Source organism: Hyperolius riggenbachi, chromosome 4, assembly GCF_040937935.1.
Source record: "Hyperolius riggenbachi isolate aHypRig1 chromosome 4, aHypRig1.pri, whole genome shotgun sequence".
NCBI classification, from domain to species: Eukaryota; Metazoa; Chordata; class Amphibia; order Anura; family Hyperoliidae; genus Hyperolius; species Hyperolius riggenbachi.
Genome location: NC_090649.1, coordinates 148,607,150 through 148,751,328, shown reverse-complemented (window position 1 = coordinate 148,751,328; position 144,179 = coordinate 148,607,150). Strand labels below are relative to the sequence as shown.

At 43.2% G+C, this 144,179-nt stretch overlaps 1 protein-coding gene across 1 annotated transcript; it reads left to right on the top strand.

Moving 5' to 3' along the window:
* Positions 1-38,967: 38,967 nt before the first annotated feature.
* Positions 38,968-105,788, top strand: DIPK2A (divergent protein kinase domain 2A). The gene is made up of 3 exons (XM_068280764.1): positions 38,968-39,847; positions 95,438-95,741; positions 104,306-105,788. The coding sequence occupies exons 1-3, from the start codon at positions 39,194-39,196 to the stop codon at positions 104,635-104,637; spliced, it is 1,290 nt and encodes a 429-aa protein (XP_068136865.1). The 5' UTR covers positions 38,968-39,193; the 3' UTR covers positions 104,638-105,788.
* The last annotated feature ends 38,391 nt before the right edge of the window (positions 105,789-144,179 follow it).

The following is a 144,179-nucleotide window of genomic DNA, read 5'->3' as shown; positions in this document are numbered from 1 at the left end:
ATCCATACTCATCCTGCCATGACATGGGAGACCAGGGTTTGAATCCTGGCTAGTGTCAGTACCTATTCAGTAAACTACACAATAACTAATTCTGCTGTCTCATGCACTTATAATTATTTATTGATAGCCTTAGCTGCATCATGTTATGTCACATACATTTAAAACCAAACACGATTAAATACAACTACCTGGCCAGGAGTACTTGCTGTCACTATAAGGGACCTGATCTCGTATGTGCGGTGTGATCGCCCAGCCTCGGCCTATGCAAAAAACACCGCACCAATTTGGATCAATCGGTCCTCACCCACCACTGAAACACCTTACACACTGTGTGACATCTAACCAATCACTATTTTGTACTGCTCGGAATTTCACTCTTCAAATCAGTTCATTACAGGCCACTACTTTACTGGATGGTAAGATCAGCTGCTAGCATATATGGGCATATTCCAACCGAGGAAAGCACAGCCACTTGCTAAGCTGAGGTGTATTCCATTGCTTTACAGAATGTTCGATATGAACTTGCTACTTGCGCTTTTGACGGTGAGCTCCAGCTTAAGTAGCAAGTTCATATCGAACATTCTGTTGCTGAGCCTGCAGAACTTTTATGATGGCCAAGGGGGGATCAGCTGACCAGGCTGGTCAGCTGACCTCAGAGCTAGTAACCATTGGTTGATCACTTTAGGGTGGCGAAAGAGAGCACTGCTCTATATATGGTTACTGCTGGCCACTCACAAATTGTCTGCCGTTGCGATCACTACGTGGAAGCACTCAGACCTTAGTCAGATCCAACAGTGTGTTTGAACCAGGAGGACCTGGGAATTCACACTGAGCCAGATTACTTGTGTTATTATTCTGTTATACTTCAGACTAGTTCCAGGGTGTAGAGACCACGGACCTCACACCCAAGACTAGGGAACTTGTGTTATTATTCTGTTATACTTCAGACTAGTTCCAGGGTGTAGAGACCACGGACCTCACACCCAAGACTAGGGAACTTGTGTTATCACTCTGTTATACATCAGACTAGTTCCAGGGTGTAGAGACCACGGACCTCACACCCAAGACTAGGCATTGTTTGATATTTGTTATGACCTGTTGCTTTCCTGACTATCCCTCTGTTTTCTGATTCGGTACCACGCATATCTGATATCACGTTGCCAAACCCTGCCTCTCTTGGATACCGAATCAGCCTTCTGTCTTTATACTTTATCTGTCTGTGTGTTGCCGACCTGGCTTGCCCGACCTCGAGAGCTATCTCTCTCCACTTAAGAGATAGTCTCCAAGATCAGTCAGTGACATCCACCTTCAGGTGTCATTCACTCTTTGGTCCTTCCTACCTTCACAAACACTGGTCCACATGACAGCCCAGGGGCCCAATTCTGTTTGTTGCAGTTGGCATTCAGTTTAGAGGTGGTGGGGTGAGTTCCCTGGAGGTGAGAGGTCCAGGGCTTGCCCGCACTTCCCTCTAGGTGTCGCATGGTGGTTTGGGGGCCCCAGTGAGTGAGAGAGACCTGGGGCCCCTGGGCTGTCATGTGGACCAGTGTTTGTGATTTTAAATTTATTTTTTGCAGCTTCTAGGATGCGGTTGACAGGTGAGTGGTTAGGGAGGGGACCGTGTGGGAGATGTGCCTACACGGGGCGTCCCTGTAAACGACGCAATTCACGATTGCGTCCAACTGAAGCCTCCCACCTGAATGCTAATCTATGTAATTCCTTCCTACCTTCAGCCTGACTCCACCCCTTGGAGAGTATCAGGCTGCTGGAAGGTTTCTGTACTCTCCATAGCAGTGTCTTCTGTACTGCTTAAGGTCACCTGTTCTTCAGGTGGGTTGCTCAAAGTCATACTGTTACACCAAACACTCACCATATATATCTAGAGGTGTCCAGAGGTTAGCACTATATCTGTATTATTGGTGATTCTGCAGATCATCCATAATCAGGTATAGATCTGTATTCTTGGTGATACTGCAGATCACCAATAATCAGATTCTCTCTGCGTGCTGACACCGATCGTTACATTTCGCGATCGAATTTGCCGTGGCCGTGAAAATAGCGAAAACTAAAAGGCATAGGGCGGTGGAAAGAGGAGAAAGAGAGCTTTAAAATGATATGCATCTTTCCATAGTTACTGCACTGCTCAGAGTCCCTTTAACCATTTTACCATCCAGCCACCGCTGACAGGATGATGAGGGCTGGTTTATGTGCTGATGGGGCCCCTTTGACTCTGAATGGGGCCCCAAGCGACTGCTTTTGTTGCCTGGTCGGTAATCCGGCTCTGCCTAGAACAGCTTACTTACCTAAATGATTTTTCATTTGTGGTTTCCCATCCTGTAAATTTATGCTCTGGATATTTTATAGGCTTTTAAGGAAACATAATTAACATTAAGACAAGATAGTAGACTGTGTATAATCACCAATATTCTACTATCGGGTATAATAGAATTATGGTAAAATTACAGATATTCTAGTATCAGGATTACCTTGCACCCATTTAACTGAGTGTCCCTTTTAAATGTAGGGCTCTACAGTGTTGAAATTCCAGCCATATACTATGTGGGGGACAGTAAAAGTGCCAACCAATGGTACAATCTTCATTGTACAATCTTATCACTGCTGTGTAACTGAATGACTACCTAAGTATCCAGTTAAAGTTTACCCTTCTGCTGTATACATTTTGGTGGTGCAGTCAAGTTAAAATAAAACCTTAATAACATTTAAAATAAACTTAATGTGGGTTTTCAATACACATAAACTTTCACAGCTCCTGATCAAAAAACTGAACTTCATTTGCTTCTATGAGGAGATCTGAAAAGAGAGCAGAGCACAGTTATGTAGAAACTGCTGCAGGACAAAGCTGTTTGTACTCTTCACCTGTAGCAAATCAGGTTGATTTTGTGCAATGCATTCAATGCTTGTATTCTTGGTAAGCTGTAGAGTATTGAAGTGGAGCACACCTCGAATCTTCTTAGTAGCAATGTGCCTCGGTCGGTTTGGCAGAACACCAGATCTCAGTACGCTGAGATAAGTGAGACCAGCTCCATCAATGTATTATTAGCACAGATATGAGTTTCATATTGTTTCAAGTACAAGAAGAGTTAAAAAACTTCAGTTTTTATCTTGCAAAAGAGCTTCTTTGAGCTCTGCAATTTTATTTTATAAAGTTGTGGACTGCACTGTCTTTTGAAGCACTTATCTCATTTGTGTCTCACTGTTTTTTCTTTGTTTATGTTTTTTCTGCAGAGAAAAGTTCAAAGGGTCATAGCCTCTTCCTGGTGTGTGTGTGTGTGTGTGCGTAGTGTGTGTGTGTGTGTGTGTGTGTGTGTGTGTGTGTGTGTGTGTGTGTGTGTGTTTCTATCAAACTTCCACCTCTTTTCGGCCTTACACTTACCTCCCCATCTCCAATACCTAACACTAACCTCCCCATTTTCAATGCCTACGCTAGGCATCATAAGTATAATCATAAATCATAAGTATACATTTTATTTTTTGATGCAAAAAATTCCCCCACCACCCCCCAGTGTCAGTGACCAGCAGACATTTGAACAAAACTGTAAACCAGGCAAGTTCAATAACACATTCGCTGTCCTTCCTTCTTTTGTCCCTTTCCAATTCCCTCCTTCACTTTATTTACAGAAGACTCTGAAAAAAATCAGCAGAACCAGAAACAGACTGTCAAAGAGAATTTGCCACAGAAATAAAATATCCCAGGATTTTGTATCTATGCCTGCTGACTTGCTTGGTCTATGGATTGTAAGATATACTATCCTATCAATGGTCCATGTGGCTGCCCATGCTGGATATGGAAATACAGAGATATGATGCTGATATTCTGAAACCATGTACTGTCTGTAATGTGAACCAATGAATTACTCCCTTGCAGAAATGTAGGATAAATACTGCTGGCAGTGTCCCTCCTCTAAAGGAGAGAACTTATTTGATTTAAAAAGTTGACACCGCCATTTCATAATGGATGGATTACCATGTCAGAGTTATATTTTGGAAAGATTACCTGATTGATTTTTAAGCTTTCAAATGGAGGTGAAAAGTACAGGTGGGCTCTGAAGCACTCAAACCACCTGAGATCACCACCCACATGCTATACCCTAAGGCCTCATTCACATTAGGTGCACTGAGAAACATGTAAAAGCGCATGTTAAAAAATGCATGCGCTTGTGCACGCTTTAGTGTGTTGCTCTGCGCTTTTTTTAAGCCAGTTTTTCTTATTGTAGCAGTTGTCAATAAAGCTTTGTTTTCATATGTAAATGTATTTTTTTTTTCCAATTAGGGGTAAAACACGCATGCGCTTATACGCTCTTGTATGCGCTTCTATGTTCTAAAAAAACACACCCATTCACTTGCATTGATGTGTGCTTTACAGCTCAATGCACAGAAATGCATGCAACCCTACGTTTTTGTAACGCTGCTTAGCGCATAGATGTGAACCAGGCACATTTAATTACATGGGAAAATCGGTACCTTACAGAACACACCGGACAATGCACTGTGAAAAGCGCACAGAAATGTCCCTAGTGTGAATGATGCCTTAGGGAGTGGAAGCAGCGCAGGCAGCCCCCCAAATGTCTTCACCACAAGGGAGACCACCTTCTACTACTCACCAGAAATATAAAAACAACGAAGATTCGTTCTTAAAAGATTCATTTTTACGAACTACAGAAATAGTCTGGTGGTTGATGACTGTGTTTTAAGAACTCATTACAGTTTAGAATGAAATGATGGATTTATGACTGTAGTTTTAGCTTCACTAAAATTTCCATAGCAACCAATCATAAACCAAGTAGATTTAAACCTCCAGTTTGTTTTTAAAAAGAGGAGCTCCATTGCCAATATTTTTATAAAATGTTCCCTTGAAGTAAAAAAAAAAAAGCCATCAAAACTGAAAAAGACAGCTACAAAAAAAGCTAAAAAAAAAAGAGACATAAAAATAACATGTGCATTCAAAGCAGTTAATGGTAGTGTGGGCAAAAATGGGTTTGGCCACGGGTGGTTATTAGTTGTTGGGGATGGGGCGGCTTATTAGTTGCAGGTGGGGGGGGGGTGTTATTAGTTGCCCGGGGGGGGGGGGGGGGTATTAGTTACCTGAGGGGAGGTTATTAGTTGCCTGGGGGGAGGGTTATTACTTGCATGGGGGGGGGGGGTTCTATATGAGAGTAGGAAGAGGTCAGGTCATTGTGAAATACTGGCAAAAATTGTTGATATTTCACTATATCAGTCAGGTTGCAAAATATTGGTAAATTTACCAATATTCTAGTACTGCAATTAAATGCTCAATTATTTGGTTTTTTTGGTTTAATTAAATGCCATGCCTAAATTAGAATGTGGTGTTTTCAAATGCATGCTGTGCATTTGTAATTATTTAGGTACTACTGGTAAACTTCAAATATTTTTTGCTATAAACTGTGCATGGCTTTAAATTGTACAGAGTACTGATATGTGTATGGAAATGAATCATTTATAGCAAAATGACAGCTCTACTGGTAAACATACAGCGACTGTTCGGTAGTTAGAGTCTGAGTACAGCAGTGTGTCAGACCTGCTTTTCATCACTGCTTGTCTTACCATGGTAAGCTGACAAAAGCTTGGTAGGCAGCTGCACACACAGCAGTGTGGTCTAGGTCTTATTTTTAAATCTTCCGTTGCCACTATTGATCAGTACCTTCTTGTTACGCTACATATCGTTATGTTAAACCTCTCACTTGTGGCATACAGCAGTGTCTTGGCTTCTAGACAAATAAAACAGCTATGAAAAACCGTGTTTCCTTAGCAAAGTCACAGTAAACTTAAAGAAAATAAGAAACAATCAACTGAATTCACACAATGAAATGCCTAAATGGACTTAGAATTGAGTTTTAAAATAAGTTTTCATTTTTTCAACAATTTAGAAGAGTAAATGATTTTCTGCTGTCTTGAAAAATAAGTCAACAAGATACAGCTTGTCTGTACAAAGAAAAATTAGATATACAACTACTTACACTGGAAAAGCAAGAAAGTAGATCTTGAAGGAGTTTTTTGCAATTAAAGCTGGGCACATACAATTGTCAAATCTGTTTCACATTGAAAAATACAATTTCTTCAAAAACAAGCATTTTCACTCAGGGTGGCTGCTGTGATTGACCTCTTTCCAATGTATATGCAAGGACTGACTCACGGCCTCCTGGCTGCCCACTGGGCAGTGCTGATTACCTACGCAGGGCTTATTTATAAGCTGTGGGTGACAGTTCAGAGGTAAATAAATCTTTGATTGGCCACGCAAGATAAATGAGAGAAGCCAGGAAAGGCAATATTCATTTCAAGCCAACTGTATCAATTTAGGGTCGCATTGGACATGATTTGTTATTTATTTTGAAAGCACTCCTGAACTAATAAAAAAATGTAAGGTGGCCATACCTGGGGCTTCCTTTTTATTCCCATAAGCTCACTAGCCAAGACCGTAAAAACGGAGGGGCTACAGAGTTTATAGCGACATGGTAGAAGCCCCAGCTATGACCAGCTATGTTGTAGTCATCAGTTGAAGTACTCCTGGCTTGCAGCTTGGCTTCCTATTGGAGGAAGCTAACAGAGGCGGAGAGCGGTGGGGAAGCCTGTCATGGAGGCAGCGGTGAGGAGGAGGCTTACTGACAGCCTCACATAAGTAAAGCAGGCTAGCGACAAGCAGATTGTCGCTAGCCTGGTGATCTTTTAAGAGTGTACAGGGGGACTGGCAGCGGCGATACAATGACCCAGAGGCATGTCATTGTGCACACAACATGCCTCTGGGTCCTATTAGGATTACAATATGCCACCGCGGGTTTTCTTTAAAGGGAATCTGAAGTGAAAATAAACTTATTATTATGATATAATGAGTTGTATGTGTAGTACTGCTAAGAAATAAAACATTATTAGCAGAGACAGGGGTGCAGCTAAGGCTTATGTGGCCCCAAGTGGACTATAGTAAGTGGCCCTATCCGGCGAAAAATGGGTGTGGCTATCCCGCATAAGTGGGCGTGGCCATGACATGTAAGTGGAGCGGGAGGGCGGATTGGGGCGGGGCTGTTTGCGGGGAAAAATGGATGTGGGGGTGATTGAGGCGCGAGCAGCGCGCCGCGCCGCAAGATGGGCGTGGCCATGACATTGTATGGGAGGAGCTTAACCGTAGCACAGCAAATATAGCCATCTATGACCATTAAATAATAAATGCAGCAACAGTTACCCCAGACACCAGAAAATAAAAACGCAATTTGTGCAACATTTCAGCAGAAAACAAACGCAATTTGTGCAACATTTCAACAGAAAACAAACAGAATTTGGGCCACATTTCAGCAGAAATCAAACGCAATTTGGGCACATTTTCAGCAGAAATCAAACGCAATTTGGGCACATTTTCAGCAGAAATCAAACGCAATTTGAGTCACATTTCAGCAGAAATCAAACGCAATTTGGGCCACATTTCAGCAGAAATGGAACGCAATTTGTGCACATTTTCAGCAGAAATCAAACGCAATTTGGGCACATTTTCAGCAGAAATCAAACACAATTAGGGCACATTTTCAGCAGAAATCAAATGCAATTAGGGCACATTTTCAGCAGAAATCAAACACAATTAGGGCACATTTTCAGCAGAAATCAAATGCAATTAGGGCACATTTTCAGCAGAAATCAAACGCAATTAGGGCACATTTTCAGCAGAAATCAAACGCAATTAGGGCACATTTTCAGCAGAAATCAAACGCAATTAGGGCACATTTTCTGCAGAAATCAAATGCAATTAGGGCACATTTTCAGCAGAAATCAAACGCAATTAGGGCACAGTTCAGCAGAAATGAAATGCAATTAGGGCACAGTTCAGCAGAAATCAAACGCAATTAGGGCACATTTTCAGCAGAAATCAAACGCAATTTGGGCACATTTTCAGCAGAAATCAAGCGCAATTAGGGTACATTTTCAGCAGAAATCAAATGCAATTAGGGCACATTTTCAGCAGAAATCAAACACAATTAGGGCACGTTTTCAGCAGATATCAAACGCAATTAGGGCACATTTTCAGCAGATAAACGCAATTAGGGCACATTTTCAGCAGATAAACGCAATTAGGGCTGCAAAAAGAAAAGAATTTACTCACCTGGCACTGGCAGAAGTCTTCTCTCCCCGTCTCCTCTCCTGGCCGGCTCCTCAGGCGCGCAGTTCCCACGGAGCTTCCTCCCTCCTCCAATCTCCCGCGTTGATTGAATGCAGGGCTACGGGAAGATGGCCACCCGAAGCCCTGTACTGGAGACATAAATAGTCTTCCCGTAGCCCTGCTCTGCCAGCCCCGCGGGGCTGCGGGAAAACAGTGACGTCACGCCGACGTCACAGAGCCGCTGAGGCCCCTAAGACCTTGAGGCCCCAAGCGGCCGCATGGTCTGCTTGGTGCCTTGCGGCGCCCCTGAGCAGAGATAGGAGTTTCATATTGTTTCAAGTACAAGAAGAGTTAAGAAACCTCAGTTGTTATCTATGCAAAAGAGCTTCTTTGAGCTTCTTTGAGCTCTGCAATTTTATAAATTTGTGGACAGCACTGTCTTTTGAAGTACTTATCTCAACGGTGTCTCATTGTTTTTTCTTTGTTTATGGTTTTTCTGCAGAGAAAAGTTCAAAGGGTCAGTAGCCTGCTCTGTGAAATCATTTAAAATTCTGAGTGTATTGTGGAAACTGCAATTATTAGAGAATGATGCAATGTTATAAACAAAGCTATATACCTGAAAATAAAAATAGGACACTATTTTCTTTGCTACTAATGTTCTATTAATTATCCGCAATACACAACCAATTAATTATATCATACGTTTTTTTTCTCGCTTCAGTGTAACTTTAAGAGGACAAATTCATGTAGTGATCAGTAGGAGTACCGGAGCACAAGTGGTTAACATGGTTGCACACTATGCCACACACAAATTGGCAGTACTCATATGGATTATTGCACAATAAAAAGTGTGCTCTGAAAAATGTGGTGTGCTGACAAACTTTGTTTGTGGCACAGGGTCATATGAAGGCTGATTTTCTGTGGTGTAACTGGCCTTAAAGAGAGCCCGAGGTGGGCTAAAAAAAAAAGTAGGCTACCTGATCCGCAGGGCTGAGCGGATCAGGTAGCCGCAAAAAACGCCGCACCCAGCCACTCATGTGCCCCCAGCCACTCACTTTCACTTGCTTGACCCCTGGGTCACGACACTGCACTGAGAGACTGTGTTGTCTCTCATAGCGTGCAGGGGGAGCGGCAGAAGGCATGGCCAGGGGTGGAGAGCTGCCCAATGGCAGCTCAGGAAACCCTGTAGGAACGCCCCTGGCGGGCGTTTTAAACAGGGAATTCCTCTCCCCTCTGTTTACCTCCAAGTTAGCTTGTGGGGGGCAGAGAGCGGCGCTTGGGGGACACAGCCATGTCATTAGGCAGAGAACATGGCTCTGTGTCCCACCTGCCCCCCACAGATCCACCTCAGGTTCTCTTTAAAGGTAGTTTACAGATATGCTATGCAGGCAAGAAGCAGTGCTGCTCAGTACTTGGTCTACTGTGCTTCAATTGCAAAAAAAAAAAAAAAAGAAAGAAAAAACTGACACTGACAATTCCTGTAGACCGCAGTGTTTATGCAGGAATATATGTTTTTCCCTGCAACTACTTTCAATATTCCTGCTTATTCCCACCTGATAGTCTGTCAAATTTTCCCATGAGTATTGCTTCCTTTAGGTTCCAATGTTCCCAAATCTAATGCACAATATGTGGGGAGAATGTGAGGTTTATTCACCCAAATACAAGCATCAGCACTGCAGTGGAGAGACATGTAGAAAGCTGTGGGACTATTGACACCTGTCATGCACACACAGCAGTTGGGTGACACCCTGTATTATTGGGAGGTGGTCATACAGACAACGCAGCAGCTTTTCTAACTTACCTAATGTGGCAGGGCAGACTAATCTTGAAAATCAAAGTGATAAAGTTAAAGGAGAGACACTTTAGTTTTTGTTTAGTAAGCGTGCACAGTTGTAAGGCTTTTAACATTGAATACTGAAATTCTTACATCAAACCAGTGCTTATGCAAGATTTAGCATGGATTATTCCATGCTGAGCTGACAGCATGCCAAGAAGAATCTTCAGGCCTAAGGCATCACTTCTCACTCAGCTGTCCTATCTTATTATAAGAATATCTGATATGGTAAGTTTACCATATATTATTTGTATTCTGAAACTTGCTTCTCTAAAGGCACATGTGTGAAGAATCTGTGGGGACATTATATGTGCAGCACTGGGCCAAATACTATCTTGTTGATATGTTAAAGCGGACCACAAGTCAAAGTGCAAAGTCTTCATCTAAACCTTGTCACATTCAGAAAAGGAGTAAAATGAAATGGGGCTCTGGGCAAGATAGCAGTTTTTGCTGACCACTGATGATCACCTGGCTTTTTTTGCAAGATTTGGTGGGGGTTAGCGTCCACCAGGTCCCTAGCCCAGGGGTCCCCAAACTTTTTCGATCAAGGGCCGGGTCAACATACTTCAGACTGCTAGGTGGCCGGAACATACAACAAAAGAAGGTTGAAAAACGTTACATTGAATCTAGGTAATGATTCCACCAATCACGCCCCGGAAGAGAACTCCCAGCAGCAGCCATTCAGTCATGCGGCGGCAGAAGAACGTCTTTGTGCACCAGGCAGTGAAGCACACCGGGTGGCAACCTGCCGTCCAGTTGGACAGCAGTGTCACCTGATGCAGAATTGGTTCAACTGGCTCTGGGCACATTGCAAGAATGTTTTTTTTGTAACATTTACGTTTTTTATAAAAGTGTTTGTTGTATCATTAATTATTGGTTGTCATCCTAACGAGTTACAAATAAGACCATTGTGCTCATACTAACCCGCCCACTGGATGTTGCTCTCTCATGCGTCCTCCTGTTGTCCTTCCTGCCCTCTTTATTGACAGTACACAATGGCACTGCATGGCTATAGCCATGTAGTGTGGCAGATGGTACAATGTTTGTTTCCCGTAATGTCACCCTGTAATGTCATGACCATTAAAGGTGATATTAATAGTGAATGTGAGAGGCTTAAAGGACAACTTAAGTGAGAAGAATATGGAGGCTTCCATATTTATTTTCTTTTAAATTATACCGGTTCCTTGGCAGCCCTGCTGGTCTATTTGGCTGCAGTAGTGTATGAATCACACCAGAATCAAGCATGCAGCTAATCTTGTCAGATCTGACAAGATTGTCAGAAATACCGGATCTGCTGCATGCTTGTTCAGAGTTTATGGCTCAGGCCTCTTTCACAGTGCAACGTTAAAGTCGCACGTTAGAAAATGTTTCAACACAGAGTAACATGTTATACTGTGTAATACTAAGTCTGTGTGACATTCACAGTGTGCACGTTGCGTTTGTGTGTAACGTGTAGCGCTATTAGACAGTGCTGCATGCTGTGCATTATACACGTTATTAGCTGTGTTAGACTGTTTGTACATGCTCAGTAATTATTATTATTATTATTATTATTATTGATTTATAAAGCGCCAACATATTCCATGGCACTGTACAAAGTAAGAAACAAACATGGGGTACATAATACAGACCAGTGGCGTAGCTACAAACCTCTGGGCCCCGATGCGGAATCTGGATGTGGGCCCCCCCCCCCCGGCAACAACAGCCCCCCCCTCCCCCGACAACACCCGACGGATGCACACACATATCAAAATCCCTATAGCCAGCTATAGGTACCCCCAGTATAGGTAGTCAGGCATAGGTAAGCCAGTATAGTTGCCCCCGGTATAGGTGAGATAGGCAGGCGCCGCCGGTATAAGTTAGATAGATAGGTGCCCCCAGTACAGGTTAGCTAGGTGGGTGCCTCTAATATAGGTAGCCAGAATAGTTGCCCCCAGCGTAGGTTAGATAGGTAGGTGCCCCCAGTATAGGTTAGTTAGGTAGGTGCCTCCAATATAGGTAGCCAGTTTAGTTGCCACCTGTATAGGCTAGCTAGGTGCCCCCAATACAGGTTAGATAAGTAAGTGCCCCCAGTATAGGTTAGATAGGTAGGTGCCCCCAGTATAAATTAGATTAGGTCGGTGCCCCCTAGTATAGGTTAGATTAGGTAGCTGCCCCCCAGTATAGGTTAGATTAGGTAGCTGCCCCCCAGGATAGATTAGGTAGCTGCCCCCAGGATAGATTAGGTAGGTGCCCCCCAGTATAGGTTAGATGAGGTAGCTGCCCCCCAGGATAGATTAGGTAGCTTCCCCCCAGGATAGATTAGGTAGCTGCCCCCCAGGATAGATTAGGTAGCTGCCCCCCAGGATAGATTAGATAGCTGCCCCCCAGGATTAGGTTAGAATAGGTAGGTGCCCCCCAGGATAGATTAGGTAGCTGCCCCCCAGGATTAGGTTAGATTAGGTAGCTGCCCCCCAGGATAGATTAGGTAGCTGCCCCCCAGGATTAGGTTAGATTAGGTAGCTGCCCCCCAGGATAGATTAGGTAGCTGCCCCCCAGGATTAGGTTAGATTAGGTAGCTGCCCCCCAGGATAGATTAGGTAGCTGCCCCCAGGATAGATTAGGTAGGTGCCTCCCAGTATAGGTTAGATTAGGTAGCTGCCCCCCAGAATAGATTAGGTAGCTGCCCCCCAGGATAGATTAGGTAGGTGCCCCCCAGTATAGGTTAGATTAGGTAGCTGCCCCCCAGGATTAGGTTAGATTAGGTAGGTGCCCCCCAGGATAGATTAGGTAGCTGCCCCCAGGATAGATTAGGTAGGTGCCCCCCAGTATAGGTTAGATTAGGTAGCTGCCCCCCAGGATTAGGTTAGATTAGGTAGGTGCCCCCCAGGATAGATTAGGTAGCTGCCCCCAGGATAGATTAGGTAGGTGCCCCCCAGTATAGGTTAGATTAGGTAGCTGCCCCCCAGGATTAGGTTAGATTAGGTAGGTGCCCCCCAGGATAGATTAGGTAGCTGCCCCCAGGATAGATTAGGTAGCTGCCCCCCAGTATAGGTTAGATTAGGTAGGTGCCCCCCAGGATAGATTAGGTAGCTGCCCCCCAGGATAGATTAGGTAGCTGCCCGTCTCCATAATGGAGGGGGGGGGGCCGCAGCCGCGGGGAGGGCAGCCCGACCTCTCCCTCCCTTCCTCTCCCCGGGGCCCCCCCTCAGATGCAGAGTAAGCGGCTAACGGAAGCGCTATAGGCAGAACTCACCTCCGTCCCTGGTTCCAATCGCCGCTGATCTCCTCTCTGGCTGGCTCTGCATAGATGCTTACACACGCAGCTTCCTGTTTAGCCGGAAGCTGCGTGTGTAACAACATCTATGCAGAGCCAGCCAGAGAGGAGATCAGCGGCGAGTGAAACGCAGGGAGGTGAGTTCTGCCTATAGCGCTTCCGTTAGCCGCTTACTCTGCATCTGAGGGGGGGGCCCCGGGGAGAGGAAGGGAGGAAGAGGTCGGGCTGCCCTCCCCGCGGCTGCGGCTCCCTCCTACCAGCGCGAACGGGCGCATGGCCCTCCAAACGGAGATGGGCCCCCCGGGCCCCTCCCCCGCCTCCTCAGGAGCCGGGCCCGGTCGCCAAGGCGACCGCTGCGACCACGGGCCCTACGCCCTTGATACAGACAATGGTGTACAAGATACATAATTAGTGACAAAATACAAAAAATGATACAGCATACAAAATACAGAATTGGTAATGACAGTGATAAAGTAACATGTAATGACTTGGAAGCATACTTTTCATTGCCTGTATGCTCTACAGTATGCGACGATAACGGGGCATTAAGTTGCGTTGTGACTTTTTTGGGGCGTTGCATTTTAATTTGTGTTACGACCTTAACGTTGCATCAAAACGCAACGTCCTACTGTGAAAGAGGCCTAAAAGTATTAGTGGCAGAGGATCAGCAGGATAGCCAGGTAACTGGTATTGCTTTAAAAGGAAATATATAAAATAAATATGGCAGCCACCATAGCCCTCTTGCTACAGTTGTCCTTTAAGAAGTCCAGTGTTCAGACATAAACGCCCTTTCTCATCTCTCTCTTTACACACGCTGTCGCCTGACAGGGATTGTGCCTGATTTCTGTCAACATTGCTGAGCTAAGGCTGTCCAGACATGGAGTCAGCTGTATAGCTGATGACACATTCTGTTGTAATTTGGGGAGGTGGAGGGCTGTTGGAGCAGCGCAGACGCAACGTCACATGGCAGGGGGAGCGAGCGTGAGAACAAAGGTACTGCCCATTGCTCGGCCGAGTTGATCCACCTGGCGGATCGCTGGCGGGGCAGTGGTCAGGGGCTGTTGTACACATACCGGATTATTGGCTGAGGCAGTCATTATTGGATGCCTCAGCTGACTTGTGTACAAGGCTTTATTAACACACAGTTTTGATTTTCAGTATCTCTCTAATTCTGTTTACTGACACAAACCCATTTATTAGTAATGGTAAAGTAAGGCATTACCAATTTACCATCTGGAATAGATTTAAAGCGGAATGAAACCCAGCATTTCTTCTTTGCTCTAAAAGATTATTTACAGAAAATGATATACTACCACATTTTTTCTAGAACAGCATTCAACTAGTTAAACACAGCACTTACAAGCTCCCTGCAAGGAAAGCTGGTGGCATCGGAACTAGTGATTTTCTTGTGTTTAACATTATCTTGGGTTTACTTAATTGTATCAAGTGAGGAATGTAAACACTTCTCTGACTGTGCATACACTCTAGAACCTAGGTTCTCAACATGCGGTACGCGTACCCCAGGGGTACTTCTGATGGTTCCAGGGGGTACTCCTGCTTGATATACTTAACCAAGTATAACAAATTTAGAGTTTTAGAAAATGATAAATCCTACATAAACAACACCAAATTAGTATTTTAGCTAATTAAAAGCAACAGTAAATGCTTGGAAATTGTTTGGAACCAATTATTATGTACTACGCTTAAATATTTATTTGTCAAGGGGTACTTGTGATAAGGTTTACCATGCTAGGGGGTACTTGGCGAGTACAAGCTTTTAAAAGGGGTACATACCAATAAAATGTTGAGAAACACTGCTCTAGAACACAGAGAGGTACTCAGAAATCATTCCTGGTACATTACAATAGAAATACACCAGTTATGAATAAAATGCAATTTCAGCTCTCAGAGCAAAACAATTGTACTTTGGGAGCTTGTAATTTCTAAATGAATAATACTACTTATGCACAAAAGCAAATATGCTAACTGTATGTGATATAAAAAGTAGGAAAACATGTTTTTATTGAATATTTTGTCAGAGTTTTATACCGGTTTCAGAAAAAAGCAGCAAACCATTGGAAATTCAGTCTAGATGCTTAGCCAGCACCATTATAGAAATAAAAGAACATGGTTACAGGTCAGTAGTAAACCTATGAAGCAATAATCTCCACAGCCTTTCCCATTCCTCATAAAAATTCACTCTATGTCCAGTCCAGCAGTTGTTTCAGGGCCACATATGTTCACGGGCATAGATAAGAAATCGATCTTTCTCTCTTCTATTTCTTTTGTTGCAAAGTGTGTGTACAATAACAGGACTGTCAGGCTTCTTATACCTGCAGCTATTCAGAGTATTTGTAAAATGCAATAATCAATATGGCTCCCTCCATGTCGACAAAATGAAAATAAAGCCATGTTAAAGAGATGTTTCAGGCTAAGAAAAAAATGTGTGTTTTTTTACCTGAGAAAAAAAAAATGTACATACAAGCATTCATCTTCGGTAAGAATAGTCTCCTCCACCTACAGTTGTGTTCAAAATTATTCAACCCCCCTGAAATTGAGCGTTTTGGCCAGTTTGACATTGATTTTGATCATTTCAGTCATCTTGTTTACAACTAAATCAAAGAGGCACTTGTAAGTCAGACAAATATAACATAACATTTATAATGAAGTAACCACAAATGTCTTTTCTGTTCTCACATCATTATCAGTTTTATTCAACCCCCAAGTGACATTCATTCTTAGTACTTAGTACAACATCCTTTTCCAGTTATAACAGCTTTTAAACGTGAGGCATAGCTTGACACAAGTGTCTTGCAGCGATCTACAGGTATCTTAGCCCATTATTCATGGGCAAAAGCCTCCAGTTCAGTCAATTTCTTAGGCTTGTGTGCTGCAACTGCTTTCTTTAAGTCCCACCAGAGGTTCTCAATCGGATTTAAGTCTGGTGACTGCGATGGCCACGCCAAAATGTTCCAGCCTTTAATCTGCAACCATGCTCTAGTGGACTTGGAGGTATGCTTGGGATCATTGTCCTGTTGGAAGGTCCAACGTCTCCCAAGCCTCAGGTTTGTGACGGACTGCATCACATTTTCATCCAATATCTCCTGGTACTGAAGAGAATTCATGGTACCTTGCACACACTGAAGCTTCCCTGTACCCACAGAAGCAAAAAACAGCCCCAAAGCATGATTGACCCCCCCCCCCCCCCCGCCATGCTTCACAGTAGGCAAGGTGTTCTTTTCTTCATAGGCCTTGTTCTTCCTCCTCCAAGCATAGTGTTGATCCTTGGGCCCAAACAGTTCTAATTTCGTTTCATCAGTCTACAGAACACTACCACAAAAGTTTTGGGATAGTGTTCTGTGGACTGATGAAATAAAATTAGAACTGTTTGGGTTGAATAATTTTGAACACAACTGTAGTCACTGCAAAATATTGGCAAGCTGTGGGCCAGTACTATGTGGAAGAATGTGAATTTAAACACCAAGCCTAAGAGAACCAGTTATATATGCACTTATGGATAGATATTATTATCACTGTTGTGCTTCCACAAACTGGGCAGTTTCCCCAGGCTCCAAGCTTTTTAGGGGCCCAACAAGTCAGGGACTGTAAAGGTCACAAATTCATTGCCAGTACAATATGAAAACATAAATGGCTAAACATTGATTTTGCCCAGAGAACCTCCACCTTTACCTAACACCAACTCTGGTGTTAAAATTGCATGGGTTTAGTCACTAGAAAAGGTCATAAATTCCAAAATAATGGGGAGTCAGTGAAGTTGGTGTATTATCAAAGATGTATTTCCAAGCTGCCCTTGGATCTTTTTATAAGCAAACATTGTGGTTGTGTTTTCAAAGTTCTGCCGTTGTGAGTTGTTTCTTCTCTTTTTATGTGTGGAGTGGAAATGTCTAGGAGCAGCTGCAGTTCAAACATAACATGCTGGGCTAGAAAAGCTAAAAGCATGAGACTGAGCGTTAAAGCCAAGAGCATTGTTCTCCCTACTCACCCCGCCTGTCACATCACGTCACTCCCATGCAGCTCTGTAGGTCCTCCTCCCCCTGAAGTTTGCGAGGTGGCGACAGAGAGACGACAAGAGAGGAATCTAGAGCTTCCTGTGATGCCTGCATGAATTTTAATTTTTTTGATCTGGGTTGTTGAAGATTTATTGAGTCAGTGGAGAAGACCAAGGTTTGAAAGCGGTCCAGCTTAAGACCAGTGGTGGTTCAGCTGAGGGGGCGGTATCATTTAATGGTTGCTGTGACAGAACAGAGTGAACAGAGCAGAGATCACGCAGCTACAGGTCCAACCTAAAGGTGGCCACACACCATACAAAAAAATGATCAGATTTTATGGCAATTTGATAAAAATGATCCCCCAAAGAAATCGAAAGATTTTGTTTCATTCGACTGAAAAATCCGATCGGATTTCCTTTTTTTTGTTTTTTTTTTTAATCGATCCAGAATGCTGGAAATATTTCTTGAATTTTTCTAAAGCTTGTATGATCTGTGTTAGATTTTGTCATACTCACCGGCCTGGCTCCCTCCAGCGTCTTCGCGGGCGCATCCATAAACGCGCGCGCGCGGGCACGCTGGGATTTGTAGTCCCTGTAGACTGTCATGGCGCGCACGGCACTGTGCGCGTGCGCAGTGCGCGCGTTGGGTTGCGCGCATGCGCACGCGGCGCTGCGCGCACGCGCACTCCTCGCTGCGCGCTGCGCGCATGCGCGGGCGCTCATTTTGGCGCCCATTGCCCTATTTAAACAGGTCTGCCCATAACTCAGTGCTGTTTGTTCATACAGCGTGTGCCCAGTGAACCTGTTAATATATTGATTGTTTTCCCGGTATTGACCTCTGGCTTGTGACCTCGACTACTCCTGTCTGCTGCCCGTCTTGATCCCTGGCTTGTCTCTCCGCTATTGACCGTCTGCTGCCTGCCTCGACCTCCGGCCTGTCCCTGACCATTCTGATCTCCGCCTGCCCTGATCTTGGCTTGCCTTCGACTTCGAGTACACCTGTACCTTGGCTCTCCACACTGAGACGTCACCTGTTCTCCAACCCACTGTGGGATTATCCTGAGCGCAACCTGGTGGGCACTAGGCAGCGAAGTTCCACTTCCCCCTCCTGGGGTAGTGGTCCTGCTTCCCCCTCAAGGGGTCGTGGGTGAAGACCCGTGGTCACTTAGACTCTGCGCTTGGGTGGTCCGTATCATAGTGGGGCGGTCAACAGCCCTTTCCGCAACCCTAACAGTAACAAACAGCCAAGATGAACGACTCTGGAGAGCGATCACCGTTTGATGCCCTCTGTGATTTGGTACAACAACTGACTATGTCCGTGCAGCTAGTTCAAAGGGACTGCACTGAGATCCGTGGCCAGTTTGCCAATCTACAGAACCCTGCAGCTTCCGTCATCCCTGCTCCTGATCCGCCTCCTGCCGTTGCTCCTGTTCTACCACCTGCCAACCTTGAAGCAATAGCTCCCGAACCGAAGTTGCCACTACCAGAACGCTTCTCTGGGGATCCAAGCAAATTCAGACTGTTCAGGAGTGCCTGCCACCTGCACTTCTCCCTGTTACCCCGCACCTATGCCAGCGAGAGTGTCCGTGTTGGAGCTATCATCTCTCTGCTCCAGGGGGAACCACAGGCCTGGGCCCTTCGTCTGGTAGATCAAAGTGATGTCTGTTTGCAAGATTCCGCATCCTTCTTTGAAGCAATGGCAGAACTGTATGACGACCCTAGCAAAGGAGCCTCAGCAGATGCCGCCATACGGGCTCTTCGTCAGGGTCGCAGGACGGTGGAGGAGTATGTCCTGGAATTCCGTCGCTGGTCTGGCGACTTAGACTGGAACGAGTCAGTACTCAAGTCACAGTTCCGTCTGGGCCTTTCTGAGACTGTCAAAGATGAGCTTGCCCGGGTGGGGATCCCAGCCACTCTTAAGGATCTCATCCAGCTCGCTATCCAGATTGACCGACGCTTAAGAGAGAGACGTCAGGAAAGAGCTGGAATTTCTCGCAGTTCCTGGTTTCCTCCCGCTCCAGTGCTTCCTCCAGTTGCTCCTGCTGCCTCCAACTTCCCATCCATGGAGGAACCTGAGCCCATGCAGTTGGGCCTTGCCCGACCGTCCTTGTCTCCTGAGGAAAGACAACGTCGTCGAGCTGCCAACCTCTGTCTGTACTGTGGGGCCTCCGGACACTTTCGTCAGGATTGTCCAGTCCGCCCTCTAAGTAAGCCTGATTCCATCCACTCTTTGGAATTGCAAAGTCCCTTGGCTTCAGCTGCTCACATCCCTCTTTCTCTCCTTTTACAGGATCCCAGAGGAAAAACATTAATATTGGAGCCATCATCGACTCAGGGGCTTGTTCCTGCTTTCTGGACCTTCATCTGGCCCAACAACTCCAATTACCAATCCGCCAGAAGAATAAGCCTCTACTCATTCAACTTGCTGATGGGTCATCTATCCATTCCGGACCAGTCACACTAGAGACTTTTCCCCTGCTGGTCACCATCAAAAATGATCATCAAGAGTACCTCTGCTTTGACCTGATTCCCTCTCCTCTGTTTCCTGCCATCCTGGGAATGCCCTGGCTTAAGAGCCACAACCCTCTGATTAACTGGATCTCCGGGGAGGTCCTTTTCAACTCCCCCTACTGCTCTCGCTTTTGCTTTCCGAGTATAGGCCGCCTGCTTTGTACCAGCTCTAAAAAAGCCACTCTGGTTCCAGCCGTCTACCACGACTACCTAGACGTGTTTGATAAAAAAGGGGCTGATTCTTTACCGCCACACCGTATCTACGACTGCCCCATAAACTTACAGCCTGGAGCGGCCATTCCCTATGGCAGAATTTATCCTCTCTCTGAACCAGAGTCACTGATCCTTAAGGAATACATCGAGGAAAACCTCAAGAAGGGATTCATCAGACCCTCTTCTTCTCCGGCCGGTGCCGGAATCTTCTTCGTGGAGAAAAAAGACGGTTCCCTCAGGCCTTGCATAGACTATAGAGCACTTAATGTTATCACGACTAAGGACCGCTATCCGCTACCCTTGATGTCTGAATTGTTCCAAAGACTGCGGTCTGCGAAGGTCTTTACCAAGCTGGATTTGAGAGGAGCCTACAATCTGGTACGAATCCGGGAGGGTGATGAGTGGAAAACGGCCTTCAGATCCCGTTACGGCCACTTTGAGTACCTGGTCATGCCCTTCGGTCTCTGTAATGCCCCTGCAACCTTCCAACGTTTTATCAATGATGTGTTGAGAGACTTTATTGATGACTTCCTTGTTGTCTACTTAGATGATATTCTGATCTTCTCATCATCCTTGGAGGAACATCGGGTCCATGTCAAAAGGGTTCTTTCCCGGCTACGCACACATGAACTTTATGCCAAAGCAGAAAAGTGCGAGTTTGAACAGAATAACATTCAGTTCCTGGGCTTCCTAATCTCTGCTGAGGGAATAGAGATGGATCCTAACAAGGTATCCGCCATCTTGAACTGGCCGGAGCCTTCTGACCGTAAGGGGGTGCAACGGTTTATCGGGTTTGCCAACTTTTACAGAAGATTCATAAAGAACTTTTCTAAGATTGTTGCCCCCATCACGCGACTAACCAAGACTCACCTTCCGTTTAAATGGACACCTGAAGCTCAGTCTGCCTTCAAGGATCTAAAGACTCTGTTCACTTCTGCCCCGATTCTCCGACATGCTGATCCTTCTCAAGCCTTTGTGTTGGAGGTAGACGCTTCAGAAACTGCAGTCGGGGCCATCCTCTCACAACGGTTTGAACCCAAGGCCCTTCTTCATCCTACAGCTTTCTTTTCCCGGAAACTTAGTTCCTCTGAAAAGAATTACGATGTCGCAGATAGAGAACTTCTGGCCATTAAAGCAGCTCTTGAAGAATGGCGTTATCTGCTAGAGGGAGCAACACATCCCATCCTGATCTTCACTGACCACAAGAACCTGGAGTATTTGCGTTCTGCGAAGAGACTGAAGCCTCGTCAAGCCCGCTGGGCCTTATTCTTCTCCAGGTTCAACTTCCATCTGACCTTCCGTCCTGGATCCAAGAATTCCAAAGCCGATGCTCTCTCTCGTATGTTTAATGAAGGTTATGCCACCAATCCGACCTCTGACACCATTCTTTCTGCTAATCACTTTCTTCTTCTACAACCTGAATTGTTGGAGCAAATCAAACAAGTCATTGTTACATTACCTGCACAGGAAGTTCCTTCAAGTCTGGTCTGCAGTGATGGTCTGTTTCTTCATGGAGATAAGATTTTTATTCCTCCTGCTCTTCGTCAGGAAGTGCTTGCCAACTGTCATGACAACAAGTTGGCGGGACATTTTGGAATTACCCGAACTCGGAAACTCCTCCAGAGAAGTTTTTGGTGGCCAACTCTTCCTAAAGACTGTAAGCACTTTGTACTTTCGTGTGAAACCTGCGCAAGATCAAAGAGTTCCAGAACTAAGCCTTGGGGTCTTCTTAATCCTTTGTCCGTTCCTGAGCGACCTTGGGACAAAATAGCTATGGACTTTATAGTCGACTTACCACCTTCCCAAGGATTCACTGCCATTCTGGTGGTAGTCGACCGCTTTACCAAAATGGCTCACTTCATTCCTTTGAAGGGTGTCCCCTCTGCCGCTACAACCGCCCAGATGTTCCTAAAAGAAATCGTCCGTCTCCACGGCCTCCCTTCCGAGATTGTTTCCGACAGAGGCTCTCAGTTCACCTCCAGATTCTGGAAAGAACTCTGTAAACTCCTGAACATCAAGTCCTGCCTCTCGTCTGGGTACCACCCACAAAGCAAGGGCCAGACTGAGAGGACTAACCAGACGCTTGAACAATACCTGCGTTGCTTCTCTTCTGCCTCCCAAGATGACTGGTCCTCCCTACTCGCCACAGCTGAGTTTGCCTACAACAACTCTGTGCATGCCGCCACTAAAATGTCACCATTCTTTGCCAACTTTGCCTATCATCCTGTATACCTACCTGGAGTGGTGCCCGAGTCCTCAGTTCCTACCGTTCAAGATAGACTTAGATTATTAACTGAGAATTTCAAGAAACTACAGTCCATTCTGCTGGAATCCCAAGAAAAGTCTAAATGGTGGGCAGACATGAAACGGGGAGAGAGCCCTAGTCTAACTCCAGGTGACATGGTGTGGTTATCCACTAATAATCTACGCCTTTGTTGCCCCTCTAAGAAATTAGGACCCAAGTTTGTGGGTCCTTTTCCCATTGACAAGGTTATCAACCCCGTGGCATACAGGTTGAAACTTCCTAGTTCTATGAGTATACATCCAGTTTTCCATGTATCATGTTTAAAGAAGGTCATGCCTGATAAATTCAATCGCTCTGCTGTTCCTCCTCCTCCTGTGCTGCTTGATGGGCAAGAAGAGTATGAGGTAGAAAGGATTTTAGATTGCAGGAGAAGAGGTAGATCTTTTCAGTACCTGGTTAAGTGGAAAGGGTTTGGGGTTGAGGAAAATTCCTGGGAACCCGTGCAGAATTTACATGCGCCTAGGTTAATTAAGATTTTTCACTCCAAGTTTCCTGAGAAACCGGACCCTGGAAGCACCCGGAGGTTGCTCCTGGGGGGGGGGCAATGTCATACTCACCGGCCTGGCTCCCTCCAGCGTCTTCGCGGGCGCATCCATACACGCACGCGCGCGGGCACGCTGGGATTTGTAGTCCCTGTAGACTGTCATGGCGCGCACGGCGCTGTGCGCGTGCGCAGTGCGCGCGTTGGGTTGCGCGCATGCGCACGCGGCGCCGCGCGCACTCCTCGCTGCGCGCTGCGCGCATGCGCGGGCGCTCATTTTGGCGCCCATTGCCCTATTTAAACAGGTCTGCCCATAACTCAGTGCTGTTTGTTCATACAGCGTGTGCCCAGTGAACCTGTTATTATATTGATTGTTTTCCCAGTATTGACCTCTGGCTTGTGACCTCGACTACTCCTGTCTGCTGCCCGTCTTGATCCCTGGCTTGTCTCTCCGCTATTGACCGTCTGCTGCCTGCCTCGACCTCCGGCCTGTCCCTGACCATTCTGATCTCCGCCTGCCCTGATCTTGGCTTGCCTTCGACTTCGAGTACACCTGTACCTTGGCTCTCCACACTGAGACGTCACCTGTTCTCCAACCCACTGTGGGATTATCCTGAGCGCAACCTGGTGGGCACTAGGCAGCGAAGTTCCACTTCCCCCTCCTGGGGTAGTGGTCCTGCTTCCCCCTCAAGGGGTCGTGGGTGAAGACCCGTGGTCACTTAGACTCTGCGCTTGGGTGGTCCGTATCATAGTGGGGCGGTCAACAGCCCTTTCCGCAACCCTAACAGATTTTCAATTTATTAATACACACCCTAGCAATTTTCTTAGAGTTTCCAGCCTTGAAGCCCCCCATTGCCTTGGACTAGAGGGTCAACTTGCTTGAAAGAACTGCTCTTCCTACTCACCCTGTTTGCCATATTACGTCATTCCTACGCTGCTCTTTAGGCCCTCCAACCCCCTACATAGCAACAGAATGCAGATTAGTAATGCATCTGTACAGCTTTAGCCCTGCAATGCCATCCAAGGGATTGAGTCCTGATGCCTGCTGGTGGGCAACATGCCTCGTACATGTGCACAAGGCTTTACGGTGTGTACACACCTGCAATTTTGATTGGCAAACTTTGAATACTTTGAACAGATTGTGTGGGCAAGCTCTCTTACTACATGGGAGTGGTAAAATTGGCAAATCAAAATTGAATGTGTGTACGCACCTTTACAGTGTTAGGGCTTGATTCACTAACCGGCGTTAAGCCGGTTAGTGATCACTATCACTTAGTGGGCGCAAACCACGGCACTGAGTAGTTTGCGCCCACACATCACTCTCAGTCCCGCTCACTGCGAAGCGCAGCGCGGGTGCGCCTGTATTAGTGCGCTGTTCGACGATACCGTCGCACCTGCTGCCCCTTGAACATCGCACCCAGTGCAACGATAACGGCGCATTGGGTACCCCTGTGTTTTGGGGGCACCCGATTCGCCATTATCATTGCATCGGTTGCGACGTTTAAGGGGCAGCGGGTGCGACGTTATCGTCGCACAGTGCACTAATACTGGCGCACAGCAATGTGCGCGCACTGAGCAGGGCTGTGCGTGAAGTAGCTCTGCGTGGCCGTTAGTGCGCACAGAGCTACTTAAGGGGCACTAAAGGCTTTTCACAGCGGCACTAACAGTTAGCGCCATTTTGTGAATCAAGCCTTTAGTGTCCCTGGTCCATACCTGGGCTAGGACACTATCTGCATGTATTTGGACTGTTCTCACCGTGATTGCATGGGTTTCCTCCATGTACCACATTTTCTCACACATCCCAATCACATACAGATAGGTTATTTTGTTGCCCCTAAAAAATTTGTGACCATACCAGGAACATAAGACAATGACTGACTATGGAATTAGATTGTGAGCTCCTCTGAGGGACAAAGTGTACCTGAGGTGAATGGCTCAGGCCCCCTGCACACTGCAAATCCAATTTTGCGTTTCCGATTCCGATTTTCCCTGGATGCTATCAAAAGAAAAACACAGCATGCAGTATTGATTAAAAGTCGGAAATCGGAAATTGCATGTGAAAATCGATTAAAAATCGCAAATCGGAATCACATGTAGTGTGCAAGAGGCCTCAAAGGGTTTTTTACTTACCTGGGGCTTCCTTCAGCCCCCTGTAGTACATCTGCTTCCTCAAAGTTCTTCTGGTCCATTCCATTGTGTCTCTGACAGCCAAGTAAAGTTCACGACTTAGGTGAGTGACGGATTACTATGCATGTGCGGTCCAGGCCACTCGCACCACTCGATCTCACTCTTGGAGCCATTCTGCACATGCACAGTTCAATAAATCTGTAAGTGGAGCCATTCTGCACTTGCACAGAATGCTCCCAACAATAGAAGCGTGATTGTGCGGTGTGCGCTGTTGGGGTCGTGCATGCACAGTACCCAACAGAGAGGACTGGAAGAACATTGAGGGAGCAGACAGACTACAGGAGTCTGGAGGAAGCCCCACGCAAGTAAACATCCTTTAGATCCATTTGTCTCAGGTTTACTTTAATGATATGACTATATACATGTAACGATTGTGGAATTCTTCCCGTGGTCAGCGCACAGGATGCGGGCTTACACTGCGGAAATCCTCCACAAGCGTATAATCTGAGAGAACCCAGCAAAAGGTGCAACGCACCTGTAGAGGGGAATTCCTGCCAGCAGATGGAGCCGTGGAGAGCAGAGGAACAGATCCTCTGCCCCGCCACAGATGCCAGATAGGAAATGTACGAAGGAAAGCAATGCAGGGCAAGATAGTCCTTAAAGAGAGAGAGCACAGCGGCAGAGTGTATGCGTGTGCACCAATCCAGTCGCCAACCCGTGACGGTGAACACACAACAGCAGAACCAAAGTAGGAACGCAATCGCGAGAGAGGCGATTGCCAGAAGTGACACAAGACTAAGCAAGACAGAGCACGAGAGTAGCAAAGGCACAGCAAACAACAATGAGGAGATAAGGAAAATAACAAACGCTAGCTAAACGCGAACACCGCACTCATTCGCAACAGCGAACGCATTTACGGCACGGTCTCCGCATGAAAAGCGCAACAGAGACAAGCACGCCACCCTAACTAACCAACGCCATACAAACACGAAACAGAGAACGCGCATGCTTGCTTAACGGTTACCCCACCGAGCCTACAGCAAGCGTTCGTATCAGACAAGATGGAGAGAAGGAGCAGCCAGCAGCAACCGCAGCTCTGGCCTACACTCCCAGACAGAGTACCAAACGGAACCACCACTGATACCGTTAGCGCGAGTGCGATCCAGCCAGACAAACAAACAGAAACAGGAATAGGTCAGATAAGATCCACCGCTCTTCCGCCAGAGCGAGTGCGATCTAGGTTCAGGGACAGGACAGGAAAGATCCACTGCTCTTTCCGCCAGAGCGAGTGTGAACCAAGTACAGAAACAGGCTAGCAGGATCCACTGCTCTTTCCGCCAGAGCAAGTGTAATCCAAGTACAGAAACAAGCGATTCACCATCGCCAACCGCTGGCGACAGTGCAATCGCAAGGACAAACAGAAGACAGAACAGGCAATACAATTAATACAACCTGACTGTACTAGAGGGATGCCTAATGCAGTCCCCAGGAATACTCTAAGATAATCTTAAGCAAACAATAGCAAGGCTGACACTCCAGGAGTGTTTAACAGTAACAAACCATGATGACCAGCAAAGGATTGTGGGATCACATGGTATTTATGCTGCAAGCCTTCAAAGGAGGCGGCTAGGCAATTTGCATGACAAATGTATGCAAATTCCTCAGCAGCAGAGCAGGTCTGAAACTTGCAAAGTGAAGACAGGTCTCTCTCCCAGAGACCTGCAGCCCACAGACTTGAGGAATGGTCAAACAGCTGTCTGACTGTGCAGCCAGCTGAGCGGATCATTAAAATACACTATGTAAAAACGCTGCAAAGAAGTCAGCACTGTATAAATATACAATAATAATTATTTGTTTTGTAAACTAGGTTTCAGAGGAAAAACAGCACCACATTATTATTATCATGCATTTATAAAGCGTTGACATTTTCTATAGCACTGTACAGAGTGCATTGAATATTTTTATCATTAACTTCACCTCAGAGAAGCTCACAATCTAATAAGCACATAAATGAAAGATAACCGTACTAAAAGTAAAATTAGATAGTGGAAGAGAAATGTTTTGTGGCTGTTCTTCATCATGTGATCTATGCTCCCTTACTTCCATTTAAAGGTAATGCTACAGCATACAATGAAATCATCTGTCATCCTACAGTGCTGCCTAATATATTTGCTGCCTAATATACCGGTAATATATATACTGCATAGCACTATACAAAATAATAGGAGATGCAAATGGTAAACTTTCATATAAAATTAAGATTATGTTTTAACAGGAGGAAATATAGGATACAATAGCTAGGGAAGCCAGGTAAGTGGAAGATCGGAAGGCAAGTCTGAAGAAATTGGTTTTAAAAGCCTGTTTGAATGTGAAATGTAAGGTAGTAGAAAGGCCTTTGTGGCATAAAGGAAGGTGTTCCAGAGAATGGGAACAGCCCTAGAAAAGTATTTAGGGTTCTATAGAGGAAGAGGTTGCGAGCAAGAACGACATTAGTGGGCAATGAAAAAAAGTGGAGCGGACAGTTAGAAGTGAACATTTGTATGAGACTGGATACGTTCTGTTGGTTGGACTAGAATCATGAAGTCATTTAAAAAAAACTGTGAGGATTGCAATGGCCACACTGAGATACTTACCGGTGGTGGAAGCCTCTGGGTATTAAAAAAAGCTGCCCTCACCCTCATATGTCAGCCTGTTCCAGCACTATAACCCCCAAAGGCTGGCTTCCCTGCACATGTGTACGTACGGTCCTGTTCTAGCTCCTTTGCAAATAGCAGAGTCTGAACTGGGTCGACCTACAGTGCAGCTGGCTCACTTTTCTCAAAGTAGGCAGTACTTAGATTTGCAGGGAAAAGCAGCAGATTAGGAGTAGCGAGAAGAATGACCACAGCTAGCTGTAGGGCAATGCTGAAGTAGTTGAGGCAAGATATTTTGAGACCACTGTATGTAAATATTTGATTATATCTAGCTATAAGAAGAGGCATATTTCAGAGATCTTGAACACGTGGAAGTGGCAGGACTGTGGGATGTTCTATATGTGAGGAGTGTAGAGTTAGGTGAGACCAAGCAGCACGTTTTCGGGAGAAGCAAATGACTGACCCATAAATAGTTGGAGAGATCAGTGTCTAGATAGCAAAGTGAAGGAGGGAAACATTTTAATTTAGTCTTGTCAAGGTTGAGTTTCAGGTTCAGAAGATACCCATATTGAGATGATTGACTAGCAGTATGAATCTTTTCTTGAGATAGAAGGAAACAAGTTTGCACTAGACAGGTAAATGTGAGTGTCATCTGCATACAGATGGTATTGTAGGCCAGAAAAGGAAATTACTTTTCCAAGGAAGGAGGTGTAAAAAGGGAACATTACTGGTCCAAGGAATGAGCCTTGAGGAACTTGGATGGAAAAGAGAATAGGGTAGCAACAGTTACCATTGAAGGAGATATTGAGGGAGTGATTGGATAAATAAGAGAAGAACCAAGTGAGATCATTGTCAAAAATACAAAAAGAGTGGAATGGCAGTGGATAGAACATGGTCAGATGTGTAAAAAACAGATCGAAAAACTGCCATGTGATCACGGATTCCACCATAAACAGCCCCAAGAGGTCTACATACTACAGGTGTGGGGGTAATTACCTCCAACTGCTCCTGGGCACTGGAAGTGGAGATGAGCTCCTTGTCTTTGACATGAACAAGGGGTTTTGGAAAGAAGGACAGGCTTTATTTTCTCTCTCTTCCACAACCCCCATGTCATGGACCATAACGTCTGGTATAGCTCAGGGTGCAATGCCCCTCACAGAAACTGAATTCTGACTACACCAACATGCATGGGTGACAAGAAGTTGCTATGTCTTTTTTTAGACAGTAAATAGTATGTATATTTGTAAAAAATCCTAATACAGTAGTATTGCAGCTGTAAAGTGATCCCCAGCAAAGGCACTGAATTTTTGCCCAGGGATGCAAATTCACTGCTTTTGCTGAGGGTCTATGTACAGCTGCAATACTCATGGGTAAGGATACATTATGTTATTTAACTACATTTAAAAACATTTTTCCTATTATAACACATTATTTTTCTCAACAACTACAAGGTATTTCTGTATTTTTTTTCATACTTGTTTCCACTATTCTCCATAACTTAGTAAAATTGGTGAAGGTAGCATGTATGGAAGTTTTGCTATTACCCACGATGTTGGCACCATTTCATAGTTACATAGTTACATAGTTATTTTGGTTGAAAAAAAGACATACGTCCATCGAGTTCAACCAGTACAAAGTACAACTCCAGCCCGTCCCCCACATACCCCTGTTGATCCAGAGGAAGGCGAAAAAAAAACCACAAGGCATGGTCCAATTAGCCCCAAAAGGGAAAAATTCCTTCCCGACTGCAGATGGCAATCAGATTAAATCCCTGGATCAACATCATTAGGCATAACCTAGTAATTGTAGCCATGGATGTCTTTCAACGCAAGGAAAGCATCTAAGCCCCCTTTAAATGCAGGTATAGAGTTTGCCATAACGACTTCCTGTGGCAATGCATTCCACATCTTAATCACTCTTACTGTAAAGAACCCTTTCCTAAATAAATGGCTAAAACGTTTTTCCTCCATGCGCAGATCATGTCCTCTAGTCCTTTGAGAAGGCCTAGGGACAAAAAGCTCATCCGCCAAGCTATTATATTGCCCTCTGATGTATTTATACATGTTAATTAGATCTCCTCTAAGGCGTCTTTTCTCTAGACTAAATAAACTCAGTTTATCTAAACTTTCTTGGTAAGCGAGACCTTCCATCCCACGTATCAATTTTGTAGCTCGTCTCTGCACCTGCTCTAAAACTGCAATATCTTTTTTGTAATGTGGTGCCCAGAACTGAATTCCATATTCCAGATGTGGCCTTACTAGAGAGTTAAACAGGGGCAATATTATGCTAGCATCTCGAGTTTTTATTTCCCTTTTAATGCATCCCAAAATTTTGTTCGCTTTAGCTGCAGCGGCTTGGCATTGAGTACGATTATTTAACTTGTTGTCGATGAGTACTCCTAAGTCCTTCTCCAAGTTTGATGTCCCCAACTGTATCCCATTTATTTTGTATGGTGCTAGACCATTTCCTTCAATGCAATTTGCACACATACAGTATACAAAATTTGGTCTTAAATGGAACAGGATCAGCTGCGGTAAGCTTAATGCAGCTGTTCAGAGAGCTGTGTATTGTACATGGCGGACATGCATGCAAGCCGGCAATAAGCTACTTACAGATAGGCAACTAAAAGTTTTGATTTCACAGAGTGTCAGATGCTCTCATACACCAAAACAAGCAAGAGAAGCTGTGTTCATCCTATGGATGGCCCAGAACTTAAACCGGCAAGGAGGTGCTGTGTTCAATTTACATACAATCAACAAGTAACCCTCAGCACTCAAATACTCACATCAAGCAGGAACTCTAGTAATGATAAAAACATACATGAAATTTGCATTTAGCTGCAGTAATGGAGGATGTTCGCTTCCAAAACGGTTTACATGCAAAGGCATCTTGTACTAGACCCTTTCACCCCAATGAGGTGCCTCGATGTCAAAAGCCCTATTCTCGTACACCAGCCGGGTGCTTGTTAGTGCTCAATACCGGCGGTCGACAGGGTCCCACCCATAGAGTTACATCTGAGTCTGGCCGTGCTCAAACCAGACTTGTTGCAGTATCAAGCACTGACACGCATGGTGTTAAAACCAAAGCATTTTTGCACCCGAATGGTGCTTGTGGGTGGCAGATGAGACACTGAACTGCTTGACAAGTACGGAGTTCAACTGCCCGTCTGAAAGAGGCCTCACTTTCATCTCACTATCCATCTCTATGTAGTAAATTCATGCAATTGCTGCATGATTAAATAGAACCCGTTCTGGGTTAATCATGGAACCACTCCCTCCCTTGCACTTTCCTCCCAGCTGTCAAAGTTCACAGGAAAGTGCACTCTGCGACCGCCTAACGCAGGATGGAAGCCACAGAGTGACTTCCTACTTCCTCCAGGACGTGGTGTTGCGTCCTCTCGCTTATTGCGAGATTTGAATGGAACAAGCACTCCCGTGAGAGCCCGTTCACTGCAGAGGCGCATAGAGTACAGCCTGCCAGCTGCGATTGGAGCTGGCAGGTTGTTTTGGAGACAAAAAACAGTAATTTTCTTTTGTACAGTGCTGCAATCTAGCGCAGCGCTGTACAAGGGACAGCTCTGTCACTGAGCTGTCCCCAGGAAAGGCACACAAAGTGATCCCACTCATAGGCTGATGCCTATGAGAAGGATCACGCTGATTGGATCTCAGGGGGCGGGGGATAAAAATAATTAAAAAATAGCAGATTTTATTTTTAAAAAATGTAAATTAATAATAATAATAATGTGTGGGGACGGGGGGGTAAAAATAATAAAAAAAAAAAAATAGCAGATTTTATTTTAAAAAAAATCTAAATTATTAATAATAATAGTAATAATAATAAAAAACCAACAGCAGCAATCAGATGCCACCAACAGAAAGCTCTGTTGGTCACAAGAAAAGGGGGCAAGATTCATTTGTGTGCTCAGTTGTTTGGCTGTGCAGTACACTGTTAAAGCTGCATTGTGCTGAATTGTAAAAAAAAAAATGGCCTGGTCACTAGGGAGGTGTAAGCCTGTGGTCCTCAACTGGTTAACCCTCTTTGTTGTGTTCTTGCATTTAATGCTGTTATGTGATAAAATACAGTTCAGCAAGAAAACTAGAGTTAATTATTTCGGAGCTTGCTGGTAACTGTGGGCCAGATTTATCAAATTATTACTGACATTTTTTTTCTTCTTAAAGTTCTAACCAGCAGGAGGAACAGTTCTTCTTGATAATAAGAACATTCCTAAATTCTACTTAATAGCGTGTTTAGCATGGATTTCTAGAACTGCACTACAGTCAAGAAAAGTGCAAATCCATTCCTAAACTGTCGCAGATTAAAAAGTGCCTAATAGCAGTTCTACAGATAGTGCAGCAGTGCAGGCTTGGCATGATTTGTGAAGGGCTCCTCCCCCCTGCTGCCAGGTGTCCTGTGAAGCTGTTCTGTGCTTAACCCTTCCAGTGCTGGACATTAATGCAATTGGTTACCTCGGCAACAGCTATTTCCCTGACACACTGCACTGTCTTAGAAACACCTCCTAGTTTGCAAACGTTTTAGAAGGAAACTGCACTGTCTAGTTATTTCATGTCTGAGACAGTTCTGCACTGATTTCTAAAAATCTACCAATATTTTGTCTCAGACACTTGATAAATGTCCCCCTTTGTTAACACGTGACAAATAGGGCTTGATTGACAAAGCGGTGCTGTTAGCACGCCTGTGAAAACCCCCTTAGCACGCCTAAAAGAGCTTTTCGCACACTAATTTGCGCAGGGTGCTCCGTGCGAGGTGCCCATTAAAGCCTATGGGACTTAGCACGCGCATATGACTTTGCTTAGCGCGCGATCTGATTGAGAAAACCGGTGCTAACCTACTTTGCACCCTGGTTAGCACGCCTAAAGACTTTAGATGTGCTAAGTAGGTTAGCACCGCTTAGTGAATCAAGCCCATACAGTTCAAGAAGCCCATACAGTTCAAGAAGAAAAATCGGAAAATTGATACTTACCTTTCCGTAATTTTCCTTTCCTGGATCAAACGATGGCGGCATACACATGGGTATTGGCTCCGCCCCCGAACCCTGATAGGACAGGTCACCTATAAGATTTCCGCTCCGCCCCCCTCCAGCCATTCTGGTGAAAATCAGGCCTCGAATGGACAAGAGGGAGGGATTCGTATGCCACCATCGTTTGATCCAGGAAAGGAAAATTACGGAAAGGTAAGTATCAATTTTCCGATTTCCTGGACCAAACATGGCGGCATACACATGGGATATAACAAATCACGCTTGAGGGAGGGAACTGTTGCAAAAAGATTAACACTTTATTTATACAGACAAGACAGCTCTCCCAAAATCAACAGATGACAAGGAAGCAGGGTCAACATGGTAATGCCTCAAAAAAGTATTAACGGAAGACCACCCTGCAGCTCTACAAATAGACTCTACAGAGACTTTAGAGAAACAAGCCCAGGAAGCAGCCATGCCCCTGGTTGAATGTGCCTGGACTTCAGTAGGTACAGGTAATTTCTTAAGAATATAAGCCTTCTGAATGGTCTTTACCACCCATGAAGCAATAGTTCTTGAGGTTACTGGCATTCCCTTCCTAGGCCCCCTGAAGTTAATGAACAAATACTCTCAGGCTCTGAACAAAGCCGTAGCTTCCAGATACAGTTTTATTGACTGCCCTACGTCTAACGGATGATGAGTTTCTTCCGCCAACAGAGTAGGTAAAGAGAGTTCCTGATTTATGTGAAACGTTGAGGCTACCTTCGGAACAAACTGCAGCATTGGCCTAATAATGACCCTGTCTGGGAAAAATTCCAAGAGGTTGTCAGAACAGCCCAGAGCTTGGAGATCCGACACTCTTTTTCCCGAGGCCATTGCTGTTAGGAAGACTGTTCTCAGCGTTAGATCCTCTAATGACAAGGACTGCAGAGGAAAGAATGGAAGAGAGGACAAGACCTCCAGTACCAAGGACAGGTCCCACTTCGGAAAGAAGGGCTTCCGGGGAGGACGTATTTTAAGGATCGCCTGGATAAACTGCATCACTATAGGGTGAGTGGCCCATCGATGATCTGTCAATGCTGATAAGGCTGAAACCTGAACCTTTATGGCTGCCACACTAAGGCCTTTATCAACTCCCGTTTGTAAGAAGTCAAGGATATTCTGGACCTCCGGTTTCATGCTATTGAATCCTCTTTCCAACGAGTAATTCACAAATCTTCCCCATATCCGGTAGTATGTGGAATTCGTGGAAGGCTTTCTTGCCTTTAGAAGAGTCTCTATCACTTGTCTGGAACATCCGATGTCCTCATACCTCTTCCTTTCAACTTCCAGGCCGCTAAATTCAGTTCCTTGAGTCTCGGATGAAGGAGGTTCCCCTGGGACAGAAGATTGTGAATCATCGGCAATCTGATTGGTTCTTCCATACTTAGAAATGTTGCTAGGGCAAACCAAGGTCTCCGGGGCCAGAAGGGAAGTATTGTGATGATCATGCATGATTCTCTGCACAGTTTCTGAAGGAATCTCGCAATCAGAGGAATCGGAGGGAAAGCATATCCCAGATTGAAGTCCTACTTCTGGACCAGACAGTCCACTCCTGCCGACGAGGGGTAACGAAACCGAGAGAAAAACTTCTGAACCTTCTTGTTCCTCAGGGATACCCATAGGTCTACCTGTGGAAGACCCCACCTCTTGGTGATTTCCAAGAAGACCTCCTTGTCTAAGGACCACTCGTGGGGATCCACAAATTCCCTGCTCAGATGATCCTCCAAGGTATTCAGCTCCCCTGGTAAATAGGTTGCCGTTAGGTCTGCCAAGTTCTTCACTGCCCAGGCCATGAGATGTGCGGTTTCTTGAAGGAGAGACCTGCTCCGAGTCCCCCCTTGTCTTCTGATATAGGCCACTGCGGTCACATTGTCTATTCTCAGTAACACTGATTTCCCGTAGATCATGTGCTGAAGAGCCTTTAAAGCCATGAAGGCCGCTCTTAACTCCAGGAGATTGGAGGGTACACCTTCCTGTATCGTCCTCCACCTGTCTTGAACTTGCACATCCTTGCAATGGGCTCCCCATCCCCTGATACTGGCATCCGTCGTGATTACCATTGGGGGATCTGGCTGAATCTGCTGACAATTCCTCAAATTCTGCTCCCTGGTCCACCAGAGAAGAGAACTCTTCACATCCAGAGGGAGGTAGAACCTCTGACTCAGGCTCCTCCTGTTCCAGTGAAGAAGGAAAAAGAATTGGAACTTTCTAAGAAACCAGTGGGCCCACTTCACGATCGGTATTGCAGATGACAGAGAACCCAGCAGGCTTAGATAGTCCCTTGCTGACATACTTGCGACTCGCAGAGATCTCTGAACTCTCTTCTGTATCGCTTCTACCTTCTGATCTGGTAGGCAAATTTGGTTCTGTACTGTCCGAAACCTTGCCCCCAGAAATATTAAGTCCCGAGCCGGGGATAGCTGACTCTTGTCGAGGTTGACCAGCCAACCTAGCCGTTGCAGTAGACTGAGCAAGGTCTTCTGATGCTGCAGTAAGCCCTGGTAATCTTGATGGAGTAGCAGGATGTCGTCCAGGTAATGATAAATTCTCAAACCCTGAACTCTTAGATACGCCACCACCGGAAGCAGGATCTTGGTGAAGGTCCTTGGGGCTGTAGACAGGCCAAATGGTAGGCATCGGAATTGATAGCATCTTCCTTCTACTGCAAACCTGAGAAACTTCTGAAATTCGCTCTTGATGGGAATATGTAAGTAGGCGTCTGACAAATCCACCGTTGTCATCCAGTCGTCCACAGCTATCATGGAGGTTATTGACTGCAAGGATTCCATTTTGAAGTGCTTTATGCTTATGTGCTTGTTTAGAAACTTCAAGTCGAGGACCGGCCTCCATCCTCCTGAGGATTTTCTTACCAAGAATAGTGGTGAAAAGATTCCTACATGGCTTTCCTCGACTGGGATGGGAATGATCGCTTCTTGTCTGAGTAGCGTCTGCACAAAATCCCTTAGAGCTAGATACCTCTCTCTGTCTCGTGGGATCTTCGTGGGTGTGAACTTGAACCGTGGAGGTCTCCTCTTGAACCTCCAAGAATGTCCCACCTTCAGAGTGTTCACCACCCAGGGTTCTTTGATTATTCCCACTCAAGATTCCCAGTAACGGTGCAGTCTGGCCCCCACCTGGGAATCCTGAGTGGACGTCCCATCAAAAACGCTTTTGACTCTGTTGGGGATCGGACGAGGCCTTGTTCTTCCAACCCTTAGTAAAGGAGGCCTGGGTGCCCTTCCAATTCCTATTGAACTGTCGGCTCGGTCTGTACGATCTTGACTGCTGAAACCTGGTACTGGGGTTTCTTCTAGATGTCTGCTGCCTAAATGGTCTCTGCTTTCGATCCTGTGGGATCAGACCAGACTTTCCCCCAGTCACCTTCGAGATTGCATCATCCATCTGAGGGCCGAATAGATAAGCCCCATCGAAAGGAATCTTACACCAATTCGCCTTGGATGCCGGGTCGGCGGACCACGGTTTCAACCAGAGAGCCCTTCTGGCCGTGACGCTGTGTAGCATTGACCTGGCGGCTGATCTAATAACGTCAATTGCTGTCTCTCCCATAAAGTCCCCGGTTAGTTTTAGCTCTTCCAAAGCCTTTATGATCTCCTGTTTGTCTGCGCCCGAATTCAGGGCTGATTCCACATTTTCTACCCAGACATGAGTAGCCTTTGCCAAGGAAGTCAAGGCAACAGCCGGTTTGCATGCGGCTCCTGCCGCTAAAACGGCCTTCTTGACGTCCGTGTCAATCTTTCTATCGGAAGGTTCTTTAAAGGCTATCGCATTTTCCATGGGGAGCGTCACGTGTTTGGCCAGTCTGATAACTGAACCGTCCACGGCCGGTGCAGAATCTAGTAGCTTAGCATCCTCCTGCTTTAAAGGGTAAAGCTTTGAGAATCTGTTGTTAAGAGAGGACTTTTGTTCCACCTTACTCCATTCCTTCATGATCACCTCCTTAATGACCTTCATGAACGGGAACGCCTCTGGTTGCTGGTCGAGGTGGGGATTATTATTATTTATTGTATTTATAAAGCGCCAACATCTTACGCAGCGCTGCACAATAGATAAATGGGTTAACATACAGGTAGAACATACGGAAACTCACAACAAAACAAGATCATGCAAATGATTTGATAACAATACAGTATCATAGGTCAAAATAGAGACTGTTCGAGTCTACAAGAGGGGTGGTTGCGAGTAAGATTGCATAATCAAGCTGGATACGTTAGGGAGGAGGGCCCTGCCGGAGGCTTACAATCTAAAGGGTGGGGTGGAGACAATAGGTGCGTCTTTTGAGAGGGGGTCTAACAGAACATATTATGGTGCTGGTGTAGGGGGGTATGCGAGCGTGAAGAGGTGAGTCTTGAGAGCTTGTTTGAAGGAATTAAAGGTGGGGGCGAGTCTGACGGCTGGTGGGAGAGAGTTCCAGAGAGTAGGGGCGGGGATAGTATCTATCTGGTTCGTGAGCCGAACCCTCTTCCTCCTGCCAATCAATAGCTGACTTTATGGCTGATAAAAATGCTGGCACCAGCGCGAAACTGAAGCCTCCTTGTGGTGAATCCTCCTGAGGTAGGGGATCCTCTAATGACGCCTGAGGGACCACTGTCGTTGCTGGTTGCGGAGGCGCCATATTCTGGAAAATGTCTTTAACCTCTTGTTGAATAAAGGCCAGTACCTGCTGGTTATCAGTGTCCCTCTCTCTCCCAAGCTCCGCAAAACAGGCCTCACAGACCCGCCTATCTGGCATAGCTGGCTGAGAACAAGACCAACACTGATTCAGTATGGGCCTCTGAAATGGCTCAAGGGCATCAGACTGAGGAGAAATGTCCCAATCTCTACGAGACCTCTTAGGGGACCTATAATCATAACGTCCTCTGTCTCTATAAGAAGAATAACGATCCCTATCCGGAGATCGCCTCCTTCTAGTGTCTCTGGAACGCCTATCCCTTGATCTTGATCTGGAGCGGTAATCCCGCCTCCTTGAAGACTCCTTCTGATACCCCCTGCTTCTCCTGCTCCTACTTCGGGATCTGGATCTACGATCTCTAGAGGACTTCTTTCTCTTGGCCGACTTATTACGGGAATGATGGCTCCTGCTCTAGTCCCTTGACCTCGATCTGGTCCGCCGGTCCTTAGATGGGGAACGGTGACTCTTGGATACTGCCCGGCCACTTCCTTCTTCCCCCGGACTGCATGAATAATAAGACATATATATGCATGATTCAAATCCTTCCCCTCATGATCATAGTACAAAAGGGGGGAACTGCACTCTTTTATAATAAATTCCCATCAGGACCCTGTGCCAGGAATATTACTTATAATAACACCATGTGCCAGAACAGCAGACTACATTTAGTAGTCTGTACCTGTCAATGACCACCTTCTCCGCAGGCTGCACAGAATCCATATCTCTGTTTAAGAGAAGGAATCACCCATTACTACACATGTAACCTATAATATAGGCACTGAGCATAGAAGCACGATGTCTCTGTACCTTTATCCAGATGATCAAATGCTCTGCCGAATGATCCAGGCCACCACCGCCGGCAAAGGAACAGAAATCCGCATGAATGGCTCCAGGCACGAGTCCACGCAGCTTACACCAGCCAGGACGCCAGGAACAGCGCGCAGCCATCGCTCTGCGGCTTCCTGAACGCCAATATCCGGGAGCCCGACCAATCAGCGCTCGCCGGATGAAATCTCGCCTCTTGCGAGACTTGACATCACGACTGTGCGCACGGAGGGGTCTGGCGGCGCTATAGTAACGCAGGGCAAGCCGCACATCCAGCCCGACACGCTGGGGCACACACTAGAGGACGACGTTACACCCTGTTTAAGGGTACAGACGACCTCAAAAAGCGGGAGAGGCTGAACCCGCTTGGCACAGGCATAGGTAGGGAAATACCAGAACCTAAAAAAAAATTATGAAAGAGAAAAAAAAAAAACAAAAATAAATAAGAAAAAAAAAAAGGAAAAAACTGGAAACACACTATAGGCGAAGCTGTCCATTCGAGGACAGAAAAAAGAATGGCTGGAGGGGGGCGGAGCGGAAATCTTATAGGTGATCTGTCCTATCAGGGTTCGGGGGCGGAGCCAATACCCATGTGTATGCCGCCATGTTTGGTCCAGGAAATACTCTTTCAGAACTTACTTGTAACACTATATATATAGAGAGAGAGAGAGAGAGAGAGAAAGAGAAAGATAATCATTATATTGATAATCATTCAGATGCAATGTTAAACTATCTCATTATACACCGAAATCTGCTTCTTTTCACTGTCGACACAAGAAATAAACACGAAACAAAAACATATGCACGTATTCTACCTATTCGCAGAACTTTTCCCATCCCAAGATGGCGGCGGTAGGCCGTCGCGTCGCCTCCCACCATCCTCCGCCCAGCTCCTGCCATCACGTGACACAACAAGCCTCCCCCTCCTGTGTTCTCTGGCATGACCACGCCCCCTCCCCTCGGCTGTTGGCTCCGGACGTCTCGATCCTCCTCTGTCAGTAAGTTCGGAGCTGGCCGAGAGCGGGCACGGCGGAAACACGATTGCACGGCGGAGCGGGGGAGCCTCACTGGAACGCTCTAGCGGTGCCGGCCTCGGCTACGAGCTGGCCCCGCCGGCGGTGAGAGAGCGGCCGCCGCCGCTGAGGAGGAGGGGGAGAGAGCGGGAGGACCATCATGTGGCGCCTTGTTTCTCTCAAGTTCGGCCGCCTGTACCGCTACGTGAAGCTGCTGTTCGCCGCCAGCCTGCTGGTCGTCATGCTGATGAACACGCACTCGCTGCTCGCCTCCTTCCAGCGCAACGAGCTGACCGAGCGCCGCTTCCTCAGCCTCAATAAGTGCCCGGCGTGCTTCGGCAGCAGCTGGTGCCGCAAGTTCCTGAACGGCCAGCTGAGCTATGAGGGCTGGAGCCGCGTGCGCCTGCTGGACTTCTTCAACGTGAAGAACGTGCACTTCGCCCAGTACGGGGAGCCGCGGGAGGGCAGCCGGCGAGTGGTGCTCAAGCGCCTGGGCTCCAACCAAGAGCTGGCCGAGCTGGACCAGAAGATCTGCAAGAAAGCCACCGGGCGGCCCCGCTGCGACCTGCTCCAGGCCATGTACAAGACCGACTTCGCCCGCCTCAACGGCGACGTGCGGCTGCTCACCCCGGACGTGGTGGAGGGCTGGTCGGACCTGGTGCATTGCCCCTCTCAGCGGCTGCTGGACAGGCTGGTCCGCCGCTACGCCGAGACCAAGGACTCGGGCAGCTTTCTGCTGAAGAATCTGAAGGACACTGAGCGGATGCAGCTGCTGCTCACCCTGGCCTTCAACCCCGAGCCTCTGGTGCTGCAGGTGAGCCAGTGCCCCCCTCTACCACTCACCTGTGGCTTCTGCCCACCCCTGCCAGGGCACTGCAAGCTCCAGCGTTGCCTCATCAGCAGCTGGAGAGCAGCCACAGCTTCACTGCTGGAGACAACACTTCCCAGGAAGCAGGAGAACAATGGGCAGCAGAGTTGGCTCAATACAACTGCCTAGAGTTGTCTTGTGAAACCTGTAGCTGTCAAGTTTTATGAACCACAGATGCTAACATTTCCACCATCTGTTTGTTGTGCAGACAGTTGCAGAATGTAAAGCACACCTGAAGTGAGAAGGCTGACATATTTCCCTTTAAGCAATGCAGGTTACCTGGCTGCCCTGCTGATCATCTGCCTTTAGGTTATATACACTGAGCAAGCATGCAGATCAGGTGCTGTGACAGAACTCAGTCTATTTTGGCTGCATGCTTGTTTCAGGTGCGTTGTTCAGACACGATTGCAGCCAAATAGATTATCAGGGTTGCCAGGCACCTGGTATTGTTTAACAGGTAGTAAATATGGCAGCCACCGCATCGCTCTCACTTCAGGTTCTTATTTTTTATGGCCATTCTTAATGCCTGGTACTCGTCATGTAATTTCCCATTAGATTGATTGGTCAAATTAATAATTTCTGACAGGTCCAATCAGGTTTCCCATCTATTTTCTGATCAGTTTTGCACAAAATCGATCAGAAACTGATCAGCTCTTTTGGAAAGTATCTATTTGACCCGTTGATCTGACGTGAAATTGCATGGTGTGTACCAGGCAATAGGTGTTATTGCTTATAATGCTAGCAATTATTTAGGAGTAGAGTTCCACTCTTGTTGAAAGTTTTGCTTAGAAGTTAATTGGGTCCTCCACAAGTCTCTGTTTTGTTATTTAATTCCCAATTTGGTTTGCAGTTTATAATTGCTTATCTATGCAGCCTTGGCAGCGGGTGGTGTGCTGCTTGGAGTTCTGTTGACATGATGCTGTCCAGAATCTGTCCCTTGCTGCAGGACTAATTAGCAACACAAGTTTAGAGAGAATTTTTAATTTTCAAAACCTGGGCTAATTTGGTTAACGAAAGCAAATGTTGATATGCTTATCTGCTGGTTTCTGTTAGAACACCGTAGGACTATGCTTTATATTCACATAAAAACACAGTAATCACGTTATGTTTACCATTATCCCTGGGTTTTTTTTTATAGCAATATTGGACTTAACTTTTGATCACTAAAAAATTACTACTTCAGCTGTGGCATCAGTTTGAACTGATTAAACATTTTATGTCCTCATTTTTGGAAAGTTAATTGTACTGTATCTGGTTAGAGAAAACATCACGTATAACAATTTCTTCTTTATTATACTTTAATTTACAAAGCTGCAAACATATTACACAGGGTTGTTAAATGGCGACAATCACCAGTATACAGGAGGGGAATATCGCTCTTGCCCATCAAGTTTATAATCTAAAGTTACAAATTATTTATTTATTGTATTTATAAAGCGCCAACATATTACGCAGCGCTGGACAACAAATGTGTAAAGATGCCTTCAAATGTGAACTGGGGTGTTCATCAGTCATAATGGACACACAGATGTTTCGTAGCCTAAAATGGTGCACAAATTCTACTTTATCTGCTGGTTCTGTCCTATGGAGAGGGAAAGGGTAGGTGTCCTGCTAACACAGTGAGAATTAAACAGTTGTTGGACAATTATCTGTGTGTCACTGAAGAATATGTGCTGTTAATGAGAGGACACATACTTTATTTTTTGCTAAGAACACAATCATTTTTTTTAGGCAGTGAAAATCTGGCATGTGTATGTAGCTTGAAAACTTCTTAAGAGTATACTTCATTTCACATAGGAACAGTGCACACCAAAAAGCGCTAGCATAATCGCAAACATTCAGTGCTTTTTTTCTAAGCGATTCTAGGCATGCGCCTAGCGATTTTCTATTCATGCCTAGCGATTTTTGAGCGTTTTGGTGTAGCATTTTTGTTACAGTAGAGCTGTATCTGAACAGATTCTGTAACAAACGCTTGGAAAATCGCTCTGATCTTGCGCTTTGCAGAGCGATTTTCCACTTTCCTATACTTAAAATTGAGGCTGAATCGCTTCAGAAATCGGCAGAAATGCTGCAGGACCCGTGTTTGCGTTTGGGAGATAATCACATTGCTATGTTGGGATCTATCCCATTCAAATGCGTTAGCCAAACGCTTTTCAAAGCACTGGCGTTTTTAAAAGCGCTCAGAAGCGCTCTTGGTGTGCACCAGCCCTCAGTTGCAATCAGTTCATCTGATTATTATGCCATAGATATGCAATTTTTTTATATGGCAAGCATAAAGCCCATCAAGGTCAACTTGCAGCTTTTTATGTTTTGTACAATTATAAGGTCAGCGTCTAAATAAGGGATGCAAAGTTGTAGTCTCAAGACTTTCTAGCCTAGAACACAGGCTTCTCTATATGCACCAAATTTCTTTTACCTTTCAATATTCTTCCCTAAAGTCAGTGTTTGTTTGAATTGTTTTGTGTTCATTTCATACAGACTTGGCAATTGGAAGTGTCCTTTTCCTCTTTCTTGTTTGCTTGGGTTGTATATGCTCTTGCATGAAATCTTTTACAAAGGATTGATTCAAACATCTCTGCACTCTGGAGCTCTGTTTGCATGTTGTAACATTCTGTTATGAATGGTGGGTGTGTCCCATTCTCATTGTTTATAATGCTAAAACCTAGCATGCGTATGTGACCAATCCTTGTCCCTGAACATTAAACCTCTGCTTTGAAGTATAGAATCATTTTATTGGTTCTCAGGAATTTACACTTCTCTGAAGTGTCCTAAAAGCTGTACTGTGTTAGTGTAATATTATAATTTTTATTATGTACTCCTGTAGACAGCTGCCTTTTTGGTACGGTAGTTCTTTGTAGAGACCTGGTTTATAGTTGGTTTCATTACATATTCTTAAAATTTTCTTCAGTTTTTTACTTTGTATTGGAAGCTGTCAGGCTTGGTTGAGTCTGTTCCTTTGCTCTGCTGCTAACTAGACATGTGGTCTGTTTGCATTCAGTTATTTTAATGATTTAGCACTGCCACCTTGTTTGCTGGCAGGGAAGGAATAGTACATGCCTGTAAATTCTAGTGTCTGTGTGTAATTGTAAGCTTTTATAATGTAACTTCTACCCACTTCTTCTAAGTAGATCTCATGTGCATAGTATATGTATGTCCAGAGCATCTTAACAAATTTTGGTGTTCATCTTTTGGACCAGACCAAAAATTAAATACCGGTAGCTGATGTATGACCATATTGTCTGGCTTACCATGAAGACCAAGTAATATTGTGCCTTTATCAGTTTAGTGTTAAACTTTGGTTTTTTTTGTTTTGTTTTTCACCTTGTGAGCTGGTCTGGTCTTTCCTTTTTTAACATTTCTTTAAACTGTAATCTCAATACAGAAAAGGGGGTGATTTGTCTTTAAAGTATGTTACACTCCTCCATTGTTCCCGATGTTTGTTTTTGCATGTTTTCATGCAATTGAGAATGCTATATGCATTGTACAAATTTGTCGCTGCTGCTTAAATTGTATTTATGAATGATTTGTACTTTATCTAGCACAGGAACAGTTTTCATGGTAGTAGGAACTTGATCTGAAATGCTTGCAATCACTCTGAATGAACCAGCCTTGACTTGAAAGGAGTGCAGTAGATGGCAGTGCTGGGTCATTGTTTTATATATTAGCATAATGAAGAGTTTGGTAGTTATTTAATAATATACAATGGTGTCACAGTTGAAAAGTTAAGCATCTTGAATTGCTCTCTTTTAAAGAATTAAGAATCCATGTGATATAATTCTTACTTTTAAAACTGATTTGATGCTGTGAAAAAATTTGTTTCAGGTTTTTAAGCAGGATAAGAAACAGGCTTTTGATTAAACTGGCTAAAGGTGATTTTAAGTAATGGCAAACTGCATTGGAAAATTGTAGCAAATCTTAAATGACCAGTACCTCTTCCTCCAGTTTACTGTGCAAATATGACATGGGAAACAAGGCATTTCTTATGAAATGCAAATAGTGTAAGGATGATGACATGTAAACATACAAAGCAGTTGGTAAAATCAACACATACAAAGCTTTAGAGGGATTTGTAAGCTTAGGAAGGAATACATAGTCTGTGTGAATAGGCAGGTTGTTGATGTAGCCATAAATATTTCTGTCTATGTAGATGAGCTGTTTGCTGTTTTATCTGAATATTTGCAGTTCTGATAGCAATCCTGTATGTGCAGGAGACTTCTCTGTCCTTATGGACCAACTTGCTTTGATCTGATTGATTAGTTTCCTGGTCTGTCACAGTTTTATGACACCAGACTAGTGGAAGGTCTGCTGACTTTCTCATCCATTCTCCATAGTTAAAGGGCAACTGTAGTGAGGAGAATATGGAGGCTACCATATTTATTTCAGTTTAAACACCAGTTACTTGGCAGCCCTGCTGATCTCTTTTGGCTGTAGTAGTGTTTGAATAACAACAGAAACAAGCATGCAGCTAATCTTGCCAGCTCTGACAATGTCAAACACCTGGGGCCATATGCAATTCGCCTTTTCTCCTAGGACATCATTTTTAATCTTCAGTTTAAATTAATTATTTAGTACTTTGCAATGGAAAAAGTACCAAAAAGTTGCTGAAAAAGTACTGTCAAAATTATTTTCTTGCTGGTGGTGTAACGGAAAAATATCACCTAGGAGAAAACTCAGGTGAAAAATTGAATTGCATATGGGCCCTGATCTGCTGCATGCTTGTTCAGGGTCTATGGCTAAAAGTATTAGAGGCAGAGGATCAGCAGGACTGCCAGGCAACTGGTATCGCTTATAAGGAAATAAATATGGCAGCCTCCATATCCCACTCGCTTCAGTTGTCCTTTAAGCAGTCACAGTTGGCTGAGCTGAGTTACTTGGTTCACATGCTGGCTTGGTGTGATGGCTGTTGGATTTTTTTTTTTTTTTGTAGTGCGGCTAGGAGCCTTGCTATACAAGCCAACATTTAGTTTTACGTTCAGGCAGTTTTATTAAATGCCAACACATCTGTCTTTAAAGCTGCAAGAATTAATTTCCTATATTCCATAAAAAGTAATATGGAGCTTGGAGCTCATTCTATCTATATGGTTGCAAGAACTGGAAGAATAATGGGGCATTGTTCACTGTAATTGGTCAGGTTGAATCTATAACATATTCTGATTGTCTTTTGACAGCAGTTACATTTTCTTTGCATTTGCTTTTGTAAGCACAATGTATGCAATCTACTTTGTGGTTATTCAGTCTGTCTTGGCATATAGGGTTTAGTTTTGTCACCCAAAGCTATTTTGTTTGAGGATTTCTGGTTAATTTGTATGAATTATCACTGTAGAGAGGATGCATGGCTCTCTGCTATGAAACCGCTTCTTCTGCTTTATCATGGGTGCAGAGAGCTTTACCGTAAGATATCATAGTGGTCTGTTAAGTATTATCCAACATGGGGTGGAGGGGGTACTGAAGTTGCATTCTTGTTTGAGTTAGACTAATGCAATACAGACCATGTTTAGTATGTTCACTGGTAGTTTAAGCTGCAACAAGCTGAAGCCAGCTTGCAGTAACAGTCTGTATCAGGACTTATTACCCTATTGCACAGATTTTTTTTTAATATATGTATGTATGTATGTATGTGTGTGTATGCTGATCATTTTTATGTTGAAGCCAATCAGCTACACTATAGACATTAGGGCATTCCTGTTCACGATTGGAATCCAAGCCTATCACAAATTGTAATGAGGGGTGAAAACTTGGCAAATGTATGTAGCTTTACATTCTTAGTGTTGCAGAAGTCTCCTTTTGTAAATACAGTATGTATCTCATAAACCGACGGTGTCATCTTTAGAATTCAATACCCTTTTTTTTTTTTTTTTTTTTTTTTTTTTTTTTTTTTTTTTTTGCCAGTGTAAAACATAAACCATGCAGACCATTGTGTTCAAGGCTATTTTTTTTTTTTTTTACAAAATAGATCAGGTTAATGAGTTAATGCGTGTCTGCTTACCCATTTACTTAACCACCTAGATAGGTTTATAATTCCTTCAAGGGGCACTACAGCGAACAATTGTACAATTTTAAAATATGTACAAACATATACAAATAAGTACATTTTTTTTCCAGAGTAAAATGAGCCATAAATTACTTTTCTCCTATGTTGCTGTCACTTACAGTTGGTTGTAGAAATATGATAGAAGTGACAGGTTTTGGACTAGTCTATCTCTTTTTATAGGGGATTCTCAGGGATATATTTATTTTCAAAAGCACTTAGTGAATGGCAGTTGCTCTGTCCAACTGCCAAAAAACTGTGTAGGGAGCAGGGAGGCTGGCCAGCATCTTTGTATAAATCCTTTTTAGGTAATATCTTTATAAAGAATAAAAGCCTTGCTGAGAATCCCCTATGAAGAGATGGACTAGTCAAAAACCTGTTATGTCAGATTTCTACTGCCTACTGTAAGTGACAGCAACATAGGAGACAAGTAATTTATGGCTCATTTTACTCTGGAAAAAAACATACTATTTGTTTGCACATATTTAAAATTTTACAATTTTTCGCCGTAGTACCCCTTTCATTTGTTAAAATAGAATTAATTGCACTAAAATACATTATGTACGGTGCAGCAAGCAATTCACTGATTTCCACAAATTTCCTTACATAATGTACAGTAGAATCTCTGGTTATAGTAAACTAATATAGTTAACCTCTGGCTATAGTAAACTGTCTCCAGGTCCCGACCATGCACCTGTATACAATTTATGATGAATTCTGACATGGTAAACTACTTGACCAGGTCCCTTGGGGTTTACTATGAAGGGATTCTGCTGTACCTATGTTTCTATTTGTAAAGGTGGCTAGTTAATGTGCTGTCATGTGCACAATTGTTGTTGCCTGACTGGCTCAGGGCACAATCCTTCGGCGGATAGTTTGGCTTTGCTCTTATACCGGTGTTGTGCACAGGGCTGTGGAGTTGGAGTCGAGGAGTCGGAGGTTTCATAAACTGAGGAGTCAGAGTTGGAATTTGGAAGATTTTTGTACAGACTCCACAACCCTGGTTGTGCATTTGTTTCAGGGTTCATACATGCTGCACAACGGAGTTGCCTACAGAGGGAGGGGAACAATGTACTCCAGAATCACTGTCATTCCGAGTCTTTAAACGGGCTTGGGGGACAGCTGTACACATGCTCAATTCTTGATTGAGGCAGCCACAATCATCTGGCTTGGCCGAGTTTAGCATGTGTGTACTCGCTAGAGAGTGCTTGATGTGATGTTTAATTCAAGGGGCTTATAAAATCAGCATTTTGTAGTTAAGTTTTTTAAATTTTAAAGGATAATAAAAAAAAAATTTAAATGTTTGGTCCTTGTTCCTAACAAATTTTATTAACCTGTGCCATATTTTGTAAACTTGGAAAGTTATATTAATGCAAATCAGTAGTGGTTTGCAAGACAACAAACAGATGGCAGTGGTGTTATGTGAGGATAACATTATGGTATGGATCTTATGCTAACCATAGGATCTGTTCACGTGTCTGTTGCAATAGTGGAATACAAAATCCTGTCTGTTGCTTTATCAGACATGTCATAAATAGCATAGTACCTTTGACGTCCATTACGACACACAGGATCATACAGTACATTGGGTCTACTGTGACCATGTACCTTGAGAACCCAGAATAAGGTAAATCTAGCCTTAGGGCCTGTTCAGACTATGCGCGTTCCTAGCCGTTTTCAGGGAATGCGTACGGGTACCAAAAACGCATAGAAACGGCTCCTAATGCTTTTGAATGGGCTAGTTCACATGTATGCGTATGAGACGCATACGTTTCTCATCCGCATTGCTGCACGCAGTTCTGTGCGTCCACGCATAGAAACGGACGCAATGAAAGTCTATGGACGCGTATCAAAAACGCGTACTATTGCGTTTTTAGCGTCCTTTTCCCTCTGCGGTTCCCATAATTCTTTTTTTTCCCCTGGGTCACGTGTGTGTGCAAAACGCAATAGAATACGCATTAGAACGCAAGAAAAACGCATGCGTTTTTCTACTTGCGTTTCTTTGATTTTAAACGCATTCTTCATACGCAGATAGTCTGAACAGGCCCTTACTGTACAGCTCTGCCACCGTAGAGGCCTGTTTTCATTAATGATATAGCAAAAAATAGAGCCAAAGCCAATAATGCAAATACTTTGCAATGGACGAAGCAAAACTGCACAATATGGATAAGGAAAAACATCCATATAGCAAAAGCACAACGCAAATCCAAAGCAAAAGAGTTTATTAGGGACTTATTACTCAATTAAAACATGACACAGCAAGAACCAGGAACAGTACATGTAATAAATATTGTTCAACATATTTAATACCATATAACCACCAGGCCTATGGAGGAACATGTGCAGACCAACAATATAAGCATATGAGATCCATGCCAAGTACAAAACTGCAATATTAAATGTCCATAAAGTGCTGTGGTGTATATAGAGAAAGGTCTGCTTACCCCAGGCATCCAGAGGCTGTGAACACCTGACTGCCCAATGCCCACTGCTTCTCTCTGAGACACGGCTGGCATCAGGTGGCAAGGTGTTCTCAGCCTCTGGATCCCCGTTGTAAGAAGACATTTCTCTATGCCATTATGGCTTATGGACATTCAGGCCCATATGCAATTAACTTTTTCTCCTGAGTTTTCTCCTAAAGGTGGCCTTACACTTGTTAGATTAGCAGCAGATAGATCATCAGATAGATTTCTGATCTATCTGATGTGTTTAGGAACAGATTTTCAATAGATTTCAGTATGAAATCTATTAAATCGATCTGATGGCATTTTTTTGCCATCAGATTTCCATTAGGTCCAATGCAAAATAAGCAAGAACAGATCGACCTAGATTTTTCAGCATGTCAGATCGATTGAAATCTGCCGCAAATCGATCGGCCAGTCAATTTATTTGCAATCGATTTCGATTGATCGATCGGCCGCTAATCGGCTCAGTGTATGGGACCCTCAAGTGAGATTTTCACAACTTATCAATAAAGCTTAGCGATGACACAAATGTAAAAACTAGGTTAAGCAGGTATGTGTAGTATGCTCTCCTCATGTCGTCCTCCCCCCTCTTTTAATAGGCATTGAAGGCTTCTTCCGGGCCCGAGTGCTCAGTGGCAAGTGCGCAGGCGCTGCCTGGTGACACACAGGCGGGAATGCTTTGTGCATGTACACCATGTCAGAAGTTTGTAGTGTGCATGCGCAGGATATTCCCAGCTGCGGGATCGAGGACACACCGCCTGCGCACTTACCACTGACCACCCTGACCCGGAAGAAGCTTTGGAGGCCTATTAAAAAGTAACGAAGGGGGGCGGTGGGCATGAGGAGAGCATACTAAACATGCCTGCTCCCCCTATTTTTACATTTGTCAGTGCTAAGGTATCCTTTAATACATTTTAAAATGTAATACTTACGGTATGTCCTTGATTTGGAAAGGCAAGTTTGATTTACTGTATTATTGCTCTGGTGCATTAAAAACAGCACACAAGACCAAATTTGATTTTTAATTCAGATGTTGCTAAATAGTGTGGGTAAATGTATTGGAACCATGATTCTCTTGAAAGGTTGGTAATTGTTTCTACCTGTTAAAGCATGACAGTTAAAACTCATGAACTTTGCCCACTGATAATCTGTACATGATGATCTATGGCATTGTACTGTTTGAGCAGACTATTGATCTTGTTCCTGTGTTTTTCACTTGAGAGGGAATGGTTAATATCGTTACACTTGGCTGGATACATTTCCTTTCAGTAGCTAGTCAACTTTTGTTTTTATGACCTGCAAATCCAGGGTTTGTACTACATCCCCTATTTGCACAAGACTTCCTAAATAATTTTTTTGCTCAGTCAAGTTTGTGTTTGTAAGCCTCTGTCTACATTGGTGGTGAGACAGAGGTGGAGTGCTATATACACTTGCTGGTGGAGGGTGGTGTAGGTTTGTAGGCCACACTTCCTGGTTGGAGAGAGAGGGGTGATCTGTTAGCCACATTTACTTGGGGTTTTGATGGGTGGAGGTGGGATCATAAAGAGGAGACCTTTCTGGGTGGACACTGTGGCTTGTAGTCGCACTCCTTTCCTGTTCATGAGTGTGCGTGTCCTAGCTAATTGGACAGTGAGGGAGCCTTGTAGTCAGAGTGGCTGTGTAATTTTATAGATTTATGGAAAGGGTTATGCTTTTTGTAACTTCTTTCCATATATTTTTATTAATTTAGTATTTATATAGTGCTGACCTCTTCCTCAGCACTTGCTATTCTACAGAGTGGCTCTCAGCCTAATCCCTACCATAGTCCTATGTCCATTGTAGTTTAAAGTAAACCAGAGGCCTGCAAATGTAAAGATTTATTTACCTGGGGCTTTCTCCAACCCCATACGCATGGATGCGTCCCTCGAAGTCCTCCCACAGTCCTCTGTTTAGCGGCAATCATCCCTGGTAACTGGCTCAGTCGCGTCAGTCTGGGTCTACTGTGCATGCGCGGACCATCCTCGCATGCGCAGAAGATCGCGACTGAGCCTGTTACCGGGGATGATTGCGGACAAGTAGAGGACCGCGGGAGGATGAGGGCCGCGTCCATGCTTATGGGGTTGGAGGAAGCCCCCAGGTAAGTACAGAATCTTTGCATTTGCAGCTCTTTGGTACACTTTAAGGCTGATTTTGGGAGGAAGACAATTAACTTCAGTGAGGAAACCCATGCAGATAGTTTTCTTTGTCCACATTTAAACTAGGGACTTTGCATTGCGAGACAAAGAGTGCCTACTATGTCACCATGCTATCTTCTAGTTTGTCTTGAGAATTGGCAGCACAGTTATTTCATGGCAAGGAAATGAGCAGTGCTACTTAAAAACAGATAAGTGCCTACCTGCAAGAGAGTGCAAGCCCTACTTGTGGGGTAAAATACACACCTAGCATACACATGACCTGTCTACCACTGGAGGATGTTGGTTTCCTGTAACAGCTTGCATGCAACTTAAGTACTCGTCCCTCCCACTGCGGAGAAGTCATCCCCCCTATAGGAGGGGACCTAACACTAAATCCTAACCTATGCATATGCATAGCCTGGGTGCGCCACCAAGTAAAATTGAAAATTGTGCAAAAGGTGGATCAGCGCAACACCAGGCCGCCTCCGATTGGCCTCCAATCAGAATTTATTTTATTTTTTTTCCCCTTTCCCTCTCACTTATTTGCTTTCTAAGGGCCCTTTTCGACTGCCGCTTGCGCTTCTGCCCGCTATTGCACTGCGGTGTGTATGCACAAGCGGCATTTCCTACTAGTCCTGATTGCACCACTTACCTGTCGGTAACCGAGCGCAATTGTGGTGAGAATCAAACGAGCCGATGTTTGTGTGCAGGTAAAAAGCGACGCGCACTAGTGGCGAATACGCGCCGCAATTTACGTGTAAATCACGGTGCTCTAGCGATCCGCAAAACGGCTGCAATACACTTTTTTTTAAAGCGGAAAGTAGCCAGTGGAAAAGGATCCTAACTTTGTTTTTTAGATTTCATCTGAAGCAAAAATGTAATTGTGCTTTCTCAACACAGTGCTTTTTTTTTCCCTCAGTCACTGATAACTAGCGAGGATGATGCAAGCACAGACAGTATTTAAAACAAAGATAATGTGCTGTCTCCCAGGACCTGTATGTGCAGGGTTTTGTGATTGTATATTTGTATTGCATGAGCTTATGTCTATAGGCCTGGCATATAGACATAATATACATGCTATTAACATATATTGCTTTAGTGAAGGATGTATGGTCATTCTTGGTTATTGTTCAGTAGAGTGTTATATATTTCTTGATGACATATTTTTTTATGCTGTCTGTATACCCTGCACTAGCTTCTGCTGCTTGGCCTCATCAGTGGTTGAGAGCACACCATGGAAAAGCACTTGAACTTATGTAGTCAACCCTGATTATCTTGGTGTACTGTACTACAGGAAAGCTTAGTGGTTGTGGTTGTTCTATCACAGCATTTCTAAAAGGATTTTTTTTGCGCTGTTCAATAAACTACTTATTAAAGATGTTTATTTAAAGAGAACCTGAAGTTGGTTCTAAGAATCCTAATAAAACACAGAGGCTGGGTCTGCATATAATGTCCAGTCTCTGTTGCTATACAGTGTCTGCCCCCCCCTGCACTCTGCTGTACCCATAAATCAAACGCCGTGCTAGCGACATCGCTAGCCGGATGTTTACCTTTGGTTGTCAGTCTCGCTGCTCCCCCGCCTCCTCTGTCTCCGCTCCCTGCCTGCGACCCTTCCCTCCCCGCTGATTGGAGGGAAGGGACGCAGGCGGGAGCGGAGATATAGAGGAGGCGGGGGAGCGGTGAGACTGACACATCCAGAGTCAAACAGCCAGCTAGCGACACGCGGTGTTGCCAGCATGGCATTTGATTTATGGGGGGCAAGCAGAGCGCAGGTGGGGGCACTGTATAGCAACAGAGGCTGGGCATTATATGCAGACCCAGCCTCTGTGTGCTATTAGGATTCTTAAAACCAACCTCGGGTTCTCTTTAATAGAATGTATTTTTATAGTGGTGAATATATCCTGTCCATCTGTGTCAGTTCCTGTTTAGGAATCTCTACAGGAAACTCTGTTTAGATTGTTGTAAAAAATATACTGTATATGGGATAAAATTTGTTGTTGCATATCAAGGTTTCTGGATTTCTGCAATGTGCATAATTTGCCCGTGTTTATTGCCTTTAATTGCTAGCACTTGACAATCCTGCAGCATCAGGAAATGATTGATTCCGGTTTTATGGCTAATGTACAACTCTTTGACATCTGCTGTCTGAGATCTCCCCATTCTAAGAAGAGATTATCTTCCATATACTTGACAGACCGGAATAATTAAAGTATGGTGTCCTGCTTACAGTTTACCTCCTAACTTTGGAAATAAATTGTACTTCTGTCACATAATCTATAGTTTTATAGTTTAATTAGATCAGTTTCTTAAAACTGTCCTCAGGTTCCACTTTTTTTTTTTTTTCCCGTTTTTTTTGTGTGGCTAATCACGTAGATAAGGAAGCCTGAAATGAGTGAACCCACTGTCAACTTCCTTTTAAAGCGGACCTGAACTCAGAATTTCTTCTCTGCCTTAAAAGATACGCAACAGCATAATAATCTTTAAAGAAAAAACATTTTTTTGTTACAGCTGATAAAATTCCTACTAAAAAAAATCTGCAGGGTTTCTACTTCCTGCTTTCATGGAAGCAGACATATTGTTTAACATTCTGTGCTTTGTGGTAGTTGGCTAACAGGGGAGAGATCAAATTAAAACTTGTGATTAGTCACAGGTGAGTGAAATAGACAGGCTAAACTCTCTAAATACATAGTGTGCATTTCTGTGTTTTGCTTCTGTCCTGTTCCATGAGTCCAGGTTCACTTTAAGAATGTTACGTAGTGCTGGGTCTGTTATACTTTCTAAATTGCAGGCCCGGAATGAGGGCTTATTTCTACTCAACACCTATGATGCTGCCAAGTCGCAGTCGAAATCTCTTAGCTGTGCCATAGAGACTTGGGTGAGTGCTGCAGGAAACTGCGGCATACCATCCAGAATCACACCGCAGTGCAATTCAGATGGCAAGCCATAGAAATGATGGACAGCGTTTTCCCGCCCATCTCATCTGCGGGGAAACTCTGCAGATCCGTGCTGCATTTGGCTCTAGTGGAAAGGAGCCCCAAGTACTTGTACAACAGTCAAGCAAGTTACATTTTTAAAATGTGATTGAAAAATCCTTTTCACTTCAGGCATCTTTAAAGTGAAATTCCACTATTGCTGAGAATCATTAAATCGCAAAGTCTAGTGGAGTACTCTCAGTACAGTATTTCCTTTATTCTTTACAAAAGCACTCCCTGGAAAGGATCTGTACAAGGATGCCAGCCGGCCTCCCTCTCGCTTGCACACTAATTTGACTATTGCACTGAGCAACTGCTGTTCAATAAATACTTTTGAAAATAAAGAAAACGCTGAGAATCCCCACTGGCTTAATCCAAAACCGGTCAGATTTTCACTACCTGCTCTGAGTGACGGCTTCCTAGGGACAAAATAATTCATAGTGCATCGTGATCTGAGATAAATGTGCATTTTTTTGCCCTGGTTATCAGTCACTAAGTCTAGGAACTCTAAACTTATTAAAGTGTATACACATGAGGACCTTTCTTAGTAGATTAGATGGTCAATTATTTATAGAAAGTGAATTTAATGAGAATGAAAATGAAGCCCTGCCAATCACGTGGCCATGAAAAGCTGTCTGAAGATTAAACCGGACTTGAGACCTGTCCACACGCTCCATATGTTACCCTACAGGTGACCGTGACTAGATCTCCAGCAATATTGCAGGGCCGGGGTTGTGCAGGCGCAGAGTGACGTGTTCTGCTCCATGCAGGGGGGCTGAGTGGTGCGGAAGTTGTGTTGCACGGTGGGCAGGGTAAATAGGGAGAACAATGCTATTGCCCTTCGATAACCCGAAGTGGTTTGCCGGGGGCAGGACGACGACACTGCTGTAGACACGCTGGATTCTCTGGCAGCAATTGGCTGCCTCAGCCTAGTTTCATCTGTGTGTACAGGCCTTTAATTATGTGCACATTGAGGAGTGTGGGAGGGGGGGAAGGTGTAGCTGCTCCATAGTTTATACTTCATTGATCAGTACAAAGCTTTGCAGCTCTGGTGGGCAGGGATATTAGATCAGGAAGGGTGGTAAATGTTGTTTTTTTTTTTTTTTTTTTTTTTTTTTTTTTACCACATGTAAAATGTGCATGCTGAGTGTAATGGCCCGTACTCACGGGCTGCAGAAGTTGCCTGTCGCCAGCACACGTGAGCGTGTGGGCGACAGGCCGGCGACAGCTTCTCGCCAGGTCCCTCCGCGTACACACACGGAAGAGGGACCAGCGGCGAGACGGAAGCTGTCGCCGACGTTCCTCCTCCCCCCGCCGGAAGCTCCATATGATACAATGGAGGTTGCTGTCGCTAGTCCGCGTACTCACGCGGACTAGCGACAGTTGCGGGGGAGGTGCGGCGGCGACTGTCGCCATGCGATTGAAACTTTCAATCGCATGGCGACATGAGCGGCGGGCGACAGTTCGGGGTGCGCGCGCGTGCGGCGGCCCATACTCACGAGCGACCTGTCGCCGCAACACGCGCGCGCCGTGTGTTGAGGCGACAAGTCCCTCGTCAGTATGGGCCATAAGAATTGCTTACTGCAACAAGATGGCAACAACTTTTCCACTCAAACTATTGCCGAATGGAGGAGCAGGTGGAGCATCAAGACAATGGAAACATTTACAGTATTTGCAATATTAGATACTTCTAATGGAAGAAAAATATTAGTTATTCTAGGAGTAAGCTTTAAAAAACCAGACTTGCTTAAAAATGTAAATCTAAATAGACTTACCGGTAGGTGTATTTTTTTTTTTTCTTAATGTGGCAAAAGTTTTGCAGCAATTTGCTGTGCATTTGAGTTTATTTTAATATGTTGTTTTGCTGCCAAGTAGTTTGTGCTGGGGGGGGGGTGTGTGTTAACAAATTTAATCAAAACTGCAGCCTCCGGTCTTATTACTTGCTGTGAAAGGAGTGTACTCAATAAGCGGTTTAACAGATCAACTTTTTTGTGGTGGTTCAATACAGTTCTTTGTTTTGTAATTTAGAGTTCCTATGTGTATTTAGCAATTATAGATTGCTGCATGGTTTTTCGGTTTGTTACCTGCTACAGTTGCGTTAGGTCCCATTTTTATAAACTATCGTGTTTCTTAACTTTGGACTATATGGGCAGTTTTCAGGGCTGTGGAGTCTGTACAAAAATCCAGGGCTGTGGAGTCGTGGAGTCGGAGTCGTGGAGTCGGGCAATTTTGGGTGCCTGGAGTCGGGAAAAAATGCTCCGACTCCTAATGAATTTGTAACTGTAATTAAAATAGAAAATATGATAAAATGTTCTATTTCTCAGATAATAGTCATTAAAAATAATGTATATATACAGTAATAGCTGTGCTTAGTCCACAAAAATGAAATAAACCAATCAAAATTAGTTACTTGTGCTGCTTCAATAAAGCAGTCCCTGTATTTTTAAGGTCAGATATACATATCTGATTGTGACTGTATATATGATGTGTACACAGGAATCTCTTATATATACTAAATAACATCTATGCTGTAAGAATAAAGCCTGATGTGTAGCTGTGTCACTAATAGAGATAGTCAACGAGATGGAAATAATTCTGCATTGATGCGGATTTATGCAAATGTATGCACTCCCTTTGCTGATGAAATCAAATAATTTGATATGTTGTTAAAATTTGGTTTGGTGACTACAAATTAAAGGGTAACTGAGACGGATGAAAAGTAAAGTTTTATACATACCTGGGGCTTCTTTCAGCCCCCTTCAGGCTAATCAGTCCCTCACTGTCCTCCACCACCCGGATCTTCTGCTATGAGTCCTGGTAATTCAGCCAGTCAGCGCTGTCCGGCCGCATGCCGCTCCCACAGCCAGGAACATTCTGCACCTGCGCAATAGTGCTGCACAGGTGTAGTATGCTCCTGGCGGCGGAGTGTGTGCATGCGCACTACGCCTGACTGGCTCAAGTACCTGGACTTATAGCAGAAGATCCAGGTGGTGGAGGAGGACAACGAGGGACTGATTATTCTGAAGGCGGCTGGAGGAAGCCCCAGGTATGTATAAAACTTTAATTTCATCTGTCTCAGGTTTACTTTGTTACAGTAGTACTATACTCTACATATGCACTCCCCACAGAGCTGCAGGGAATCCACTGAGAATGCTGTGCACATTGAACACAGAGGTGTTGTCTGTTTACAATCTCCTCATTCCCCTGCAGAGTACCTGCACATCATTCTTACATGTACCCACACTTACATTGCCTAGGGCCTGATAAATGTTCTTTGTTCCGGTTTGTACCTTTTTACAAGTACTCTTACCAAGGACTAGTTTTAGTCTAAAGGGAATAAATATAGTAGTCTACATATCCTTCTCACTTCAGTTGTCTTGTAAAATTCCTAAGCGTTGGCATTTCATGTTACATACTTTTAATCAACAAAATTGTAATATGCAAATTAGAGGAGTCGGAGTCGTGGAGTCGGAGTCGGTGGAATCCTAAACTGAGGAGTCGGTGGATTTTTGGACCGACTCCACAGCCCTGCAAAAATCCTCCGACTCTTCAGGTTAGGATTCCACCGACTCTGAAGGTTAGGATTCCACCGACTCTGACTCCTTTAATTTGGATTTTACAATCTTGTTGATTGGAAGTACAGTGGAGGAAATGATTATTTGACCCCTCACTGATTTTGTAAGTTTGTCCAATGACAAAGAAATGAAGTCTCAGAACAGTATCATTTCAATGGTAGGTTTATTTTAACAGTGGCAGATAGCACATCAAAAGGAAAATTGAAAAAATAACCTTAAATAAAAGATAGCAACTGATTTGCATTTCATTGAGTGAAATAAGTTTTTGAACCCCTACCAACCATTGAGTTCTGGCTCCCACAGAGTGGTTAGACACTTCTACTCAATTAGTCACCCTCATTAAGGACACCTGTCTTAACTAGTCACCTGTATAAAAGACACCTGTCCACAGAATCAATCAATCAAGCAGACTCCAAACTCTCCAACATGGGAAAGACCAAAGAGCTGTCCAAGGATGTCCGAGACAAAATTGTAGACCTGCACAAGGCTGGAATGGGCTACAAAACCATTAGCAAGAAGCTGGGAGAGAAGGTGACAACTGTTGGTGCGATTGTTCGAAAATGGAAGGAGCACAAAATGACCATCAATCGACCTCGCTCTGGGGCTCCCCACAAGATCTCACCTCGTGGGGTGTCAATAGTTCTGAGAAAGGTGAAAAAGCATCCTAGAACTACACGGGAGGAGTTAGTGAATGACCTTAAATTAGCAGGGACCACAGTCACCAAGAAAACCATTGGAAACACATTACACCACAATGGATTAAAATCCTGCAGGGCTCGCAAGGTCCCCCTGCTCAAGAAGGCACATGTGCAGGCCCGTCTGAAGTTTGCCAATGAACACCTGAATGATTCTGTGAGTAACTGAGAGAAAGTGCTGTGGTCTGATGAGACCAAAATAGAGCTCTTTGGCATTAACTCAACTCGCTGTGTTTAGAGGAAGAAACATGCTGCCTATGACCCCCAAAACCCCGTCCCCACCGTCAATCATGGGGGTGGAAACATTTTGCTTTGGGGGTGTTTTTCTGCTAAGGGCACAGGACAACTTAATCGCATTAACGGGAAAATGGACGGAGCCATGTATCGTGAAATCCTGAACGACAACCTCCTTCCCTCTGCCAGGAAACTGAAAATGGGTCGTGGATGGGTGTTCCAGCACGACAATGACCCAAAACATACAGCAAAGGCAACAAAGGAGTGGCTCAAGAAGAAGCACATTAAGGTCATGGAGTGGCCTAGTCAGTCTCCGGACCTTAATCCAATAGAAAACCTATGGAGGGAGCTCAAGCTCAGTTGCACAGAGACAGCCTCAAAACATTAGGGATTTAGAGATGATCTACAAAGAGGAGTGGACCAACATTCCTCCTAAAATGCGTGCAAACTTGGTAATCAATTACAAGAAACGTTTGACCTCTGTGCTTGCAAACAAGTGGAGTCAGAGTCGTGGAGTCGGGCAATTTTGGGTGCCTGGAGTCGGGAAAAAATGCTCCGACTCCTGCTGAATTTGTGACTGTAATTAAAATAGAAAATATGATAAAATTTTCTATTTCTCAGATAATAGTCATTAAAAATGTGTATATATACAGTAATAGCTGTGCTTAGTCCACAAAAATGAAATAAACCTATCAAAATTAGTTACTTGTGCTGCTTCAATAAAGCAGTCCCTGTATTTTTAAGGTCAGATATACAGATCTGATTGTGACTGTATATATGATGTGTACACAGGAATCTCTTATATATACTAAATAACATCTATGCTGTAAGAATAAAGCCTGATGTGTAGCTGTGTCACTAATAGAGATGGTCAATGAGATGGAAATAATTCTGCATTGATGCTGATTTATGCAAATGTATGCACTGCCTTTGCTGATGAAATCAAATAATTTGATATGTTGTTAAAATTTGGTTTGGTGACTACAAATTAAAGGGTACCTGAGACGGATGAAAAGTAAAGTTTTATACATACCTGGGGCTTCCTCCAGCCCCCTTCAGGCTAATCGGTCCCTCGCTGTTCTCCACCACCCGGATCTTCTGCTATGAGTCCTGGTAATTCAGCCAGTCAGCGCTGTCCGGCCACATGCCGCTCCCACAGCCAGGAACATTCTGCACCTGCGCAATAGTGCTGCACAGGTGTAGTATGCTCCTGGCGGCGGAGTGTGTGCATGCGCACTACGCCCGACTGGCTCAAGTACCTGGACTCACAGCAGAAGATCCAGGTGGTGGAGGAGGACAACAAGGGACTGATTATCCTGAAGGCGGCTGGAGGAAGCCCCAGGTCTGTATAAAACTTTAATTTCATCTGTCTCAGGTTTACTTTGTTACACAGTAGCACTATACTCTACATATGCTCTCCCCACAAAGCTGCAGGGAATCCACTGAGAATGCTGTGCACATTGAACACAGGTGTTGTCTGTCACCCATAAACCTTGTTCAGATTGTACATGAAGTGTAATATAGGAAGAATCCCCTTATTCCCCTGCAGAGTACCTGCACATCATTCTTACATGTACCCACAGTTATATTGCCTAGGGCCTGATAGATGTTCTTTCTTCCGGTTTGTACCTTTTACAAGTACTCTTACCAAAGACTATTTATAGTCTAAAGGGAATAAATATAGGCCTCGATTCATAAAGCATTCCCGCATTTGGAAATGCTGAAAACGGCTCACTTTACCGACCACACAGCAAAATCTGTATTCATAAAGGCTTTTTCCGCATGAAAAGCCGACATTCGCGAGCAGAGTGATGAATCACCGACTTGCGCGGTGATTATCCTAGCAAAAGTAACAAGTAGTCAATTCATAAAGATTAGAGGTAGCGGTATGCGGACGGGTATTACCGCTACCTCTGATGTGGCGAGTGCCGTGCGGAATACAGTGCAGTGAATGGGACAGACCTCCCAAGCAGCTGCAGAGAGAACACCGCACGGAGGGACTCCGCCTGCTTCTCCTGTTTCCGCATGTCTCCCGACAGCCTTACGCCTGCCTACAGCGGAATATCTCCGCACGCCTGTCACAACTAGCAAAATTTTTATGAATTACCACCCTGAAGGCGGAAATACCGACAGCGGTGTTTCCCCGCTCGACGTTACCTTACCGACAGCACTTTTATGAATCGAGGCCAAAGTAGTCTACATATCCTTCTCACTTCACTTGTCTTGTAAAATTCCTAAGCGTTGGCAGTTAAGAGACAAATTTCATGTTACATACTTTTAATCAACAAAATTGTAATATGCAAGTTAGAGGAGTTGGAGTCGAGGAGTCTGAGTCGGTGGAATCCTAAACTGAGGAGTCAGAGTCGGTGGATTTTTGGACCGACTCCACAGCCCTGCTTGCAAACAAGGGTTTTTCCACTAAGTATTAAGTCTTTTATTGTTAAAGGGTTCAAAAACTTATTTCACTCAATGAAATGCAAATCAGTTGCTATCTTCTATTTAAGGTTATTTTTTCGATTTTCCTTTTGATGCGCTATCTGCCACTGTTAAAATAAACCTACCATTGAAATGAAACTGTTCTGAGACTTCATTTCTTTGTCATTGGACAAACTTACAAAATCAGTGAGGGGTCAAATAATTATTTCCTCCACTGTATGTAACATGAAATGCAACTGAAGTGCGAGGGATATGGAGGCTGCTATATTTATTCCCTTTTAAACAATACCAGTTACCTGGACATCCGGCGGATCTTCTGCATCTAATACTTTTAGTAATAGACTAAGGGCCTGTTCAGACTATGCGCGTTCCTGGACGTTTTCAGGGAACGTGTCTGGGTACCAAAAACGCATAGGAACGGCTCCTAATGCTTTTGAATGGGCTAGTTCACATTTATGCTTATGAGACGCATACGTTTCTCATCCGCATTGCTGCACGCAGTTCTGTGCGATACGCATAGAAACGGACGCAATGAAAGTCTATGGACGCGTATCAAAAATGCGTACTATTGCATTTTTAGCGTCCGTTTTCCTCTGCGGTTCCCATAATTTTTTTTTTTTCCCCTGGGTCACGTGTGTGTGCAAAACGCAATAGAATACGCATTAGAACGCAAGAAAAACGCATGCGTTTTCACCTTGCGTTTCTTTGATTTTAAACGCATTCTTCATACGCAGATAGTCTGAACAGGCCCTAAAACTAGTCCTTGGTAAGAGTACTTGTAGAAGGGTACAGACAGAAACAAAGCACATCTATCAGGCCCTATGCAATATAACTGTGGGTACATGTAAGAGTGATGTGCAGGTACTCTGCAGGGGAATGAGGGGATTCTTCCTCTATTACAGATTCTTCATGTACAATCTGAACAAGGTTTATGGGTGATAGACAACACCTCTGTGCTCAATGTGCAGCTCTGTGGGGAGTGCATATGTATAGTACTATTGTGTAACAAAGTAAACCTGAGGCAGATGAAATTAGTTTCATACATACCTGGGGCTTCCTCCAGCCCCCTTCAGGCTAATCAGTCCCTCGCTGTCCTCCTCCGCCACCTGGATCTTCTGCTATGGGTCCAGGTACTTGAACTAGTTGGGGCGTAATGCACATGCACACACTCCGCCGCCAGGAGTGTACTACACCTGCGCAGCACTTTTGCGTATGTGCAGAATGCTCCTGGCTGTGGGAGCGGCACGCAGCTGGACTGCGCTGACTGGCCGAAATTTTAATATACCAAATTTGATTTCATGAGCAAAGCGTGTGGATAAATTTGTATACATCAGCATCAGTGCAGAATTATTTCCATCTCTATTAGTGACACAGCTACACATCAGGCTTTATTCTTACAGCATAGATGTTTAGTATATTTGAGATTCCTGATTCCTGTGTACACATCATATATACAGTCACAATCAGATATGTATATCTGACTTTAAAAATACCGGGACTGCTTTATTGAAGCAGCACAAGTAACTTTTTGATTGTTTTATTTCATTTTTGTGGACTGAGCACAGCTATTACTGTATATATAAATTTATGACCCATTATCTGAGAAATAGAACATTTTATCATATTTTCTATTTTAATTACAGTTTAAATTCATTAGGAGTTTTGCATTTTATGCATTTTTTCCAGACTTCGACTCCAGGTACCCGAAAATTGCTCCGACTCCACAGCCCTGGCAGTTTTAATCACTTGACTCAAAAGACTAAAGGCCATACCCATAACTTTATTTTTCTGATGTTTACGAACACCGGCAATTTTTGAGCGAAAAGCAATAATTTCCGCATTCAGGCACACAATTACACAAATGTTTAGCGCCGTGCGGTAATAGACAGTCACTACTATCAATACTTCTATAATTTCACATCACACTGTAACCTAATTATTACACTAACCTGCCCCACCTACTTCTACACTATCCTACCCCTGCCTATGCCTAATGCTTAACCCCCCCCCCCTCTATTAGTGGTGAGGTGGGATTGGCCTACATAATATCTGAAGCCCATGTGCCCGATCACTCACCCTCGTCTCTGCTCTCTGTCACTATCAGTGCCATTAATCACCCCTGTTTCCACCTTATCTGTGTCGCTTCCAAGGTGACTCCTACATCTGGAGCCTAAATTGTCCATTGGGTGCTGCTATAGCCGCAACAAACATTGTAGGATATGACACACTCATTTTCAGCAGGTGCAAACATTTCCTGTTTCTATTTGCAATAGCGGTGTTAAATTCCAGTGTTAATTTTCTATTTTTTTTTTCTAGGTCTTTCCACAGTAATCTAGCAATGGTAGTTTCCTTTACTGTAATGTTTTCACCATAAACAGCTGTACACATTATGTGCTGTAAAATCTCTACTGAGAGCATTTCACTTGAGCTTTAAATAACTATAGCTGTCAAAGGTATTTTTCTTCTGACTTAAGTAAATTAAGAATCTGGTTCCCAAGTGGTGTTAAGTAAGAAATGCGTAAACTACTGTCTCTTAATCCTGAATGGAAGTGACTGGACATCTAGGCAACAGATTGTCTTAAAAATACAACCTGTAGTTTAAAGGGCAAGGAAGCTGCTATTGTGACTTTGCAATCTGCCAACTTGCTGCAGAATGGTGAAGTGCCTACTTAGCAGTGTAGTGAGCGACTTTAAAGAGGAACTTTAACATCAAAAAATCAATAGATTTCATAGTGGGAAGGTAACAAATAGATCAAGAATTGATTGATGGTCACTATGCAATTTGTTCATGTTTGTTCCACAATCAGCTTGCATGTAATCATCTTTACTACTTGGCAGACATTAAAAAACTAGAGCCCCAATTGCCATTATCCCTAACCACACCCCATAACTTTGCGATAGGCTTAACGTTTTTTTTTGTTTTTCCATAGATATATATATGCACAGAGGGAGATACTGGTTGCTTGGCAGTTGGAAACAGCAGTTATTTCCAACAGTGTAACGAGGTTCACAGACAGCAAACTGTCTGTACCTAGTTACTATGGGAGGGGTTTCACCTCAATATCAGCCATAAAGACCCTCCTAATCTATTCAAGAAAAGGAAAAGATTTATCATGGGAAAGGGTGTATCCATTACTGATTGGGATGACGTTCAATCCTTGGTTATGGTTCCTCTTTAATTGTAGCCTGTGCCAGACAGGTATTAGTATGGTGGCAGATTCCCTCTTTAAAGGACTTACGAGGCCAAAAATCAAAAATAACCTTAAATAGAAGATAGCAACTGATTTGCATTTCATTGAGTGAAATAAGTTTTTGAACCCTTTAACAATAAAAGACTTAATACTTAGTGGAAAAACCCTTGTTTGCAAGCAGGGCTGTGGAGTCGGTCCAAAAATCCACCGACTCTGACTCCTCAGTTTAGGATTCCACCGACTCAGACTCCTCGACTCCAACTCCTCTAACTTGCATATTACAATTTTGTTGATTAAAAGTATGTAACATGAAATTTGTCTCTTAACTGCCAACGCTTAGGAATTTTACAAGACAAGTGAAGTGAGAAGGATATGTAGACTACTTTGGCCTCGATTCATAAAAGTGCTGTCGGTAAGGTAACGTCGAGCGGGGAAACACCGCTGTCGGTATTTCCGCCTTCAGGGTGGTAATTCATAAAAATTTTGCTAGTTGTGACAGGCGTGCGGAGATATTCCGCTGTAGGCAGGCGTAAGGCTGTCGGGAGACATGCGGAAACAGGAGAAGCAGGCGGAGTCCCTCCGTGCGGTGTACTCTCTGCAGCTGCTTGGGAGGTCTGTCCCATTCACTGCACCCTCCGTTCTATTCCGCCACAAAAGTATTCTTTTTATTGCCCCCAGGCTGCGACCCGACCCCACAGCACGGGTCGTCTCCTATGCCACACTCAAGATGGCCGCCGCAAAGATCTGCGACTGCACAGTACGCATGGCGGAGAGTGCGGCTGCGCAGCTCTCCGCCCTTGCCCAGCCGCGTACTCGCTGTCAGCGTCCTAGTGTGACAGCTGGGCGAGGGCGGAGAGCTACGCAGCCGCACTCTCCGCCATGCGTACTGCGCAGCTGCAGATCTTTGCGGCGGCCATTTTGCGTGTGGCATAGGAGACGACCCGTGCTGTGGGGTCGGGTCGCAGCCTGGGGGCAATAAAAAGAATACTTTTGCGGCGGAATAGAATGGAGGGCGCGGAGGAACTCCCCTATGGATTCAAATATTAATAAGGTAATTATCAAATTTTCGATTTTTGGCCGCGTAAGTCCTTTAACACCTATAAATTGAAACCGAAACAAAGGTGTTTTTTTTTTTTGTTTTTTTTGTTTTGTTTTTTTCATTATTTTTAGAAATGGGAAAGCTGTTGACAATTTCAAAATATGTCTTAAGGATTGATCTCTCTGGAAACATTCTGGTAATTATTCTTGCATGGAGATAGTGCTCTGCAGCCAGTTCTGTTTTGTAGAGAATGAGTTGCCCACTCCCAGGACTGCAAGATGCAGGTTGGCTTTAGCAATCACAGTTTTACAGCTCACACCCAGCATTCACAGTGCCACGAGTTGCTAGTATTTGCACATGAAAGATCTATTCGGGCCAACATTCGATACCCAGTCTAATGTGTACCTAATAAAGGACATCGGTATGCTATTATACAAGAGCTCCTAAATAGGACCTGGCATTTTTGTAGTTGTCGGTTTTTAAAGAGGAATGCACGTCTTTTTTGAAGTAACTTTTTGGCTTAATTTCTTCAGTACTTATATGCTTGTTGTATGTTTCACTCTTGAAGTAATCTATCCTTCCTATGTAAAGGGTTCAGTAGGTGTAAATTTAATTTAAATATAGATGCTCACAATTTTTTGCATGCCTTGCTTAAAGTGAACCTGAACCAAGTAAAATGATTTCAAATAAGCACATGATGTACCTGCAAATGAATATTCCGTACTTACCTCACCTTCAGTTCCTTTCAGAACTTCACAATGTTCTTCTTACGATTCTTTCCATTTCTGACAAGATTTTGTCAGAACTAAAATGTATCGGCTGCTTTCAGTTATATATCAGTTGCTGTCAGTTATAACTGAAGGACAACTGATGAGAAAGATAATGTCCATGTTTCCCTTTGGCTCAAGTGGGCGATTATTACAGTTTAACAGTGTACTGACCCAGAAGTTATGGGGTAATGGTCATTTTCAAAATGGAGGACTGAAAATTCCATTGATCAGTGGACAAACAGGACTCGTGAGAGGAGAAAGAGATTGATGAGTAGCCTACGCGGGAGGGAAGTATGATGTGTGTATGTTTATTTTGACTTTTTGTATACTTCGATGGGTAAACCATCTAGGCCTGGGGCCTTTTAATTGGGGAAGCTAGCTATAGACATTTCAATTTCAGCTACTGACAGTGGTTCATCTAGTTCAGGGGTGCCCACACTTTTTCGCCTCGATGTTTCAAATGCACCACCCCCCCGGAAATGTTAGGTATAGGTCCCTTCAGTATAGGTTAGCCGGGTATAGGTCCCTTCAGTATAGGTTAGCCGGGTATAGGTCCCTTCAGTATAGGTTAGCCGGGTATAGGTCCCTTCAGTATAGGTTAGCCGGGTATAGGTCCCTTCAGTATAGGTTAGCCGGGTATAGGTCCCTTCAGTATAGGTTAGCTGGGTATAGGTCCCTTCAGTATAGGTTAGCTGGGTATAGGTCCCTTCAGTATAGGTTAGCTGGGTATAGGTCCCTTCAGTATAGGTTAGCTGGGTATAGGTCCCTTCAGTATAGGTTAGCTGGGTATAGGTCCCTTCAGTATAGGTTAGCTGGGTATAGGTCCCTTCAGTATAGGTTAGCTGGGTATAGGTCCCTTCAGTATAGGTTAGCTGGGTATAGGTCCCTTCAGTGTAGGTTAGCTGGGTATAGGTCCCTTCAGTATAGGCTAGCTGGGTATAGGTCCCTTCAGTGTAGGTTAGCTGGGTATAGGTCCCTTCAGTATAGGTTAGCCCGGGTATAGGTCCCTTCAGTATAGGTTAGCTGGGTATAGGTCCCTTCAGTATAAGTTAGCTGGGTATAGGTCCCTTCAGTATGGGTTAGCAGGGTATAGGTCCCTTCAGTATAGGTTAGCAGGGTATAGGTCCCTTCAGTATAGGTTAGCTGGGTATAGGTCCCTTCAGTATAGGTTACCTGGGTATAAGGCCGGTTTCTTCCTGCGGCGGCAACCAGGTATTCACTCCCTCAGCCGAGGCTCCGGTGGGCAGCGTGAATGGAGTTGCTCTGCTCCCCTGAATGGCTGCGTGACTCTGCTCCCCTGATTGGCTGCGCGCCTCTGCTCCCCTGATTGGCTGCGCGCCTCTGCTCCCCTGATTGGCTGCGCGCCTCTGCTCCCCTGATTGGCTGCGCGCCTCTGCTCCCCTGATTGGCTGCGCGCCTCTGCTCCCCTGATTGGCTGCGCGCCTCTGCTCCCCTGAATGGCTGCGCGCCTCTGCTCCCCTGAATGGCTGCGCGCCTCTGCTCCCCTGAATGGCTGCGCGCCTCTGCTCCCCTGAATGGCTGCGCGCCTCTGCTCCCCTGAATGGCTGCGCGCCTCTGCTCCCCTGAATGGCTGCGCGCCTCTGCTCCCCTGAATGGCTGCGCGCCTCTGCTCCCCTGAATGGCTGCGCGCCTCTGCTCCCCTGAATGGCTGCGCGCCTCTGCTCCCCTGAATGGCTGCGCGCCTCTGCTCCCCTGAATGGCTGCGCGCCTCTGCTCCCCTGAATGGCTGCGCGCCTCTGCTCCCCTGAATGGCTGCGCGCCTCTGCTCCCCTGAATGGCTGCGCGCCTCTGCTCCCCTGAATGGCTGCGCGCCTCTGCTCCCCTGAATGGCTGCGCGCCTCTGCTCCCCTGAATGGCTGCGCGCCTCTGCTCCCCTGAATGGCTGCGCGCCTCTGCTCCCCTGAATGGCTGCGCGCCTCTGCTCCCCTGAATGGCTGCGCGCCTCTGCTCCCCTGAATGGCTGCGCGCCTCTGCTCCCCTGAATGGCTGCGCGCCTCTGCTCCCCTGAATGGCTGCGCGCCTCTGCTCCCCTGAATGGCTGCGCGCCTCTGCTCCCCTGAATGGCTGCGCGCCTCTGCTCCCCTGAATGGCTGCGCGCCTCTGCTCCCCTGAATGGCTGCGCGCCTCTGCTCCCCTGAATGGCTGCGCGCCTCTGCTCCCCTGAATGGCTGCGCGCCTCTGCTCCCCTGAATGGCTGCGCGCCTCTGCTTCCCCTGAATGGCTGCGCGCCTCTGCTTCCCCTGAATGGCTGCGCGCCTCTGCTTCCCCTGAATGGCTGCGCGCCTCTGCTTCCCCTGAATGGCTGCGCGCCTCTGCTTCCCCTGAATGGCTGCGCGCCTCTGCTTCCCCTGAATGGCTGCGCGCCTCTGCTTCCCCTGAATGGCTGCGCGCCTCTGCTTCCCCTGAATGGCTGCGCGCCTCTGCTTCCCCTGAATGGCTGCGCGCCTCTGCTTCCCCTGAATGGCTGCGCGCCTCTGCTTCCCCTGAATGGCTGCGCGCCTCTGCTTCCCCTGAATGGCTGCGCGCCTCTGCTTCCCCTGAATGGCCGCGCGCCTCTGCTCCTTCGCGATCAGCGGCCAGCAGCAGAAACTGAGTTCTACAGCTGCTGGCTGCTAAATTCAATGGGACGCGGCCAAGAGGCCGCGATCTACCGATCAGGCGGTCGCGATCTACCGGTAGATCGCGATCGACCTATTGGGCACCCCTGATCTAGTTGGTTACGTTGTTCTGGTGTTAGTCTGGGAAGAGATAGTTCTGTTGTTTGTTTTGACTTTTAATTGTCAGTTCAGGTTTGATTAAAGGTATCAATAAATGTATGACACTGAAATGCATAAAATCCAAAGACTGGATTGACAGTGTAGACCATTTTCATTCAGGTTTCTACAAAAAACTTATGTCTGATTTAGAATCTAGTGTGTGTACATCGGCCTCCTTACTCACCCCGGCCACTATGTGATGTCACTTGTGCGCCTCTCGGTCAGCCCTCCTCGTCCACCCCGGCCTCGGCATAGCAACAGAACATGATCATGATCCCTCACTTGTGAAATTCCAGTCCGTTCCATGCGTGTGTATGAGGCTTACATTTTTTTTCCCCAAGATTAGCCTACGGGATAAGGATGAAGTATTTGAAAATGCCTTCCTTCTGTCAGCCCTCCCATCCCCCCCCCCTCCTTTCCAAGCTTCTCTATAGGTCCTGTTGTGCAACACAACCAAGTTTAGTTGTCTCCAGCAGCTTCCTGCAGTGCTTGGTTCTAGTGGTAAGAGACTTTAATGTGTGTTCTACATGTGTCTGTAAGCTAGCATCATATTACCAGTGTCTCCAAGTAACTGCAGAGTAGATGAGATGCTGTCTGATTTATGAACCCTTTGGCTGGCTGCTTGTGCTGCCAAATGCAGTTAACTCTATATGTGCTCAGCTAGCTAAATGAAACACAGATTTTCGTAATTGTATTCTGTTTTATATTATGCAGCCTACAGGAATATTTGAATGTGGGAGAAGGCGCTGAATGATTTCTGCTGCAAACTCACAAGGCAGCTTGGGGAGAACTAGGAAGAAGCACGTACCTGAAGTCCCTGAAAAGTACAAATGTCTTCTTAAACTGAAAAACCCAAGATCCTCTAGGCAAACAGTTGCAGAGCTTGTTTTTCAACTATAAGGGGGTTATTGACAACATGATCTAAGGTCTGCGACAGTGCGGACATATAGAAATTATTCTAAAGAAGAAAAAATGTAATACTAGCGTAGATGCGAACACGTGGCAATGTACATAATATGACAGCACACCCATGTTCCTTTGCTGATGGGCTGGTGGCCACAGGCTAACGCGTGTGATTGGCTGATTGCTGAGAATGCAATGTGATTACATTATTCACGTAAGCTTTAAATTCCGGTGCCCGCCGCCCGTTCTCCCTATCCCCTTAGGATGCCAGAGAGCCAAACTAGCCAGGCGATGGGCGGTACCATTACCTCTTCCCTTTTGGCACACTTCAATAGGTGCATCTTATCTGTGGGGTTCCCAATAATATAGGGCCCCTCATGTTAGTTTGTTTATTTTTGTAAGGACATACGGTTTTATAATAAGAGGCATTCTGCACTTCGATCGTTCTACCTTTATTTTTTACATATTATCCTGCTGACTTTACTATATTGGGTAGTTGTGTGTTGAGTCATAAGCAATTGGAGGAGCTGGTCACCTGAAATTTGTGAGAATACTCGAGGCACCAAGAAATTGCATACCTGAAAACCTTATGCAACCTTATGATTTGGGCTGATATGGGCTGGTAAGCCTCATTCCACTTGCTTGGTGTACTGACACTAAGAGCCTGTTCTCACTGGGGCGATTGCTAGCGCAATACTAATTACGGTATATGGCAGTGATCTCACTGCCACAATAGCCACCATTAGCCATTAGCGGTAATTGCAAAACCCGGTGCATGCAGAGTGATTGAAATGCTAAAAAGCGCTAATCGAGATCGCTCAAAAATCATGAGAATGTACAGTGATTTTACAGCGATAGTCATGGTAAAATCACCAGCACCAAACCGTTTTGCAACTACGACTGTGAACAGGCCCTGAATCATTTGTGAGCAACTTTACATGGGCTGAATCCTTGCTGTTTCAATTGTTTTGGACTTTGCACCGGTCTCTAATTCAGCTGCTTTTATTTAATGCTTAGCAGGCTTGATTTTTTTGTATGCAAAACGGTAGCAGAGTTTCTTGTCTGTGTAGCATCTCCTTAACTAGTTGACAAACCACTTGTAAAATACTGATCAGGAACATAGACATGGTTATACACTGGCAAAAAAAGCAGTCCATTTGCAGATGCGAACTGTTCCAATGTTAACCTATGGATCGGTTTAAATTGGTCTGTTAGAACGGATCCGTTATGCACAATCCACTGTACGGACCACAAATTTGATTCTGCAGCAATTTTTTCCGCATCGCTGAGGCCAACAAAAGGGAAACACACTGAAGCACCGCATTGGGGCAATGAGAAAACAATGGCCTCAATTTAGATCATGATGGAGATAATAAGGCAATAGAAAACTTACCTCCACGCAAGAGAGTTATTTTATCTCTTCATTCCTTAAGTTACCTCCTCTGTAGTTGTTACCTCCTCTGTAGTTAAGTTACCTCCTCTGTAGTTAAGTTACCTCCTCTGTAGTTAAGTTACCTCCTCTGTAGTTAAGTTACCTCCTCTGTAGTTAAGTTACCTCCTCTGTAGTTAAGTTACCTCCTCTGTAGTTAAGTTACCTCCTCTGTAGTTAAGTTACCTCCTCTGTAGTTAAGTTACCTCCTCTGTAGTTAAGTTACCTCCTCTGTAGTTAAGTTACCTCCTCTGTAGTTAAGTTACCTCCTCTGTAGTTAAGTTACCTCCTCTGTAGTTAAGTTACCTCCTCTGTAGTTAAGAACTGCATGTGAAAATAAACAGCCTGTCTACTGTGGAGTTATTTTAAGGATTGAAGAGTTAACTTAAAGACAGAAGAGTTAACTTTAGGTTTGCCTGAGGTAAAATGTTTCCTGAATACGACATGCCTCATCACCATGGTGACCACTCTAGAAACGTTATTAAAGACAGGAGATAAGCTTAGTGAATTGAGGCCATTGTTTCTTCAAGTGTAACTGTCGGGCAAAAAATCAAAAATCAATTATTTATTTGTATCTGGTAAACAAGTAATAAGGGTGCTATCCAGGTAATCCAAAAGTTAAAATCACTATTACTTGTTGATAAATGATCATTCCCCAGTTTACCTGACTCTGATTTGGTACACATCAAATTTGGTACACAAAAAGGAAGTTGCAGGGCCTGCTGGGAAATGCTAGGATTTTTTTTTTTTCTGAGATAGTATGGCTGACAGCTCCTCTTTCACACTAGTGAAGAAACTAGCGAAAGCTATTGGAAATCTGTTCCTAGTGTGTGGCACACATAAGATTCCTGTCAGATTCGACTTGACAGGCATCTGACAGCAATCTATCTGATGGGAGAATCTGCTGCAAGACTACATGACAATGATTGGGGGGGGGGGGGGGGGGGGGAGAGAATCTTCTGCATTGCTGCATCTAGCTCAGCAGCCATCAATTAGGCAGTGGCTGCAAAGCTGTGAGCAGGCTGTGGTAACTTAAATGGGAGTTGACAAAACCCTTTTTGAAAAATAATCGCCATGGCTTCATCTCCGAGGGGGGGTAGAGGAATCGCCTGCCTGGATGGACGATGTTAAAACAGGTAAGTATTTAATCCAGTGTTTGTCAAACCTGTCCTCGTGACTCCCCAACGATGCATGTTTTGCAGGCAACCTCCCCTATGAACATGTGGGTTAATTCGTGTGTCAGCTACATGGAATCTACCTGGCTGAAACACTAATTACCCCTCCTGTGCATAGCTGAGGTTGTCTGCAAAATATGCATCTTTGGGGAGTCACGAGGACAGGTTTGAGAAACGCTGATTTAAAGAGAAACTCCAACCAAGAATTGAACTTTTTCCCAATCAGTAGCTGATACCCCATTTTACATGAGAAAGACAATGATTTTCACAAACAGACCATCAGGGGGCGCTGTGTGACTGATTTTGTGCTGAAACCCCTCCCACAAGAGGCTCTGAATACCGCGGTACTGCTGGCAAACTGCCACAATGTAACAATGTTCAGAGACAGGAAATAGCTGTTATTAGCTGTCTGTAACAGACAGAGCAGCTAGAAACAGCTAAATAACCTGCCCACAGTAACAATGTCACCATGTAATAAATGTCAGAATGTGAATCTGGGAGAGGAAAGATTTTACAATGAGCAAACACTGACTAAATCATTTATACATAATTATGGTAAAAAATGAAGCACTTTTTTTACTACATTATTTTCACTGGAGTTCCTCTTTAAAGGGCAACTGTAGTGAGAAGAATATGGAGGCTGCCATATTGATTTACTTTGAAATAATACCAGTAGCCTGACAGCCTTGCTGATCTATTTGACTGCAGCAGTGTCTGAATCACACCAGAAAACAGAATGCAGCTAATTTAGTCAGATCTGACAATCATGTCAGAAACATCTGATCTTATGCATGCTTGTTCAGGGTCTACGGCTAAAAGTATTAGAGGCAGAATATCAGCAGGACTACCAGGCAACTGGTATAACTCACTTCAGTTGTCCTTTAATTCCATCACCCCGCCCAATCCTCTGTCATGATAGGTGGTGACGTTTTTAGCCTTTGGAAGCACTCAGGGCTGCTGGTTATTTTTGCGAAGGCTGCCCAAGGACTATCGAAGACACAGCCGGTCACAGAATTTTAATGGTGGACGGCGCTGAAATGATGGCATTGATCAAGAACCGGAAAGGCTCTATTGTATCTAGAGCCTTCGCTCTACATATCGGTATGTGTCTAACCTGAGTTTCCTCACGTCAGGTTTGCTTTGATCTAGCATCTGTACAGGTGTCTCTGGAGTCCAATGTTGCCGACCTGCACCCTGACAATCCAGCTGAACAGATCATTCTCAACTGTTTATTCCTGAGGTTGCTACTTGCTTGTTTTTCTCTCTCAATAGAACAGAACACACCTCTCTGCCAGGACCCAAGCAGCGTTTTATTCAGCAACCATATGCAAACTGCTACCCAAAATGATCTCCAGTAATAGTTTCAGATGACTAGAATAAAAAATATGTACATAGCTTAAAGAGAACCTGTACTGAGTAAAATTATTTAAAATAAACACATGAGGTAACTTCAAATGAACATTACATAGTTACTTTGCCATCAGTTCCTCTCAGAAGCTCACCATTTTTGTCTGACAATAATCCCTTCCAGTTCTGACAATATTTTGTCAGATCTGAAATATATCAGTTGCTGTCAGTAAAATATCAGTTGCTGTCAGTTATAGCTGAGAGGAAAACTAATGTAGCAGGTAATGTCCATGTTTCCCTATCGCTCAAGTGGGCGATGTTACAGTTTAACTGTGTGCTGACCAGAAAGCTGTTATGGGTAATGGCCATTTTCAAAATGGAGGACGGAAAATTCCCTTGATCACAGTGAACAAACAGGACGCGGGAGAGGAGAAAGACACTGAGGAGTAGACTACATGGAAGGTACTTGTGTATGCTTATTTTGACTTTTAATGTTCAGTTCAGGTTTTCTTTAAATAAAACCCACTTCAGACCATTAATCTTGCATCACTGTACTTTGTTTGGAATTTTACATGCAAAACACTTTTTTTCTGGGTATCTGTAAAACCTAGACTCACTTTCCAGACTGCCAGAAGTGTAATTTATTAATCCAGAGAATGTGTTTTCGCTGCTGTAGAGTCCAATGGCAACATGCTTTGCATCCCTTGGCATTGCACAAGATGGTCTTAAGAAGAGTTGCTGTTTGGCTTTGCGACAACACGAAGTGTATCATCCCAAATTTGACCCATTCTGTTGCCAAAGTTGATGCTGGCTAAATTTCTTTGTATTTGAGTAAACTCTGTAAGTGCTGACTTTGGCAATCAGTCTTCCATAATGAAACTTGTACTATTCGGGATGAAATGTTTCCAAACCTAAAGCTGTGCAGCAGCACTAGTCTTTGGTGTAAGTGCCAGTGCAGAGCCATGGAAATCATTCATGATGGTCATGGTGAACAGTTATTGTGCTGATGGTTCTTCCAGACACCATTTTGGAACTGTAAAGTTAGTGCTGTAATGAAGGATAAACTGTTTTTTTTTTTTTTTTTTTTTTTAATTTGCTGGATTTATACTATGTGACATGCCAGAGTGCCAGTTAAATGCCAGCTGTCTTTTCTGCTTGCCCGCTATGTTGGCATTTGGACTGTGTCACTGCCAATCAGGGAGCGCTTTTGAAAATCTTAAAAATTAATGTATTAGTCCAAAATTTGCCAGTAAGAGGTTCACAGCCATTATGTTGACACTTAGACAATTGTATAGGTAGTTAAAGCAACCCTGAACTAGAAATTAAAAGTCAAAATAATCATACACCTGTCATACTGAACTCCGTGTAGTCTACTCATTAATCTTTCTGTGTCCTGTTTGTCCACTGATCAATGGAATACTCCATCCTCCAGTTTGAAAATGGCCATTACCCCATAACCGCTTCCTGGTCAGCACACTGTTTAACTAATATCGCCCACTTGAGCCATAGAGAAACTTTAGACATTACCTTGCTCATCAGTTGTCCTTTCAGTTTTAACTGGCAGCAACTGATATTTCAGTTCTGACAAAATCTTGTCAGAACTGGAAGGAATCGTAAGAAGAAAATGGTGAGCTTCTGAGAGGACCTGACAGAGGTAAGTATGTAATATTAATTTGCAGGTACATCATGTGTTTATTTGAAATAATTTTACTTGTTTTAGGCAGGGCTGTGGAGTCAGTACAAAAATCATCCCACCCAAACTACGACGAGTGTATGAAACAGACTCCAACTCTAGGTACCCGAAATGGCTCCAACTCCTCGACTCCGGCGCCTTACTCTAATACTTACCAGGGCTGTGAAGTCGATACAGAAATCATCCGACTCCACAGTTTATGAAACCTACTCCAGGTACCCGAAATTACTTTGACTCAGGCTCCACATGCCTGGTTTCAGGTTCCCTTTAAAGAGACACTGAAGCGAAAAAAAATTGATATCATGAATTGGTTGTGTAGTAGGAGTAATTAGTAGATCATTGGTAGCAAAAAAAATATTCTCATACTTTTATTTTCAGTTACACAGCTTTTTTTTTAATAACATTGCATCATTCTCTAATACTTGCAGTTGACACATTAATCAGCATTCTAAAAGTTTTTGCAGAACAGGCAGTGAACTGTTTCCTGTAAAAGAAAAACACAATACAGCAGATATAACCTAATCAGAAGTCAGAGCTCTCACGTCGCAGAGCTCAATGGCTATTTGCATAGATAACTGGAATTTCTTAACTCTTCGTGTACTGGAAACCAATATTAGACTTATGTCTCTGCTCCTAATTAATTATTCCTTAGCTGTACTACACAATCAATGATATCTATTTTTTTCAGGTTCAGTGTCTCTTTAACCATTTCTGCCGCTCGGAGGTGAAGCTCACGTCCGGGCGGCTGCTCTGCTGCGGTGCCGCGCTTTGGCGCGGGTGCGCCCCCGTGGTGTCCCCGGTAGCCCTGGGATTAGTGAACAGGAACATGGTTCCCGATCACCGATCCGTGTCCCCAGCAGAAAAACCGAAGCGCTCTTACTAGATGCTTCAGTCTTTCTGTACGTAAAAATTTCCGCATCCCCCTTGTGCTTCCGCTTAGCGGGAAGCACAGGGAGGGAAAAAAAATTCAAGGTGGCCATCTTGTGGCCAAATAGTAAAACTACATCTACATATTTTTTTTCATTACACTTTACACATATAACATTAAAAATTAACTGCATTTCCCACACCAAAATATTACCCAAAAAAATTACAATTAAAGAAAAAACAGTTACCTAAGGGTCTAAACTTTTTAAATATGCATTTGAAGGGGGTATACTACAAACTATTTATTTATTTTTTTTAAGTATAAGCTTGTAAATACCGATGGACGCAAAACGGAAAAATGTACCTTAATTTCCAAATAAAATATTGGCGCCATACATTGTGCTAGGGACAAAATTTTAATGCTGTCATAACTGAGACAAAGGGGCAAATAAAATACATAGGTTTTAATCATGGTAGCGTGGATTATTTTAAAGCTATAATGGCCGAAAACTGAGAAATCGTGATTTTTTTCCATTTTATTAATCCAGTTAAAATGCATTTATAAAAAAAAATCTTAGCAAAATGTACCACTCAAAGAAAGCCTAATTAGTGGTGGAAAAAACAAGATATAGATCAATAAATTGTGATAAGTAGTGATAAAGTTATTAGCGAATGAATGGAAGGTGAAAATTGCTCTGATGCATAAGGTGAAAAATCCCCGCGGGCTAAAATGTTTAGAGGAACCAGGGCTGTGGAGTCGGTACAAAAATCTTCCGACGCCTCAGTTTCTGAAACCACGACTTCAACTCCGACTCCAGGTACCCAAAATTGCTCCGACTCCTTAGTCTAATACTTAACAGGGGTGTGGATTTTGTACAAAAATCATGCGACTCCGACTCCAACTCCTTTCTTAAACCACGGCTGCGACTCCAACTCCGGGTGCCCAAAATTACTTCGACTCCAACTCCGACTCTACAGCCCTGAGAGGAACTCCAGTGAAATTATGTAATAAAAAAAAGTGCTTCATTTTTACAATAATTGTGTATAAATGATTCAGTCATTGTTTGCCAATTGTAAAAGCTTCCTCTTCTTGATTTACATTCTGACATTTATCACATGGTGATACTTTTACTGCTGGAATGTGATGTAAGTGGAAGTACCTGCTGCTTGCTTTTGGGCAGATGGAAACAGCTGTAAACTGCTTTTTCCCACACTGCAATGAGGTTCACAGACAGGAAACTTCCGGGAAAATGGTCCTCAGTCTCCTGTGGGAGGGGCTTCACCACAATATCAGCCATACAGCGCCCCCTGATGATCCATTTGTGAAAAGGAATAGATTTCTCATATAAAAGGGGGTATCTTTAAAGAGAGTCTGAAGCGAAAATATATTGCTAAATTTACTTTTCCATTTGCTTCAGTACTCTCTCCAGCGCTAAACCGCCACATCCCCGGCGAAAAACAAGGGCTGTCAACCCCCCCCCCAAAAAAAAAAAAATCCCCGGGGGGGGGACTAAGGACGGAACTTCCTGGAAGGGGCAGAGCTCTCTGCTGTAGCTCTGCCTTTCCTGCCGTCAATCGCCGCCTCTCCCCGCCCCTCTCACTCTTTCTTCAGAGGGGGCGAGGAGAGGCTGTGTTCCGCACGGCGATTGACAGCAGGAAAGGCAGAGCTACAGCTCATAGCTCAGCCTCTCAGGGCAGCACAATCCACGGCCAAGTTGGTCGTGGATGTTTGGCCGGGCATTTGGGGGGTCTGCAGTGCTCGTTTTTTGGCGGGGTTGCGGCGGTTTAGTGCTGGTGAGACTTCTGAAGCGCATGGAAAGGTAAATTTAGCAAAAAAAATTTGCTTCAGAGTCTTTAAGTACTAAGAGTGTATTTACTCTGCGACAAATCTGCAGCCTATGTGTACATATGCATTTTTCAGTTTTAATGTGTTTCATCATAGTGGCCACTTAACTCAGCACTTACAGTGCACATGCGGTACTTCAGTAAGAATCGTAAAGCAATGCAATATCAGAGCAATCAGTCCGAATTAAAAAAAAGTGCAGCTAAAGCGATTTCTCTTCAACAGCTGTTCAGTATTTTGAACCAAAAGAGGCGTTTTACTAGTGCTTCAGCACCTAGGTGCTCACCACCTAGGATACTGTTACGCTTACCAGGAAGCAAGTGACCCAAATCACAAGGTCTCAACATGTAAGAACTGCCAAAAATGTGTTTGATCTCTGCTCTGCAGCATGAGTCACCCCAATATTAACTCAGTCATTTAATTTTATAGATTCTCTGGTTACAAAAAAGTCACGTTTCAGTTTCTTATGCCTTTTTATTGATGCATACACAGTGTGGCATCACATATTTTTGCTAGTCATCCTTCTGGTTGCAAAATATGTAATGCACTGTTAATCTGTTTCAGAGCTCAGTTGATGTCTGATATTAAGTTTACAGCCTGTGTACTGTAGTCTTGCTTGTATTTTTGTGTGGAGGTTTGTTCCTTAGTGGGCAGGACTGACACAGAACAGTAACTAAGCGGCTGCCTAGTAAAGCCTTGGAAGTGCGAGACTGCTTGTGAGAATTCTGTCAACATGTCTGTGAACAAACACCTAATAATTCAAGTGAAGTGTCTGTACTGTGAATAGGGATTCTTTAAGAACTGAACAGCCCAGACAGGTTTATGGGGTCACATCTGCTTTGCTGACAGTCTGCAGAGTTTTACCACACCGACATCATTTTATACCAGGGCTGTGGAGTCGGAGCAATTTTGGGTGCCTGGAGTTGGAGTCAGGAAAAAAATGCACCTATTGAATTTGTAACTGAATTAAAATAGAAAATATGATAAAATGTTCTATTTCTCAGATAATAGTCATTAAAAAAATGTGTATATATACAGTAATAGCTGTGCTCAGTCCACAAAAATGAAATAAACCAATCAAAATTAGTTACTTGTGCTGCTTCAATAAAGCAGTCCCTGTATTTTTAAAGTCAGATATACATATCTGATTGTGACTGTATATATGATGTGTACACAGGAATCGCTTATATACTAAATAACATCTATGCTGTAAGACTAAAGCCTGATGTGTAGCTGTGTCACTGATAGAGATGGTCAATGAGATGGAAATAATTCTGCATTGATGCTGATTTATGCAAATCAACAAAAAAGAGAGTTGATTGGCACAATATGCTTGCAGACTGTAGACAGGCAGGGGGTAGCAGGTCACTCTAGCTGTGCCTCCAGATAAATGAACTATAATCCACAGAGATAGAACAGAAAGCATCCGGGCACCAGCAATGATGCTTAGTAAACCTTTATTCCATCCCCATACCGCATGACATAACAAAGTGCAATGCCTAACATCGTTTCACAGGATAAACCTGCTTCCTCAGAGGCAACCAATAACGATTGCCTCTGAGGAAGCAGGTTTATCCTGTGAAACAACGTTAGGCATTGCACTTTATGTCATGCGGTATGGGGATGGAATAAAGGTTTACTAAGCATCATTGCTGCTGCTGGTGCCTGGATGCTTTCTGTTCTATCTCTGTGATTTATGCAAATGTATGCAATCCCTTTGCTCATGAAATCAAATAATTTGATATGTTGTTAAAATTTGGTTTGGTGACTACAAATTAAAGGGTACCTGAGACGGATGAAAAGTAAAGTTTTTTTTTTTTTTTTTTTTTATACATACCTGGGACTTCCTCCAGCCCCCTTCAGGCCAATCAGTCCCTCTCTGTCCTCCTCCACCACCTGGATCTTCTGCTATGAGTCCTGGTAATTCAGCCAGTCAGCGCAGTCCAGCCACGTGCCGCTCCCACAGCCAGGAACATTCTGCACCTGCGCAATAGTGCTGCGCAGGTGTAGTAAGCTTCCGGCGGCGGAGTGTGTGCATGCGCACTATGCCAGACTGGCTCAAGTACCTGGACTCATAGCAGAAGATGCAGGTGGTGGAGGAGGACAACGAGGGACTGATTAGCCTGAAGGGGGCTGGAGGAAGCCCCAAGTATGTATAAAACTTTAATTTCATCTGTCTCAGGTTTACTTTGTTACACAGTAGTGTACTATACTCTACATATGCACTCTCCACAGAGCTGCAGTGAATCCATTGAGAATGTTGTGCACATTGAACACAGAGGTGTGGTCTATCACCCATAAACCTGGTTCAGATTGTACATGAAGTATGTGTAATAGAGGAAGAATCTCCTCATTCACCTGCAGCGTACCTGCACATCACTCTTACATATACCCACAGTTACATTGCCTAGGGCCTGATCCATGTTCAGATTGTGCATGAAGAATGTGTAACAGAGGAAGAATCTCCTCGTTTCCCTGCAGAGCACCTGCTCATCATTCTTACATGCACCTACAGTTACATTGCCTAGGGCCTGATAGATGTTCTTTGTTCCGGTCTGTACCTTTTTACAAGTACTTTTACCGAGGACTAGTTTTAGTCTAAAGGGAATAAATATAGTAGTCTACATATCCTTCTCACTTCAGTTGTCTTGTAAAATTCCTAAGCGGTGGCAGTTAAGAGACGAATTTCACGTTACATACTTTTAATCAACAAAATTGTAATATGCAAATTAGAGGCGGAGGAGTCTGAGTCGGTGGAATCCTAAACTGAGGAGTCGGAGTTGGTGGATTTTTGGACTGACTCCACAGCCCTGTTTTATACTGGGCCTTATTTTTGTGAATCTGGTAATTCGTTATGTGCCCCTTTTTTAAAGGAATGGTAGAGAAATTCTGTGACTTTTGCAAGGAGAATGTGTAGTTATATAAAATGCTTGAAGTTTAGGCCGCTGTGCACTTGCTGATCCAAAGCTGGCAGATGCCTCGTGAGGGGGAAGTGTCTTTTATTGCTAGACTGTCCAGTTACATAGTGACCACCTACCAGATATCCTTGTGTGGGTTGCAATATCCCATTCTCACACATTAACGCCCTACATTGGCAATTGTAATCTTGTACTGCTGAGTCTTTAATGCTGTTTCTGCAACATGTTGAAATGAATATTGTAAAGGCGTGCCATGTCACTTACACCTTAGCTAAATGTTTTGGTGACAAATTATTTTTCTGACACTTAAAGGGATACTGTAGGGGGGTCGCAGGAAAATGAGTTGAACTTACCGGGGGCTTACCCCCCCCCCCCCCCAGTATTCCATTAACACCGTGAATCATTTACTGTACCTGAAATGAGTGCCTTTTACTGCTGTCATACATACAGTGCTGCACTATTTAAGCTTGGCTTTTACACCGTATAATTTTTTTTTTTTTCATCCTTCAAAAGTTATCAGCTGCAAAATTGTATTATGCACAGTGTTAATCCAGCCGTCCAAACGCCTATTAATGGTAAATCTAGTAAGAACAAGAGGCCATGTTAAAAGTGGGACATTGCATTGTGTTCCCTGTATAAGAACGTAATGCCACAAAAGTCGTACCGCATGTTAAGGCCATTTTGCGGTTTCATACAGTGAAGCATAGTCAATGAAAAGCATGCTTCACTGTTCCTGTTTGTGTGCGTCTCGATGTTAAAGAGAAGCCTTAACCAAGGATTGAACTTCATTCCAATCAGTAGTGGATATCCCCTTCCCCATGAGAAATCTTTACCTTTTCTTGAATAGATCAGGGGGCTTTGTATGGCAGATATTGTGGTGAAACCCCCTCCCACAGTGAGAGGTCAGGGACATGGTCCTGACAGTTTCCTGTCTGTGAGCCTTGCTGCATTATGGGAAATAACAGCTGTTTCCAACTGCCAAAACTGCATCAACTCTTTCCACAGACATCACCTGCCAGCAGTAAAAATGTCGCCATGTGATAATGTCAGAATGTAAATCAGGGAGAGGAAAGATTTTACGTTGAGCAAGCACTGACTAAATTTATAAATGGTAAAAATGAGGCACTTTTTTCTTATTTTCACTGGAGTTCCTCTTAAAGTGCGTGGTCATGAATATAGCCCAGTGACTTTCTCCCACAGTAAACAGAAAACCTCCCTTCTCACATTTGGGTTTATAGCTACTCTTAAAGGCCAAGTAAAGTGAGAAGAATATGGAGGCTGCCATATTTCCTTTTAAACAATACAGTTGCCTGGCAGACCTGTTCATCTATTTGTCTGCAGCAGTGACTGAATAACACCAGAAAAAAAGCATGCAGTTAATCTTGTCAGATCTGACGAATGTCAGAAACGCCTGATTTGCAGTATGCTTGTTCTGGGCCTATGGCTAAAAGTATTGGAGGCTGAGGATCCGCAGGATTGGCAGGCAGTTGATATTGCTTAAAGGACCACTCCAATGAAAAAAGTAGGCAGGTAAAATCTCACCTGAACTGACAGGTTTTGGACTAGTCCATCTCCTCATGGTGCATTCTAAGGGTTTTCCTTGTGTTTTTTTTTTCTTTTTTTTTTCTTTCAGAGCCTTTCCTGAACAGCAGTTTAAATTGAACCAGAGATGGTTCACTAGCACTAATTTATACTTGGGGCTTCCTCCAGCCCCATAAGTACCGTGGACTCCCTTGCTGTCCTCCTCGGCCCCTCCGTCATGCTGCTATGACTCCCGTTAAGCCCAGCAGTCGTGGCCTTCTGTGTATGTGCGGCTCAACCGCACGCGCACCCATTGTCCTTTAGTACTGCGCAAGCGCAGAATGCTCCAGGGGATGGCAGTGGGGAGCACACATGGCTGAGCCGCGCATGCGCAGAAGGCCTTAACTGGCAGAGATGGTGTACCATCTCTGGTACACTTTAACTGCCGAAATACGGATTTTTTGGCTTCTGATTATGCACTTTGTATTCTGTCATCCATGTTCATTCTGTACTTTATGTAAACTAGGTTAGCAGATGCGCAGTATGGGGAAAAATATATATTTTTTTTTTTTTTGTGCAGGTTTCTTTTTAATTTGAAAATTCTTTGTGCTAAATTAAATGGTATAATATTGGGAACCAATTACACCCCGTCTGTTAGTGAAATCTGATGGTCACATTACATGAAATGTTCCTCTCACTAATATGAGTAGTGTAAAGGTGCGTACACGCACTGCTACAGAGAATGATTTGTCCGTCAGACCCTCCCGATAGGCGGTCGTTCTCCTGACAGTAGTGCGTGTGTGCAGTCTGTCTGCAGACTGATGAGGCTGTTTCTGAACTATCCGCTCAGACAGACTGTACACACGCACTACTGTCGGGAGAACGACCGCCCAGCGGGAGGGTCTGACGGACCCGTTGTTCTCTGTAGTAGTGCGTGTGTACGCCCCTTAAGAAATATCTCTAGCTATAAACATTACAGCTTTACATAGACTAAATAACAAGGTAATAGCATTTTCAAAGTTTGTTGAGGTTATAGTGGATACATTCTAAAGGAACCACTTAACGACCGCTTAACGCCAATAGGCGTCGGCGGGTCATTAGTGGTATAGCATGGATGCCAGTTCACGGAGGCTGTCTCCGTGAACAGCCGGAGAGCCACCGATCGCGGCTCGCTGGCGAAATGTGAACAGGCGGGGAAGAAATCCCCGCTGTTTACATCACACGGCGCTGCTGCGCAGCAGCGCCGTGACGTAGATCGGCGTTCCCCGGCCTCTGATTGGCCGGGGATCGCCGGCATATGATAGGCTAAAGCCTATCCTAGGATGCGCAGGAAGGACTTCCGTCCTGCGCATTACGGGTGAAGAGGGAGGTGAGCGGAGGGAGGGCGGAAATAGCTGCGGAGGGGGGCTTTGAGGAGCCCCCCCGCCGAACGAACAGAGCCGGCGGCGATCAGACCCCCCCCCAGCAGTACATCCACCTAGTGGGGAAAAAAGGGGGGAAGTCTTATCGCCCGGCCACATTCCTTATCGGTGCTGCGGGCTGTAGAGCCCACACAGCACCGATCATTAGAAAACCCCCTGGTCCTTAAGTGGTTAAGAGGATTTGAAAATGCTTTGTTCACAACACATATAGAGTTGCAAATTGGAGCATTGGTGCTGTTGAGGCGGGGGCAAGTTAGACCAAGAGAAGATCTCTCTGATCGAATCTGATCAGAGAGATCTGTTGGCTGCCCATACACTTCAGCACTACATTTTCTTTTGTGCATTTGTGTGTATTTTTCCATGTTTGTGTTAGTTGCAAATAGAAAAAAGTATGTTATTCTAAACTTGCAAAAATAACAGTAATGTGCCCTCATTTTTTACAGGTTTTTTTTGTTTGTAACTATGGGGGGAGGTAGGAGTTGACCAATGGGGTATTTATTTTTGTGTTTAATGTATTTTACATGTCTTTGGGCACCAGATGTCCCTATACTACCCTGTGTACTAAACATTATTAGCATATCAATGAACACCTTTTTGTAGTGGTGAGTGAGCAGTAGGTGTGCTGCTTTGCAGACAGCAATGGGCCAACTGCAGTGGTCAGGGCTATAGTTGATTAATAGGGATAGTCCATGATACAAATTCCAGACTGGTTCAGGGTTTTGCAACCTTATGCAGCTTGAACATGGTTCAATCAAATTCCACCTGCATAATATGTACACAGAATTTGGGTAATCTTACATCAACTGAGAACTATTTGTCCATTCCTATTAACATTGTCAGTAATGATTAACATGGGGGTGATAATTTTTTTCCCCTCCCTCTAAGATTGTGAACAATTTTGATGAGCAGCAAAAATATAACTTACTATTGAACAGCAAGCCGTAATGTATTTTTACAGACATATTCAATTAGCCCAAATTTATGTCTGACCATGATCTATGTATGGATCACACTTTGGTTATCCAGTGGGGTTAATCAATTTCCGTTCTTTTTGTCTAGATGTGCTTAGAGTATTTGGCCTTATTAAAGCAAAACTGTAAATATGCAGCAGGCACTCTGTGCTTTTTCTAAAGTTCACTGTTAATCGTTTGTTCCTCATTTGATACCTGGAACATGCAGGAAAATTAGCAGTTAAGTCCCATACACTGGCAGATTGATGTGGAGGCTACTATCTTTCAGATCAACTGAATTGTATTTCAGTGATAGCTTGCACTGTTGGTAATGCATATTAAAGCTTACTGTGATACATTTAAACATGCAATCCTGGAGCGGACATGCAATTTGTCTGTCTAATGCTGGATACATTAGATTTGATTTAATTGAACCGATTTCCCGCTCGATTCCCGTCTTGTTTATTTCCAACATGTCCGATTTGCATTTCGATGGATCGTTAGGTCGATTTGGCATACTTTACATGCGAATCGACCTAATGATCCATCGAAATGCAAATCGGACATGTTGGAAATAAACGAATCGACGGGAATCGAGCGAGAAATCGAGTGTGGGAATGCACCGTGTGTATCCAGCATTAGCAACAGACTGGTAGCTTGAAAGCTACACAGTGAAACTTTGTTCCACATTTGGTTCAATAAACCTCATGTATTGTTGGAAACATTGGAGGGCTGTTGTAAAAAAGATCGGTCAATTTAGCGTGTGTGGCTAGCTTTATGTATGTATAGTAGATTTTCCTAAGCAGCCTCACTGATCATTTCAGGCAACAGTGTAGTGTGTGTACAAATGCCCTTCACATTAAGGTTCCTCTCCTTCAGTAATTCACCAATGATGAGCCTACAGTGGGATATTGGGTCAGCCTTTCCTTACAAAGACTCGGAAACTGAGCTATAGAACTCTACACCAGAGATGAGCAACAGATTAAAAACGGATGAAATCCATCCTCCTAACTAATGCACCTGAGCGGGTGTGGGCGTGGGGTGGGTTAAACGTACCCAGCAGGTGTCTTCTTTAACCCGTCCCACCTCCCACGCTGCGTTCCAAGCCGCATCACGTGACTACAAACCCTTCCTCCTTCAACCCGGGAGCAAGTGGAATCAAGTAGTGCTGCTTACTGACGCTCCTCCAGCTAATTCGCTTGTTTCATTAAAAGAAAAAAAAAGCGGGTGGTCATTATGCTGCAGCTTCTTTGTGTTTTTCATCACAGAGCTGGGAGAGAAGGAGAATGAGCTGGAGAAGGGTGTTCTCAATGCTTTTTAGCTGAAATATTGGACACTAATGCTCATGTAGGCAAGCAGAAACTAGTTGCTGTAAGGGGATAGAGGTTTTTTTCACAGCAAAACTACATGTGGTGCAGTGCCATTATTTGCTTGCTTTAAAAGAGTTCTGATGTGAAAATGCATATATAGGTATTGCACATACTTGTCCCCCTCATGCCATCCTCGTCGCAGTCTCTCGCCACCCCCAGCCCTACTCCATTTAGCTGCAGTATGGCTCGTATTAGGCTGCTTGGGACCTGTGAACTGGAGGAAGATCTCGCCTTTGACAGGATGCGCGGCCTGGGATCTCAGGAGGCCGCCAGGAGCGTGGCCACAGCATCAAGCTAGTAAATACTGCACATGCACATTTGGGGGAATCTGTGCATGCATGAAGAGATCTTCCGTTTCACAGCTCCCGACCTAATGGGTCAGGCCCTAGTACGGGCCATATTGCAGCTAAACAGCAGTGTGGGAGGGAACGGAGGATGCAGTAGGCATCAGGATGGCATGAGGATGATGACTGGCATGTGCAATGCATGTATATACTTTCTCACCTTGGAACTCCCTTTTAAGGAACTTGAATTTGCAGGTTTCCTCACAACAATGGTAGGTGGAAATAAAGCCAGTATATGTCTAGTTTTTAGAAGTCAGATTATTATAGGAGCCAGTAAACCATTTTATGGAGCAAGAGGAGAGTAACACTATGCAGTATTTGGGTTACGATGGGTTGTTTGGTGTGAAATATCTATTTAATGTCCGAAAACTACCTTTTCTCAGGAGTACCCTGTTAGTGACAGTGGGGAGATTGCTGTGGTAGTAAGCCTGCTTGTCACTTTTTTTTACTACAAGATTGCTTCAAAGTTTTTGGATATGTAATAGCTTATCTTGTAGTAAATATTTCAAGTTGTTACTAAAAATACACTTTCCCCTGGAATTAAGAGTTTTCTAGTACCGTATTTTTCGGACTATAAGACGCTCCGGACTATAAGACGCACCTGTTTTTAGAGGCGAAATCCAGGGAAAAAATATATATACTAAAACTGGTGCGTCTATAGTGTAGGGGCATCTTATGGCCCTTCCTTACCCACATTATGTGTCCCATGTGCCTTATGTGTTCTGGTACCCCCCTGTGTCATTCTTTTTCTGTCCCCCTGTGTCCTCTGGTGTCCCCATGTCCTCTGGTGTCCCTCTGTGTCATTCTCTGTCCCCCTTGTGTCCCTTTATGTCCTCCAATGTCATTCTCTGTCCCCCTTGTGTCCTCTGGTGTCCCTCTATGTCCTCCAATGTCATTCTCTGTCCCCCTGTGTCCCTCTATGTCATTCTCTGTCCCCTCTGGTGTCCTGTGTCATTCTCTGTCCCCGTGTCCTCTGGTGTCATTCTGTCCCCCTGTGTCCCTTTGTCATTCTCTGTTCCCTCTGGTGTCCTCCTGTGTCATTTTCTGTCCCCCTGTGTCCTCTGGTGTCATTCTCTGTCCCGTGTCCTCTGGTGTCATTCTGTCACCTGGTGTCCCCCCTGTGTCATTCTCTGCCCCCCTGTGTCCTCAGGTGTCCCCCTGTGTCCCTCTTTGTGCGGTGTCTTCATGTCCCATTAACATCCGTGAATAAGGAGACCCCCAGATAGCAATCTAGTGCTGTAAACAGTGCGCTGAACCAGCGCTGAGTGAGAGATAAGGACGTGCATAAGGAAATATGACAGATCGCTGCAGAAGCACTTTGGATAGCTTACCGAAGAGGAAGAAAATGCAGCGCGAATGCCACTGCTACCGTGCAGCTTTCTCCCGGTCAGATGATGAACAAGCCTTAGACCAATCAGGTGGTCATGCTCATCATTGCGGCCAATGACTGCACTCCCAGCTACTGAGGGAGTGCAGTGATTGGCCGCAATGACGAGCATGATCCCGCCCGCGGGACTATCGGGTGGTGTAACAAACCGGCAGTAGCCGTGAGCGCTGTGATTGGCTGTATGGGGCAGCGCTCCTCCACCTGATTGGTCTAAGGCTTGTTCATCATCTGACCGGGAGAAAGCTGCACGGTAGCGGTGGCTTTTGCGCTGCATTTTCTTCCTCTTCGGTAAGCTATCCAAAGTGCTTCTGCAGCGATCTGTCATATTTCCTTATGCACGTACTTATCTCTCACTCAGCGCTGGTTCAGCGCACTGTTTACAGCAGTAGATCGCTATCTGGGGGTCTCCTTATTCACGGATGTTAATGGGACATGTAATGGGACATAAAGACACCGCACATGGGGACACCACACACAAGGGGACTAGTACAAATCATAGGCACGGTCACTACATTCGGACTATAAGACGCACTGACTTTCCCCCCCCACTTTTGAGGGAGAAAAAGTGCGTCTTATAGTCCGAAAAATACGGTATTTTAGAAGCTTTTGTGATCGAGGCTTATTTTTTAAGATGTTCTTGGAAATCCACATATCTTTGAACTTTTATGATTGCTTTCTTACATCTGTATGACCGGGGGAGTAGAAACGTAAAGGAATAAGTGCTGAGGAATAAGATAAAGATGAAAAGTAAGAGTAAAGACTCACTGCACGTTTAACAAGTGTACTTTCCATCTGCTGCATAGAAAAAAAGATCTATAAAGCACGTTAAGATGGAAAAATTAAATATTGATATGTAGTCAAGAGACACACTTCAAAGGGTTTTTCATATGAGACTTGTCTTTTCTTAGGATTGGTGACGTCCTTTGGACGCATGGTGGGTCTCCTGTGTTTAGTAGTGAGAAGTTATTCGTTGTACAAATGTATATGCTGTGCAGTTATGCTCAGCTGTCTCTATTCTATTGCTACTGTTGATTGTTTTGCTACTGGGTTGATTAAGAATGGAGAGAGAGTTTTGTGTATAATAATTTATTCTCAATAAACATTGCCAGGTCTGTGATCACTTTTATTCCCTTTGAAGATTTGGATACCTTTTTTGAGGACTCTGCAGTCTGGAATTGACTGAGCATGCTTCAACCTGGAGACCATAGGAAGGAAACATACGTCGTGTTATATATTTTTTTTTTCTTCCTTTTTTCAAGAAATCACACGATTCATTTAAAAACTAGGGCAATTGCAATATTTAAAGGGTAACTTGAAGTAAAAAAAAAAATTGCTCAATTTAACTTGGGCCTTCTTTTAGCCCCTGTTGTCTACTAGTCTCATGCTGTCATTATTTGATCCTTTCAGCAGCTGTGTCCCTCCAAAAGCTGGCCAACTGAACCAGTTGCCGCCTACTGTGCATGCATCGCCTCTGGCCAGACACCACCTTGATCGCATACGCATAGCTTAAGAGTTCATAAAATCAAAGAACTGGAAGAGGTCATTGCTCATAACCTGCTGGTATGAAGTAAAAGGTATACTGGAGAGGTTACTCACCGGAGGCCTACAAGACCTGGTTCAGCAGTGCACAGGCCTTCCTTGGGTCACCACTCCACAATAGGCAATGAATAGAACAGAAATGAAGGAGGCACACTCCAAAGGCGTTTTATAAACTTTCGTTTATCTAGACCAGGGCTTTTCAATCTTTTCACTAATTGTACCACTTTTAGCACCTGAAAATGTACAAGTACCACCCGTGTGCCTGCGCAGTAGAGCGCACCCAATCATGCTTGGCTGTTTCCACCGGAATACAAGCGGAGAGCTGCTACTGCGTATGCGGATATGCTGACAATGAGATCTTTGGGTGTCCTATCACTGGATCCCCTCTACTGTGGAGGAATAGGGAAGCCCCTTAAGCCCCCGAGGTCCTCACTGTGCCCTGCAGAATAGTTCAGACTTCAGATCAGCAGTAACCCGACTGGCACTATGCACCATTCGCCTGGCTGTCTCTTCACCACTGATCTGAGGTCTGAAGTATGCCACAGGGCAGCACAGTGAGGAGCGAGCGTGGGGAGCTAAACTTTGTGGAGGCAAGATGGGACCAGGACAAGTGGCAGGCAAACCTGAGGTGTACCACCTGGCCAACAGCAAAGTACCACTGGTGGTACGCATACCACAGGTTGAAAAGCCCTGATCTAGACTACAGGTGTCGAACTCCAGGCCTGGAGGGCCAGATCCATGCCAGTGTTTAGGATGGACTGAGAAAGAGAGGAATTTGTTCTACCTGGTGGACCACACCTTTCCTGATTCAGACCCATCAATTACCGTAATTTGAGCTGTGCCAAAAATGTGTGAGGATCTCAGGCCCTCAAATGACTGGTTTGACATCCCTGATCTAGACTTTTGCAGAACACATGATTTGGGGTTTCACCCTTTCTCAGTACACTTGAGGAAGGGGGAGAACCCTGAAATGTGTGTTCTGCAGCCATTTAAATACAGTGGCTGGAGGCAGCGTCACAAGGCCGATTGCTGAATGATTTCATGCTGAAATCATTTGGGAATTGGCCTGCGGTTTATGGCGGCAAACAGATCTCTCTCCGATCAGATTCGATCAGAGAGCGGTCTGTCTGTTGGTCGATCAGCAGTCAAAATCGCTAGATGTATTTATACTTTAACTCTTTAAAGAGACACTGTGACCAAGAATTGAACTTCATCCCAATCAGTAGCTGATGCCCCCTTTTACATGAGAAATCTATTTTCACAAACTGATCATCAGGGCGCTCTGTATGGCTGATATTGTGGTGAAACCCCTCCCACAAGAAAGTCTGAGGACCTTGGTACTCCTGGCAGTTTCCTGTCTGTGAACCTTGTTGCATTGTGGGAAATAGCTGTTTACCGCTGTTTCCAATTGCCATAACAGCAAGCAGCAGCTACATCACCTGCCAGCAGTAAAAATGTCACCATGTGATGTCAGAATGTAAATCAGGGATTTAAAAGATTTTACAATGGGCAAACACTGACTAAATCATTTATACATAATTATTGTAAAAATGAAGCACTTTTTTATTACATAATTTTTACTGGAGTTACTCTGTAATAATACATGGATTCCTTACTGTGTGTTTAGTTGGGTGAACTAATAGTATTATCAAAGTGACCACAAGACTGACAGCTTATCACCAAGTGCATGTGCTGTGTTATTATGTTCCAAGTATATTCAATTTGGCTTGCTCTCTAGAATAGGCAGATTGTATGCAGTACTCATTTGTCTATGACTAATTGGATTGAATTGTTCATTTTACATCTAATAAAATACATTGAAAAAGAAAACTTAGGGGACAAAGAAAGCTCACCGGTTAAAAAAAATCCCCCAGAAGTTTATCAAAGTGACAAATAAAGTTTTTAGTCGGCCTGTTTGAGCATTTACAGGCAGCACCTTTTGTATTACCTCCTAGTGGGTGCCTACTGTACTGCTTCTTGGTTGATTCACCTTCCCTCCACATCTTGCTCAACACCTGAATTTTTTTGTGAAGTCAACATAGCCAGTTTTGTGTTTGTATCTTTTTGTACAAATCAAAACCATTCAGATAAGCACTTGAATTGGAGTACCTGGTCTACAGACAGTGCAGGAAGTGTGTAGGTAATGGGGCCTGTGTTCAGGTCCTGTCTTTTACATAACTTTTTTCTAGGGATATGCTTGTCATTATGTCACTGTGTATTCATTCAGGAACATAAAAAAAAATCGGAGTGCATAAGCAATAGACAAATGCTTTGATCCGATTAATTTAACACGTATCTTTGAAATTAGCTACTTCAAAACTTCAACTTCAGGTGACTTCTGTTAAACATAGGAAGCTCCTTATTTTTTTTTTTTTTCTTCTTTCTCTGTCTTCTTTGGAAAGTGTATTATAATATATCATTGGTAAGCTAGTCACACACTGCAAGTCTGATTGTACAGCTTTTCGGTTTATAACATTTTATATAGTGTGACAGATATCGAACCAATCTGTTCAGTCTGAACTACTTGTTAATGATGCGGGGAAAAAAAATACAGTTTACAAATGTCACAGCAAAGTCTGGGATCTTCATTTGTATAGACTCACTTGAATCGCATTAAATATAGGCACTGACAATACAGAAAATACAAGAAACCTCAGTTGGTGAGATATTTGAAATTACATGAAGCAAGTTTGTATTAATTTACAACTGCAGACTTTCCACTGAAGGCATGTCATAAATATATGATGATGGTGAAAGCCGGCTTTCTGAGAGACTGACTTGATTTAGTCAGAACTGGAGGGAATGGTTGGTGAGCTTCTGAGAGGAACTGACGAGGCAAGTATGTAATACTCATTTGTTGCTACATAATTGTAAATAATTTTTACTTTGTTCAGGTTCGCTGTTCCTTTTGAAAAAATTTTTGGTTGGAGATCTACAAGGTATGCAGATGTCCCCAATGTTATTAGTGTCCCACTGATGATCCTGCAGTAGGGTGCAGCTTACTGGAGCTGCTGGACATAATGGTTTGTAGCACCCCACAGCAGCATAACGCATGTAGTCACAATTGACTTCAGTGATGTTTAGCTTTGGGATCTTCCAGATGCTAAGGTGGGCACCATAACTGCGATTTTCAGCAATGATCTCCAGCATATAGTGCTTGTTTTAACACTATTATCACCCATTATTAGCTGCTAGCAGTCTGTGGGAATCGCACCCATTTTTTTAAATTTTTTTTGTGTGTACGTTTGGTCCCTGCTTTTTGTATTTATCTCTGTTCAGCTGACTGCCTTGAATAAAGTTCTATAAAGCAATGCCATTCTTGACATGCATGGCGTGTTATAAATACAGATGAACATGTTTGAGAGTGATGGCTTCTGTGTTTGTGAAAATTTGTTAGTGGTGCTGCATTCTTCAGGTTCCTTTAATTAGACGTTTTCATGCTAGTTTAGAATTCTGAGATTGTAAAGTTTTTTCCTCGTGTTATGCAGGACTGTAAGTCCAGGGCATCGGCATTACGAATGTAACTTGATTATGACTTTGGGCTTACATTTTCTCACAGCAGGAGAGAAGGTTGCAAAGTCACAAGCTGGTTTTATGCTTCTTGCTGTGAGCGCAGCAGCATTTTGTGCTTTCATTATGCCATAGAAGAGTTTTAATCTCAAAATAAGGATAGCTTACCTTTCCTTTCATCATTTTGTGTTTTGTAATGTAACAAGTTTAAGCTCTGTCCTGTGCTAGAAGTAATCTCATTTTTTAATTGCTTAATAGAATGTTTTTTCATTTATAGTAACTGTCTGATTGGAAGATTGATTGAATGTCTAAAACATGCTGTATTGGCATTTAAGCTGCTTACAAAGGACAACTGAAGTAAGGGGCATATGGAGACTGCCATATTTATTTCCTTTAAAGGCATACCAGTTGTCGGTCAGCTCTGCCAACCCTTTGCCATTATTATTATTTATTGGATTTATACAGCGCCAACATATTATGCAGCGCTGTACAATATATAAGATTACAGACCATGATAACAGGGGTGACCGACATCACAATAAAGGTAATAGACAATAGATACAACAATACAGGTAATAAAAAGCAATAAGATACACAATATAATACAGGTAGTATAATACCAGATCATACACTGGAGTGGTGGTGCTAATACAGGTTTACATATTCTGGATAGGGTGTACAATCAAATATGATACACAAGGGGAGAGGGCCCTGCCAAAGGCTTACAATCTAGGGGGGGGGGGGGGGGGTTCAAGAAGTTCTTGGCAGAGAGAGTTGGGGCAGAGTTCCCCAACCCTGTCCTCAAGGCCCACCAACAGTACATGTTTTGCAGGAAACCACAAACATTCACAGGTGAGGTAATTAGTGTCTCAGCAGAGCTGATTAACTCCCTCTGTGGATTTTCACAAAACATGCACTGTTGGTGGGCCTTGAGGACCGGGTTGGGGAACACGGAGTTAGGGCATCAGTGAGGTAGGCCTCCTTGAAGAAGTGAGTTTTGAGTGCCTTTTTGAAGGTGTTGAAGGAGGGGGCAAGCCTGATGGGCAGTGGGAGAGAGTTCCACAGGATGGGGGGAGTAATACCGTTAGTCATAGACCCTGAAGTTAAGTTTAGTTGATCAGCAAGTGCGTGAGAATGCTGTAACATGTTCATCTGCTAAACATAACACTGGCTAATGAAAATCTAATTAACCTCCTTAGCGGTATGGACGAGCTCAGCTCGTCCATTACCGCCGGAGGGTGCCGCTCAGGCCCTGCTGGGCCGATTTGCGCCAAATAAAAAGCAGTACATGCAGCCGGCACTTTGCCAGCCGCGTGTGCTACCTGATCGCCGCCGCTTTGCGGCGATCCGCCGCTAGCAGCGGCGAAAGAGGGTCCCCCCAGCCGCCCGAGCCCAGCGCAGCCGGACCAATCAGTTCCGGCCAACGCTAAGGGCTGGATCGGAGGCGGCTGACGTCAATGACGTCACTCTAAAAGCATAACGAGGGCCGCTCATCGCGGCCCTTCTTGTTACTTCTGATTGCCGGAGGCGATCAGAAGTATGCGGCAGGAGCGCCCTCTAGTGGGCTTTCATGCAGCCAACGTTTAGTTGGCTGCATGAAATAGATTTTTTTTTTTTTTTATAAAAAAAAAAACCTCCCGCAGCCGCCCTGGCGATCTTAATAGAACGCCAGGGTGGTTAAAACCACAAATCCGAATAAAACCACACACATTTAGTTTTGAGAAAAAAGTGTTTTAAGGAAACCTGTAACTCTCTGAACCATCCTCTGGTCCCCCGCCACGGCTCAGTTTTGTTGCCATCGCGTGCCCCTTGCCAGCGTCCTGCACAGATGCAGTATGAGGTTTTCTCATACTGTGCCTGCACAGGATGTCTCCCAGAGGACGCAGGCGCAGTTGCCGTGAACTTGCAAGTCTGTGGTAACGAAACTGTGCCACAGCGGGGGACCGGAGGGGGCTGGCAGAAGCCTCTGGTAAGTGAAAATTTGTTTGGGGGACACATTGCAGGTTGCCTTTAATGCTGTTGCCTATCTAGAGCGGAGAGGAAGTTCAGAGTTCAGGTCCCATTTAAAGGATCAGCTAATTGAATAAAGGGCTATATAGTGTTATCTAAGGCACTGCATATGGATATAAAATGTATCTACTGATTTCTCATTTTCTTTTTACATTAAAGGGAACTTTAAGCTTTAAATAGGGCTAGTAGATGTAGGGTATACTGGAGAAGATAGTGCAGCAAGTGCAAAGAAAACTAAATTAAATAAAGCAGTTGCACATAGCGGTCAGTCAGGTTTGTGCTGTTGGATATTGGGGTTGTAATTGGTTGCTTTGTGCAACTGTGAAACCTTTGCTTCAGTTTTCTTTACTCCTGCCTTGATAAATCTGCCACAGTGAGTTCTTAAAGAGGAACTCCGACCAAGAATTGAACTTTATCCCAATCAATAGCTGATACCCCCTTTTACATGAGAAATCTATTCCTTTTCTCAAACAGACCATCAGGGGGCGCTGTATGACTGATAGTGTGGTGAAACCCCTCCAACAAGAAACTCTGAGAACCGTGGTACTCCTGGCAGTTTCCGGTCTGTGAACCCTGTTGCACTGTGGGAAATGGCTGTTTACAGCTGTTTCCAACTGCCAAAAAAGCATGCAACAGCTACATCACCTACCAGCAATAAAAATGTCACCATGTAATAATTGTCAGAATGTAAATCAGGGATTTAAAAGATTTTACAATGGGCAAACACTGATTAAATTATTTACACATAATTATTGTAAAGATGAAGCACTTTTTTATTACATTATTTTCAATGGAGGTTCTCTTTAAGCCTTGATACACATAGCATATTGGTGATTTTAATAATCTTCCACATTCAAACATAGTTGATATTATGAATATTTTTTTTTATTTTTTTTTACACCATACATTACTATCAATCGTAATATCTGTATTAACGGTTATAATCAAAGCCTTTTTTTCCTATTTTCCTTCAGAGCTTCCCATCAGATGAAGGCTGGCCTTTTGCTAAATACCTGGGAGCATGTGGAAGAGTGGTGGCTGTAAATTATGTAGGTGAAGAACTCTGGAGTTTCTACAATGCCCCATGGGAGAAGCGTGTGGACCTTGCATGGCAGCTAATGGAAATTGCGGAGCAGCTCACAAACAATGACTTTGAATTTGCACTTTACCTCTTAGATGTCAGCTTTGATAACTTTGCAGTTGGACCTCGGGATGGGAAAGTAATCATCGTTGATGCGGAGAATGTGTTGGTAGCTGACAAAAAATTAATTAAGCAAAGTAGGTATAGCTCTATATTATTCCAATATTATCCATTTTAATCTTTATGATGCTGATGTGCCAACGCCTTTGTATATTTTTCATTAGAAACGATAGCCGTACAGGGCAGAGAAAAGCAGATTATGGCTGCTTCTTAACTTATTTTAGCCATTACAGTTAATGAATGTTGGAAGATTTGAAACGAGTTGATTCCATTTTTTTATTTGGCTAACCCAAATGATTCAAAGAGTACGTTTTCAGTTAAACACTCTTCTTTAGTCAGGGGGAATATTGTATTTTAAAAGCATAAATGCACTCAATAATGCCTCTCTCATAGGGGACGCTAGTCAATTAATTCACAGGTTGTAAGCTGCTCCAATGCACCCACTGTGCATGGTCACTTGCATCGACTCGATGCAAGTGACCATGCACAGTGGGTGCATTGGAGTGAGCGTGACCGTGCTCGGACACAACAGGATGCAGTTTTTACCTGCCAAGTAACCACATTGTGTGTGTAAAAATGGGCATCCTGAATCATTTACTAGGGTTCCTCTTTAACTTATGGTGAACATGCTACAGCAATTCTTCTATGGTTAATATAAACGTTGGTCCTTATTTTGTACATACTGGTTTCTGAAATTTAAAATAGTTTACCCAGCGAAAGTATCCTGAAAATGTCAGGTATTGATTTAGGAAGCCAAAGTCAATATGCATTCCTGCTTGCTTTTGTATTGAACAAAATAATGATTCTAGGTACAAAGATTTTCCTGTCCTGCACAGATGCAAAGCCACCTTCCATAACCATAGCATTCAGATTTTCAGCACTAGGTCCAATTGTCATACAATGGTCATCATCTGTCTTACGCTTTCAATGAATAGATATGGACAGTTGAGTGGAAAATATAGCATTATGCTACTTAATCTGTGGAGGTTCTCACAAATCAAATCAACCCATACATCCAAATATAAGAGAGTAGCACAGTCTGTTTCATAAAACTTACACAACGTCTTCATATTTAGTGAGATGAAGAAGATATTGCTTAGAAGTACAGGTAATCATTTTGTTTCAGTCAATAGTCTACTAAGGTTGCTTTCACAATATGTGCATAGCTTTACATTGCATGTAACACACTGCTCACATAGTTACCGTATTTTTCGGACCATAAGATGCACTTTTCCTCCCCAAAACATGGGGGGAAAAGGTGCCTGCGTCTTATGGTCCGGATGCAGCAATTTCTACCGGTATCCAGTTGTCACCCCTTTTAAATGTTGTGTCCCCGTGACTGTCCAGACCTCCCGTCTGTGTAAGGAATCTGTATGGCTTGCAGAGCATGTATTGCAGGATGTAACGAGTGTAGGTGTCCCTGGGGCTGTCCCGTCCCGCCCCTCTATTCCGGTGCGTTCCCGCCCCTGTCCTCAGCTGTCCCGTTCCCCTCTAACTACTTTCCCCGGCTCTCTAAGGGTTACGTGAGGAGTGTCAAGGCGCATAGGCTTACCGCTGGATGTTAGCGCTGTCAGCGGTAACCTTCCATGCTAAAGCCGCCGGGTGGTCCGTGCACGCTGCCAAAGCCTTCCTCCCTTCACTTCCGCTTTCATCACCAATGCGGAAGTGAAGGGCGGAAGGCTTTGGCAGCGTGCACGGACCACCCGGCGGCTTTAGCACGGAAGATTACCGCTGACAGCGCTAACATCCAGCGGTAAGCCTATGCCTTGACACTCCTCACGTAACCCTTAGAGAGCCAGGGAAAGTAGTTAGAGGGGAACGGGACAGCTGAGCACAGGGGGCGGGAACGCACCGGTATAGAGGGGCGGGACGGGACAACCCCGGGGACACCTACACTCGTTACATCCTGCAATACATGCTCTGCAAGCCATACAGATTCCTTACACAGACTGGTGACGAAGAAGATAAGTTTCACAGGGGGACAGACTAGTACAGGGGTTACTTAGTACCGCACAGGGCATTTTAAAGGACAGGGGGGGGGGGGCAGTTAAGAGTACATGGGTGGCATCTAAAAGCACACAGCGGGCACTTAAAGATCTCAAGGGGCTCTTTGAATGACACAGGGGACACTTTAGAGAATACATGAGGCACTTTAAAGGACACAGAGGGCACTTAAAGAGGAACTCCAGTGAAAATAATGTAATAAAAAAAGTGCTTCATTTTTACCATAATTATGTATAAATGATTTAGGCAGTGTTTGCTCATTGTAAAATCTTTCCTCTCCCAGATTCACATTCTGACATGTATTACATGGTGACATTGTTACTGTGGGCAAGTTATGTAGCTGTTTCTAGCTGTTCTGGCCTTGCAGACAGTTGTAAACAGCCATTTCCTGTCTGTGAACATTGTTACATTGTGGCAGTTTGCCCAGAGTACCATACGGTACCAGAGCCTCTTGTGGGAGGGGTTTCAGCACAAAATCAGTCATACAGCGCCCCCTGATGGTCTGTTTGTGAAAAGCATTATATTTCTCTTGTAAAAGGGGGTATCAGCTACTGATTGGGATAAAGTTAAATTCTTGGTCGGAGTTTCTCTTTAAGACAACAGGGAGAGGGGGGCACTTTAGAGGACAAAGGGGCCACCTAAGAGGACAAGGGGGGAATTTAAGAGGACGCAAGGGGACAAAGGAGGACAGTGGAGGTCACAAGGGAGACACTAAAGGTACAAATGGGACACAGGGACACAAGAGGTACAAGGGGGACATATAAATTGGGGAGGGGAGAAGATCCACAAGATGCCCCTACACCATGGATGCACCAGGTTTAGTATTTTTTTTTTCCCTGGATTTTGTCCTCTAAACCTAGGTACGTCTTCTGGTCCGGAGCGTCTTATGGTCCGAAAAATACGGTATATAGGCATGGTCACATCTCTGCACATTATCTATTTGGCTGTCCACAGTGCATTTCTAGATGACATTGGCAGAAACACACAAATTCAAGAACCGTTTACCATGCTATGAAATAATGTTTGGTTTTACGTGCTTCATGCATGTTGAGTTGCTCGTGTTGTAGCCAGGACATACTGTGAACATACCCTTATTGAAACACTTATGTTTTAGTTGTAGCGTCTTAGGACTCTCTTCCATATGCGTGCTTTTAGCCGTGCTTATGGAAACTCGATTGAAGGGACATCAGAGAGTACATAGACTGCACTGTCTGATTTTTCCATACGTGCGGTGCAATTCACTACTGAATCGCAGCGCATGGTTGCACGCATTTTGGGGCGATTGTGCCCACGATACCATTTATTATAATAATGAATGGGATCGCAAGCGACACCCCGGGGAATCGCGTGATGCAATGCAGAGTCACGCTGATACACGGCCACCTGCACTGCAATGGAAACAAGCCTTTACTGTGTGTGGATGGTGAATGGTGTCGAACGCATCTTATTTTTAGGGATAGCTTTTCGTTTTTGACAGTCTTTTTCACACCTCTTGTGCACCAGCTTACTTTTCTGCCCAAAGTGTGAACTCCTTCATCTTGGGCAGTGCTCCTCTGTGAGGTGTAGGTAGACTGCAGAGTCTTAATTTGCAGATATTGCCTTCCCATTTTGTGCTGAGTTTACTCAACGGTTGCTTGGTTACTGCTGTATAGCTTACTCAAGGGTTGCTTGGTTACTGCTGTATAACTTACTCAAGGGTTGCTTGGTTAGTGCACTATACAAATCTTTGCAGTTCTAAATGCAGTGGATTGTGTACTTTATCTTCTTGTGTCTGAAAATTGGATCCTCAGGATGTACAAGTTTGTGTGTATAGCAGGGCTGAAAGAAAATTTAAAATGTTTTTCCCCCTGCCATTTTCACTTCAAACACAGCCAGGCACTAAAACAAAGCTCCGTACACACAGTAGATTAAACTTGGCCGAGGCGGCCAATGAAGACTACCTTGGGCGAGTATCTAACGTGTACATCGGCCCCGACCCTGCTTGCAAGTATCCACTACAACAGATGCAGCTTGCTTGCCTATCCTGATAATCAGTAAACAGCAGCTGCATGGCAGGGTTTGACTGCTTTTCAGTTTAATGGCAAGGGCAGAAGAATAAGTAAAAGTAAATTAGGCGCAATTGTTTAATAAAACGCCTTCACACAAATGCATGTTTGAATTAAAAATACATTTGTGTTTCATTATGGTAGAACATTTTAAAATCAGGATGATTAGACGCAGTAGAAAACCTTGTTTTTGTGCTTATTTTGAAATTTTCCCAAGCACTGTTCTATCCTTCCATGTTTTCATCCTACTTGATCGCTGACAGCAGTGAGCATGTCCTTGTTCTGGGGGATGAGCAGAGGACAATCAGCAGGAATATATACAGTATACTGTTTCTAAGGAAATATAGGAATTAAATATTGGCGTGTAGAAATGCACAGGAAAGCAGGCATACAACCAAGCCGTGTTCCATTTTCAGGAAAGGCAGCCAGCCAGATATCTTGTCAGCTTGCTTCTAGAATGTTCCCATATTTGTCATGTCCTGTGAGTTCACCACCTGCTTCTCTGTAAGACAAACATGATTGATTGGTGAAGTTCTTCAAATTAATCTTTTGCTCTCTGCCCCGTATGTTGAGGATGATAAAGATCTCTGTCTGGCCATATTTTGTGAATTCTATCCATTATACAGTAGTAGTGTTTTGCTTTTGTCCTTTTTGCTTTTCCAAGGAGGCCTTTGTCTAAAATTTTTCTTGCAGCCTTTGAAAACAATTGTTCTGAAAGGCTTATTTTCTCTAGTACTGAGGCAGAAATAAGTTAAATGAGGAATCTCAAGACCAGAATTAGTATGACTTTCATTTTATTCTGCACCAAACATGAAATAGGCAAAATATGGTGGCTGGGATGTTGTCAAGCTGAGGTAGCCTTTATAATTATAGATCGAGGACCAGCCCATATTCTTGGCAAAGCCACCTCTTTTGACTGAAACTAGAGCGGTATTGCAGTTGAAATAAAGTTAGTAGAGAAACTGTTATTTGATATCTGGCCAGTTTTATTTAAATTAAACCTAATCAGAGAACGTTGCTTAATGAGCACTTCGTACCCCTTTTGTAAAAAAACTCAAAGAATGGAGCAAATAGATGGAGATGATTCTGAGTTGATGCAAATTTTATGATTTTGTGCAGTTTGAAAATGTACCAATGAAATGAATAGGTGGTCATGGACAGTGTCCAAGGGTGAATCCGTTGCAGTTCTTTTGTTGTTTTAATTGATTGAATCCATCATTATAAAGTCAATTTCTAAAAGCAAATTTTGATTATAAGGTGGGGAAATATGTATGCATTTCTAACAGGACCTTAATGAAGCGGGAACACCCTAGCACGTTAAACCACACAGGGGTGAAGTTTAAACAGGTGATCTAAAATATAGCAAAATTACGTCACTATTTACTATTTAAAAAGGGACTAAAATCTCCCAGCAGTAAGAATTGCTAGAATTAATTCTTGCCTAGTCTTTACAATCCAAACAAGATGGTGTGCTGTAGCCCCTGGAAGCATACCCAGTCCTATAATGTAGTGGCAGGTGTATACCAGAGCTGACTAAAGACAAACTTGTAGACCTGTTTACAAGTTTATGAAATCTTACACATTTCCCAGGCAGCACCTTCTACTTCAGAGGATATGTGCAATTGAGTATATGACAGACAGCACACAGCAACCATAGAATTAACCAGGGCTGTGGAGTCGAGGAGTCAATTTTGGGTACCTGGAGTCGGGAAAAAATGCACCGACTCCGACGCCTAATGAATTTAACCTGTAGTTAAAATAGAAAATTTGATAACATTTTCTATTTCTCAGATAGTCATCATAAATAATTTATAAATACAGTAATTACTCGGCTTAGTCCAAAAAAATGAAATAAACCAATCAAAAATAGTTACTTGTACTGCTTCAATAAAGCAGTCCCCATATTTTTAAAGTCAGATGTACATATCTGATTGTGACTGTATATTTGTGTACACAGGAATCTTTTATATATACTAAATAACATCTATGCTGTAAGAATAAAGCCTGACGTGTAGCTGTGTCACTAATAGAGATGGTCAATGAGATGGAAATAATTCTGTGTTGATGCTGGTTTATGCAAATGTATGCACTCCCTTTGCTCATGAAATCAAATAATTTGAGATCTTAAAATTTGGTTTGGTGACTACGAATTAAAAGGTACCTGAGACAGATGAAAAGAAGTTTTGTACATACCTGGGGCTTCCTCCAGCCCCCTTCAGGCTAATCAGTCCCTTGCTGTTCTCCTCCGCCATCTGGATCTTCTGCTATGAGGCACGTGCCACTTCCACAGCCAGGAGCGATCTGCACCTGCGCAATTGTGCTGCGCAGGTGTAGAACACTCCCGGCGCGGAGTGTGTGCATGCGCACTACACCCAACTGCAGTGTTCTCCCCAGAATTTTTTTCCAGCCGGGTGGCATGAAAAAGTAGCCGGGTGGGGCGAGAGGAGAGAATGCAGGGCTGGTGCTTTTCTGCACAACTCTGCTTACAACAAAGGAGGTGGTGAGCCGATGACAGCTGGTTGCTCACCAAAACTAGCCAGGTGGAGCACCCGGCTAAAAGAGCTTGGGGGAAACGCTAATCTATTCTGTTTATATATCAAAAGAGTAAAAGGACAGGGAAGCAGTAAGATATTAACTTCTGGATGGCAGTGGCTCAATTCTTGATCAGAGATCTCAATTCTAACAAATAGTGGTATAAAGGTATGCATGAGCCACTGCTATCGGCTCAATTTCCAATCAGGGAGAGTGATAAATCACTAGTTGGGTCAGCATGTCAACCAATGTATGACTACTTTACACAAAGCAAGTCACAGTAAGCTGGGCATCAGACAGCAGTATGCTGCTCTCAAGTGATCTCTACTCTAACCTGCAGGACCAGTCCACTACTAGCTAATTAAAAACACCACTGAAGAAAGGACAACTACTGAGGCCCTGATGTGCAGTACAATAATACAGGATGGGAGTCAAAATCTGGGTAGGCTGAATAATTGCATAGATACTTTAATATGAAGAAATTACTATCTAATTACTAATAATAATTAAATACTATAACACCAGGAGGTTTAGAATGAAAATTATCTACAAAACAAGAATCATTTTTCAAACTATCTACATAGTATGTTAACAATTGCCCTTAAAATTTTATTTTCGAGAAATCCCATATGCTTTCATTGCTTGATATTATTCAAAAGCTGATTTGTCACCGCCTGCAGGTGGTGCTGCATGCTACTACTACAGGCATTCCACACAGCATCCATTACAGTAGCAATGCAGCAGCTGGCAGATGAGGCACTGTGTAACCCAGCACTACAACTGACCTGTGTCCCCTGATAAATTGTACCTGAGAGAGACATCGTCAGACGCACAGTTCAAAACGAAGTTGCCGCTTCCTCCAGGGCTCCCCGCTGTTTCCTTTTTCATGGTAGCTCAGGAGCAGTGCGTGTATCAGTCACATTCGCTGTGTCTCATATAACGCCATCTAGTGGCGCCTTGAGAAACGGCAAATGGGACAGAGAGACAAGGGAATCTCCAGAGCTGCACATGACTCTGATACACGCACTGCTTCTGACTGAGACACCACGGAAATGGACACAACGGGGAGCCCTGGAGGAAGCGGCAACTCTGTTTTAAACTGTGCGTCCGTGCAGCAGTGACAATGTCTCTCTCTGCTACAGTTTATCAGGACACAGGTCAGTTGTAACGCTGGATTACACACTGTTGCTGTGGGTGTGCAGGGACCTAAGAGCATGACAACAGGCGGGCGGGGTTTCAAATCAGCTGGGCGCCCCGCCCACCTAATTAGCCCTGGGGAGAACACTGCAACTGATTCAAGTACCTGGATCCATAGCAGAAGATCCAGGTGCCAGAGGACAGCGAGGGACTGAACAAAGGTTGCAGAGGGTTTTCCTTTTGTGGACTGTTAAATGTATTTTTGTGTTGCCAAGAATTGTATGGTTCTAGCACTTTTTGCATTTAAGGTAAATGTGTGATTTTTTTTTTCATTATTTTTTTTTTTAATTTAATTATTTTAGTTTTTTTCTTTACTACGTACTTGAAAGATTAAGCATAGTTTCACAGTTTCAGTGGGTAATTCACACGTATATCACATCTTAGTTTTATGATGAAACGTTATTTAGAAGTAACACAAGTTTGTTTTGAAAGGATTGGGGGTTTTAGAAAATAAAAAGGGAAACTATTTGGTCCGCTAGTCCAGAGTTTCTTCTGACTTGTCTATATATTTCTGCTGTTTCTGAATTTCTCCTGTAATTAGGAATGTTGAAGCACTGTTAACATTGAATTGATAGGAATTTGTGTACAAAAGAACCCAAAATATATATACTGTATTTGGGCTACAATTTAATGTTCTATTTTAATTCTTTATGTAAGTATAATAGACCTTTTAGCATTGTGTGTGTCCTCTGACTGCAGAGGCTATTCTTATATCTGATCTCTTTTAAAACTTTATTCCTGCAGTTGGCATTAACACTGAAACTAAAGATGTTAAATTGGCATATGGGAGATGAATCATATGTAAATGATGTATATTCAAGTGCCTAAGCATAAGTGTAACTAGAATTTCTCTACTTTTTCAGACAAACCTGAAAACTGGGACGCGTGGTATGAAAGCAAATTTGATGACTGTGACAAAGAAGCATGTTTATCCTTCTCAAAGGAAGTTTTGTGTTCTCGAACTACAGTGGACCATAACTACTATGCCATTTGCCAGAACCTCTTGTCTAGACATGCTACCTGGCGTGGCACTTCTGGAGGTCTTCTTCATGACCCTCCAGCCGAAATTGCCAAAGATGGCCAGCTTGGGGCACTACTGGACGAATGTGCAAACCCAAAGAAAAGATATGGCAGGTTTAAAGCTGCTAAAGAATTACGAGAATACCTTGCACAACTAAGTAATAATGTGAGGTAGTCCATACTGTATGCTTTTTTTTTTCCTTCTGTCTAGCGAATGGAAAGTGTAATTAGCTAGAGCACATACCAGCTTAAATTACAGTTACATAGCCAAGCGTTCTAAATAGAAGCTTTGTAAACGCTATGAAATTGAACTATAGTGCGAGGGAGAATGGTACACAATCCTCTGCAATCATGCCAGGTACGTGTCCCTAGCTAATTAAAACTTCAGACACTCCTATTGATTTTTCTCTCTGATTACCTGTGAGGCGGTCACATAAAGATCTCCAGGTGACTGGAGGGGGAAACAGACTTTGGTAGCTTAACTGATTCTTCATGTGTCAAATACTAATTGACATGACATATTATTACATTGGTATCACAATTTTTGTGAAGCTGATGCCTTTACTTGGAAAGTTCAAGTTAAGACTGCTGGCCTGTTTTAGAGGCTTTTTTTTCATATTACATATTTGTATGTAAAGACACCAATTATTCTGCTCTTGATTTTAATTTTAGGGTCTCTTCTTTGTTGCGTCCTGTTCTCTAATATTTTTTTTTATATATGCTGTAAATATATTATCCAAATCCATTAAAATGTAGTCTTTCTTTGGTATTCTTTAAACTGTTATTGCTTTGACCCGTTTGCCCTTTCCAATTATCTTCTCCTGTACATATTGCTTCCCTATCCATGCTGACTGAAATAGGGTACATGTTTTCTTAATGTGGCAGGTACACCAAAGATAATTGTAGAGTTTAATGAAGTAATTAGCTTGTTTCGTTTATTACCTCACTAAAGGCTAAAGTGCATTGCGTAATCATTTATCTGTGATTGTGTTCTATAAGAAAATTGTCAAACTTTAAAATTCCATTTGAGATTTCTGATACTCTGAAGATAACATTCTATACAACCCACATTCCACCTTTTAACAGTAATTTTAAGCTTCTTTGTACCTAGAGCTACGTTTACACGCTGCATTAAACTCTGCTGGGGTCGGCCAATAAAAACCACCTCGGGCGAAAGTCTAGCTCAGGGCTGGGCTAACTTTAAGCGGTCCGGGCTACATACTGCGGGCTGCATTCCTTAAATTCAACAGAGTTGACGGTGGTGGGGGACTTGAAACTTACCTCGATCACAGATTCCCGTGTCGCCTCTCCATGTAAACAGGGCATCACACCACATGACGTGACTTCGGGACGTTTAAGCGTATTACACGCTGGCTGCCAGCTTGTAATACGCTGGCACGTCCCAGTGTCAAGTCATGTAATGCCCTGTTGCCATGGAGATGCAATGCGGGAATCGGAGATCAAGGTGAGTTTCAAGTCCCCCAGCGCCCACTCTCAACTCTGCAGGGAGGGAGGGGGGAAGGAGAGGAATCAGTCCCGCCAACAGAAACTGCGAGCACGTGCCGTGGGCCTTAGTTTTCCCAGCGCTTATCTTGCTTGTGTACCGGAGCCCCTTGAAGTTGCCTAAAGGTACCCATGCATGCATTATTTTTCCCATACGATTCAGTGTGATTGAATCTGCTGGGAGTCTATTTCCCAAAATGTCCAGTCGAATGAATTTCTGTCAGTTTTGACCAAAAATTGAAGGTATTGAATGGACAGGGCAGAAAATTATATTTGTTCAGGGGGGTGGGGCAGGAGTTGTAGTGGATCAATGGGCCATAGCATTTCACTGCATCGAACAGTTCAACACTGCTATTCATTCATTATGTTCTGTGTAGAAAGGATCACAATCCAATCAGATATGCACATTGGCTTATAATTGATTCGTGTATGGCTAATCTCTATTTTTTTTTCTGACACCCGAGCACATTGTTCTCCTATTCACCTTGCCTGCCAGAAGCCACCCCGTCATGTGCTGCGTCATCCCTTCTCCATAGCTACAGATGTGTCTCTAGGCTAATGATATGTGTACAGAAATCTGCCCTAAACTGTCACTTCAGAGATCGCGTTCCAATACCAGTGGGCAACAGTCCTCGCATTTGTGTATGAGGCTTAGGTTATAGCTCTCTTCACTGTTTAGATATCCCAATCCCTCTGCTTACAGTAATATTCCACTATCTGATGAATAGCACTGGGCACCAAGTTCCCTCATAGTGCATTTAAAAAAGGTATTGGATGCAAAGTCTCCTGCCTGATATACAGTGCCTGGCTTAGCAAAGGTCCAGCCACATCTCTTCCATCTCTTACTGCTACGTGTCCCGAAGCTTGCAAGTACTTGTAGCTTCCTTTTGATAAAATATATTTTACTGGTTCCTAAAATGTGAATTCCAAGCCCAACTTCAGGCACAGATCTTAATCTGCCTTGTGATATATAGGAACAGTACCAAAGGCAGGTAACCTGAAGGCTCTGTGGAGTGGAGTTTCTGATTAGCCCAGGCGGCAAGTAACCAGGACACGCTGATCGTTTCTACACGATTAGAGCCTTTAGCAATTTAGGGCTGGTGAAGGGACACCTGGCCAAGTACTTTGGCATTAGCTAATTAAATAAATCATACACCCTTAACAAATAAACTCTGCCACAAAGTTTCTATTTGTCTGAATTTACAAGACTACTCCAGGTAACAGCGGTTATACCAATATCCTGGAGCAAGGGAGGGCCTGCTTTCTGTTATGGGAACTTCCACAGGAAATAACACTAGTCTTTCAGTTTAACTGGCAAAATAATATGCACAGTTAATCCTCCTAATACAAACTCCTTTGTTTTCAAGTGGTGTTTGAAGTAAGAGCTTAGTCTTGTAGCTCGGGTTAAAGAAAATGTTAGAACCTCCATTAACACAAAGGGCCTGTTTCCACTACATGCAGATCCTGGATGCAGAAAAACTGACTCCAATGAATGTCTATGGGCCTGTTTCCACTAAGCAAGATTTTTCTGATGCAATTTCTCATAGGTATTCATTGGTCAGTTTTCTGCATCCAGAATCCGCATGTAGTGGAAATAGGCCCAAAGTGGTAGGATACCTGAACTGACATGTGACGTAGCTGAGCATTGGTGCATTTAGTACTAAGCTTACTTCAAACCTGCCTGTGTCAACTTTTTATTTTTTTGCATTCAAAGTGTTGAGCTGTTATCTTTATGCAGATGAAGCAGTCAACAGCAAGCAAGAGTACACAAAAGCATATTAGTTGTGTATAGGTGAGAATAAACTGATAAGAGAAAGAAAATGTTCATGATAATCTGTTAGGAGATGAATGAACCAGGTCATAGGTCACACTGAAATAGCTGCTGTGCAAACTGAAATCAGATTTAGCTTTTTAAAGGACACCTGAACTAAAGGGGATATGAAGGCTGCCATATTTATTTCCTTTTAAACAATGCCATTTTCTGACTGCTGCCAACTAGATTAGTAGGATTGCCAGACAACTGGTAATGACCACTTGAGAACCACAGGTTCACACCCCAACAGACCCACCCCCCTCGTGACCAGACTGTTTTTTACAATTCAGCACTCTGCAACTTTAACAGTTTATTACTTGACCATACAACTTGGCAGCCAAATTAATCTTGCCTCCTTTTCTGCCCACCAATAGAGCTTTTTGTTTGGGGTGTGTGATTGCTGCGGCTTTTTTTATTGATTTATTTTAATAAAAATGGCTAGTTTTTTGTTTTTTTTAATTTATCCCTCTCACCCTTCCCTCCCTCCCCCGAGATCTAAATGCTGCGATCATCTCTCATAGGCATCAGCCTATGAGAAGTATTACATTGTGAGCCACTCCAGGGGACAGCTAAGTGACAAAGCTGTCCCCTCTACAGCGCTGCGTTGGATTGCAGCACTGTACAAATGTTTGTCTTTGTTTTACAGCCTACCAGCTCCAATCGCGGCTGGCAGGCTGATCACAGATTTACAAGCAGGGAATGTGTGCATGCTATTCTTGACCTCCAGGACCTGATGCCAATCGGCGTTAGGCAGCACCGGGGGAGCCACTCTGCGGCCGCCAATTGGCGTGAGGCGGTCGCAGAGAAGTTAAAAAGAAAAACTATGGCAGCCTCCATATCCCTCTCACTTCAGGTGTCCTTTAAATTGAAAATGGGAATAGGAGACTGCAGGATTGTTCTATATGTTGTTGCTGCTACACATACAATTATTTCGTAAGTTAATTTTAAGTTTGTTTTAAAGAATGACAAATATGCCGGAAGCTCTGACTCTCACTCGGAAAATGCTAATTTCTTTGTTGCCATTATTATTACTATCTATTTTGGTTACCACAGTCAGTTGTACAGGAAGCAAGGGGAAATCTATACAAAAGAAATATAAAGTGTGACATAAGGTGTGTGTACTCTCCCACTGGGATATCTTCCACACGTCATCCTTTCTTGTATAGTGCTGTAATCCCCTCTATCAAGCTCTGGGCAAACCTGACTCAGAATAGTTACTTGCAGCTTAACCTGAATAAAGAGCTGGTATGCTAACCATGCAATGAGGTAGATATTTGCCCTCCCGCCTCCCTTTTTGCTAGTCCTTGGCAAGGTGGGAAGGTATTTAAGCAAGTCTGAAGCAAAAATAAACTTATGAGAAAATGGTGTGTGTGTAGTATGGATATTTGGAATATTAGTAGCAAAGAAAAGTCTTGGTTTTTCTAGTACAGGAAGTGTTACAAAAAATTGAGTTATCTATGCAAAAGAGCTGCTCTGAGCTAGTTGACCAACTTGGTCTAACTCGGTCCTGTTTTTGGGTGAGCTTAAACAGCCAAACAGTGAGAGCTTGAGATGAGGTTTTACTGCAGGAAAGTTCAAAGGTTCATTACTTCTGCTTTGTTTTACAGCTTAAAATACAGTGTGTGGATTCAAAACTGCAACTGTGATAGCCTGATGCAATGTTATAAATAAATAAAAATGACTTTTCTTTGCTACTAATGTTCTATTACTCTATGGCTAGAGATGGCCAGTGTGCAGATCAGTATCTGGATCATGCTTCAGGTGACTGCTCTGATGGTTTGGTTTGGCCTATGCTTTCTGGGAAGGGAAGGTGGCACAGCTTAAGGGGAACTCCAGGTGAGAGACGTATGGAAGCTGACATACTTCTTTCCTTTTAAACAATGCCTTTTTTCTGCTGATCCACTGCCTCTAATACCTCTAGCCATGGACAAGCATGCAGATTAGATGTTTCTGACTAAAATCTGACAAGATTAGCTGCATTCTTGTTTCAGGGTGTCTGATTCAGACGGTGACTGGGTAGATCAGCAGAACTGCCAGGTAACTGGTTTACCAGTTTAAAAGGAAAAAAATGTCATAGGTTCAACTAGCAAAAATATCCATCAGAGTAGTAAAACTACTTACATTTTGGTGTTTATAGATCAATTTGAGAAACAAGTACACCTAGACAGTGATCCAGTATATATTCAAAAACATATGCCTTCTAAAATTAAGAAATTCATTTTATACACTTGGTTTTTGTCCACTGAAATTGTAGTGGGTTAAGAACCAGACACAGAACTTGTACTTATTAGATGTACTGGTCCATTAGATACTAATAATTCTATCATGCATGCAAATATAATGCAAATCCTACACTGCTACTAATTATGACTGAGTAGACATACTAAGGATGTTTCATTTAAAAGGAATCTGGACTCTCAATGAAAATGTAATACTGGCAGGGTATGTGGTGCTTACTGTAATTTACCAGCCCTAAAGTTCACTTTCAACAGTGTTTCAAGTGAGCTACCCATATGACTATGCTGTAATATATGCCTGCCTTTTTTTTGTAGGCAGTGACCTGATTTACATGGGCTCACATGTTCGCTGTTGCCATGGGTAGGAGGAGTAGTCAGACTGCAGATAGCTTAGTACTATCTTTCATTTTTTTTAATGCAGGTTCAGTGTTCGATTTAATATGTAATCCTCCACCCACACCACCTTTTTATTAACGCTTTGGTGATTGTGAAATAATAGGTATTACTTTTTACATGTCAGTTGTTGGTTTAGAGCCAGGAAGCTTGAGTATCTCCAAACAGGGCACTTTTCCAGACGTACAGTTTCTAATAAATCTTTTTCAGCCAATGAATGCTTATCAGACTGTTGCGTTTAAGAACAGAGACCCTGCAGCCAGATTCACATTAATATGCAACAAGAAAGCATTTGCTAGACAAGCAAGTTTTTTTTTTTTTTTCTTTTTTTTTTTCTTCTTAATTGTATGCTTCTAGGACTCCAGACCATGTTGCATTCTGTATATAATAATTTCCACTTCTCATGCCAGGTGACAAAAATGCTGTATGCCATTACACACACCTTCAGAAAGCATTCTCTATATAGCCTAGTTTCTTAACATATGGCACGCGTACCCATGGGGGGCACTTGGGCTGGATCTGGGAAGGTGCTTAAACTTGGCCTAGTCTATTACAGTGAGTTTATTCATATATAAAATGTCAGACGTAGTGCTTTTAGGTGAATAAAGAAATGTTTGAAAACCATTTAGACACCGATTATATGTCAAGGGTACTTAAGCTGCTGCTGATCGCAATAAAGGAGTACCCTGCAAACCACAGCATTCATGAGCCGGTACATGATATAGTAATGTTGAGAAACACTGCAGTGTACAGCTTTCTCCACCAGCATTTCTAGCCAACGCAGTAACACAATATTTTGAGATTGAATATGTAAACTCAGATGTTGTTGACTCAGTCACCCCCACATCGTTGGGGCTATTACACATGTTATTAAAGTTAAGTGCAGATGCCAGGGAAGGAGGCAGATAAGATGGTACTTTTCATGTACAATGTTGTGTGTAACACTTGATACATTTTTAACGTGACTCTGAACTTAGAACATGCCACCAGCACCTTATTTAATGTCCCATGCTACCTTTTATTGTGGTGGTGGGCTCCAAGAAAATAGTGGAGAAAGCTGGACCTTTAGCTTCAGGGCAAGCTCTTAGAATAGGTGAGTGATCTTATGGTGCCGGATGTAGTTTGTACAGGCAGTCTTTAAGATTAGCTCTAAGTTTTTAAGCCATTATATTTTTTGGTTTTGCTGACCTTTTCACAATGTTTTACTCATGTTTTATAAGTTTGTTTCAAAGCAAATATATACAAAAAAAAAATCTGTGCATATGTTTTTGAACAACATCTTTGTAGATTGTTCAAATATCCTTTACCAAGTAACATGGCCTAATTCATGTGGGCATGGTCTGTGTGACGCTTGTATGTGAATGTTCTTCCTGCCTCCCCTTGCCGCATGCAGTCTGACTTCCTGTACACAGACCTCTGGCAGACAGTGGGATGAATTGCATGTGATTGGTCAGTGCCAATGCCACCAAAGTGATAACTGTCCAGTGCTGTCTCTGGCATCATCTCTAGATCCCTCTACCTGTTATGAGCTGTATCAAAATCACTTGTGTGGCCACCGTTTCCTTAATGAAATGGCATGGCAAACTAATGGAAAAGACAAAGAAAGCAGGCTGTACCATATGTTGGCCTATATAAGATTTTATGACCATTTATCTGGCATGGCATGCAACTGGACATTTTAATTGTACTTTTACATTGAAAATTATTTCTAATGCCTCTAGCAAAGTCCTTTGCATACAGTATTTTAGTATCGCATACAAATGTGTTTTCTATTTGCATTTATCTTCACTTCATGATCTGAAGGAAACCACACACATAAAAATTAAGCACAGAATGTAATTTCCCTGTCTATTTTTTCATGGCCTTGTTGATGTTTTGCCAGTGGTGATTACTAATCTAAGGCTTTAGTTTGAGGTTTTGTATATCAATGTGTCTATGTTGGAAATTACAGATCAAGTTAGTGTTTAAGCGCTTCAGTATTTAAAGCACCCTAAAAGTTTAAATTGTACTATGAGCTAAAGAACAAACCCACCTAAAATAATATTCAGAAAGCGCACAATGCAGAGCTGTGGAGTTGGTACAAAAAGCATCAGACTCTGAGTCCTCCGTTTATGAAACCTCAAACTCCAGGAATCCCAAATTGCTCTGACTCCTAGACTCCGACACCTTAGCCTAATTCTAACCAGGGCTGTGTAGTTCGTACAAAATTCATCTGACTCCTTAGTTTTTGAAAACAGAGACTCCTAAGTAACCAAAAATTGCTCTGACGTCACAGCCCTGGAGTAGTGTGTAATGAAATACATTATGTTCTACTCATTGTGTAAGACTTGCACCCCCCCCCCGGTCTTCTTTTTACCACAGTTTGGGGAATATTTCCCATAGGTAGGCTAGCAGTCATTCTCACACTATCCAGGGCACTATTGGACAGATTTGCTCTATTGTTCCTGCATGTTCCCCTGATAAAGCATTGCCTAGCACAGCCTTTCTCAACCTTTTTTCCCGTGGAGGAACCCTGCAAATAACTTTTTGATCTCGAGGAACCCTGCAAATAACTTTTTGATCTCGAGGAACCCCTGCATTTATTTTGCAGGGGGTATGGTCTTTAAAGGGGTTCTGTGGGGCTTCCTGAGGAGAAAAACTGCCACTTACCTGGGGCTTCTATCAGCCCCCTGCAGTAGTAATGTCCCACGCCGTCCTGCTCCCATCTGCCGTTCCCCGCAGCCGGCACCGGGCTATTATTCGTCTGTCACACAGACGAATAATGCGCGTTGCCGTGCCTCCGCTCGCGTCATCTGAGGCTTACTGCGCAGGCGCAGTACAACGGAGCCTTGTACTGCGCTTGCGCAGTAAGCTTCCGATGACGCAGGAGGAAGCGAGCGGGTGCGCGGCCACTGCAGCGCAGCCGCAGTTCGATCCCATGCCGCTTAGACCGGGGCCGGCGGCGGAGAACAGCAGATGGGAAGAGGACGGCGTGGGACATTACCGCTGCACGGTCCTGATAGGAGCCCAAGGTAAGGGTCTGTTTTTTTCCTCAGAAACCCCTAACAGAACCCCTTTAAAAGTATGTGTGGCTGTTTATTTCACTACTCCCTATTACACTGCCACTCATTATACTGTCTCCTGAGCCCCCAATTTAGCGCTTCTTGTTACAGTGCCACCTATTATAGTGTGCTCTATTATACTTACCCCACGATGGGGGGAAAATGCCAAGGAACCCCTGCAGAGTGCTCAAGGAACCCTGGTTGAGAAACCTAGCAGCTCTCATTTAAAAAAAAAAAAAAAAAAGACCGAAAGTTAAATTACCTTGATCACATCCTGGGTAGCAATGACGTCTCAGTAATGGTTTGACTGTTGCCCTACTAACCTTAAAATTACTAGATACATTTTGGCTTTTCTCTTAAAGAGAGTCTGAAGCGAGAATAAATCTCGCTTCAGACCTCATAAATAGCAGGGGCACGCGTGCCCCTGCTAAAACGCCGCTATAGCGCGGCTTAACGGGGGTCCCTTCACCCCCAAATCCCCCTCGATACACCCGGGGAGCGCTTCCTGTTTGGGGCAGGGCTAACCGCCCCACGCGCGTCTGTCAGCGCGTATCTCCGCCTCTCCCCCGCCCCTCTTAGTCTTCCTTCACTGAGAGGGGCGGGGGAGAGGCGCCGCTGACAGACGCGACTGGAGGCAGCGCTGCAGCCGTTAGCCCTGCCTCCAGGAAGCAATAAATTACGACCAAATCTGCGACCAAGTGTCGCAGTGGTCGCTTTGGGGGTGAAGGGACCCCCGTTAAGCTGCGCTATAGCAGCGGTTTAAACGTGCCCCTGCTATTTATGAGCTCTGAAGCGAGATTTATTCTCGCTTCAGAGTCTCTTTAATGGATGTTATGACCACCAATTACCAGTATTTCACCATTTTTGTCCATAATTCAAGTGCAAATCTTGTGCTTGTGAAGCATTAAAGAGAGTCTGAAGCGAGAATAAATCTCGCTTCAGAGCTTATATATAGCAGGGGCATGTGTGCCCCTGCTAAAACGCCGCTATCCCGCGGCTGAACGGGGGTCCCTTACCTCCCAAATCCCCTCTGTGGTGCCCGGGGATCTCTTCCTGGTGAGGCAGGGGTAATGGCCGCAGCCCTGCCTCCATGCGCGTCTATCAGCGCGTATCTCCGCCTCTCCCCCGCCCCTCTGTCTTCCTTCACTGAGAGGGGCGGGGGAGAGGCGGCGATGCGCCGCTGATAGACGCACTGTGAGGCAGGGCTGCAGCCGTTAGCCCTGCCTCCAGCAGCAGCAGCAAAATCTACGACCAAGTTGGTCGTAGATTTTGCAAGGGGGGATTCGGGGGGTAAGGGACCCCCGTTCAGACACATGCCCCTGATATATATATATATATATATATATATATATATATATATATATAATATATATACTCTGAAGCGAGATTTATTCTCGCTTCAGACTCTCTTTAAGGAGGTCATATATGATGAGATCTTTCAGTTGATCAGTTTGGTCCAAATGATTAAAAGTTAGTGATTATTTGCATATCTGCTTGTTGACTAATTTTTCACTGGTTCCAGTTGTTTTTGAAGCAATAAAGTATTTGCATTCTATTTTCATTCACATTATGAAACCGATCAATCCGTTGCCTAGTTAAACCCTGTTTGGCCACTTTAAAATTTCAAGTAATGTTATGGAAATCCTTGTCATTTGGCTTCTTAGCAGCAAGAAGAGGATGATCCTTATGTTTCCTTTTAGTTTTTTATGATATTTAATAAGCTGGTTTCATTAGTTACGAGAGATGAGATTCTCTCTAAATTATGTTTTTGCGCTACTGTGATAAATTAAATTTAAAATAGTCAGAAGATGAAAGCTCCAGTGTCTGATAAAGCAGATACTTAATGTGGTGGTCTGTCCTTTATAGCAGTGGTCAGCATAAACTGCAGTGTGCAGAAAGCAGAGACCTGACGCAATGTTTAGCTTATTTATGATCAGTTCTCAGCATTTGGCTTTCAGGACTATAGAAGAAAATAATTCTTGCCTGTTTTATCATTTTTTCCAGGATTTGGGTCCCTTTGGATATTCAAAAGTCTTAAAATTACATATAGACACTAGGTCAACTTATTAAATGCTTCCTAGAGTTGACAGGAGGGGGGCCTAGGAAAATGCTGAGCGCACCCCAAGTTTTCTATGGGAACGTAGGTATGGGCACGTTCACACATCTTAGTCTGGATTTGCAAAACGGAAACTTGACCTGCATGACTTTTTTTTGGTCTGTCGGTGTGTTGCAATAAAATGATGTGTCTGATCCCAAGAGTACCAGTACAGTGGGACTGCCATGGAGTGGTACAGTGTACATGTAATATATATTTAGGCTCCCACTCTGCAGACAGGTGCTAACTATACTCAAAATTCATACCACCACAATAATAGATGTTATGGCCTGACACGTAATAGCAATGGCATTCCTTACAGAAGAGACACCTAATGATTTCAGCCACCCTAGGAATAAAAAACAAACTTTATACTGCAAAAAAAAAAAAAAAAAAAAACCTATTGAAAATTAATGATGAGCAAGCAAATGGTAAAAATAAAATGGTTATGTTTGTATCAACTTTTTGTTTTTCATACTACTCTACCCCATAGTTTCTGCCAACAAACTGAGCCTAATGTGTTTCATGGTAAACTGCCTACTTCATCGGATGGCACTAGTGCCAGAATCTGAATCAAGTGGTTAACTCAGACATGGAGACTCTATAAAAACGTTGATTATATTTGTTTCCTCACTTAAATCTTCCAACTAAGGAGACTTTTGGCAAATTGATCCCAAAATGCATGCAATAATTGCTCCTTACTGCTTCATAAATAGACCTTCATTGGGTAAATTGTTACACTAGAGGCATGTGAGTGTTGCTAGGAAAGAAAATAATGGTTTGCTCCTCAAGTTCACAGGCAATGGTTAGACCCTAATGGGCTCTAACCTCTTCGTTAAGCATTAACTACTATTACTTTATGCCTCCTATTATATACAGGATCTTCTCAAAAAATTAGCATATTGTGATAAAGTTCATTATTTTTTGTAATGTACTGATAAACATTAGACTTTCATATATTTTAGATTCAAATACACACAACTGAAGTAGTTCAAGCCTTTTATTGTTTTAATATTGATGATTTTGGCATACAGCTCATGAAAACCCAAATTTCCTATCTCAAAAAATTAGCATATTTCATCCGACCAATAAAAGAAAAGTGTTTTTAAAACAAAAAAAGTCAACCTTCAAATAATTATGTTCAGTTATGCACTCAATACTTGGTCGGGAATCCTTTTGCAGAAATGACTGCTTCAATGCGGCGTGGCATGGAGGCAATCAGCCTGTGGCACTGCTCAGGTGTTATGGAGGCCCAGGATGCTTCGATAGCGGCCTTAAGCTCATCCAGAGTGTTGGGTCTTGCGTCTCTCAACTTTCTCCTAACAATATTCCACAGATTCTCTATGGAGTTCAGGTCAGGAGAGTTGGCAGGCCAATTGAGCACAGTAATACCATGGTCAGTAAACCATTTACCAGTGGTTTTGGCACTGTGAGCAGGTGCCAGGTCGTGCTGAAAAATGAAATCTTCATCTCCATAAAGCTTTTCAGCAGATGGAAGCATGAACCCACTTTTGAACCAGAAACAGCGGCAGAAGTGCCTGACCTGGGCTACAGAGAAGCAGCACTGGACTGTTGCTCAGTGGTCCAAAGTACTTTTTTCGGATGAAAGCAACTTTTACATGTCATTCGGACTTCAAGGTGCCAGAGTCTGGAGGAAGACTGGAGAGAGGGAAATGCCAAAATGCCTGAAGTCCAGTGTCAAGTACCCACAGTCAGTGATGGTCTGGGGTGCCATGTCAGCTGCTGGTGTTGGTCCACAGTGTTTTATCAAGGGCAGGGTCAATGCAGCTAGCTATCAGGAGATTTTGGAGCACTTCATGCTTCCATCTGCTGAAAAGCTTTGTGGAGATGAAGATTTCATTTTTCAGCACGACCTGGCACCTGCTCACAGTGCCAAAACCACTGGTAAACGGTTTACTGACCATGGTATTACTGTGCTCAATTGGCCTGCCAACTCTCCTGACCTGAACTCCATAGAGAATCTGTGGAATATTGTGAAGAGAAAGTTGAGACGCAAGACCCAACACTCTGGATGAGCTTAAGGCCGCTATCGAAGCATCCTGGGCCTCCATAACACCTGAGCAGTGCCACAGGCTGATTGCCTCCATGCCACGCCGCATTGAAGCAGTAATTTCTGCTAAAGGATTCCCGACCAAGTATTGAGTGCATAACTGAACATGATTATTTGAAGGTTGACTTTTTTTGTTTTAAAAACACTTTTCTTTTATTGGTCGGATGAAAAATGCTAATTTTTTGAGATAGGAAATTTGGGTTTTCATGAGCTGTATGCCAAAATCATCAATATTGAAACAATAAAAGGCTTGAACTACTTCAGTTGTGTGTATTTGAATCTAAAATATATGAAAGTCTAATGTTTATCAGTACATTACAAAAAATAATGAACTTTATCACAATATGCTAATTTTTTTAGAAGATCCTGTACATGACTTTGGTGTGTTGCCACTGCCTATAACATTTTCTTTATTCTTAAGCTCTAACATCTATTCATGCATACAATGTTTAAAATGATCCGTGTTGCAACAAATGCATTGCTTATCTTGCTTGCAATTAATTGATGATGCTTAATTTTGTCCACGATAATCCTCAGCTCATGGCTAAGTTGTATGTAGTAGTCACGTGCTGGTGAAGACCAGTTTGGTTTCTTAATATAGGTTTTTTTGTTTTTTTGTTGTTTTTTTTTGCAAATTTCACATTCACACTCATAATGTCTCTTCGGGACTGTGGGTGGAATATGCAAGTGATTTTATATAATTAAATGCCAGGTGTGCACACAACAGCTCGTTTATAACTCGCCATTGGCTCATTAGTTTTACAGAGCTATATAGTTCAACTTTTCAGATGTTTTGCGTGTGTGGTATGGGCCTAACAACTAGGCTTGTTGATGCCATTTGCAGCAAAGTCTTCATTGGCGTTGGTTAGAGTCAAGGAAGGTTGCATCTCTTTCAGGCTGTTCTTTCTGTTTGTGTTCCCATTGATACAATTTGCCTCTCCCATTGATGAGATTGCTTCTCCCATTTTCTCCATAGTACAGTGGGACACAATCTCTTTCAAGCTGTGACACTTCAGGCCACACAGTGAGGTGGCAGTGACACACTGCTGCTGTCAATGGCAGCTGTTAATCAGGGTCTGTTACTACTGCTTTCACGGTGGTGGTTGCTCATAATTGGCTGTTACAGCTCCTGGCATAGTGGCAGCTGCTAATCAGTGGCTGCTTCTGCTTGTACAGTGGTGGTTGCTAACCGGTGACTGGCACAGTGGTGACTGCTAATCAGTGGGTACTGCTGGAACAGTGGCAGCTGCTAATTGGCTGCTGTAATTATGGTTGCAGAATATGCACTCCCCCACTTCCTTTAACACACCATATAGTGTCCGTATCCAGTTTGTTGAAGTTCTGCCTTTTTCTCCGCCCTCCCTCCACCACTTAACTCTGTGGCGGTTTTCTATAGTCCAATAGCAGTCCCATAGTTACAGTAGTATTGTGTATACACTATGGAAAAATGTCTACAAATGTAGACTCTGGTGAACATTTTTGTAGTCTTATAGTAGGCAACACCTACCTGGATTGGCTGTGACACATCAATATAGTGGCACATGGGTTTGGAATCCATTCCCTATTACAGTACTCTCTAACTTTGTGGACATGCTCCTGGAAGTCTTGGTCTGGAAGGTTTGAAGCAGCAACGTCTTGGCTTTGGAGTGCAGAGAGAAAGAAGTTGGCATGGCAGAAGTAGGGAGAGGAAGTGGAATAACGCCGCAAACAGACAAGCTCTTGAGAGCCAGACAGCCCTGCCCTATTGCATCAAGGGTTTAATTCAATTATAATGTAAATTTAAATGAAGGCATGTGGTAAAAACATAACTGTTCCCCATTACTGTTGGATAGGTTTATCCAAGTCCTGCCCATACAAGAGGTAAAATTCTCTGTGATGGGTATACAGAAAACGTAATATCTCTAAGGCAGTTGTAATGGTTTTCTTCAATATTTTTACTAAAAATCTCTTGACTGAAACTGATTAATTTTGTTAAAAAAAAAACAAAAAAAAAAACTGAGAATGAACCGAACATAGCCGCTGGCACTGGCATTCTTGATGTGTAAAGGTGACACGAGCAAAACGTATTTGTTTAACCATGTAGCGCTGACATGTTCATGAACTAAGGCATTATTTTGTTTGTTGTGCATTTTTAAATACCTTTAGCTAAACTGAACTAGTAACACCAAGATGTGTTGGTCAGTATAGTTATCTGAGGCTGTGCATGTTTCCTGGCAACGAAAGAGGCAGTAATTCAAATGGGGCCTAGTTTACAAAGACCTCTCCAGTGGGGCGATGTCATGCCTTGGGTTTATGGAGTGGGGGAAAAATGGACTGGGACTTATTGAAACTAAGCGGGGATTGCTGAAAGGTAATACTTTTATTTATTTTTTATTTATTTTTAATCCCAGACCATGTGGATTTTTAAAATGTATTTGCATTTTGCTCAGCCATGACTATACATACCTTAGCATTTGTGACTATTGTGGGGGGGGGGGGGGGGGGCAGGGGACGAATCCAAACATCTTAATGGCAGACTATTTATTAATCTAGGTTAAATTTGAATGATCACTTATACAGGGCTGTGGAGTCGGGTAATTTTGGGTGCCCGGAGTCGGGAAAAAATGCACCGACTCCTAATGAATTTGTAACTGTAATTAAAATAGAAAATATGATAAAATGTTCTATTTCTCAGATAATAGTCATTAAAAATAATGTATATATACAGTATATATACAGTAATAGCTGTGCTTAGTCCAAAAAAATGAAATAAACCAATCAAAATTAGTTACTTGTGCTGCTTCAATAAAGCAGTCCCTGTATTTTTAAGGTCAGATATACAGATCTGATTGTGACTGTATATATGATGTGTACACAGGAATCTCTTATATATACTAAATAACATCTATGCTGTAAGAATAAAGCCTGATGTGTAGCCGTGTCACTAATAGAGATGGTCAATGAGATGGAAATAATTCTGCACTGATGCTGATTTATGCAAATGTACGCACTCCCTTTGCTGATGAAATCAAATAATTTGATATGATGTTAAAATTTGGTTTGGTGACTACAAATTAAAGGGTACCTGAGACGGATGAAAAGTAAAGTTTTATACATACCTGGGGCTTCCTCCAGCCCCCTTCAGGCTAATCAGTCCCTCGCTGTCCTCCACCACCCGGATCTTCTGATATGAGTCCTGGTAATTCAGCCAGTCAGCGCTGTCCGGCCGCATGCCGCTCCCACAGCCAGGAACATTCTACGCCTGCGCAATAGTGCTGCACAGGTGTAGTATGCTCCTGGTGGCGGAGTGTGTGCATGCGCACTACGCCGACTGGCTCAAGTACCTGGATTCATAGCAGAAGATCCAGGTGGTGGAGGAGGACAACGAGGGACTGATTATCCTGAAGGCGGCTGGAGGAAGCCCCAGGTATGTATAAAACTTTAATTTCATCTGTCTCATGTTTACTTTGTTACACAGTAGTACTATACTCTACATATGCACTCCCCACAGAGCTGCAGGGAATCCACTGAGAATGCTGTGCACATTGAACACAGGTGTTGTCCGTCACCCATAAACCTTGTTCAGATTGTGCATGAAGAATGTGTAATAGAGGAAGAATCTCCTCATTCCCCTGCAGAGTACCTGCACATCATTCTTACATGTACCCACACTTACATTGCCTAGGGCCTGATAGATGTTGTTTGTTCCGGTTTGTACCTTTTACAAGTACTCTTACCAAGGACTAGTTTGTCTAAAGGGAATAAATATAGTAGTCTACATATCCTTCTCACTTCAGTTGTCTTGTAAAATTCCTAAGCGTTGGCAGTTAAGAGACGAATTTCATGTTACATACTTTTAATCAACAAAATTGTAATATGCAAATTAGAGGAGTCTGAGTCGAGGAGTCGGAGTCGGTGGAATCCTAAACTGAGGAGTCTGAGTTGGAGTCGGTGGATTTTTGGACCGACTCCACAGCCCTGCACTTATATCCCCACTGGAGATATTTGGCAATGCCTACATATGTTTTAGAAAATCAGGCCCGCTATATATTGGAAGCTAAGGGACAAAATCTGTTAGTTAAAAATTATTCCCATTTAAGTAAGGTTGTCCTAGTCAGCATGAATATGTCCTTAGGATAAATATATAACATCTGCATGCGTGTACATGTAATAAAGGTGCTTGTTGAAAAGGGCGCAGGAAATAGCCCATAGTAGAATATCAGTAAAATTACAGATATTCTACTACTTACCGTAATTCATTTGGTAAAATATCGGTAATATTTACCAATATTTTACTGTGACCAAACCCAACCCCACAGAGCCCTCCCTCTACCAATGCTTAACATTACAACCTCCCCTACAACCCCCCCCCCCCGACCCCAGTGTTGCTAAATCTTAAAGCCCCACAATACCTGGCAGTGTTAGGCGTGGTGGGGTTAAGTTTGGGCACCAAGGACTGCCCCATCCCACATTGCATCACCCTTTTGAACTGTTCAGTCTACATGTACCTTGTAGGATCTCTCATTGTGTTTATATGGGTCACATGGTCCATAAAGCTTTCTATTAACAGACAAATATATGAACTTTTCAGCATCTCTGGTTCTGGTGTCCATACTTAAAGCACCCCCCCCCCCCCCCCTCTACCTTTTCTATTGGGTTATGTAGGTACGGCCTCCTCCAGCTGACATTTTTCTCCTTAAGCAATGATGGAAATAGCTGCGCAGCAGTACTGGTAACCACTTACTCTACCTCTGGATTAGAGCACCAGGAATTCTGGTAAGAGTTGCAGGGCAAGTACTCCACTAGTCGAGAGAAACTTATCAAGGTTTCCAACAACTTCCATTACGGCAAAAATATATTTAACATCTAAAATACAGGTTTGCTTGCTTCACCCCTATAAGCCTTTACTGCTTAAACTTCAATAGCCTAGGTTTGTACAAAACCTCACATACCATGATCTTGTGTATCATTGCATAAACCAGCGCCCACACAATACAGTATGTTTTTTTTGTTTTTTCCCTGTTTACAGGTTATGCATCACATCCCATAAACCTTTTGTAGCCTTGTAGATTCACAGCAGAAAAACACTGAACATAATGCCAGCTCGCCTGTATCCCTGAGATTGAGAAATGAGTTAACAATTTAATAGGCTTAATTGGCCTTGAAAACCGTAATGTCAAATTAGTTGCTATAACAACTTATTACGGCTTTTTCAGTGCAACACTATTTGTGGCAGTTATTCTTTTCCATAGCACAGCTGCATTCCTCCTCATTTTCCCTCCAAAGTGAAAAAACACTAAATGCGTAGCACTCCCCTCTCCCAGCACAAGTGTGTCTGGGAAACGTTGTTTTATCATACCAGCTGATTGAAAATTAAATGTGCTCTATTCTGATGAAGAGGTTTGAACATTTTGTGTGATTGCTAAGCCACAGAAGAGAAAACACTGCCAGCTCTGATTACTGCTAAAAGCAGCTTTATAAATGTTCGGCATTCTGCTGAATTCGATCTGTGTGCCATGATAGACCCTGAAATATTCTAATTAAAAATCCTGGCAAATACAAACGGTGATATAAAGTTACAGGGAGAAGAGTTCATGTAAAAAAAAAAAAAAAAAGCAATAATTTTGTTTGACCTTTTTGCATCGGATGATGTTTGTTGTAATGGGTAAATACTGTCGTTATTTTAGTAGTTGCACATAAATGTAAAAAGAAACTCTGTGGAATATTTTTGATAGAACTACAAGGTTTGTATGTGCGCCAACATTGTCTTTTTGTATTGTAAATTTCCATCTAATTTCATTCTTTCATCAGAATTGTTTTCCTGTGCCTTTACATGAAAAGAAAGCAGTTTCTACCGCTTTTGATGCAATTGATTAATAAAGAATACTTTGATTTACTCCTTACCCCTTGTGTTGCTTATTTACATTCACTTGGGATGACTGTGTGGGTGTTGCTGAAGGATCTGAGTAGAGGTTTGTAACAATTTCTTTCCCTGCAAAGGGGATATGTTACCTGTGCTCCCCCCCCCCCCCCCCCCCTTTCATGATCTGGTTTTACTGCAGTTGGTCAGGTCTATATTTGGAAATGCTGTGTGCCCAAAGAATGTCAGATGACTACATCAACTATATACTGAATGACCTGGTTATTCCACCAGTGAGTTGTTTCTTCCTTGGTGGCTGGGGCATATTTCAAGATGACAATTCCAGGATTCATTGGGCACGATTCACAAAGCTTTTTCACCTGTTTTCCTTTGTTTTCACCTTATCTGTTACTTATTTAAGCTCCAGAACAAAAATATAATTAGGGTAAGAAAAGTAATATTGGAATGACCTTAATCTTACTTTATTATTTTGCTTGTAAATGTGCTGAAAGGTTATTTTTATTCATCAGGTGATAAATAAGCAATTTATGAGAAGTTTTGTGAATAGAGCCCATTGTAGTTTAGGGAGCATGAGACATAATTTTCACCCCACTAAGGGCCATATGCAATTCAATTTTTCACCTGAGTTTTTCAGCTTCTTTTTAAAATAGTTTTTGCGCATTTTGTAATTAAAAAAAAAGTAACAAAAAAATTGGTGAAAAAGTACTATCACAATTATTTTGAGTGTTTTCTTGCTTGCTGGAGGCTTAAAAGGCATTTTATGAACATTTTGTAAAAATATGACCTAGGAGAAAACTCAGGTGAAAAAGTGAATTGCATATGGGCCTGAGTGTCTTTGAAATGTGGTCCGACTCAACCATCAGCACTACAAAATCTCTGCAAAAAATAAATGGACATAAACTAATGTGGCATTGCAGAAACTATTAAAAAAAAGTCACATCACCTTTAGCTTTGATTATGAGACACATTCACTGTGACATGTTGAACAGGTAACATACTAGATAATTTTTCAGACTGGGCTCAATTTACTAAGCATTACCTAATTTGGTATTGCAGAAAATGGCTGATTTTACTGAATATCTTGTCAAATGACTTGTACAGTAAGTACCCCAATAAATGTCCATTCACAAAGATTTGAACATTCGGTAAATTAAGTGCAATGTTCAGTATTTACCTTCATCCTGAAGCTATCTGTAGCTAACAATCAGCCATTCTGTAAAATTAACAGGCAAAGGAAACCACCAATAGGAGGAGCCACCCCGTCCCACTCCGCACTCCATTGATATTGATGTACTGCTGGGCGGAACAGCAGAGTTATCTGTGGGTGAAATATGCAAGTCATTTCATATAATGCCAGATGCCATTTGGGAAGATTCTGATCTTTGGTTGATTGTAAAGGTTAGGCACGCTACATAAATCTTTGTAGATCCTTTACCAGTAGTATGCAGATCAGAGGTTTTGAATTTTGTAATCTCCATGTTACTTCATATTAGGGACTTGGGTATCTTAAAGGAATAAAGTCTAAAGTAAAAAATGATCTTTACTCCCCCGGGGCATCCCTCAGCCCCCCGAAGCTGGATGGCGCCCTCGCAGCCCCGCTCCGATCGCCCTGTCCCCGCCGGCGGCTACTTCCGGGTTCGCAGCATAGAGGGTGATATAGCGGCTGGGAACGCGGAAAATCAGCCGCGTTCCCAGCCTGTCGGCGGCTGTCGCCGAACCCGGAAGTAGCCGCCGGCGGGGACAGGAGGATCGGAGCGGCGCTGCAAGGGCACCAACCAGCTTCGGGGGGCTGAGGGATGCCCCGGGTGAGTAAATATCATTTTTTATTTTAGACTTAAGTTTTCCTTTAACCACAGTTTTAACTTTACACCCAAGCAGCTAAAATGACACATGATTTTCCTCATGGCAAATGTGTGCGAGGTTTGCAATTAGATATAGTTACAGTTTGGATGAAAAAAGACCTCGGTCTATCAAGTTCAACCAGGGAAGAAAAAAAAACACATTATGTATAACACTGTCCTGCACCCTTGCATGTCTTCGTTGATGCAAGGAAAGGCAAAAAAAAGCCCTTACAAGGCTAGAAGGAATTGGCCTTTTAAAGGGGGGAAAAAATCTTCTTTAAGGCCCGATACTTTGGGCCTTAAAGAAGATTGCACTTGATCAGTAGCTGTGACTTATCAGATGTTACTGCTACTGATCAAGTGCAGTGATTAGCCCAATTAGCAAAAGGACCAGCGGGCGGCTGTGATTGAGTTTGATAAGAAGCATATATTGACACCTCATCTGCTGATGTCATAGAAAAAGGGCGGCAGGTACCACCAGTGGAATGAGGACAGTGATGCATGCATGAGGAGGATAGTGTGTGCCAGCTGACTCAAACTGTTTGTCTAAACGCTGCCCCTTAGATTTTGCTGCCTAAATCGCATGATTCAGGTGGCTTCATGGTGGGGTCCGCCCCTGACAAAAGGGTGTGAGAATTACGTAAAAAATGGGCATAGCAAGCATGTAACTCCTAATTTAGAGTTGCAGCTAATGTCTGGTTTGTCAATTGATTTACAGGGTATATAGCCTCAAATGTGGCCCATAAAGTCCAAAGGTTTACGTTTTGTATTTCAGACCTGATTAATATGAACATTAAACCCACCCTTGCTGTTTCCTGCATCCCCATAGGAAAGGAAGTGCTTAGTATGAGATGAAGACCACCTGTGTGCATTTCTACCAATGCAAAGTTGAACTTCAAATCAAGATAAATCACAACTGGTAATATCACCTGCAATATGTTAGCTTTCCTAAGGACATTTGTGTGGAAGACTAGAGTAGTGAAAATGGTATGCATATGGCGGAAACGCAATGTTGCACTGACCGGAGAAAAAGATTTAACGTTCAAACGGTAGTTTGTGGAAGACACGTTTGAGTAATAACGACAAAAAAAAACCTGTGCTCATTCTAAAAAAAATGAAGTAATTGTGACAGTAGGAAGTGATGAGGAAAAGCAAGGTTGTGGTAGTAAATCTCGGTGCTTCATGTCTGTATTATAAGCATAGTAATAATAGACCAGGTAAAAACTATAACCATCTGGATTGTCCCACTCCCAGAGGCGTATCTTCAGGGGTGCAGGTATGGCATGTGTCATGGGCGCCACTTACTGGGGGTGCTGCTCTTTAGCATCTGGTTTTCATACAGATTTAATTTTTTATCTGTGGGACATTCTGCTGCCTGGTTACAACTTTTTTTGGGGGGCAAGCTGCGTGTTATTTGGGGGATATGTGGATATGTATATGCTGACTTTTTGCCATACTTCATTCTTACAGACCATGCTTCACCTCAGCTTGGATAGAACCAATACAACCGAGACTAAATATTTGGAGGGTGGTTTACCCCTTACCTTGCGGATTTCAGTGTTTGCCATAGGCGCGGTTTTCCCTAGATACGCCTCTGCCCACTCCTGGTCTTTACATTGTCAGAACTTTTTTCAAATTAATTGAACTTCTGGCCCCACAATCAGAAAACTAATGCAGCACCACAAGATGGCTATGCAATTTTGGCTTATTCTTCCTTAATTGCTTAAAAGCAGCAGCCACTAAAATTATATTGCATCAAAATTGACATTGCATTATGGCTCTTTTTTAAAGCTGGAAATACTGCATTATTCTTTAATTTACAGCCTTTGAGTTTTGAAAACACCACACCAAGTTGTGTATCAACTATAGAAAAGGTTCATACTGATGTGAGGTTTTGAATATGGATACCCTGGAAGTAATCTCTACAGAACGTAAGTAATAGGCTTAGCCTAAAGGTGGACACACCCCATACAGTTTTTTGAATATCTGTTCAATTTAGGATTGCAATCAATTTTTCTGACTGTAACATTCAGAAATATGACCAATGTACCACACACCTGTTCAATTTTTCCCCAATTATGATAAAAATGACTGGAAACTAAGAAAATTGCTAGGGTGTGCATATTAATATATTGACAATATAACACACACCATACAATCTTTAGAAACATTGAAGAAAAATTTTCAGCATTCTGGATCGATCAAAATTGAAAAAACTGGAAATACTATCAGATTTTTCAGTCGAATGAAAAAAAAGCTTTCGATTTTTTTCGGGAAAGCCGATCATATTTATCGTATTGCCGTAAAATCGGATCATTTTATTGTATAGTGTGTGGCCACCTTAACAGGGTTTAGTAGGTGCCAATATTAGAAGGGTTAATGATGGGAGATGACATAGGAAGGTTGGGGGTAGGTACCAGAAAGGTGATTATGGTAGGGGGAGAAGTTGGTGTAAGGCATCAGGAAAGGGATTACTTTGGACAGGGAGGTTCGGGTTAAGTGTCGAGCACAAATTTACAGTAGTGACAATGGTTAAAAAGTAAAGTTAAAATCTGACAGAACCGACGGATTTTGGACTAGTCCATCTTCTCAGGGCTTTCTTTTTTTTTCGAAAGAATTTCCTGAACAGCAGTTCAGTATAACTGACAAAATAGTGTGCAAGTGAGTAGGGAGGCTGGCAGGTATAATACTATTTTAGTAGTTAAACTGCTGTTCAGGAAATTATTTTCAAAACAAAGAAAACCCCGAGAATACTTTGAGAGGAGTTTGGCTAGTCTAAAATCTTGTCAGTTATGTCATATTTTAACTGCCTACTTTTTTTGCTGGAGTGTTCCCTTAAAGGGACACTTAAGTCAAAGAAAAAAAAATGAGTTTTACTCACCTAGGGCTTCCAATAGCCCGCTGCAGCTGTCCGGTGCCCTTGCCGTCTCCCTCCAATCCTCCTGGCCCCGCTGGCAGCCACTTCCTGTTTCGGTGACAGGAGCTGACAGGCTGGGGACGCGAGTGATTCTTCTCGTTTCCAGACACATTAGCACCCTCTATGCTGCTATATGGTATATGATATATGCTATAGCAGCATAGATGGCGCTATTGTGGCCAGGAACGCGAAGAATCACTCGCGTTCCCAGCCTGTCAGCTCCTGTCACCGAAACAGGAAGTGGCTGCTGGCGGGGCCAGGAGGATCGGAGGGAGACGGCGAGAGCACCGGACAGCTGCAGGGGGCTATTGGAAGCCCCGGGTGAGTAAAACTCATTTTTTTTGTTTGACTTAAGTGTCCCTTTAAGGTGCCCATTAATGGTGCAATTTTTCACTAACTGTGATCTTTCGATGCGATTTGAATGATCGTAACTAATTGGAAGGCAATTATCAATTGATCACATTTGCTGAACGATTATTCAAACGCGATCATAAAATCCAACTTTCAAATCAATTTTATCCTATTTAGCAATCGGCCAAAAAATCGTTCCTTATCGATTGCCTTCATACACGGCTAATTTTCTATACACTTTGATCGTAAAAATTGCATTGAAACATCGCATTTGGTGAAAAAATTGCACCGTTAATAGGCACCTTTAACCACTTCACCACTGAGGGGTTTTACCCCCTGACCACCAGAGCAATTTTCACCTTTCAGCGCTCCTTCCATTCATTCGTCTATAACTTTATCATTACTTATCCCAATGAAATGAACTATATCTTGTTTTTTTCGCCACCAATTAGGCTTTCTTTAGGTAGGACATTATGCCAAGAATTATTTTATTCTAAATGTGTTTTAATGGGGAAATAGGAAAAAATGTGGGAAAAAATTATTATTTTTCAGTTTTCGGCCATTATAGTTTTTAAATAAAGCATGCTACTGTAATTAAAACCCATTAAATGTATTAACCCATTTGTCCCGGTTATAAAACCATTTAAATTATGTCCCTATCACAATGTTTGGCGACAATATTTTATTTGGAAATAAAGGTGCATTTTTTTCAGTTTTGCATCCATCCCTAATTACAAGCCCGCAGTTTATAAAGTAACAGTGTTATACCCTCTTGACATAAATATTTAAAAAGTTCAGTCCCTAAGGTAACTATTTATGTTTTTTTTTTTAATTGTATTTTTTTTTTTTTTTTAATTACAAAAAAAAAAAAAAAATTGGGGAGTGTGGGAGGTAATGAGTTAATTTATTGTGTAAATGTAATGTTTGAATATGTAAAATGCTTTTAGGGTGTAGTTTACTATTTGGCCACAAGATGGCCACAGAGTGTTTGTTTACATGCGACCTGTAAGCGTCCGGAAGGACGCTTACAGGAAGCAGTAGGAGGCTGGGAGACTCACAATGATCTCGCTGTTTCTGAAAGAAGCAGCAGATCATTGCGGGGGCTAGATCAACGAACGGGAATGGATTTTCCCGTTTATTGATCTCCGGGCGAGCGGGCGGCGGCGTGCACGAGCGGCAGGTGCGCGCGCACGAGCGGCGGGAGCTCGGACAGCGGCGGTAGCGCGGAAGGTACGGATTTCTCCGTCCCTGGTTTTTTAGGGGGAAAAAAGGGACGGAGAAATTCGTACCGCTAGGGGTAAAGTGGTTAAGTAAATGAATGGGGACAATTGGAAAATTTAGTGCTGAAAACCGTGTCATACAGACAATATACAGTACAAAAACTTTTACCTGCTTTAGTTGCGCCAATATTATTCACTGAAAAACAACTAGTTAGTGCATGGCTTCCAGGAGGGGTTTTTTTGGGCAGCCACCAGTGTAATGCTGGGCACACACGGCGCTGTATCGTCTTATCAATCGAGCTGCTGATGGCTTGATTGATCATTTCCGACGTGTCCGATCACCGCGAGCGGACAATGGGCAAAAACGAAGTGCTGATAGGGAAGTGCCCGCGGGGACGAGCGGTGTCGCGCCGGCATCAAGCCACTGGCTCGATTCCGGCGCATTATCTCACGGTGTATGCCCAGCATAACTTCTCCATAATTGTTTGTCGTGTAGATGGAGCAGTTGATATACCGTAAGCCTTTTTTTAAGTGAGGTGCATATTTTGAACATGAACAGGCAAATTTATTTTTGAAAAATTTTGTTCTTTCATTCTAACAACTTTTTTGGAAACAAGAAATGTGATAGAAAGGCATGGCTAGGCATACTAAGCTTGCCTCTGTATGTCAGTTGATTTATTAGGGTGGAAGGATAATAAAATAAAGATGATCTATTGAAGATGTATTTTTATATGGGAAAGAATTTATTTTTTTTAATGCATTTGTTGATATTATAATTTACTTGCCATGGGAGAGTGATTTTTTTTTTCTGGGAGAGGCAGTGAAAGTATTTTAAGGACCATTAATTTAGTCCTCAGGCAGAAAAAAAATAATATATATTTCTGTAAGCAACTGTCATTTCACAGCATGGATTATGAGAATCCTCGGGCCAGCTTATAGGGAACCAGAGATGAACAATCCACACCAAATAAACATATCAGTCGATAGCTTGTAAAGAATAAATGCTCTACCTGATAATTTCGCCACTCTGGTGTGCCTTTTTGAGTGTTTTTTTTTTATCCATTATTGCTCTAGGAAAAATCCAATATGGCCACCGGCTCATATCCCTTCTGCTTCCAGGTTATGAGCTGTTCTGGATGTGCTGTCTAAGGCTCTATGAAACTATAGTCAAGCAGGGCTGCTGCAGGCTTTCATCTGTGTGCTTTCAACTTTATTATTCTGGTATGTTGTGTGGCTGCCTGTAAGAAGTCTCTCAGAAATGAAACTGCCTACAGTAGATAATAATTATGACTGGCTGCACAGTGCACACAGATCACACAGCCACACGTGTCTGTTTCAGAGTTTCTTTCCCAGCAGAGCAGCCCCTCCCATGTCATCAGAGCTCTGAGTATGCAAAGCAGGAAAGCTGAGCCAGGAGGGGGCAGGCATGGGCTTGAAAAGACTCCATAGAAGACTGACTCGGCTATAATGATTCCAGGTCAAACCTAGACTGAATGCTCAGTCTTGGGATTCTTATCACAGCTGATAACAGACAGATTAAAAGTGGGTACACACATCAAAGTCTTTGGAAAATGAAAGATCACAGACAAAATGTACCCCCTTTCATGTAGTATGAGAGCCATACTCTACACAGCCTATTTTATTGAGCTGAACTCCACATCAGATGAAAATCTTAGCAAGATGCTGCACACATGCCAAAGATCAGTATCTGCAAAAGATCAGTTTCTGCAAATTGCATTCATAGTCTATGATATCTACGGATCCTGTACACACCTTTTTTAACTATTTATCTGCAGATCAGATCCACCAGGATGGATCTTCAGATCTGCAGATAATTGTCTGATCTGCAGATGAATGTCTGTTAAACAAGGAGTATTTGAGATCTGCAGATATCAAACTATTATTTTGTAGGAGCTGATCTTTTGCATGTGTACAGCATCTTTGTATACAACATCTTGCAAAGATTTTTATATGATGGAGAGTTCAGCTCAATAAAACAGACTGTGTAGAGTATGCTCTCAAATTAATCCATGCCATACACTGATGATCAAACAATCCGAAACAGTCTGTATGCATGTTGCATTATTATGGCTCTGTACAAATTAACAAGCTGACACATCATTGCATTCCAGCAGTTCTGGAGTTGTGTTTAGCTTCTAAGGGTACAATGGTTAATTTGCATATATTCAGCAGTGATGCACTGGGAGACATCTCAAGCTCACTCCAACCTGAATTATCGCAAATTCTTTGTTTTAAGAAAGCAAACTTTTGTTATACTACAAGGAAGGGGGTAAAACTGGTCTGTGATCTTTCATTTTCCAAAGACTTTTATCTGATGTGTGTACCCACCTTAAAGAGAATCTGTACTCTGAAATTCTTACAATAAAAAGCATACCATTCTATTCATTATGTGCTCCTGGTCCCCTCTGTGCTGTTTCTGCCATTCTCTGCTGCAAACCTGGCTTGTAATTGCCAGTTTTAGGCAGTGTTTACAAACAAACTAACCAGCTTCTAATAGGCTCAGCTAAGCAGAGTGTGTTAGTCACACAGAGCCTGCAGGGGGTGTGTACAGCTTCTAGCTAATCACAAGCAGCCCTGCACATTCCAGTCTGACTGCCTCAGCCTGACTGTGCCGACTATAGAGAGAAGATTAGATCATATAACAGAGATAACACAGCTACTGTGCAATTAGGAAAAGCTGCAGTAAGCCAGACCACATTAGAAAAGGCATAGGAACTTATAGCATAGAAGAAATAAAGATAAACAATTTGTTACAGAGTCTCTTTAAGCAGAGAAGAATGAAACTAAAAGCAGGGAAGGTGTTTACTGTCATGTTCCCACTGATAAATGTAATAAAATACATGAGGGTGCTTCGTCTCTGGTTCTCTTTAAGCAAATCTGTGTGACAAGTTAGAGTAAGAGCAGTTTCTAAATTAGTCCAAGTACAGTAGTGTACTAAATGGTGTGGATGGAGTGAGGTACTTCACACGTACTCTAGTGAGAACTGGATTTTTATTTATTTTTTAACCTTGTATGATTTAACCCTTTGGCTGCTCAGTTTGCACCTCAGGTGGCCAAGTCACATTTTCCATCTTTAGCTATCTATGAGAAAACAGATTAAAACCCATAAATGAATTGTGGACTTTAGAAAAAAAAAAAAGGATATTTGTGTTCTATCAATGTAGTAACATCTTCTCCTTGTCCCTGCTTCTGAAACTTTTGTACCAGACTTTTGTGGTTTAAGGTGGCCATACAATGGTCGATTTTTTTATTCTTATTTTTTATAATACTTAATAGAACCGATAAAAGAATCGAATGGATTAAAAATTGAGTTGTCATTCTGAAGTAGAATCAATTCTTATCGGCCAATATTCGATCAAATTCTTAAAATGAAGCGATCGAGTATGTCGGGTTATTTCAGTCGATGGAACCAGAATTAAGATCTTTTCATTATGTTTTTGTTTTCTTTACGCGATCTGATTCGTCAGGTCGCTTATTTTGTGGTCTCCGATCAATTAAAGGTGGAATGATGGAACAAAAACCGTGCCCTAGTTTGTGGGCAAAAAATTTGATTCATGTTTGATCGATTCATTTATTTTGAATTGATTCTAAGAATCGATTGGTCAATCAATCCTCCTTTAATTAACCAGTGTATGACCAGCTTAAGCATGCCATCTTATTTTATTCTTGTATTTTTTGCAAAGTCCAGTAATACTACATCTATTGCTTTCCCAATATTTTGATTTGTACTCGCTATTTCATAACTGCTAGACAAGACTAATGTATAGCAACAACTAATAACTCCAAAAAGGAAAAAAAAAACAGATTAAGAAAGGTGCCGTTGCTAAACCAATTCTGCTCATTCTATAAAATGTAATTTCCTGGCTGTCATACTGATTGTTTGACTGCACTTGAGTCACACACCTGCAACAAGCACGGAGCTAGCTTAGATCATATGAACTAAGAGTGAAATGGTCAGTTCTCGGACCAAACTGCACCTTATATGGGGCTTCAGTCAGATCTGTCATATTTTTACCACTGTAAGTGACAGCAACATAACAGAAAAGTAGTTTATGATACATTGTCTCTGGGAGAGAAGTACATCTTATATGTACACATGGAGTTTACCTGTTACCATGTCTGTGCTGGTGGTCCTTTAAAGTGGATCTGAGATGAAAAACTAACTATGACAAGTAACTTGTCTATATATCTTATCTACAGTTTAGATAGTTTACACAGCAAATCTAACTGCAAACAGCTTCAACAGTTTCAAGTTTTATTCCTGTTATACAATGACAGCGGCCATATTTTGTTTGTCACATTACACACAGAGGCAAGCTGCAACTGCATCTCAGCTCACTCTCCTCTCCTCCTCCCTCATCCCCTCTGCCTCTGAAATCCCTGGCTAGTAACCCCCCTCCTCCTGCCCAGACTGAGCTCCCATAAGCCCCTGCTACATGGGACTGAGTGCCAAAGCTCTCTAAAAAAAGTTGTGGGCGAGGCTTGTTTAGTTTATAGGGAATTAGAGTATTAAAATAAAACAAAAAAAGGATTTGGATTGAGGAATGCCCTATAAACTATATGAAAGAAACACAATTATGCAATGAGTAAAAGTTCATCTCGGGTCCACTTTAAAGAGACTCTGAAGCGAGAATAAATCTTGCTTCAGAGCTCATAGTTAGCAGGGGCATGTGTGCCCCTGCTAAAACGCTGCTATCCCGCGGCTAAACGGGGGTCCCTTCACCCCCACCCCTGCAAAATCAACGACCAACTTGGTCGTAAATTTTGCTCTTCCTGGAGGCAGGGCTAACGGCTGCAGCCCTGCCTCACAGCGCGTCTATCAGACGCGCATCGCCACCTCTCCCCCGCCCCTCTCAGTGAAGGAAGACTGAGAGGGGCAGTGGAGAGGCGGAGATACGTGTCTGATAGACGCGCGGGAGGCAGGGCTGCGGCGGTTAGCCCTGCCCCAATGCGGAAGCGCTCCCCCGCTGCACGGAGGGGATTTGGGGGATCAGGGACCCCCGTTAAGCCACAGGATAGCGGCGTTTTAGCAGGGGCACACATGTTCCTGCTATCTATGAGGTCTGAAGCGAGATTTATTCTCGCTTCAGACTCTCTTTAAGGAAGGTCGCTCACCCCAGTCGGATTGGATCTTGGGGGTTTGAGCAGCTGCTGCTGGGGCTCACTGCAGCCTTCTTTTAAAAAAGCACTGCAGCAGTTGTGTATAAGCTGCAGTCGATACAGCATTATACTTAAAGCGGAATATAACCCTGCATTTCAACTTTGCTCTAAAATATTATTTACAGCATATTATATGCAAAAAGCATTTTTTTTTACTAGACCAGCATTGGAAGGGTTAAACACAGAGGTTTAAAGTTCTGTGGAGAGATATGCAGAAGTTCAGATTGCTACATTCTATTTAGTTGAATGTATCTATTGATAAATGTTACACACTCTTTGGCTGTCCGCCAAGCTCCTTCTCAGTCAGAGAGAGTGAGTCACATGCCACACTTAGATACATTTATGTAAACAAAATGTATCTATTTCAGCTTCGGATGCGTCTGCAGAAATCTCCAGGAACTTTAAAGCCCTGTGTAACCCTTCCAATGCTGGTCTAGTAAAAAAAAAAAAATGCTGGTTGCATATAATATACTGTAAATAATGTTTTAGAGCAAAGTTGAAATGCAGGGTTATATTCCGCTTTAACCAGTTCACCCCCAAGGGTTTTTATCCTAACGGACCAGAGCAGTTTTCAGTTGTCAGTGCTCCTCCCTTTTATTCCCTAATAACTTTATTACTACTTATCACAAGAAAATGATCTATACCTCGTTTTTTTCGCCACCAATTAGGCTTTCTGTGGATAGTACATTTTGCTAAGAATTTTTTTTATTCTAAATGCGTTTTAATGAGAAAAACAGAAAAAAAAGAAAAATCATTATTTCTCAAGTTTTCAACCAATATAGTTTTAAATTTTGTAGGTGTAATATACTTTTTGGCCACAAGATGGCGCTAGTGAACACTCATAGGAAATGTTCACTTTTTTTTTTTTTTCACTTTATTTAATTGTTACATTTCCTGTTATTGTGAATGGACGTAGCCGCTGTTCGCGGTCACGTCCATTCACTCCAGGCACTGCGATTGGGTAGAGGACCGTTCGGTCCTCTTCCCCAATCACCCAGCACGGAAGCCCAACGGGAACAGTGGCGGTAGCGGCGCACACACGGCGGTAGCAGCGGCGGGACGTATTAAAACGTCATGTTGCTGTTAATAGCGGTAAGCATGACGTTTTAATACGTTAGAATGTCAGTAAATGGTTAAAGAAGAACTCCAGTGAAAATAATGTAATAAAAAAAAGTGCTTAATTTTTACAATAATTATGTAGAAATGATTTAGTAAGTGTTTGCCCATTGTAACATCTTTTAAATCCCTGATTTACATTCTGATATTTATTACATGGTGACATTTTTACTGTTGGCAGGTGATGTAGCTGCTGCATGCTTTTTTGGCAGTTGGAAACAGCTGTAAACAGCTATTTCCCACAAAGCAGCAAGGTTCACAGACAGGAAACTGCCAGGAGTACGTACTCAAGAGTTTCTTGTGGGGGGGGGGGGGGGTGGTTTTACCACAATATCAGTCATACAGCGCCCCCTGATGCTCTTTTTGTGAAAAGGAATAGATTTCTCATGTAAAAGGGGGTATCAGCTACTGATTGGGATAAAGTTCAATTCTTGGTCAGAGTTTCTCTTTAATTTAGTTTTGTTCGGTGGCTTCTGATTCCTTCTGAGATTACTGAAGAAGAATTAACTCATCACTATTAATAAAGCTAGGAATGCATGGCAGGTGAGATGTGATAAAATATAAGCAAGAACATTTTTGTAAAGGGACACATGCAGAGTTATTTGCCTTTTGCATTCTTATCCACAATTTTTTATTTTTTTCTGAAGAATATCATTTTACTCTTTTTAAATCATAATCCTATCCAGCTTTCTTTTGTTTGAATCTAGTCCTTCGTAAAAAGCTCATGACCGCTAGCACTTCAACTATGGCCATCCATTTACTTTGTGCATTGCATCTAGTATCATAATATATTTCTAGAATGCAGTTTTTGGCATAGAAGCAGTCGTCTTATTTGCTCATTAGCATTTGCAGTGATGATGAATGCACACAGCCATTTTTGGTAAGGAGATTGCTCGGTTAATTGGTCTTGGCATGTGATCAGTTCCTTTAGAAATGCCATCTGTCTGATTCTAGTCTAACTTCCTAGTGTGCTCTCCTTTTCTTTTTGTGAAACTATGAACTTTCAAACACATCGGTTTTCCAACTGCAAGCCATCTGCCAAACTTTGATTTAATGCTCACAGAAATGCTGGAGTCTCAAATATTGGACTGTTCTTTTCTCTATTATTATCTGACACCGGAAATAATGAGACAAATAAAATATAGAATCGCTGTACAGAGTGGAAGTAAACTGGGATGGTAATTGGGTCCTTTATTTTCTATCATTTGACTAAAGGTCAGCATGCAATACAGATATTTTTATTAAAGGACACCTGAAGTAAGAGAGATATGGAGGCTGCCATATTTATTTTTTCTTTCAAAGTGGTCCTGAATTCTTGTAAAGGACAGAATTGAGAAACCTTGAGAAATGCATCTTTTATGTATTTAGAATGTTTAGCCTGTCTAAAAACCCCTCATCTGTGACTATCCACAATTGTAATTTGATCTCTCTGTTGTCATCTGGTTGCCTTGGCAGAGCTGCTAAATTGTAAACAGGATGTTAACCCTATATCTGCTTCCATGAAAGCAGGAAGTAGACACACTGCAGATTCATTGCAAGATTTGTATCAGTTGTAACAAATGTTTTTCTGTAAATTGTATTATGCTGTTGCTTATCTTTTGGAGCAGCAAAGAAGTTCTAAGTTCAGGTCTGCTTTAAGCAATACCATTTGACTGGTTATCATGCTGATCCTCTGCCTCTAATACTTTTAGCCATAAGTCCTAAACAAGCATGCAGCAGATCAGGCGTTTCTGACCTTTTTGTCAGACCTGAAGGTTAGCTGCATGTTTCAGGCACTTCTACAGCTACGTAGGTCAGCAGGGCTGCTGGGCAGCAGGTATTGTTTAAAAGGAAATAAATATGGCCGCCTCTATATTCTTCTCACTTCAGTAGTCCTTTAAATTAGGGCCCTTATTCAATTAACATTTTCACTTAAGTTTATATTTGATGATATTTTCACACCTTATCAATAAAATGTATTTGGAAGCAACAGGAAGCAAAGAAAATGTTCAAAATAAACGTAAGTCTTTTTCAGTGAATTCACCACCTGTCAGCTGCTCTCTTACACCACACCGTAGCTTGTGGCCTCTTTCACATTCAAAGGCTGAAAGTTATGAGTTCACCTGTTAGCTGCTCCTGTACTTCTTAGCTCTCTGCATTGGTGGTTACTTTTTTTCTGCCTGCCTAATGATGACACGTGTGGGCTTACAAACACTGCCATTCAGCTGCATGAAAATGCCCTGGGAGGCTGAACTGCCCAAAAAGTGCACAGTCCTGCTTTCTTGTATGAAAGAGGCCTAAGCCACCTTTACAGGTGTATTGATAACTTTTATCTGTGATGTTGAAGGGTGATCAATCATGCGGGAAAAACCGACTCCCTTCAGGGCTTGGGAGCAGTTTTCTGAATTTTCCTTGAAAGCCACGAGTGCCAGCACAACTTTCTATGAGATTTCTCTGTGTTCAGGTACTAGGTGGCCACACACGATACAATAAAATGATCAGATTTTACAGCAATTCGATAAAAACGATCGTATCTCTCAAAAATCAAAAGCTTTTTTTTCATTCGACTGAAAAATCCGATCGGATTTTCCGTTTTGTTTCGATTTAAATCGATCCGGAATGCCAGATATTTCTGTTCAATTTCTACTAAAGATTGTATGGTGTGTGTTGGATTGTAAGTTTATTCATATACACACCCTAGCAATTTTCTCAGAGTTTCCAATCATTTTTATCATAATCCTACTAATATAATAAATGGGAAAGTTTGGATGTTTGTTACTCGATCACGCAAAAACGGCTAAACGGATTTGAATGAAATTTGGCACACACATAGTACATTACCTGGAATAAAGTATAGAATACTTTTTATTCCCATAACCAAAAAGAGACAAATACAAATTTCACTGGAAAATGTAAACTGCAGATATTCTTACACTGTTACACTGGAGGTGTGTTTAGCTTCTAAGGGTAGAATGGTTAATTTGCATATATTCAGCAGCGATGCCCTGGGAGACATCTCAAGCTCACTCCAACCTGAATTCTTTCTGTTTTAAGAAAGCAAACTTTTGTTTTTCTTAACAGCTTAGTAAGGGGGCTTTTAGGACCATTGTAGTCCCTTACACACTTCAATGAGTTCTGGGTCACCATGAGCTTGCTGGTTAGTCTGTACCTCTCGGTGTTACAAGCCCTACTGCATAGAGCCAAATTAATCCATGCCATGCACTGATGAGGATTAAACAATCCAAAACCGTCTGTATGCATGTTGGATTATTATGGCTCTGTACAAATTAACATCATGACACATCATTGCATTCCAGCAGTTCTGGAGGTGTATTTAGCTTTTAAGGGTAACAATGGTTAATTTGCATATATTCAACAGTGATGCACTGGGTGACATTTTAAGCTCACTCCAACCTGAATTATTGCAAATTCTTTCTGTTTTAAGAAAGCAAACTTTTGTTTTTCTTACACTGTCAATGGCAGGGTTCTTAAACTTTGCACAGTTGGTCACTGGGTGACTGGGATTAATATTCAGAAAAGTGGGTGGAGCCTACAAAAGCTAATCAAAATTCACCTATTGATTTTCAAAGGAGTGGAGCCACAGCCAATTAGATTTATTTCATTTCAATGCCAATTATTGATGCCAAAAACCGCAAAGCTCACAAACTAGGTCATCCTTGAGTAATTGTGTGTTAGGATTAGAAAAAGTGGGCAGAGCTAACACTAGCCATTTACATACCCGGGCAACGCCGGGCGACCAGCTAGTTGAGGAATAATTGAACATAAGTGTGTGGTACATTGGTCATATTTTTGAAACGTTACAATCAGTCAGAAAAATTGATTGCAATTCTTGAATTGAACAGATATTTTAAAAAATTGTATGGTGTGTGGCCACCTTAAGACTTGCTGCAGGATGCAATAGTTGAACTTCCCAGTAGTAGTTTGTCCATTTTGAGACAGACTGTAAGCAAGTGGGAATTCGTGTGAAATATTTTTTGGAAAAGCAAGTGGCAAGAACCATTGTACATTGCCAAATTCCTCTTTAGTTAAGAAAAACTATTTGTAGTTTGGCTCTAGACTCAAATGATTGACTTTTTCATCTGCATTTCTTTGTTTTACTGTGCGGTCCACAGTGCAAAAACTAGTAGACAAGAAACTGTAGTGAAAATATGATCAATACAATTACTTATTTTTTATAACATTCATTTATAGATTATTTTGTCAGTATTTGTCCGTTGTCAGTGTTGTTCCTCTCCCTGGTTTACATTCTGAAATGTATCACTGGTGGTGACATCTTTGGTCCTGCCAGGTGATCTGATACAGAATGTTTGTTACTGAGAATTCTATGCACATCGGGAGATACTGCTTGCTTGGCAGCTGGAAACTGCCATTATTCCCCACAATGCAATGAGGTTCACAGACGGCAAACTGTCAGGACCACTTTAGGAGGGGTTTCACCACAATATCAGCCATACAGACTCCCCTGATGATCTATTTGAGAAAAGGTAAAGATTTGTGATGTGAAATGGGGTATCAGCTACTGATTGCAATGAAGTTCAATCTTTGGTTAAAGTTCCTCTTTGAGTTTCAAGTTAAATTCAGGTGTTAAAAATGAGCCTCTAGCGCTGTACATTGAACTCCTGCAGCAAGGTGGGAATTTTTGAAAAGATTCAAATTATATGCATAAAAAAAGGAGGCCATACACAATTCAATTTCATTTGACCAGATTAATATTGATTTTTCTGCTTGATTAAATAATTTAAAAAAATCTACCCAATATACTGTACACTTCTGATACATTTTTCAGAAAATTTCCCAAAAAGATCAAATAAAAGTTTTTCTATTTTATTTTTCCAACGCATTCTAACCGGTTTAGAAAAAAAAAAGATTGTTGTTTGATGGAGAGAAGTTATTTTCAATTTTTCCATACAACTGATCATTTTTATTTGTAGCAGAAGAGCAGAAAAATCGGCACTAGATTTTTGATTGACAGCTCAGGAGCTTCAGGTGCAAACAACTGTGCCTCCGGATAGCAGAGTCAATGTGTAAACAGAAGGATAGATACTCCGGGCACCAGTTGCTTTGCAAGTCACCTATTTATTTGCTCCCAACACCTTCAAACCATAACAGCAATAAATCCTGGTCTTAAAGCCGTTTTGCAGAGAACCTGCTTCTTCAGAGGCAGCGGATTATATAAAAATTGTGGCACAACATCACACTATATATACATACACAGTAAAGGTCTTACCCACCGCTGTAGCAGCCTCCCACTGCCGAACGCGCGTCACGAAAAGGTGCCGCCCTGAGCCAGTCAGTCAGTCCCCGGGAGAAAAACACGCCCCCATAATCTGGGAGCGTGTATCGGGTTGGCCCCCGCACGTCACATGACAGCCGTCATGTGACTCAGATTTTCGTCACTTCTGCCGTCCGGTCTATGACTGCTGGTATCAGTGAGAGGATGTAGCCACAGAGTGTTACCTGGCAACCAGGAACGCAGTGTTTAGACCTGTAAGATAAACAGACTAAAAAGGGAAATAGTTAAAAACAAAATAGTGAAGCAATATAAAATTATGTAAGTTTGCATTACAATACATATTAAAAACCATTCCATTCCCGCAGAGTTAGACATTACAAACATGATTATAAATGTGCATTTTGAACATGCCAACAATTGTTAAACCTAGCTTTAAAGCTATAGGGGCCTTCTAATTTCAATAAAGGCATATCAAGGAGCATGCATTAATATAGTTTCACATAACCCAGTATAAAGTCTGGTGTAGAGCCCCTCCATCATGGGTAACAGTACTCCAAACCGCATATACTAGTATTTGTCCAAAAAGCACCAAAGCTCGTTCCTTTCATTTAGACCCATCCTCCCACATGCTTCAGTAAGGGAAATCAATCTTGCCTCCTCCCTCCGTAACAATTGATCCCGACTTCCTCCTCTATGTGGTTGTGCGACCATTTTTGTGTGATAATTTTTATTAAAAAAAACTGGAAAATTGGTTGTTTGATTTGTGTACGGATTTGTGTAAGCAAACCTGAGACTTTTGCAGAGGCAAAAATTACACACTTACCACGTCCTCCTGCTTACCATAGCACCAACCCGCTTGGGCTTTGGTGAAAAATGCTGAGCTCAATCGGGTCTGTATTACAGCGCAGGCGCAAGTTGTCAACAACGGATTGTCAACCGCTTTCGGAGGACGCCAGCATTGGAACAGCCTGGTGGAGGAGGCTTTGCTCTATCGAGGTAAGCACCCGTTCTGGCCACTTTTTTTTTTTCACTTTAGGTACACTTTAACGTAATACAGAGTGTACTGTTGCTAAGGCAGCAAAGAAAATCAATTTGAGCTTATTCTCAATTTTAGAAATTATTAGCAGACTGCAAAATGAAATGGAAAAATCAATTTTAGTAACATCACAAGTGGAATTTCCCTTTAAATTATTAGAAAAATGTAAACTCTTGGACTCTGCAAGATTAATCTTCCTGAGAGATAAGCCATTTCCTGTATCTGCAGTTACTTCTGAATATTGAGCGTGGAAATGAGGCCATGCATATGTGAGGGCTGTATGCCGAGCCTTTCCTGTGTATCAGATTACTCTTAAGAGGTTCTGCTTTGCTGCGGTAGTGGGTGTGACTTTGTAAGTCGCCAACCTTTGACTCGCACATAGTAGCTCTGTGCATGCGCAGTCTGTCAATCATGAATGCTGTGTGAGAACAGAGAACGTGGTCACCGCCTGAAGAATTGAAAGACTGCGCATAGCTACTACCTCCGGGTCAAAGGTTGGCATCTTCATAAAGCTGCAGCCGCTACCTCTGTGAGACAGAGCCTCGCGGGAGTAATCTAAAACATAGAAAAAGGCTTGCTCGGCATACATGCCCTCACCTATGTATGGCCTTATTTCCACTCTTACTGTTCAGCTTGGGTATGCTTTAAAGTCCCATTTCAGGCAGACCATTTTATGGGCATTTAATACAACCCATTTTGTAACTAGTTAAAGGGAATATCTAAGCTTAAAAAAAAAAAAAGTGTACTTACCCGGGCATCCTCCAGCCCCTAGCAGCTGATCTGTCCCTCGGCAGAGCTTTACTGGCTCCCGGTCCCCTCAGGTGCAGAGGCCGAACTTGCAAGGTCGTCCTCTACTGCGCCTGTGTGAGCGCCGCTGTCAGTCACTCACAGGTGGTCCGGAGTGTACTGTGCAGGCGCAGTACTACTGTGCCTGCGCAGAACACGTGCGAGTGATTAACAGCGGCGCAGGTGCAGTAAAGGACCCCTGCAAGGTCGACCTCTGCACCGGAGGGGACCGGGAGCCAGCGGAGCTGCGGCGAGGGGCATATCAGCTTCCAGGGGCTGGAGGAAGCCCCGGGTAAGTAGATGTCATTTTTGACATTTCCCTTGGGGAAAAATAAAAACTACTACACTAGTTCAGCGATTCCCATGGACTGACAGCTGCCTGTTCACACCCAGCTAGCCTGAATTGTTGCTTCTCCACTCAAGTAGACATGCCTCCCTGCTGTTTGATAACCTATCATGGCTTTAGACTGACTAGAAGAGTGGAAGAAGAGCATGACCTAAGAGCTGGAGGAAAAAGGGAATCCATTTTGCATGTGCTTTACTATTTTATTTTGCACAAAAAAAATAAAGCTTTTTTTTTTTGTACAAAACTTTTTGTGTTTAACTTATTAAAAGCAATGTTCTGTTAAATGCATATTAAATAGAAAGGTGCATGAACTTAAGCTTTAAACTTCATATTCGTTACTGCATAATTCGGAGATAATCATTCATCTCACATAGTGCCATGCTTGCATACAGTTATCCGCAGCAGTTGTAACTGGAGATGCAATCTTGTTTCATTCTGCAGATATGCTAAATGTCATTTGTAATGTCCTTATAAAGTGACCTCTACCTAGGAACCAAACTTTGTATATATATCGGCAGGAAGCAGTACTAGTTGTTAGTCAGATTGTACTTTACCATTTTACCTACGTTTTATAGTGAGAAGGCTCACATCCTCTGTTTGGGAGGATTGCATCAGGAGGGTATACAGACAGCCCCACCTTTATCTTTATAATTGTGCAAATTAAAGCAAAAGTGAAA

What these genes read in the sequence shown, in the direction of transcription:
- DIPK2A (XM_068280764.1), top strand. Translation starts at nt 39,194, where the DNA reads ATGTGGCGCCTTGTTTCTCTCAAGTTCGGCCGCCTGTACCGCTACGTG. An exon ending in CCGAGCCTCTGGTGCTGCAG is followed by an intron (nt 39,848 to 95,437) that starts GTGAGCCAGTGC and finishes ATTTTCCTTCAG; the next exon opens with AGCTTCCCATCAGATGAAGG. An exon ending in CAAAAAATTAATTAAGCAAA is followed by an intron (nt 95,742 to 104,305) that starts GTAGGTATAGCT and finishes CTACTTTTTCAG; the next exon opens with ACAAACCTGAAAACTGGGAC.